Source organism: Nicotiana sylvestris, chromosome 12, assembly GCF_000393655.2.
Source record: "Nicotiana sylvestris chromosome 12, ASM39365v2, whole genome shotgun sequence".
In the NCBI taxonomy this organism is placed as follows: Eukaryota; Viridiplantae; Streptophyta; class Magnoliopsida; order Solanales; family Solanaceae; genus Nicotiana; species Nicotiana sylvestris.
In genome coordinates this window covers 19,956,770-20,100,948 of record NC_091068.1, presented here as the reverse complement: position 1 = coordinate 20,100,948, position 144,179 = coordinate 19,956,770, and the positions used below count along the sequence as shown (strand labels likewise).

Sequence of the window (144,179 nt, the reverse complement as noted above, 5' to 3'; positions counted from 1 at the left end):
CCAAATCGAGGAAATTTTCGACTTTTCCAAATGAAGTCTGCGAACCAGAAATTCTAAGTAAGGAATTCTGTTGACCCGAGGGAAGGTGTTAGGCACCCTCGAATCCCGTGGTTCTAGCACGGTCGCTTAAATTGTTATAATGGCTAAATATCTGATTTAAAATACATGTTACGACTTACGTGCTTTCATTAAGTTTAAACCGCTTTTATTATTATCATTTATTTTTATAGAATTGCAACGTCGTGAAAATGCATCTCGAACCAAGTCACAATCAATGCACCCGTAGTTATCAACACATCTTGACTCCGTTGAGATTTGGATTTGGGTCACATGAATGTGCACCCAAGTTTAAGAATATAATTTGAATAAGTCGCGCCTAAAAGCCTAACGCGTTATTATTTTTTGGAAAAAGGCGGGAAAATTCAACTAGACAGCCCATTCCAAATTCTAAGTATTTATTATGATTGATTATTGAGAGCCCCGCAATGTGTATCTTTATTTGATGAGGCTCGTCTCATTATCTTTTAAAGGATATCCTAAAGTGACTATATTTCTATTATGTTTGTCTCTAAAAAATAAAAGAAAGAAGATACCAAATTTGCTTGTTTAAACGACTACATACTAAATCTCCACTATGTTCGCCGAATCCGAATTTTTGTTTAATTACCTGATTTTATGGGGTGAGAGTTATCTCATGCCTTGTCTTCAACGAGTGAATACGCTTGTTAATTTGCTAAGGGAGGTTGCAAGCAAACTAATAGCATATACTAAACTTACATTAAACGACCTTCTAGTTTGAATTTAAAACTAGCTTGTTTGGGCTTGATTAATGAAGTCGGCTATTTATCAGAAAAGCTGCTACTAATTGAATTCAAAACTGCCTAATGAAATTTGCGTGTAACGGAGTTAAATTGAACAGTTTGACACCAATTTACATCCGTCCAGGTTAATAGCAATCCATTTTATACATATAAGATATATAAGTGAGAATGACTTATGTGCGTATACCGGCTACTCAATGCATTCCACGAATTGCGTAATCACATCACACACACAATTAAAGCAAGGTGAACCATTGTAAGTTAAAGCAGTTAAACAGACCCAGTTTTCAATTGAATACAAAAACTAACTGTTGTATCTTCCTATGGAGTTTGCAATCTAAAGATTTGCGCGAATTTATTAACACTTTACAAGACTATAGGTGCAATACTGAAGGACTAAAAATTCTTTGCGTCTTCATTTCAACTCATTGCTATTGATACATCAAATATGAGATTCAAAATGTGTACCTGGATGCTGAAATGCAAAGAGGAAAATGGAAGCAACAGGTCAGCAACAAACTCAAAGGGACAGTAGTGATCACAATTAAACAGCGACGAGCAGCAGCAGTAGCAACAAATAACAGCAGAACAATTGGAGTAGAATCAAGATCCCAAATAGACCAAATCCCAGAACAAACCAATAAACAACCAGTAAACTCAGTTGGGATTTGGAAGAAATCAGTATTGAACAAACAGGTCAAGACCAGTGAAATCAAGACAACAATGGAAAATGCAGTTCCTAATTTTGTCTTTCTGTGTTTTCTATCTCTTGCCCTCTCTCTATCCTGTATATATCCTCTCTCAATATGTATCTGTATGTATCTAACAATCAAGTCTCGAAAAATCTGAGTCCAATTTTCAGTCTAAAAAAATCTGTCTGCCTCTCCAAAAATCAGCCCCCCCTCTTTATAGCCTAACATCAGCCCCTTTTTAGTCTGTTAAACACATCAGAACCCCCTCCTTTCTTGCTGTTTTTCCACTCAACATTTTACAATATGAAATCCTCTCATGAGATTCCCTGACAACCCTTTTAATCAGCTTATTAAACTAAAAGCAGACATGGGCAGCAAGAATATAATCTGACAGCATATGCTGTCACACTATTTTAATCTTAAAAAAGGGCCTTTATGCACATGTTGTGCACAAGTGCACATGCTACCAATTCAGACCAAAGTTTGAACTGCAACTATAAACAACATCCTCAAAGGTTTCTGAATTGAACAACTGACAAACAATTACACTCAGTTCCTAATTGGATTCAAAACACACTTCAACAGAAAATCCACAATATGAATCAGATTGATATCCTTCAAAGCCAAACTAATTGGCGACGTATATCGACTCGACTATACCAATCGTAATATATACAATTGAAACCAATGATTGGAATCGAGCAGTATCGAACAAGGGGTTCAGATTGTACTGTCAATACAAAAATGACCCTGGGAACTAATTAAACGAACCATTTCAAATTCGTTTGATTGTACAGCTTACACATACACACATTATCAGTAAATAAAAGAAAGACTCGATCAAACAGAGGGGTCCAGGTAAGGTGGACAACAACAGTTGATAAAAAATTCAAAGACACAAATTAAACAAAATATTTGGCCATACGAACAGACCTTTAAACAACACATGTACTGAATAAAGAAAAAGAAAAACACACTTACCTTAAAGCCCCTGAAAATTCAGAAAACCTTAGCTCGGATTTGAACAGACCTTTCTTGGGGTTAAACGGACTTTAATCGAAGTGTTCTCAACTGAGAACACTTCGATTAAGGTCCATTAGACCCTAATCAACTTGGCTCAAACGGACACAGACCAGGCTCGGGGTTTCTAGGGTTCCTAGATGGCAGATTTAGGATTTGGGTTTCCACGGTTAGATTCGAACCAAACCAATCATGGTTTGGTCACGATGGAGGTCCGGGGACTGTCTGGTGTGAAACTGGGGTAAATCGGTGTAAGTCGAGGTCCGACTCGAATCTTCAAATGAAGATTCGAGAAGGTGGGAGGGGATTCGAGCTAAGTGGTCGGTGGATTTGGGTTCAGGATGGTGAGGTGCATCTATGGTGTTAAGGTGGGGGTGACCGGCGTCCATGCTGCCGGGATTAATGGTGAAGGGAAAGGGGGCGGCTAGGGTTCCGGGGTTTGGGGTCTGGGAAAGGGTTGAGGACGAAGGAGGGGTATTTGGATAGGGGGTGGGGTATGAGTGGAAAGCTTATATATGGGGTGGATGGTTTGATCTCAACCGTTAGATCAATCGAGATCAACGGCCTGGATCTGGAAGTTTAAACGAAACGATGTCGTTTAACTTACTAAGAGTCACGGTTGGTTCGGGTAGAACGGGTCGGATCTGTTCGTGGGTACAGGGTATGCAATCTTGGTCGTTGATTATTCTGAGATCAACGGCCCAGATCAGACCAGACCAGAACTACGTCATTTGGACGCTCCTGAGATCAGCTGGTCTGGACCGGGGCAATCACGCGTTTTGGGCTCGATTTGGGCCTCAGATTTTAAATGGGAACAGGCCCAAACTTGATTTCAGGCCAATTTTGCACTCTTTTTCTTTTATTTTTTCATTTTAAAACAAGACCTAATTAAACAAAATTAAACCCCATTAATTAAACACTTAATACAATTATTTACACACGTATCAAAAATATTAAAAATAGGTAAAATCACCAAGGCGACAAATAGGACAAAACATGCATATTTCGTGATTTTCCTTTTAATAACCGGACTATGGTTCAACTACACATGACACACACATTTTTTTGTATTTTGCTTGATAAAAAATAAAAATGGACAAAAATCACGAATAACTAACGAAATGCCACGTAAAAATCCAAAAATTGTACAGCAAGACCAATTGCTATTATTTTTGTTTCTTTTGGAGTGATTGTCGCGCAAAACAAAAATCACGTGCTCACAAGTATCAAAATAATAAGTAGAAATCTGCCCCTCGGGCTCAGTATCTCAGAACAGTATCAGCCCCTCGGGCTCAGTATCTCAGAAAAGTATCTGCCCTCGGGCTCAGTATCTCAGAACAGTATCAGCCCTCAGGCTCAGAACAGTATGAAGCAACCAGTCAATGAAATAAGAGCACATAATTATTATGGTGGATAATGCAGATGAGGAATAAATGCATGAGTGCAATGCAATGCATATGACGGTACCCTCTGATACCCACTGCGGCGTGCAGCCCGAGCCATCCATATTTATTTATCGTCAACGGCGCTCCCTGGGGGTGTGTACAGACTCCGGAGGGGCTCCTACAGCCCAAGCGCAATAACAAACCATCTTGTGGCATCAATCAAGTCCTGGCCAGTCACTATTACCTGACCAATTTATATCACACAATGTCATTGTTACCACTGTTTCAAGTCACATCATATAGTGTCATTGTTACCACTGTTTCAAATCACTGCTGCGGCGCGCAGCCCGATCCATGCTCAGTCCAGAAATCATAATAAGCCCCTTGGGCATTTGTAAAATCACGTGCTCACAAGTATCAAAATAATAAGTAGAAATCTGCCCCTCGGGCTCAGTATCTAAGAACAGTATCAGCCCCTCGGGCTCAGTATCTCAGAAAAGTATCAGCCCCTCGGGCTTAGTATCTCAGAACAGTATCAGCCCTCAGGCTCAGAACAGTATGAAGCAACCAGTCAATGAAATAAGAGCACATAATTATTATGGTGGATAATGCAGATGAGGAATAAATGCATGAGTGCAATGCAATGCATATGACGGTACCCTCTGATACCCACTGCGGCGTGCAGCCCGAGCCATCCATATTTATTTATCGTCAACGGCGCTCCCTGGGGGTGTGTACAGACTCCGGAGGGGCTCCTACAGCCCAAGCGCAATAACAAACCATCTTGTGGCATCAATCAAGTCCTGGTCAGTCACTATTACCTGACCAATTTATATCACACAATGTCATTGTTACCACTGTTTCAAGTCACATCATACAGTGTCATTGTTACCACTGTTTCAAATCACTGCTGCGGCGCGCAGCCCGATCCATGCTCAGTCCAGAAATCATAATAAGCCCCTTGGGCATTTGTAAAACAGTAGTTCTCAGCCCGAAATATCATTTAGAAATATCATTTAAGTTTTCAAATCTTAGAAAGATGGCTGAGTTTGCAAAACAGTATTTAAAACCTTGGACTGAGATCAAATGATATGCATGTATGCGAAAACAGTGATGTCAATCCCTGAAGGATTCAAATAATTGGCAAGAAGCCCAAATGTAACAATTAAATCCAAGTAGAAAACACGGTAAAAACATCTCTCGGGACGGACTAAGTCACAATCCCCAATGGTGCTCTACCTCACGCCCGTTATCCGGCGTGCAAGTCACCTCAATATAGCGTTACGATGTGAAATTTCGGGGTTTCAAACCCTCGAGACATCATTTACATCAATTACTCACCTCAAACCGGCTACTTCTTTAGCTCGCGACGCCTTTGCCCCTCGAATTGGCCTCCACGTGCGTCGAATCTGCCCAAAATCACAACGAATATGTCGCATTATGCTAAAGGGACAATACCCAATCGAAAGCAATCGAAAAATATCAAAATTCACGAATTTGACAAAACCCGAGTCCCGGGCCCACGTCTCAAAACTCAGAAATTTTTATACCAAGATGTTTTTCGTCCTCTCACGAGTCTGTACATATAAAGAACACAAAAATCGGAGCTCGTTTGACCCTTCAAATCGACCCTAGAAAATCTCAAAAGCACAAGCCCTAAAACCCTACTTTTCTACTGATTTTCATGTTCTAATTCACATATAATCTTGTATTAACTTGGAAATAAGTAGAAACAACTCACCTTTGATGCTTGATAAAATCCCCTTGAAATTCTCTCCAAAATCATCCAAGCCAAATGAAAGAATTGAAAGAATAAGCCAAATCCGTATTTAAAGAATCTGTCTGTGCTTCGTCGAGTTGTACCTTGCACTTGTTCTATACAAGTTGTACATCCTATTAAAATTTTCCTTTGTCGGATACCTTCTGTTTAAACATCCATAATGCCTTGTATAAATATCCAAATTACAAACGGTTTGAAGATTTAGAAACTAGACTCGAAGATCTTTAATTTGATAGGTTGTAAACCATATAATCTTTATATATCCCGAGATATAAGCTTCTAAAGTCGGCTCCATGAAATTCGAAAATTCTGGAGAAACTGCTCAACCAGTCATTTTCAATCGATCATAACTTTCTCTACATATGTCCAAATTACGATTTCCTTAGCTTTCTGGAAATTAGACACGAAGGGCTACAACTTTCGGTTTTGAATCATCTCAAAATTCCTTGTAGATCAAAAGATATAGGCCTCCGAATACGCTCCACGACTGCACATTTGCTGTCCAAAGACAGCTTAGCAGCAGAAATTGCAGCAGCTTTTTCTTTTCTTTTTGGGTCCGAATTCCATTCTGTTAACCTTCCGAAATCCACCCGAGGCCCTCGGGACCTTAACCAATTATATCAACATATCCCACAATATCATTCAAACTTGTCCCAACCTTCGGAACACCCAAAATAACATCAAAACATCAAATCATCATCGGATTCAAGCCTATGAATCTCAAGAACTTCCAAATTCCATTTTTGATCAAAACCCAACCAAACCACGTCCGAATGACCTCAAATTTTGCAGACAAGTCCAAAATGACATAACGAAGCTACAGCAACTCTTGGAATTCCATTCCGACCCTCGGATCAAAATCTCACCTATCAACCGGAATTCGCCAAAATACTAACTTTGCCAATTCAAGCTTAATTCTACACCGGTCATCACAAAAATATTCCGGACACACTCCTAAGTCCCAAATCACCTAACGAAGCTATCTGAACCATAAAATTCGCATTTCGAGCCCTCTAACACATAAGTCAATATCCGGTTGACTTTTCCAACTTAAGCTTCCTTAAAAGAGACTAAGTGTCTCAAACCTTACCAAAACTAGTCCGAATGACTTCAAATTTTGCACACAAGTCACATTCGACATTACGGACTTGCACCAACTTTTGGAATTGCATTCCGACCCCGATATCAAAATTTTCACTTCCAGTCGAATTTTCTCAAAAACTTTCAAATTTCTATATTTAGCCAAATGATTTCAAAATGACCTCCGGACATCCAAATTCACTTCTGATCGCGCTCCCAACTCCAGAATCACCATACGGAGCTATTCCCAGACTCGGAATCCCAAACGGACATCTGTAACTCTAAAATGCCTTCCAACCCAAATTTATGAAATTCTTCTAAAATACTTACTTCCACAATATACGCCGAAATGCTCACGGGTTATCCAAAACCAAATCCGGACATACGCCCAAGTCCGAAATCATCATACGAATATGCTGGAACTTTCAGATCCCAATTCCGAGGTCGTTTACTCAAAATTCCAATCTTAGCCATTTTCTTCAACTTAAGGTTGCCGCAATGAAAAGTTTCTTTCCAATTTGACTCCGAATTTCCCCATATTCAACTCTGACCATACGTACAAGTCAATATACCTGAAATGAAGTTGTTCATGACTTCCAACTGTTGAACGACGCGCTAGAGCTCATAACGACCGGTCGGGTCGTTACAGCTATTATGATTGTGCATACCTTCATAATTTTTAGCTCTTGCCAAATTTTTAAAACACCTAAGGGATCAATAATTCCAATAGGCACAATTGCCAAATTTCTCAGTCACATATGAGAAAAAACTGCAAAACCTAGCAAAATAAGAACAAAAAGAAAGTAAGTCAGTCAAAAAAAAATCCACATGCAAGAGTAAATCGTCATATATTTACCAATTGATTTAACAGGGGTTTTTAATTTTACAACTTTGCAGACAAATATGCCATAGAAGATAGTGCTAACATGATATTTCATGGAATTGTGGCTATGAGACTTATATTACATTGTATAAATATAGATAGAGGAATAATCATGTCATTAAATAACATATTAATTTTTGGATGTTATGAATATGAGAGGTATGAGAGTTATAAATATTAATAAAAACTGAAATTATGGAAACGAACAATTCTGCGGAAATGCAAGAATTGGAAAATTGAGAGATTCAATATGCTTATATGTCTTTCCCTTCTAGTTGAGCAATGAATGTAGACACTAATTGATAGAGACCTCATTTTTCAGCAAATATTTTGAGGGAAATATAAGAAAAAAAGGCCAATAAATCGACAAAAAAGATAAATACCAATGCTGGCCTAAGAGATGTGTCACCTTATCTTTTCTTAGACCAACTTTATATATATATAGATAGATTTATTTGAATTGGTTTGGTTAAAATTATAAAAATATCATTAATGAGTTTTAATAGATTGAGTGTTGAAGAGCAAAGTGAGTTTATTAAAGTCTACTTATGTTAGAATATTGGATGTAAAATTTGAAATTATTTGGACCTATTTTGAAGGGGAAAAAATATTCATGAAATTTCTCAAAGATCTAGTATAAGAATAAATGAATTATTTATTTTGAAGTTGTGATATATTTTATAAAAAAACTTCTGATGATGCGCAAGGACTTGTAGGTTGTAGCAAGTCCATCCAATAAAAATCTAGTAATCTGTATTTGAGTTGTGGCAAGGTAAGTTTTCTTGCGACCATCTAGGAATTAAACTTAAACTTTTGATGCGAGAGTTATTTTCGAACAACTTATTTATACAGCTCAAACTTAAATAGTGACAAAATAACTTATTTGTGTAAATCTCCGAAAAAATATCATCAAGTGCATAATAAAAATATTTCTATTTGATAAGTATTGAAGAATTCAATTCTAATGTTTTTGTGCCTATAGACAAAATGCAAAAGAAATATTAACAAAGAGGCTTATTTTGTATCATAAAAGGTTTATACCTGACAAAATAAAAATGGCCCCCATGATATCAAAAGTGGTCACCTCATTGAACAATGTTATGGTTATAATTAATAAAACATATTCTAATTATGCTAATCCGTGCATACTGGAAAATTGGAAAATTTGTCGGCTAATACGAAATTCGTATTCGTGCATTAGAAATTTGTTCTTCTATCAAACTTTAATATCTTTCAAATAGGACTTACATAAAATATTTTTTTTAAGCTTTCCGGGTTCTTTTGCATCTATCTCTTTAGCGAAAAATTATTCGTTATATTGGGCGTCTATATAGTTAATAAGAGGTTTACATATAAGTTTTAGGGTAACATTGAACTTCAAGAGTTCAAGTTTTATGTACGGACAATGTGATAAAAAATTTATACAGTAAAATAGCTAAAAATAAAATAACATATAACTTCATTTGATAAATAATACTCTAGGTAAACAGTATTAAAGTACGCTCATAATATAGACGATTTATTACTCTATCACTACATATATATGCAGTTAATCGAAAAGCCAAACATCTATATATAAATATAAAGCGGGCACTAAAAATCTGATGTGGCGCTCTCACAATCTAGGATTCTGATTTATCTAATTTCTCAATTTTTGGCTTTTCACTATTTTTTAATTCTTGTAATATATTTAAAAAAAATCCAAAAGTTATATCATTTAAGGAAAGATGAAACGGTTCATTTTTAATGCATTTACCAAGAGTCCATGACAACAGTTACTGTTGAACGGCCCTTTCCTTAATGTTACTTTTCCATCTCATGCCTTTCTGCATTCCATGTGTGAGGCTTTTTTAAAATACATTTGTTCATACTTTGACAAAGCTAAGTATTTTATTATATGCTTTCCCCTAGCAATTGACTGAAAGACATTGTTATTTATGAATTGTGAATTATAAAGCATTTCAATAAACCATATTCCAAGCAATTCTCAAGGTAAGCAAATATGTTCTTTTTATTTGTGATTTTTTTTTGTTTCAAATTTGTGAGATTCTTTTTCTCATAAAATCATAAAACCTTGAATATGTATGTCGATGTTCTTTTTGACATTCTGATCAAAATTATTTAATGACGTCGTAATGTAAAGGAAAAAAGAGGTTTTTAGAAGAAGCTTTTCAGATGGGGTTATTGAACAAGTGATTCAACATTTTGATGATATTTTAAAAAATATACGAGTATAAAAGTTAATAGGCTGAAATTTTAGAAATTGAATAAATTGTTTAATTGATGTGGGTTACTTGCAGGTTTTTTTCCTATTTCGAAACTCGATTTTGAATGAGAAAATTGTTTGTCTTAACAAAAATCTGTATCAATTATTCATTTTGAAGTATACAAGTTTGATCATGTATATGGGTTGTGGAAAGAGGCTAACTTATATGATAGTATTTCTCTACTTTCCATCACAATTCTACTGCAAAAGATTAGTAGATAAGAATGTACAGGATTCATTCGCATTACGGACTACCCACGCGTTTTTTTATAGACTAAGCTAAATATATATTTTTTCTCCTTTGCTCTTACTTCATCTTTTGCTAACGAATTGTTAACAAATATTTTTTTTATTTTGCTTATTGGCTTTGCTGTTATGGAAAATGTATGTAATAGTGGAGATCTTACTTTATTCTACACATAGGTACAAAAAATGCTACTCCTACAATTTACTTAGAGGTTGTTTGGTACAATGGTGGAATATCGTAGGATATCTCATGTGGTAGGATATCCCACGGGATTAGTTATCTTACCTTCTATAGTGTAAAAGTTATCCCGAGATTAGCTAATTAATACCCAAACCAAATATGATATAAAGTGAATCTAATAAAATTTTATTCCAGAATTATTATTCTTGTCTCATGAATCAATGACCCCTTAGTTGGTAGTTAACAAGCGTGTATCTTACGGTTCCCATTAATAGATTTATTATGTATTTATTTTTCAATTTTTTTGGTTTTCTAACCCTCATTACTCTTTAAATTCCCTTCAAAAGGATGAGGTAAATTGAAAATACGTATCTTTATTTTTTCTTTGAAAAAGTAATAAGTTTGTGAATATTTTCGTTAGGTACAAAAGAAATTTTTTATTACGATACAGATAACTATATGTGAGTCCTTAACAGCTTTTGAAAAGGGCAACTACACAAGCATTTTGTGCTATTAATGTGCTTTTGTTTGCTGGTAATTTTAACAAGTACCACGAAATAACTGGTAGTGTACAAAATAAAGTAATTAAGATTTTTTGTTTATACTACATATGATTGAAAAGTTTCACCGGCTATTTTGGAGGGTTCAATCTACTTTAATACTTTTGGTGTACATGTCTCATCTTAGTATGAAAAAGAAAATAAAATTGTAAGTTAGATGGTACGTTTCTATTGTTAGATTCAATCAAATTAGTTTGGGTTCCTTCTCTTAAAGTAGTATTTTATTAACTAATGAAAATTTTCATTTATTTTGAATGTTCTGTTTTGAGAATGGTTCATATACTTTATTTTTAAGTCAAAATTACTTGTTTTTGTAAAGTGGTGATTTTTATTCCTTAAATGGTATTTTTTTTTGTGGTAAACTTAAATGGTGTTATTATCTCAATTTATTAATGTTGCAGTTACTCATGCATTCAATGTATATTTTATGAAAGCAAACTTAGATAGCAGAACAGTGCATTACAATTAGAAAGCGCAATTTTTTAAATTTATGTCGCAACGAAGAAGAGGCGCTCCTACTAAAGATTTTTGGTTTTTAATAAAAAATTTATATTTCATTTATATAAATTTTTGTTCTCTCAATTTACAACTAATGATAATTTAAATGTTTTTATTTGTGTAATTAGTAATTTTAAGCTGAACTTACATAATCTAAACTTTAGTTCTCATTTTTAATTAATACTCTTTGAACTTCTTAATTAGATAAAACTTAAATGAGTTATATTGGTAATATATAGTTAACTATACACCACATATAAGTATTTGATATAAATAAATAAAATTTATGAATTAAACCAAATGTAAGTTTTTTATTAGTGAAATGTTTCTCATAGTAATGAGGAAACAATATCTAATCCATTATTAGTTGCTAATCTTTTTGTAAGTTTATTGATGTTTCTTAAGACTTCGTAAATTTATTGATATTGTTAAGACCGCGCGAAGTGCAAATAAATTTACTAGTTAAAATATAATTTGAGATTTCGAAATCAACATGCAAGCCCCGTGCATTAAAACACAAGACTTTCAATTTTGTTTTACAAAATTTACGTTGTATGATTTTAATGAGGATTCATGAATAATATCGTTGTAGAAGTTGACATTTGAGTAATTTTCTTCGTGTTCCTTTATTTTCATTTTTTTTTTTGTTTTTTTCTTTCTGAGTTTTCATTCCCTTTGGTTTGTATTACGTAATGACTTTTAATTAGCTATATAAAGTAAGTCAGATAGGAGAAGCCAATGTCTTTAAACTAATTTTATACTATTGATAGGCCACGTGAAATTTTGTTAGGAAGATAATAATAGTATAGGAATAGAATTTTAAATAGGTCCAACCATGATAATGTCAGGTTCAAAAGTGATGCAGAGCAGTTTACCAAAAAGGGCTCAAAGCATGTAGAATTTATAGAAAACTAAAGAAAAAAGGTAAGTAATAAGCAGATAAAGTAAGGGCGAAATAACTCTATGTAATAGCCAGGCAGACATGTTGATCATGAGCTGCCTCGTTATTCTCATTTATAGTATAAGAATATTGATAAGTCATGTGAAATTTTGTTAGGAAGATAACAATAGTATAGAAATAGAATTTTAAATAGGTCCCACCATGATAATGACAAGTTCAAAAGTTATGCAGAGCAGTTTACCAAAAAGGGCTCAAAGCATGTAGGATTTACAGAAAACTAAAGAAAAAAGGTAAATAATAAGCAGATAAAGTAAGGGCGAAACAACTCTATGTAATAGCCAGGCAGACATTTTGAACATGAGCTGCCTAGTTATTCTCATTTATAGTATAGGAATATTGATAAGCCATGTGAAATTTTGTTAGGAAGATAACAATAGTATAGGAATAGAATTTTAAATAGGTCCCACCATGATAATGACAAGTTCAAAAGTGATGCAGAGCAGTTTACCAGAAAGGGCTCAAAGCATGTAGGATTTACAAAAAACTAAAGAAAAAAGGTAAGTGATAAACAAATAAAGAAAGGGCGAAACAACTCTATGTAAAAGTCAGGCAGACATGTTGACCATGAGCGGCCTGGTTATTCTCATTTATAGTATAGGAATATTGATAAGTCATGTGAAATTTTGTTAGGAAAATAACAATAGTATAGGAATAGAATTTTAAATAGGTCCCACCATGATAATGACAAGTTCAAAAGTGATGCAGAGCAGTTTACCAAAAAGGGCTCAAAGCATGTAGGATTTACAGAAAACTAAAGAAAAAAAGTAAGTGATAAACAGATAAAGTAAGGGCGAAACAACTCTATGTAAAAGCCAGGCAGACATGTTGACCATGAGCTGCCTGGTTATTCTCATTTATAGTATAAGAATATTGATAGGCCATGTGAAATTTTGTTAGGAAGATAACAATAGTATAAGAATAGAATTTTAAATAGGTCCCACCATGATAATGACAAGATCAAAAGTAATGCAGAGCAGTTTACCAAAAAGGGCTCAAAGCATGTAGGATTTACAGAAAACTAAAGAAAAAAGGTAAGTAATAAACAGATAAAGTAAGAGCAAAACAACTCTCTGTAATAGACGAGAGACATGTTGACCATGAGCTGCTTGGTTATTCTCATTTATAGTATAGGAATATTGATAGGCTAAGTGAAATTTTGTTAGGAAGATAACAATAGTATAGGAATAGAATTTTAAATAGGTCCCACCATGATAATGACAAATTCAAAAGTGATGCAGTGCAGTTTACCAAAAAGGACTCAAAGCATGTAGGATTTACAGAAAACTAAAGAAAAAAGTTAAGTAATAAGCAGATAAAGTAAGGGCGAAACAACTCTATATAATAGCCAGGCAGACATGTTGACCATGAGCTGCCTGGTTATTCTCATTTATAGTATAGGAATCTTGATAAGCCATGTCACACCTCCTTTTGGCCCGCGCCCGCATGAGCATAGAGGGAGTTTTTCCAATTAAAGGACAATCGAACAGGATTTGTTCACTTATTTTTCAGAGTCGCCACTTGGGAGATTTAGGGTGTCCCAAGTCACCGGTTTAATCCCGAATCGAGGAAAAGAATGACTCTGTATTACAGTCTGCGTACCAGAAATCCGGATAAGGAATTCTGTTAACTCGGGAGAAGGTGTTAGACATTCCCGAGTTTCGTGGTTCTAGCACGGTCGCTCAACTGTTATATTCGGCTTATTTATCTGATTTTTACAATTATGTACTTAGTGCAAATTATGATTCTTTTACCGCTTTTATTATTATTGTTGTTGTTATTTTTACAAAGAATTGCAATGTCGTAAAAACGTATCTCGAACCTCGTCACAATCAATATACCCGAGGCTATCGACATTCTTGACTCCATTGAGATTTGGATTTGGGTCACATAAATGCACACTCGTATTTAAGGAAATAATTTTATTAAAGACGCGCCCTAAGCGACTAGCGTAGTGTTATTTTGGGTGAGGCCGTAAAATTTTGTTAAACAGCCCGTCCCGAAGTCTAAGCAACTTCGCAAACACGTATAGAGGGAAGCTTGTGTATTTTTTGTTTGGCGAGGCTCGTCTCATTTGTTATTTTGTTTTAAAGAATTGCAACATCATGGAAACGCATTTCGAACCACGTCACAATCAATGTACTCGTGATTGGTCGACGCATTTCGACTTCGTTGGGATTTGGATTTGGGTTACATAAATGCACACCTGTATTTAAGAAGGTAAGATTAATTAAGGCGCGTCCTAAAGAGACTAACGTATTGTTATTTTAGGAAGAGGCCGTGAAAATTCGCTAAACGGCCAACTCAGAAGTCTAACCAATTATTGTATACGTTTATTGAGGGCCCCGCGATTTGTAATTTATTTGGCGAGGCGCGCCTCATTTTATTTTAAAGGTCGTCCTATAATGACTATGTTTTCTATTTCGTTTGTCTCTAAAATAAATGAAGAAAAGGTCCTACTTTATTTACATACTTACGAGTTATTATAGTTAAGTTTCGAACATGATTCGTTAAATCTAAAATGAACGTAGTAAGAGCAGTCCGTTTGACAGTTATGGGCCCAGGCCCAATGTGCATGGCGTGAAACTGGACCTGGGCCATCCTTATTCCAATTGGGCCTAGTTAACTTATTTTATATATGTTTGATATTTACAAGGGGCTGAAATGTGAACCCGTGCTATCTAATTAAACAATGTTCCTATAAGTTTCAAAACAAACTTTTTGTTCCATGAGGTAACTATTAAGTATTTAGAAATAGTCTAAGAGGCCTAATAAGCTTTTGAGATATACTATTTAACAAATAATACTGAAACAACAGAACATGTTTTCTACAACATCAATCCATTTTAACTAAGCATATAAGGGAGGAAGTTTACAACTAAACTACTACAAAACATTGTTCAGTTATACATAGTCCACACCTACATGATTCTAGTAGAAAACATGAATTATTATATGTATACCGCTTAATGTTCAATATACAACTAAAAGGTATTCAAAACAACTTCAACTCTTCATTTTTCATTCATGCTTCAAATTTCAACTTGCATTGAACCAGTGGATCAGTTGTGTACCTGATATTGGAAAGCAAAAGAAGAAGAGGAGTGATCAGTGCAGCAGTAGCATACACAGCAACAACAACAATAACAACCAGCAATCAACAGCAACAAGGACCCAGTGACAGATTTTTAAAGCCAAACAGAAACCCAGGACACTCAATGAAATAGTAACAGGTCACCCAAGTAGCAGACCCAGCAAAACCAGTTTGAAAAACCCAGCAATATCGAACAATCGATAGGCCAATGAAGATATAACAGTATTGTATTCAGCAGTAAAGAAAAGACCTCTCTTTTTCAGTTTCTATCTCTCAATATGCTGAAAATAACTGTAAGAAAGCAGCCCAGAACCACAGATCTCTAACTCTGGACTTTTCGATTCAAATTCCAGCCTATCTCACACTCAATATCCTCTGACTTATGAAGATTCAAAACTAACACGGTTTTTTTTGCTTTTTAAAATTCTGAAATCTTTGTGCCCTGTCTCCCCTACTTTGTTCTAAATGAGCCTATTTATAGGCAAAGTAGGCAAGCACAAGGCTGCCTTGATCCCTTCAGACCTTAACTCTGCCCATACCCCTTAACTTCCCATGCCTAAGTGTCTTTTCTTGATGCAAACTATTTGGTTCCCCACACTTGTTCCCTTTGTTTTAATCAATAGTTATGGGGGCTTATAGTATTCATTTAATTCCCATGCCTGTTGTCTGGTTCCCCACTGACAATTATACTAATGTTATCTATTACCACTTGACATGTTCTTAAATTAATTCCAATTAAACTCTGTTAAATGCCAAAATTACCCTTAACCCCCTGAAGATTACTGTTATGCCCTAACTCTTAATAGTCAGTATATAAACCCCTCTAAATTCAACTAATCATTGATTACTAACTATCAGATTATACAGATGTGACCAATTCAATCCTATCCAAACATACAAACTGATTTCAGGCAGAAGGGATGAGGGAATGAGGTTCATGTGGCATTAAAATGAGCGAGCCAGTTTGGTTCAAAGAAGCAATTGGATATGTTCAACAACTTCAACTCAATCACATAAGAACAGAAAAGAGGCAGAAATGACAAACACTGGAATGAAAATTCGCGGTTCCCTAGTTTCTTTTAGTGAATTCAATTGACGACATTCATTTAGTTGACTATATGAGCTACAACAGATAGCTAACAATCAATAACCAAAATATCTCAAGCGGGTTACCAAATTAGCTTCAGTGATTTTACCAGGGAACCTTGATATGAACTAAACTATTCTATGACTCTAAACAGGATGGACACACAACTCACAATAACAATGAACAACAAACAAACAGAAGCAAATGACCGAATAAAAGGTCTTATGAAGCCGGAGAAAATTGAAAGAAAAATAACAGAAAAATCAAACAAATCAACTAGACATGCAGACAAACACAAATAGAACTCAAACAGAAGGAAAGAAAAGAGAAATTACCTCGGAAGCTTAAGAACCAAAATGACCCATGCTCGAACTGGACTCGACCTCTTTGAGGTCGAACGGACTTTAATCGAAGTGTCCTCGACTGAGAACACCTCGATTAAGGTCTATTAGACCCCAACTCTTTCTTTAAACTAGACAGACCCCCATGGTTTTGAGTTCTAGGGTTTATACGGTCCGATTTGGGGCTCGAAGGTCTCTACCTAGATTCGCACCAAACCAAGCTTGGTTTGGTTATGAGTGAGGTCAGGGGAGTGACTGGTGTGAGTCTGGGGTCGGTTGGTGTAGATCAGGTTTTTGCTCGAACCTTCAAATGAAGATTCGAGACGTTCGGGGAAGATTCGAGGTAAGCTAAGTGTGGATTTGGAGAGAGGGGATCATGGTGGTTCAGGGGTGTTAGTTTCACGGCCAGCAGCATCGTTGCCGCCGACTTTCAGGCGAAGGGGTGGGGTGGCGGCTAGGGTTTTTCATGGGAACCGGTCTCTGAGTTTGAGAGAGACGAAGGAGTGAGAGAGGGGGGGTTTGGTTTGGGGGGCGTGGGGTGAGAGATTGCGGCTATATACGGGGTGGGTGGTTAGATCCTGGCCGTTGGATCTAGTCAGATCAATGGCCAGGATCTGTTCGTCAATGGGAACGACGTCGTGTGGTTTAATTGTGAGACTGGCTCGGTCTCAAACGGGAATGGGTCGGGCTATGAGGCGTGTTTGAGACCATTGGATCAAGGGAGATGAACGGCTCAGATCAAAGCTCCTGAAACGACGTTGTTTCTTTTGTCTGAGAGGATGGGTCATGGACTGGGTCAATGTATAGCTTTGGGCCTGATTTTCTTCGGTTTGACATGAGCCCAATCCGAATTTCCCTTAATTTTTCAACCTTTTCTTTTCCTTCTTCTAATTTAACAATTAACAAAATTCCTAAAAATGTGAAACAAAAAATTAAACTATTAACTAACACATAACAACAATTAACACACAATTTAGAACATTAAAATAAAATCACACAATGACAACAAATAACATAAAAATGCATATTTTTGTGATTTTCCTTTTAAAACCAAATTAAGGTTTAATTAATTCTTAAATGCACAATTAAATCGTAAATGCACATGCGACACATATTTTGTATTTTTCTTAATTAAAGTAGAAATAAACATGCACAGACAAATATGAATAAATCACGGATAACACAAAACTATTTTATTTTGAATTTTTTGGGAGTAGTCCTTGTAGGGCAAAAATCACGTGCTCACAAGCCATGTGAAATTTTGTTACAAAGATAACAATAGTATAAGAATAGAATTTTAAATATGTCCCACCATGAAAATGACAAGTTCAAAAGTGATGCAGAGTAGTTTACCAAAAAGGGCTTAAAGCATGTAGGATTTACAAAAAACTAAAGAAAAAAGGTAAGTAATAAGCAGATAAAGTAAGGGCGAAACAACTCTATGTAATAGCCAGGCAGGCATGTTGACCATGAACTGCCTAGTTATTCTCATTTATAGTATAGGAATATTGATAAGCCATGTGAAATTTTGTTAGGAAGATAACAAAAGTATAAGAATAGAATTTTAAATAGGTCTCACCATGATAATGATAAATTCAAAGGTGATGCAGAGCAGTTTACCAAAAAGGGCTCAAAGCATGTAGGATATACAGAAAACTAAAGAAAAAAGGTAAGTGATAAACAGATAAAGTAAGGGCGAAACAACTCAATGTAAAAGCCACGCAGACATATTGACCATGAGCTGCCTGGTTATTCTCATTTATAGTATAGGAATATTGATAGGCCATGTGAAATTTTGTTAGGAAGATAACAATAGTATAGGAATAGAATTTTAAATAGGTACAACCATGATAATGACAAGTTCAAAAGTGATGCAGAGCAGTTTACCAAAAAGGCTTCAAAGCATGTAGGATTTACAGAAAACTTAAGAAAAAAGGTAAGTAATAAGCAGATAAAGTAAGGGCAAAACAACTCTATATATTAGCCAGGCAGACATGTTGACCATGAACTGCCTGGTTATTCTCATTTATAGTATATGAATATTGATAGGCCATGTGAAATTTTGTTAGAAAAATAACAATAGTATAGGAATAGAATTTTAAATAGGTCCCACCATGATAATGACAAGTTCAAAAGTGATGCAGAGCAGTTTACCAAAAAGGGTTGAAAGCATGTAGGATTAACAGAATTCTAAAAAAAAGGTAAGTAAAAAGTAGATAAAGTAAGGGTGAAACAACAATATGCAATGGCTAAGTAGACAAGTTGACCATGAGCTGTCTGGTTATTCTCATTAATGGTATAGGAAAAAAGGTAAGTAATAAACAGATAAAGTAAGGGCAAAACAACTCTATGTAATAGCCAGGCAGACATGTTGACCATGAGTTGCCTAGTTATTCTCATTTATAATACAGGAATATTGATAGGCCATGTGAAATTTTGTTAGGAAGATAACAATAGTATAGGAATAGAATTTTAAATAGGTCCCACCATGATAATAACAAGTTCAAAAATTATGCAAAGCACTTTACCAAAAAGGGCTCAAAGCATGTAGGATTTACAGAAATCTAAAGAAAGAAGGTAATTAATAAACAGATAAAGTAAGGGCAAAAAATCTCTATGTAATAGTCACGCAGACATGTTGACCATGAGCTGCCTGATTATTCTCATTTATAGTATAGAAATATTAATAGGCCATGTAAAATTTTTTTAGGAAGATAACAATAGTATAGGAATAGAATTTTAAATAGGTCCCACCATGATAATGATAAGTTCAAAAGTGATGCAGAGCAGTTTACCAAAAAGGGCTCAAAGCATGTAGAATTTACATAAAACTAAAGAAAAAAGGTAAGTAATAAGCAGATAAAGTAAGGGTGAAACAACTCTATGTAATAGCCAGGCAGACATGTTGAGCATGAGCTGCCTGGTTATTCTCATTTATAGTATAGGAATATTGATAGGGCATGTGAAATTTTATAGGAAGATAGCAATAATATAGGAATAGAATTTTAAATAGGTCCCACCATGATAATGACAAGTAAAAAGGTGATGCAGAGCAGTTTATCAAAAAGGGCTCAAAGCATGTAGGATTTACAGAAAATTAAAGAAAAAAGGTAAGTAATAAGCAGATAAAGTAAGAGTGAAACAACTCTATCAAATAGCCAGGCAGACATGTTGACCATGAGCTGCCTGGTTATTCTCATTTATAGTATAGGAATATTATTAAGCCATGTGATATTTTGTTAGGAAGATAACAGTAGTATAGGAATAGAATTTTAGATAGGTCCCACCGTGATAATGACAAGTTCAAAAGTGATGCAGAGCAGTTTACCAAAAAGGGTTCAAAGCATGTAGAATTTACAGAAAACTAAAGAAAAAAGGTAAGTAATAAGCAGATAAAGTAAGGGCAAAACAACTCTATGTAAAAGCCAGGCAAACATGTTAACCATGAGTTGCCTGGTTATTCTCATTTATAGTGTAAGAATATTGATAGGCCATGTGAAATTTTGTTAGGAAGATAACAATAGTATAGGAATAGAATTTTAAATAGGTCCCACCATGATAATGACAAGTTCAAAAATTATGCAAAGCACTTTACCAAAAAGGGCTCAAAGCATGTAGGATTTACAGAAAACTAAAGAAAGAAGGTAAGTAATAAACAGATAAAGTAAGGGCAAAAAAACTCTATGTAATAGCCACGCAGACATGTTGACCATGAGCTGCCTGATTATTCTCATTTATAGTATAAAAATATTAATAGGCCATGTAAAAAATTTTTAGGAAGATAACAATAGTATAGGAATAGAATTTTAAATAGGTCCCACCATGATAATGATAAGTTCAAAAGTGATGCAGAGCAGTTTACCAAAAAGGGCTCAAAGCATGTAGAATTTACATAAAACTAAAGAAAAAAAGTAAGTAATAAGCAGATAAAGTAAGGGCGAAACAACTCTATGTAATAGCCAGGCAGACATGTTGACCATGAGCTGCCTGGTTATTCTCATTTATAGTATAGGAATATTGATAGGGCATGTGAAATTTTATAGGAAGATAGCAATAATATAGGAATAGAATTTTAAATAGGTCCCACCATGATAATGACATGTAAAAAGGTGATGCAGAGCAGTTTATCAAAAAGGGCTCAAAGCATATAAGATTTACAGAAAATTAAAGAAAAAAGGTAAGTAATAAGCAGATAAAGTAAGGGCGAAACAACTCTATCTAATAGCCAGGCAGACATGTTGACCATGAGTTGTCTGGTTATTCTCATTTATAGTATAAGAATATTGATAAGCCATGTGAAATTTTATTAGGAAGATAACAGTAGTATAGGAATAGAATATTAAATAGGTCCCACCGTGATAATGACAAGTTCAAAAGTGATGCAGAGCAGTTTACCAAAAAGGGCTCAAAGCATGTAGGATTTACAGAAAACTAAAGAAAAAAGGTAAGTAATAAGCAGATAAAGTAAGGGCAAAACAACTCTCTGTAATAGACGAGAGACATGTTGACCATGAGCCGATTGGTTATTCTCATTAATAGTATAGGAATATTGATAGGCCATGTGAAATTTTAGTAGGAAGATAACAATAGTATAGGAATAGAATTTTAAATAGGTCCCACCATGATAATGATAAGTTCAAAAGTGATGCAGAGCAGTTTACCAAAAAGGGCTCAAAGCATGTAGAATTTACATAAAACTAAAGAAAAAAGGTAAGTAATAAGCAGATAAAGTAAGGGCGAAACAACTCTATGTAATAGCCAGGCAGACATGTTGACCATGAGCTGTCTGGTTATTCTCATTTATAGTATAGGAATATTGATATGGCATGTGAAATTTTATAGGAAGATAGAAATAATATAGGAATAGAATTTTAAATAGGTCCCACCATGATAATAACAAGTAAAAAGGTGATGCAAAGCAGTTTACCAAAAAAGGCTCAAAGCATGTAGGATTTACAGAAAATTAAAGAAAAAAGGTAAGTAATAAGCAGATAAAGTAAGAGCGAAACAACTCTATCTAATAGCCAGGCAGACATGTTGACCATGAGCTGCCTGGTTATTCTCATTTATAGTATAAGAATATTGATAAGCCATGTGAAATTATGTTAGGAAGATAACAGTAGTATAGGAATAGAATATTAAATAGGTCCCACCGTGATAATGACAAGTTCAAAAGTGATGCAGAGCAGTTTACCAAAGAGGGCTCAAAGCATGTAGGATTTACAGAAAACTAAAGAAAGAAGGTAAGTAATAAGTAGATAAAGTAAGGGCGAAACAATTCTATGTAATAGTCAGGCAGACATGTTGACCATGAGCAGCTTGGTTATTCTCATTTATAGTATAGTAATATTGATAATCCATGTGAAATTTTATTAAGAATATAACAATAGTATAAGAATAGAATTTTAAATAGGTCGCACCATGATAATGACAAGTTCAAAAGTGATGCAAAGCAGTTTACCAAAAAGGGCTCAAAGAATGTAGGATTTACAGAAAACTAAAGAAAAAAGGCAAGTAATAAATAGATAAAGTAAGGGAGAAAAAACTCTCTGTAATAGACGAGAGACATGTTGACCATGAGCTGATTGGTTATTCTCATTTATAGTATAAGAATATTGATAGGCCATGTGAAATTTTGTTAGGAAGATAACAATAGTATAGGAATAGAATTTTAAATAGGTCCCACCATGATAATGAGAAGTTCAAAAATGATGCTGAGCAGTTTACCAAAAAGGGCTCAAAGCATGTAGGATTTACAGAAAACTAAAGAAAAAAGGTAAGTATTAAACAGATAAAGTAAAGGCAAAGCAACTCTATGTAATAGCTAGGCAGACATGTTGACCATGAGCTGCCTGGTTATTCTCATTTATAGTATAGGAATATTGATAGGCCATGTAAAATTTTGTTAGGAAGATAACAACAGTATAGGAATAGAATTTTAAATAAGTCCCACCATGATAATGACAAGTTTAAAAGTGATGCAGAGCAGTTTATCAAAAAGGGCTCAAAGCATGTAAGATTTACAGAAAACTAAAGAAAAAAGGTAAGTAATAAGCAGATAAAGTAAGGGCGAAACAACTCTATGTAATAACCAGGCAGACATGTTGACCATGAGCTGTCTCGTTATTCTCATTTATAGTATAGGAATATTGATAAGCCATGTGAAATTTTGTTAGGAAGATAACAATAGTATAGGAATAGAATTTTAAATAGGTACCACCATGATAATGACAAGTTTACAAGTGATGCAGAACAGTTTACCAAAAAGGGCTCAAAGCATGTAGGATTTACAGAAAACTAAAGAAAAAAGGTAAGTAATAAGCAGATAAAGTAAGGGCGAAAGAACTCTATGTATTAGCCAGGTAGACATGTTGACCATGAGCTGTCTAGTTATTCTCATTTAGAGTATAGGAATATTGATAAGCCATGTTAAATTTTGTTAAAAGATAACAATAGTATAGGAGTAGAATTTTGAATAGGTCCCACCATGATAATGACAAGTTCAAAAGTGATGCAAAGAACTTTTACAAAAAGGGCTCAAAGCATGTAGGATTTACAGAAAATTAAAGAAAAAAGGTTAGTAATAAGCAGATAAAGTAAGGGCGAAACAACTCTTTGTATTAGCGAGGCAGACATGTTGACCATGAGCTGCCTGGTTATTCTCATTTATAGTATAGGAATATTGATAGGCCATGTGAAATTTTGTTAAAAGATAACAATAGTATAAGAATAGAATTTTAAAAAGGTCCTACCATGATAATGACAAGTTCAAAAGTGATGCAAAGCACTTTACCAAAAAGGGCTCAAAGCATGTAGGATTTACCGAAAATTAAAGAAAAAAGGTAAGTAATAAGCAGATAAAGTAAGGGCAAAACAACTCTTTGTAATAGCGAGGCAGACTTGTTGACTATGAGCTGCCTAATTATTCTCATTTATAGTATAGGAATATTAATAGGCCATGCAAAATTTTGTTAGGAAGACAACAATAGTATATGAATAGAATTTTAAATAGGTCCCACCATGATAGTGACAAGTTCAAAAGTGATGCAGAGCAGTTTACCAAAAAGGGCTCAAAGCATGTATGATTTACAGAAAACTAAAGAAAAAAGGTAAGTAATAAACAGATAAAGTAAGGGCAAAACAACTCTCTGTAATATACGAGAGACATGTTGACCATGAGCTGTTTGGTTATTCTCATTTATAGTATAGGAATATTGATAGGCCATGTGAAATTTTGTTAGGAAGATAACAATAGTATAAGAATAGTATTTTAAATAGGTCCCACCATGATAATGACAAGTTCAAAAGTGATGCAAAGCACTTTACCAAAAAGGGCTCAAAGCATGTAGGATTTACAGAAAATTAAAGAAAAAAGGTAAGTAATAAGCAGATAAAGTAAGGGCAAAACAACTCTTTGTAATAGCGAGGCAGACATGTTGACCATGAGCTGCCTGGTTATTCTCATTTATAGTATAGGAATATTAATAGGCCATGCGAAATTTTGTTAGGAAGATAACAATAGTATAAGAATAGAATATTAAATAGGTCCCGCCATGATAATGACAAGTTCAAAAGTGATGCAGAGCAGTTTGCCAAAAAGGGATCAAAGCATGTAGGATTTATAGAAAACTAAAGAAAAAAGGCAAGTAAAAAATAGATAAAGTAAGGGCAAAACAACACTATGTAATAGACGAGAGACATGTTGACCATGGGCTGCTTGGTTATTCTCATTTATAGTATAGGAATATTGATAGGTCATGTGAAATTTTATTTGGAAGATAACAATAGTATAGGAATAGTATTTTAAATAGGTCTCACCATGATAATGACAAGTTCAAAAGTGATGCAGAGCACTTTACCAAAAAAGGCTCAAAGCATGTAGGATTTATAGAAAATTAAAGAAAAAAAGTATGTAATAAGCAGATAAAGTAAGGGCAAAACAACTCTTTGTAATAGCGAGACAGACATGTTGACCATGAGCTGCCTGGTTATTCTCATTTATAGTATAGGAATATTAATAGGCCATGCGAAATTTTGTTAGGAAGTTAACAATAGTATAAGAATAGAATTTTAAATAGGTCCCACCATGATAATGACAAGTTCAAAAGTGATGGAGAGTAGTTTACCAAAAAGGGCTCAAAGCATGTAGGATTTACAGAAAACTAAAGAAAAACGGTAAGTAATAAATAGATAAAGTAAGGGCAAAACAACTCTCTGTAATAGACGAGAGACATGTTGACCATGAGCTGCTTGGTTATTCTCATTTATAGTATAGGAATATTGATAGGTCATATGAAATTTTGTTAGGAAGATAACAATAGTATAGGAATAGAATTTTAAATAGGTCCCGCCATGATAATGACAAGTTTAAAAGTGATGTAGAGCAGTTTACCAAAAAGGGATCAAAGCATGTAGGATTTACAGAAAACTAAAGAAAAAAGGTAAGTAATAAGCAGATAAAGTATGGGCGAAATAACTCTATGTAATAGCCAGACAGACATATTGGCCATGACCTGTCTAGTTATTCTCATTTATAGTATAGGAATATTGATAAGCCATGTGAAATTTTGTTAGGAAGATAACAATAGTATAGAAATAGAATTTTGAATAGGTCCCACCATGATAATGACAAGTTCAAAAGTGATGCAAAGCAGTTTACCAAAAAGGGCTCAAAGCATGTAGGATTTACAGAAAACTAAAGAAAAAAGGTAAGTAATAGGCTGATAAAGTAAGGGCTAAACAACTCTATGTATTAGCAAGGCAGACATGTTGACCATGAGCTGCCTGGTTATTCTCATTTATAGTATAGGAATATTGATAGGCCATATGAAATTTTGTTAAAAGATAACAATAGTATAGGAATAGAATTTTAAAAAGGTCCCACCATGATAATGACAAGTTCAAAAGTGATGCAAAGCACTTTACCAAAAAGGGCTCAAAGCATGTAGGATTTAAAGAAAATTAAAGAAAAAGGTAATTAATAAGCAGATAAAGTAAGGGCAAAACAACTCTTTGTAATAGCGAGGCAGACATGTTGACCATGAGTTGCCTGGTTATTCTCATTTATAGTATAGGAATATTGATCGGTCATGTAAAATTTTATTAGGAAGATAACAATAGTATAGGAATAGTATTTTAAATTGGTCCCACCATGATAATGACAAGTTCAAAAGTGATGCAGAGCACTTTACCAAAAAAGGCTAAAAGCATGTAGGATTTTTAGAAAATTAAAGAAAAAAGGTATGTAATAAGCAGATAAAGTAAGGGCAAAATAACTCTTTGTAATAGCGAGACAGACATGTTGACCATGAGCTGCCTGGTTATTCTCATTTATAGTATAGGAATATTAATAGGTCATGCGAAATTTTGTTAGGAAGATAACAATAGTATAGGAATAGTATTTTAAATAGGTCCCATCATGATAGTGACAAGTTCAAAAGTGATGCAGAGCAGTTTACCAAAAAGGGCTCAAAGCATGTATGATTTACAGAAAACTAAAGAAAAAAGGTAAGTAATAAACAAATAAAGTAAGGGCAAAACAACTCTCTGTAATATACGAGAGACATGTTGACCATGAGCTGTTTGGTTATTCTCATTTATAGTATAGGAATATTGATAGGCCATGTGATATTTTGTTAGGAAGATAACAATAGTATAGGAATAGTATTTTAAATAGGTCCCACCATGATAATGACAAGTTCAAAAGTGATGCAAAGTACTTTACCAAAAAGGGCTCAAAGCATGTAGGATTTACAGAAAATTAAAGAAAAAAGGTAAGTAATAAGCAGATAAAGTAAGGGCAAAACAACTCTTTGTAATAGCGAGGCAGACATGTTGACCATGAGCTGCCTGGTTATTCTCATTTATAGTATAGGAATATTAATAGGCCATGCGAAATTTTGTTAGGAAGATAACAATAGTATAAGAATAGAATTTTAAATAGGTCCCGCCATGATAATGACAAGTTCAAAAGTGATGCAGAGTAGTTTGCCAAAAAGGGCTCAAAGCATGTAGGATTTATAGAAAACTAAAGAAAAAAGGCATGTAATAAATAGATAAAGTAAGGGCAAAACAACTCTCTGTAATAGACGAGAGACATGTTGACCATGAGCTGCTTGGTTATTCTCATTTATAGTATAGGAATATTGATCGGTCATGTGAAATTTTATTAGGAAGATAACAATAGTATAGGAATAGTATTTTAAATTGGTCCCACCGTGATAATGACAAGTTCAAAAGTGATGCAGAGCACTTTACCAAAAAAGGCTCAAAGCATGTAGGATTTTTAGAAAATTAAAGAAAAAAGGTATGTAATAAGCAGATAAAGTAAGGGCAAAACAACTCTTTGTAATAGCGAGACAGACATGTTGACCATGAGCTGCCTGGTTATTCTCATTTATAGTATAGGAATATTAATAGGCCATGCGAAATTTTGTTAGGAAGATAACAATAGTGTCACACCTCCTTTTTGCGCGCCCGCCCCGAAGGGTTAAATGCGCGAGGGAGTTTTTCCAATTTAAGTGACAATATTCGAAATGGGATTATTTATTTAATTCAGAGTCGCCACTTGGGAAAGGTTTGGCTTTTGGTGTCCCAAGTCACCGGTTTATCTTGAATCCCAAATCGAGGAAATTTTCGACTTTTCCAAATGAAGTCTGCGAACCAGAAATTCTAAGTAAGGAATTCTGTTGACCCGAGGGAAGGTGTTAGGCACCCTCGAATCCCGTGGTTCTAGCACGGTCGCTTAAATTGTTATAATGGCTAAATATCTGATTTAAATACATGTTGTGACTTATGTGCTTTTATTAAGTTTAAACCGCTTTTATTATTATCATTTATTTTTATAGAATTGCAACGTCGTGAAAATGCATCTCGAACCACGTCACAATCAATGCACCCGTAGTTGTTAACACATTTCGACTCCGTTGAGATTTGAATTTGGGTCACATAAATGCGCACCCGAATTTAAGAATGTAATTTAATTAAGTCGCGCCTAAAGAGTCTAACGCGTTATTATCTTTTGGAGAAGGCCATGAAATTCACTAAACGGCCTATCCTGAATTCTAAAATATTTATTATGGTTAGTTATTGAGGGCCCCGTAAATGTTGCATTTTTTATTTGGCGAGGCTCTCTATTTTAGAAAGGATATCCTAAATCAACTACATTTCTAACTGCGTTTGTCTAAAAAAAATGGAAGAAGAAAGATACATGTTAATTCAAGTATATGCTTTGGCCTAACCCTGGATCCTTATCAATTTCTGATTAATTATTTTATAAAATGGAGGGACGTCATACCTTGTGAAACATGTTTTAATTGGACAAAGAAGTTACATGCGAGATTGACAAAATACAACACTTAATCCGAACAACATCCTTAAGTTGGATTTAGATTAACTCGTTTAAGCAGGATTAATAGAATTTCTTATTAAAGGAAAAACTAGTCCTATGAACTGCCCAAAGAAATTGAGACTGGGTGATTCAAAACTGTATTATATTTGGCTAGATTTAACAACCATTTGTCCCTACCTATTCAAAACATGCTGAAAGAGTGAGTTCAATTCTAACAATCATATTGAATAGTTTAACATTTCATGAACGGTATTTACATCCTGTATGCTTCTAAATGAATCAAATACCACAGTTTCAGATCAACATAAACATCAATTAAGTACAAACTTACTAATGTATTCTTTATTAGGCTACAGATTAAAGGATTTATACAACTTTAACAATATTCGTAAAGCTGTAAGTAAGGCAACAGATGATTAAAAAATTCTTCAGATCTTTCATTTCAGCTTTCATTGCGACATCAGTTACATCAGACAGATTCGAAGTGTGTACCTGAGAAGATGCTTACAATGAAGAAAGCAAGAGAGTTAGTTGAGCAATAGTGCAGGCGAAACAGCAGCAGTAACAGATAACAGCAGCAGGACAAGTTCCGGTGCAAGATACAATTATAGACGAGGAAAAAGTGGAAAATGACAGCAGTAGGCAGCGTAGCATAAACGAAACTCCAGGCAGACCAACGCAAAGGAAACTAAGCACGAAATACCACCAGTAATCTCAATTGAGACTTGGAAGAATCAGTACAGCCCAACAGGTTGACAGCAAATGAAACCCAAACAGAAAACAGTTTTTCCTGAAATTTCTGTATATTCCCTGTTTCTTGTTCACTCTCTATCTGTATATATAGCTTCTCTCAATGTGTCTGTATGTGCATCTTTATGATATCCCTCTCACTATCTCTTTTCTTCTTAAACAAAACAGTGCCAATTTTCAGTCTTGAAATCTGTTTGAGTTATCAAAAGAAAACCCTCTCGGTTTTTTTTTTTTTTTATCTTTTTGAACTTCAAACCCTCAATGATTCAGTATGAATCCCCTATGTGTGTCTGTATCCTCTCTCTTGTAGTATGTGTGTATCTCTTTCTCAGAACTTCAGCTATCCTTCTTCTTATTTCTCCCTCTATCTATCTGTGTGTGTGTGTGTATCTTCAGCCCCTCTTCCCAGATCTCTCTCTCTATGTGTGTCTGTATCTTCCCCCTTTTATAAGCCTCCTATCACCCCTTTAACAGCCTGTTTTAGACAAATCAGAACACCCTCCCATGTGCTGCCTTCTTTTCAGTTTCCACTTACCATTTAAATAAAAACAAACCCCATGACATTCTCTGGCAAACTTACTTTTTAGTAAGGTTTATTATTTCTGAAACTAAAGCAGTGTATAGGCAGCAGAATGTGATCTGACAGCATGTGCTGTCAACTATTTTATTCAAAAGCCCTTATGCAGGGCACAGGCTGTGCACAAATGCACCTGTGGTGCACAAATGCACATGTTGTGCACAAGTGCACATGCCCTCCAATTCAGAACTTAAACAAACATTCCTTTTACATTTCCTGATTCAAATTAACAACTATAAGTAAACAAACTCAGTTCCTAATTGATTCAAACAAATGTGTCCAGAAGCAAATCGATTTGTTATTGTTCAGGCAGTTGAAACTAATTGACGACACATGTCGACTCGACTATATTAATCATAACATGCACAATCGTAGCCAAAAATCAGACATTTAACAGTATCGACACATGATTTGAATTGTACTGACCAAACAGAATTGTACTCGAGGAGTCAGTTAATTGGTTCAAATTTGAGATTTAGTTAATTGCACAACACATACATACATACGCATTATCAGAACAGGAGAGGGACCTAATCAAACGCGTAGGTTCAAACAAAGTGGGCAGGACACAGTTGATAAACTCAAAACACAAATTTCACAAAACATGAACAGCCTTTAAAACAATCACATGGACTAAAACAAATAAAGAAAAGAAAGCAAAACTCACCTTAAACCCCGAAAAATCAAAAGACCCTAGATTGGACTCGAGCAGACCTTTCTTTAGGCTGAACGGACTTTAATCGAAGTGTTTCTCAGATGAGAAACACTTCGATTAAGGTCCATTAGACCTTAATCTCTTCGGTTTGAACAAGATACGGACCAGTGACGAGGGACCCTAAGGTTCCAAAATTAGATCCGGGATTCATGCTTCCCTGGTCAGATTCGGACCAAACCAAACATGGTTTGGTCACGAGGGGGTCTGGGGGAGTGTCTGGTATGAATTTAGGGCAGATCGGTGTAGATCGAGTTTTGACTCGAATCTTCAAATGAAGATTCGAGAAGGTGGGATGGGATTCGAGTTGAACGGTTGGTGGATCCATGTTCAGGGTGTCAAGGTGGTCCTAGGGTGTTAAGGTGAAGGTCATCGGCGTTCATGCCGCCGGATTTCAGGTGAAGGGAGATGGGGGCGGCTAGGGTTTGAAGGGGAAGGGTCTGGTGAAGACGAAGGTGACCTAAGGCTGGGGTTCGGATAGGGGGGGCAGGTTAAGGTTATGGGTTTATATAGTTAGTGGATAGGTGGATCCTGGCCGTTGGAAGAGATGTGATAAAGGGCCAGGATCCTTCAACTAATGAGGAACGGTGTCGTTTCGAGGGTAAAGGGTTGGGGTCGGTCCGGGTGAGACGGGTCGGGTCTGTTGGTGGGTACGGGGTGTGAGATCTTGGCCGTTGGATCAGTTTGGTTTGAATGGTTGAGATGGATCGGCATTGAAACGACGTAGTTTTGGTGTTAAACTACGTCGTTTTGTGACCTGGGGGTGGGCTGTTCGGACTGGTGGCTTGGGCCGTTCATTTGGGCTTCAGATTTTGAAATGGGCATGGCCCAAATTCATTTAAAACAAATTTTTACCCTCTTTTTCTTTATTTCTAATTTCCTAAATACACAACCTAATTAAATAAGACTAGACACCATTAATTAACACTTAATATATTTATTTCACGCGTATAAAATGTTAAAAGTAGGTAAAATTAAACAAGGCAACAAATCAGGACAAAAGAAATGCGTATTTTTGTGATCTCCCATTTAACAATCGGATTACGGTTCACATTACGCACGACGCATACATTTTGTATTTTGTTTTAATAAAAATGGGCAAAAATCACAAATAATTAACAAAGTGCCATGTAAAATCCAAATTTGTACAGCAGGACCATTTGTTATTATTTTTTAATTCTTTTGGAGCGATTGTCGCGTATGACAAAAATCACATGCTCACAGCTGCCCCTCTTTGTTCGGAAACACGAAGAGTTTTCGTGCAAAGATAAAGTGAGCGGATATAAGCGATTTTTGCCTATGGACTACTCCGTGTGAAGCATGTTTTGAAAGTTTTGACCGAATCTTGCTTCAAAGATTTCCTACATATCCCGGGCTAAACGGGAATCAGGTCGATGTAGTTCGGGAAATTTTGGTAGCTGGGACTACCATGGGATTGCAATGCTTGCTGTTACTGCTGTTGCTGTTGTCACCGCTGCTTTACTGACCGACTTATTACAACCATAGAAAAATTGACACTGAACTAAACACTTATATGCATGTCAACTGCTAGTTACAAGATTCCTATCTATGATTCTTTCGCGACTTGATCTTGGGTCTTAGCTGATTCTGCTTGTAGACTCCGATCTGAATCTTGATGCTTGCGAGTTGTAGGCGCCTATTTATTTCTGCGATACTGAATAGGACGGGGTTGGTAGAACTCGGGACCTTGATCAAACCTTGGAGCGATCCGCCTTCCATTTTCTCCGGTGTCTCGGGACATCTCTTTTTTTGTTTCTTTTTCTTCTTAGATTCTGAATTGAGACTCATCTTGTGGGTCGTTTCGATCCGTGTGGCTCGAGGCTAGACCTGCGGGAAAAACAAATGAACGAAATTTTCTGCCCCAGTTTCACTAGGAAAATTTCGTGAATTATTCGCCAGAAATTTCATAAACTTGATGAAAGAGGATATGCATGCTCAGTTCAGGGTTGGGGCCCTTATATCGACTAGCTGGGGAAAGGTTCAGTTTAGAGTTGAAACTCTAATACTGACCAATTGGGGAAAAGTTCAGTTTAGGGTTTAAAACCCTAATGCTGACCAAAGGAAAAATTCAGTTTAGGGTTTAAACCCCTAATGCTGGTTGAATGGAAAAAGTTCAGTTTAGGGTTTAAAACCCTAATGCTGACTAAAGGAAAAATTTAGTTTAGGGTTTAAAACCCTAATGCTGATTGCATGGAAAAGCTCAGTTTAGGGTTTAAAACTCTAATGCTGACTAAAGGAAAATTTCAGTTTAGGGTTTAAAACCCTAACGCTGATTGCATGGAAAAGCTCAGTTTAGGGTTTAAAACCCTAATGCTGGCTGAATGGGAAAAAAGTTCAGTTTAGGGTTTAAAACCCTAATGCTGACTAAAGGAAAAATTCAGTTTAGGGTTTAAAACCCTAATGCTGATTGCATGGAAAAGCTCAGTTTAGGGTTTAAAACCCTAATGCTGGCTGAATGGAAAAAAGTTCAGTTTAGGGTTTAAAACTCTAATGCTGACTAAAGGAAAAATTCAGTTTAGGGTTTAAAACCCTAATGCTGATTGCATGGAAAAGCTCAGTTTAGGGTTTAAAACCCTAATGCTGATTGCATGGAAAAACTCAGTTTAGGGTTTAAAACCCTAATGCTGATTGAATGGAAAAGCTCAGTTTAGGGTTTAAAACCCTAATGCTGACTAAAGGAAAAATTCAGTTTAGGGTTTAAAACCCTAATGCTGATTGCATGGAAAAGCTCAGTTTAGGGTTTAAAACCCTAATGCTGATTGAAAGAAAAAGTTCAGTTTAGGGTTTAAAACCCTAATGCTGACTAAAGGAAAAATTCAGTTTAGGGTTTAAAACCCTAATGCTGATTGCGTGGAAAAAGCTCAGTTTAGGGTTTAAAAACCTAATGCTGGCTAAATGGGAAAATTTCAGTTTAGGGTTTAAAACCCTAACGCTGATTGCATGGAAAAGCTCAGTTTAGGGTTTAAAACCCTAATGTTGGCTGAATGGGAAAAAGTTCAGTTTAGGGTTTAAAACCCTAATGCTGACTAAAGGAAAAATTCAGTTTAGGGTTTAAAACCCTAACGCTGATTGTATGGAAAAGCTCAGTTTAGGGTTTAAAACCCTAATGCTGGCTGAATGGAAAAAAGTTCAGTTTAGGGTTTAAAACCCTAATGCTGACTAAAGGAAAAAAGTTCAGTTTAGGGTTTAAAACCCTAATGCTGACTAAAGGAAAAATTCAGTTTAGGGTTTAAAACCCTAATGCTGATTGCATGGAAAAACTCAGTTTAGGGTTTAAAACCCTAATGCTGATTGAATGGAAAAGCTCAGTTTAGGGTTTAAAACCCTAATGCTGACTAAAGGAAAAATTCAGTTTAGGGTTTAAAACCCTAATGCTGATTGCATGGAAAAGCTCAGTTTAGGGTTTAAAACCCTAATGCTGATTGAAAGAATAAAGTTCAGTTTAGGGTTTAAAACCCTAATGTTGACTAAAAGAAAAATCCAATTTAGGGTTTAAAACCCTAATGCTGATTGCGTGGAAAAAGCTCAGTTTAGGGTTTAAAACCCTAATGCTGGCTAACAGGGAAAATTTCAGTTTAGGGTTTGAAACCCTAACGCTGATTGCATGGAAAAGCTCAGTTTAGGGTTTAAAACCCTAATGCTGGCTGAATGGGAAAAAAGTTCAGTTTAGGGTTTAAAACCCTAATGCCGACTAAAAGGAAAATTCAGTTTAGGGATTAAAACCCTAATGCTGACTGGTTGGGGACAAAATTCGAGAATAACAACTGACCTCTTTTTTTTTTGAATTTTCTTGTTTTAGTAGAAAGATAAAAAGGGAGTTTCGTGGAAACTTACCTTTCGAGTGAATTCCTTATTGCCAAAACATTTCTTGTACCCATGTACCTTCTTCTTTGGGCGACACATGCTTCTTGCACGGTTGTCTTGGATTAAACCTGTTTGAACTTTTCAGACAAAGAACAATTGTTAGTTCGGAAATGACGGTCGGTCTGGTGACCTTGATCGTTCCCGGTTGCTTTGTTGCGTCTTCATTTCTGTTGCGAAATCCCGCCATTGATTTGGTTCATATGTCAAAACCCTTTAGACTGCTCAGGCTTGTATTTCCAGATTCTGTGATGATTTGCCTCGTAAGGCTCTTTTTTCTTTTTCTCTCTCTTTTTTGTCCCGTTTTGCTTGGAGGTTCTCAACGGGGATTTTATTGGAGGTATTCTGTGGGGATTTGTACAAAAGGAAGCCCGAATATTTACAAAGTGGATTCTTTATGTGGATTTTTGTACAATGGGGCATGCTGGGGATTTGTTTCGAAGCGGGTTTTCTAGGATTTGTTGGGGTAAGCTTGTTGGGGAATTTTTACAAAGGGACTTGCTGGGGATGTGCTGGGGAAATTCCAACGGGGATTTTTTTTTATTTTTTATATATATATATATATATATATATATTGGGGAGACTCCGTGTGGGATTGTACAAGGGGAGACTCTGTGGGGATTCGTCCGAAGGCGGACTTGCTGTGGGAAATTTCTTCTTTTTTTTTTACTTCGAACGCCATTAAACATCATGATTTATCAGGCTTGGACAAACGTACCAACGAAACGAGGTGTTTTTCCTTCATGAAACGAAATTCCGTGCAACCAAACCTGCCACCTGCCCTTTCCGGTGTATCTTGAACTCGGGGTTAAAACACAAAAGGGATTCGAAGAGAAACAAAAAAAAGGAGAAAACAAATTTCAAGAAGGGAGTGTCCCTTTTGGGACGAGAAAGACTTATCTGAGGAAGATAACGCTGGCTTTAAATGACATGACATGCTCTTTGGACTGGACGCCTGACCTTCCATGAACTTGCGTTTCCCTGAACCAGAACGGATCTGTGATTCCAAACCGGTGGAACTTTGCCGAGACCTCCTTGGGGTGGAGTCATTCTTTTCGGCCAACAGCGCCCTTTGCGGGTTTTCGCTGGCTGACCTCTCTCATTTCTCTTCCTGTCATCGCTTGATAGCACTCTTTGCGAGTTTTTACTAAACAAGCTCTCTCATTTTGGTTTCTCTACTCCCGTCGCCTCGTGGTGCCCGAAGGTTTTCACCGACGAGACTCTCTCATTTTATCTCTCTCAATTCAGAGTGTGCCGGTCTCCATTTGTGACGCTTATTGGTTTCCCACTATCTTTGGTAATTGATCTGAAGGCTTGTGCTTGGTAAAGAGAGGTAGATGATACTAACTTCTAAACTGCTCGACGTGCCCCGGTTTCAATTTCAGGGTGAATGGGATTTTATTGTTGGTGTGACTGAACCTCAGGGAGAGGCTGCCTACGTATCCTTTCGGAATCAAGTCAAACGTAGTTCAGGCTCAATCAATGCTTTTTTTTTTTGTTTTGTAAGCGGCCCAAAGGCTTGTAGAGAGAATTGGGTAGTGTTTGGGAGTAGTGGGGAATAAGACCTTCGTCATTTTCAAATGTGTCAGGACCACTGGAGTATAATTTAGATGTAGTATCTCTTGACTGCATCTGCATTTACTGCTGTTTCGGGGTCATTTCCTTCGATATCACCTAAATACAACGCTCCTCTTGGCAATATCTTCCTTATGATGTATGGGCCTTTCCAATTTGGAGCAAACTTCCCTTTGGCTTCCTCATGATGCGGCAGAATACGCCTCAGTACCAGCTGACCTACTTCGAAATTCCTGGGCCGGACTTTCTTGTTGTAAGCATGGGCCATTCTTCGTTGGTACAACTGTCCGTGACAAACCGCGGCCATTCGCTTTTCATCAATCAAAGTCAATTGCTCTAACCGAGTCTTGACCCACTCGCTGTCTTCGATTTCCGCTTCGACAATGGTTCGAAGCGAAGGAATTTCTACCTCTGCCGGTATTACAGCCTCGGTCCCATAAACCAAAAGATAAGGAGTCGCTCCCACCGATGTGCGTACCGTAGTGCGATACCCCAATAATGCAAATGGTAACTGCTCATGCCACTGTCGGGAACTTTGGATCGTTTTCCTCAAAATCTTCTTGATGTTTTTGTTTGCCGCTTCTACAGCGCCATTGGCCTTTGGCCGATAAGGAGTAGAATTCCTATGCGTTATTTTGAATTGCTCGCATACATCTCCCATCAAGTGACTGTTCAAGTTTGCTGCGTTATCTGTAATGATAGTCGCAGGAATACCGAAACGACAGATAAGATTTGAGTGTACAAAATCCACTACAGCTTTTTTAGTGACCGACTTGAGAGTGACAGCCTCTACCCATTTTGTGAAGTAGTCTATGGCAACCAGTATAAACCTGTGTCCATTCGAAGCCTTTGGTTCGATTGGTCCCACTCGCTGTCTTCGATTTCCGCTTCGACAATGGTTCGAAGCGAAGGAATTTCTACCTCTGCCGGTATTATAGCCTCGGTCCCATAAACCAAAAGATAAGGAGTCGCTCCCACCGATGTGCGTACCGTAGTGCGATACCCCAATAATGCAAATGGTAACTGCTCATGCCACTGTCGGGAACTTTGGATCGTTTTCCTCAAAATCTTCTTGATGTTTTTGTTTGCCGCTTCTACAGCGCCATTGGCCTTTGGCCGATAAGGAGTAGAATTCCTATGCGTTATTTTGAATTGCTCGCATACATCTCCCATCAAGTGACTGTTCAAGTTTGCTGCGTTATCTGTAATGATAGTCGCAGGAATACCGAAACGACAGATAAGATTTGAGTGTACAAAATCCACTACAGCTTTTTTAGTGACCGACTTGAGAGTGACAGCCTCTACCCATTTTGTGAAGTAGTCTATGGCAACCAGTATAAACCTGTGTCCATTCGAAGCCTTTGGTTCGATTGGTCCCACTCGCTGTCTTCGATTTCCGCTTCGACAATGGTTCGAAGCGAAGGAATTTCTACCTCTGCCGGTATTACAGCCTCGGTCCCATAAACCAAAAGATAAGGAGTCGCTCCCACCGATGTGCGTACCGTAGTGCGATACCCCAATAATGCAAATGGTAACTGCTCATGCCACTGTCGGGAACTTTGGATCGTTTTCCTCAAAATCTTCTTGATGTTTTTGTTTGCCGCTTCTACAGCGCCATTAGCCTTTGGCCGATAAGGAGTAGAATTCCTATGCGTTATTTTGAATTGCTCGCATACATCTCCCATCAAGTGACTGTTCAAGTTTGCTGCGTTATCTGTAATGATAGTCGCAGGAATACCGAAACGACAGATAAGATTTGAGTGTACAAAATCCACTACAGCTTTTTTAGTGACCGACTTGAGAGTGACAGCCTCTACCCATTTTGTGAAGTAGTCTATGGCAACCAGTATAAACCTGTGTCCATTCGAAGCCTTTGGTTCGATTGGTCCAATGACATCCATGCCCCAGGCGACAAATGGCCAAGGCGCAGACATGGGATGCAGTTCTGTGGGAGGTGCATGAATCAGATCACCGTGCACCTGACATTGATGACACTTCCGAACGAAGCTAAAGCAATCCTTTTCCATGGTTATCCAGTAATAACCTGCTCGAAGGATTTTCTTCGCTAAGACATACCCGTTCATGTGAGGTCCGCACACACCTGCGTGTACTTCGTACATGATCTTCCTCGCTTCCTCGATATCGACACATCTTAGGAGATTGAGGTCCGGGGTCCTCTTATATAACACTTCACCGCTCAGAAAGAAACTACTTGCATGTCGCCTAATGGTCCTCTTTTGATCTCCAGTAGCGTGCTCGGGGTATTCTTGTGTCTTTAGGAACCTCTTGATGTCATGGTACCACGGCTGCGTATTTGATCCTGCCTCGATTACATTGCAGTAACCGTGTCTTTCCTTGATTTGGATTTCCAAAGGATCGACGTGGGCGTTGCCCGGGTAGGGTAGCATTGAAGCCAAAGTAGCAAGTGCATCTGCCAGTTCATTGTGACACCTCGGGATATACCTGAACTCTATTGATGTAAAGCGCTTGCTGAGGTCCTCCACATGCTGTCGGTATGGGATAAGTTTGACATCCCGAGTTTCCCATTCACCTTGGACTTGTCGGATAATCAGGTCAGAATCTCCCATAATCAATAAGTCTTCGACATCCTGATCGATTGCCATATGCATGCCCATGATGCAGGCTTCATACTCAGCTGTATTATTTGTGCAAAAGAAACGCAGTCTAGCTGTGGCGGGATAATGCTGACCGGAGGGCGAGATCAAAATTGCCCCAATTCCTACACCTTTGGCATTCACGGCTCCATCAAAGAACATCTTCCAAACATGAGCGTCCTCCGAGATCACCTCTACGGCGTTTACTTCTTCATCTGGAAAGTAGGTACTCAATGGCTGGTATTCCTCATCGACCGGATTTTCGGCTAAATGATTTGCTAGCGCCTGGGCTTTCATTGTCGTGCGAGTGACATAGACTATGTCGAATTCGGTAAGCAGGATTTGCCACTTGGCCAGTCTCCCGGTAGGCATCGGTTTCTGAAATATATACTTCAAAGGATCCAGCCTGCTTATGAGGAAAGTAGTGTGGGCTTGGAGATAATGTCTCAGCTTTTGAGCAACCCACGTCAGAGCGCAACATGTTCTTTCCAGCAGAGTGTATTTGGCCTCGTAGCCGGTGAATTTCTTGCTCAAGTAGTAGATTGCTTGCTCCTTCTTTCCGGTTATGTCGTGTTGCCCGAGGACGCAACCGAAAGAGTTCTCCAGGACTGTTAGATACAAGAAAAGTGGCCTCCCTGGTTCTGGAGGGACCAAGACTGGGGGATTCGAAAGGTATTCTTTGACTTTATCAAAGGCTTCTTGACACTCAGTTGTCCATTTAATCGCCGCATCTTTCCTTAACAGCTTGAATATGGGCTCACACGTGCTTGTCAGCTGGGCAATAAACCGACTGATGTAGTTCAACCTGCCCAAAAGACTCATCACGTCTTTCTTTGTTCTTGGGGGAGGCAGATCTCTGATGGATTTTATCTTAGTTGGATCTAGCTCGATACCTCTCCTGCTTACGATGAAGCCCAAAAGTTTGCCCGACGGAACTCCGAAAGCACATTTGGCTGGGTTTAGCTTCAAGTCATACTTCCTTAGTCTCTCGAAGAATTTCCTCAAGTCTTGGATGTGATTATCCTGCGTCCTGGACTTGACTATCACGTCATCCACGTACACCTCTATTTCCTGATGCATCATGTCATGAAAAATGGCAGTCATGGCCCTCATGTAAGTAGCCCCAGCATTCTTCAAACCGAATGGCATAACCCGATAACAGTAGGTGCCCCAAGGCGTGGTGAAGGCAGTTTTCTCGGCATCCTCTTCATCCATCAGTACCTGATGATACCCAGCGTAACAATCTACGAAAGACTGTATCTCGTGTTTGGCGCAATTATCGATGAGGATGTGGATGTTGGGAAGTGGGAAATTATCTTTGGGACTTGCTCTATTCAAATCTCGGTAATCTACACATACCCGAGTCTTCCCGTCCTTTTTCGGTACCGGAACCACATTCGCCAACCATGTTGTATATTGGACTACCCGAATCACTCCCGTTTTCAGTTGTTTAGTGATCTCCTCTTTAATCTTGTCGCTGACCTCAGTTTTGAACTTTCGTTGCTTTTGTTGAACTGGAGGACAATCAGGATGAATCGGCAATTTATGAACCACTAGATCAACACCTAGACCCGGCATGTCATCATATGACCAAGCAAACACGTCTTTAAATTCAAAAAGAAGTTGAATTATCGCCTCTCGCGTTTTCTTGTCCGTGTGAATGCTTATTTTGGTCTCCCGGATTTCTTCAGGAGTTCCTAAATTAACCGGTTCGGTGTCATTCAGATTTGGCTTAGGTTTATTCTCAAAATATTCCAACTCTCGGTTTATTTCCCTAAAAGCTTCTTCCGCATCATATTCTGGTTCTGGGTTCATTAATTCGCAGTTAAATAGCTCATTGTGATCTGGGCGTGAAGTCCGCAAGCATGTCATATTTAAAGCCGCATTATTAGAACTGAAAAGAAAGATAAAAGGAAAAATAACAAAAATCAGAACAAAAGAAAGAATGGGAAAGCGATGATGATTTTTTTTATTTTTATTTTCTTTGGAAAGTTGGAAGATAACAATGTTTACAACTCAGGAGTACAAAACAAACAATGGAAAGGAAGAAAACGTTCAAGTTATGTCCTGGAGATAACTTGTGACACAGGAAAGGTGGCAGGACAGGTCTACCCGGACTTCCGTCTAGTTGGGAATGGCGTGGCCTCCCAGTTTTGAAGTTCGGCGTTCGGCCCCACGTACATCATCTCAGCAGTGCTTGTGCCTTCACCTGGTTGAACCATGTGGATCTCGTAGAGCATCTCTCTCATCGCTCCACATATCTCCTCGATTTCCTCAGCTGTGAAGACCTCATCATCTTCTTCTTCGGCGTACCTTGGCCTGATGAAAGTTGCATATAAATCTGGCAGTGGTCGAGGTAACTTCCAACCCTCATTTTTTCTTTTCTTTGCCCACTCTTCGTCTGCTGAAGTAGGTTTGAAACCTAGTCCAAAAGGTTTCTTGGTGACTGGCAAGGTAATGGGTTCTGTTATTCCCTGAAGGGTTCGTCCAAGCCCCTTCCCTGGCCTAAATCCGTGCCGGATCATCTCTTTGGCCACCATAACCGAGGCGTTAGACAAGAAAGGCTGGGGGTAGGGTATTCCCTCTTCGTGCTGCTCTGCCAGTACAATCTCAAAAGCTTGATAGACCGTATGTTCGCTCCCTTCTCTCGGTTCAAGATATGGGATGGATGGGTCCCGATAAATGGCATGCTCATCTTCCCCATGGACCACGATCTCTCGGTCTTCGTACTCGAACTTCACCATCTGGTGAAGAGTGGAAGGCACGGCTCCTGCCGCATGGATCCAAGGTCTGCCAAGGAGAAAATTGTAGGATGTATCCATGTCGAGCACCTGGAAGGTTACTTGAAATTCGACTGGTCCTATGACCAACAACAGGTCTATTTCTCCCATGGTATCTCTCTTGATGCCGTCGAAAGCCCTTACGCAGACATTGTTGGGTCGGATTCTTCCGGTCCCAATTTCCATTCTTTGTAGCGTGGAGAGCGGGCAAATATCAACGCCTGAGCCCCCATCCAACATTACCCGCTTGACATAATAGTCTTCGCATTTAACTGTTAGATGCAAAGCCTTGTTGTGTGCCGCTCCTTCTGGGGGTAGATCGTTCTTGCTGAAAGAGATTTGGTTGATGGCGAAGAATCTTTCTGTCATCCGCTCTAATTGCTCTACCGAGGTTTCAACTGGCACATATGCTTCATTCAGGGTCTTTAGTAAGATCTTTCGATGCTCGGTCGACCTCATTAACAATGACAGCATGGACACTTGCTCGGGGTACTTGCGCAGTTGATCTATCACTTCGTAATCTGGCATTTTCATTTGTTGGAAGAACACTTCCGCTTCTTCAACACTTATGGGCTTCTTTGGCGGGAAGCGCCTTTGGGTGGCGTTGTTCAGTTCTTGGGTATTTGAATACCTTCCAATGAAAGTATTTTCTGGGAGTTCTCCCATGACCTCTTTACCTTTGTACATTACCAATGTCTTTTGATAATTCCACGGCACTGTGGATGGGTTGGTCATTGGCTTTTGTGGCACGCGTCCGATAACCACTGGCTCATTCAGCCGAGGTGGTTGAATCGTCCCTCGGACCACATAGGCCCCTTTCGGCACGTACATAGGTTTTGTCTTTTTGATTCTGAAGTTCTGCGTCTTCTCAGCTCGACCTCGTGGTATGTAAAGAACTCCATCCTCTACCGTTACCACTTTCTTCTCCACCTTCTTCTCAGGCACTTTCTTTATAGCTTTGGCCTCCTCCCCCTTTTCTGGTTTCTGGTCTGCTTCGGGCCTCTTCCCCGTGTCGACAATGGCAATTATGGCTTTCAGAGCGGGGTCCAACTCTTTATCTTCACAAATCATTCCGATCAGCGGCCCATTATTGTGAGCAGGTAATGGATTGTTAGTTACATTCGGGATCTCCTCGTCCCTTAGCACTATTTTCCCTTGCTCTATCAAATTTTCGACCACTCTTTTCAACGACCAGCAGTCATTTGTATCATGTCCCTCGGCCCCTGAATGATAGGCGCATCTGACTCCAGCTTTGTAAGAAGGTGACGTCGGGTTTTGCCTTGTTTGAGGGATTGGTTGCAAGAAACCCAACTGGACCAGCTTTGGGAACAAAGTTGAGTATGGTTCACCGATGGGCGTGAAAGTCCGCCTTCTGGGTGGCTCCTAAGGGCGGAAGTTATTCTGCGGGGGTTGTGGGTTATAGTGGTTGCGGTAAGGAGGCTGATTTCTGGGAGGTGGAGCTGGGCCTCGGTTGGCTTGTTGTGGTGGATGGGTATAAGGTTGGGCATTCATGACCATATAAGGTTGATGAGCATATGCCAAATTTGAGTGGGGGTAGTAGTGTTGTGGGGTTCTTTCCGGAAAACGGGGCCTGGGACGACGATACTCCCTTGCTTCCGAGGCTACCATAGTCGTTTCTTCCTTCTTTTTCCCTCTTGTCGTTCCTCCGGACCCGCTTTGGACGGCCTGGGAGGTCGCCCTTATGGCTGCTTGACTCAGAATCCTACCTGTTTTCAAACCATTTTCCACCATCTCTCCAATCTTGATCGCTTCCGCGAATGGCTTACCCATGGCTGACATCATGTTTTGGAAATAGTCAGACTCTTGAGCCTGGAGAAAGGTAGTGACCATTTCCACTTCATCCATGGGAGGCTTTACTCTTGACGCCTGTTCACGCCACTTAATAGCATATTCTCTGAAGCTTTCTGAAGGTTTCTTCTTCAAATTCGACAGAGAATTTCGGTCTGGCGCAATGTCGATGTTATACTGGAATTGTTTCACAAAATCTCTGGCGAGATCATCCCATATATGCCATCGGGACATTTCCTGGTCCATATACCATTCCGAGGCTATCCCTACTAGACTTTCCCCAAAATATGCCATTAGCAGTTCTTCTTTTCCGCCGGCTCCCCGCAATTGGTTGCAGTATTTCTTAAGATGTGCAATGGGGTCACCGTGCCCATCGTATTTCTCGAACTTTGGGGTCTTGAAACCCGTTGGCAGGTGCACGTGAGGGAACATGCACAGGTCGGCGTAAGAGACGCTCTTCTGTCCGCTCAATCCTTGCATATTCTTCAAACTTTGTTCAAGGCTTCTCATTCTCTTGGCAATCTCATTTTGTTCTGCAATTCTGGGGTTCTGATCCTACCCGGGTGCAAGCTTGCACTGAGGTGGTAGAGGATTAGTGCTGGTAGCGAACCTAGTTGGTTCCATTGAGAACGATGGTGCTTGGAATGTAAAAGAGGATGAGTCAAAGCTTGGCTTGTACGTGGTAGGCTGTGCCGTAATCGGGCAAGGCGATGCAGTAAAGATGTTCATGCTTGCATCAGTGGATGACATTCGGGGATGAGGCTCAGAAGGCGATCCAGCAGAGAAGGCTGAGGTGGCTGGGTACCCGAATGGGGTAGCAGGATAATTTATGGGGACATTAGAAGTCCCACTCGACCTGGAGAATAATTCAGGGAATCCGGGGACGACACTTGGCGGTTCTTTCCCATTATTCCAGTCGTCCAACATTTCCAACATGCGGAGCCGTAGGATTCTATTTTCCTCCGCAGTTGCGGATTCAGGTGTGAGGACGGCTGAGATTGAGCTCTCCTCAGAAACAGGGATTGTTTGCAATGGAATTTCTGAAGACATTTCCACACTTCCTTTTGACCTGGTGAAGTAAGTGTGAGTACTGCTTCTGGTCCTAACAACAGGTAGTTGAACACTTCTCCTTGACCTCGTGAAGTATGAGTGCGAGGCCAGACTTTCACCAAACCAACCGTCTTTTCAAAACCCTGGATACTCAACGACAAACGTACTGTTAATTTGCAGCAAATAACATATAGTCAATCTCACGTTGGGCATGATGCACCTATACAGTTAAGTGGATTACTACATGTTTGCTACGAGAGCATGCGTCATTCCGGCATTTTCTTCTTATTAGTTTTTCCCTTTTTTTCTTTTTTTTTATTATTTTTTTTATTTTGCAGTAAAAGAAATGCGACCGGATCCGATGAGGATTGCCTACGTATCACGATGCCTACGTGAATCAGATCATTACGTAGTTCGAAAAACACAAATGAGCGTAAAAGAAGCAACCTCTTTATTGTTGAAATGGTCTATTACAAACTACATTTTGCAAAAGAAAGAGCAAACTTTGAAAATAAACCTAGACTCAAAATAGACTAAAAATCACCCTGATGGAAAAACAGGCAGAAGATGCTAAGATACAGGCTTGACTTATGAGTGCATTATGGTTTTGAAAATTGGTGTCCGCGGGGCATCGTTCGGCCTCGCCGCGGTCCTAGGCGTGATATCCCTCTCAAGTCGCTCCAGCTCATGCATAGTCTGCTTGACATAACCCATCACTGCCGAGAGGACGGTAACGCTGGACATGTTCTCACATCGTAGACATCGTCTGGTGATGGCATGGGCAATGGCCTTGATCCTATCTCTGGTTTGCTTCTTCTCTACGAGTAGGCGTTTTATCTGATCGCTACATATCTTGAATACTTGAGTATCCTGTATATGCTGATGCTTCAGTCGCCGTACTTCCAACTTCATCTGGGCTATTGAGTCGTACCAGTATCTGCTCTCAATTTGGAAATCCTTGGCCTGATTAGCTGCTTTGATCTCAAGTGCAGCCATCTCTCTCTTTATTTTAGCAACAGTTTTCTCGTGGTCGCCTTCCAATTGATTCAAGTATCGGCGATGCTTATCTGTTCTTGTATCCCACTGTGCCCTGAGCTCCGCTATGACGTTTTCAGATTTCTCCAAACCATCTTGCCATTCCCTGATTTCACTTTTTAACCTTTTTATCAGCTGCTCGTCTGATCGACGCCTTGGCTGTTTATCTGCATCCACCCTTATCTGTTTGATCTGGGCTCTGAGCATTTCGTTTTCCTGAATTAACCTGTTCCGCTCTCCCAGATTGGTAGCAGCTTGCACGTTGTGCTCATATTTCAAGCCTTCTACTTGTTGCTTTAACCTGCTGATTTCGGCGCAATAGCCTCTTTCCTTTGCTAACCAATCCCACTGCCTTTGCGATGATTCGGTGAAATTTCGGATGTGGGGTCTCTTAGCCGGCCTTTCATGCTCAAATTCCCTTCTATACCATGCAAGGTAACCTGGCGCTGTCTCTCCTTTGGCTCGATCCCGCACGCAAGTATCTGATTTCAAATATTGACACTCACTCCAGATTTGGCGAATCTTTGCTTCTGGGAATTGTCCGTTAGGACTTATCTCAATTGCTTGAGTGCTAAGATCTTCCTCATGAGGTACTGTCTGGCATCTTCCGAACTGTCTCAAAACTCGGCAGGGTGCGTAAGGTTGAATGCTCTTAAGCCCCATCAGTAAGAAATAAGTTTTAGCTGCCGACATATATAGGATCTCATCAACAGGCAACCATCCTAGCGTCCATTGTATTTGGCTGGCAGTAAGAGCTTGAAAGAACGAGGTCCATGCCAGGACTCCTTTGGGCAAACTGATCTCTTTGGTTCTCGTGTAAGATTCTTCTATGCAAGTCTTTTCCGGGGAACCATGGCTCAAAATCTCGGAATGATGGCAGAGGTGCTCGGTCATCCATATCTGTAGGAGCAAGTTACAACCTTCGAAGAAATTTCCCCCAGCTTTACAAGCTGTAAGAGCTCGAAAGATGTCAGATACCACCATAGGCGCGAGAGTACTGTCACTTTGCGTGAGTAAAGTGCTGACGACCCCGGATATCTTCAAATCAATGTTTCCGTCTTTCCTTGGAAATACCAGAAGGCCCAGGAACATCATCATGAACGCTACCCGTCTGTGCTTGTCCCACTTCTGACGAACTCCTTTGCTGCACAGTTTGTTGATTGGATTATTGAATCCCCCCTCATGACCGTACCTATCATATATGAAGCATGGAGTACAAAATCCGGCTGCCAGATCCGGGTTGTGGACCGTTCTGGGTATCTTCAATGAATCTAGGAACCGATGTACCGTGACAACTCTTGGGGCGACCAAGTATTTTTGCCTCAACGGAAGTTCAGCATTCCCGATGTACCCGGCCATTTCTTCCAAAGTCGGGGTGAGTTCAAAATCAGAGAAATGGAAAACATTGTGCGCCGGGTCCCAGTAGGTAACCAAAGCTCTTATGATATCTCCCCGAGGCTGGATTTCCAACAAACCCACGAGACCTTTCAGATATTTCTTGACCTCATTTTGTCCTTCAGCACCTAGATCATTCCACCATAGTCGTAACTTGACAGGGATTTTGGTCATTATTGAAAAATGTTCATTTTGCATCGTGCTCATCCTGCACATTTATTAAGGTGATTTTAACAAAAATGACTTGACTCAAAAATATTTTACAAAGGGGATCCAGTTTTGAACACGGCCTTTAAACACTTCGGGGACGAAGATTTTAAGGCTGTGTGGGTCAACTGGACAAAAATGCTAAACAAGACCCAAAGGTGGCTGTTTATGCAAAGTCAGCCTTCCGGCGTCCCTTTTCGGGAACATTCGGCTATTTATGACAAAACAGCATCACCTGACTTATTTATGACTCTTTTTAAAATTTTGACACATCTTTTTTTTTTATTTATTTATTTATTTATTGATTTTGGTTATTTTAGCAAAATGGGGTTGAACCCGACGAGGGTTGCCTACGTACCTCACATCCGGTGAGAATCAAACCGGCGTAGTTCGGGAATATCGTGAATAGAGAAAATCAAATAAACCTAGAAAACAAGAATATATTTTTTTATAATTTTTTGAAAAGAGATAAAGACTAAAGAAAATATAAAGAAAATATATATATATTTTTTTTAGGAAATATTTGGACTATTAGTCTGATTTTATAAAAGGGGTACTACGAAAGAAACAACATTTTTTGAATTATGAATTTTCCGTTTTTTTTTTCTTTAAATAAATACCTTTATTTTATTTTTTTTGAAAGTGAAAAAAAAATTTATATTTTTTTTTAATAATTCAAACTAAGAAGACAAATTTTGTTTTTATTCTTTTTTTAGAAAAATTCCGGCGAGGTTTTGACACTACTTGGACATTGGTTTTATTTTTCCAAAATAAGTAATTATCTCCCTACGCTGCTATTTTCTTTTTTTTAGAAACCGGTCAGTATGCGGAACTGAAGCAAATAAATGCGCAAAACAGATAGGAATGCAGCAGGATGGTCTTTTCATTTCAGGTTGCCTGTCCTAGACGGACCCAACCCCTGTGTTGAGCCCCCTAAGTCAAATGCAACATGATGCAAATAAACGTTCCTACTAGGGATCCGGCATGAAGTTTCGTTATACTAGGTTTATACCCTGGGTATTTGTTCTAGACTGTGTACCCGAGCGGACAACTCGAGTCGAGGAGGGGGCTACGTACCGGGGACCCGCGAGATCGTCCGGCTTTGTAACTTGTCCGACCTCTTTCTTATTTCAGGTATCGACACTAACAGAATAGGGAGTCTCGACCAGCGAGCTTCTCCCCGGAGGTAAGAAGAGAAAGGTTTCGGCACAGTTTATATACAGTTCAGATAATATCAAAGCGGTAAAAAAAATAACATTTAGCACATTATGCAAAAACATGTAATAAAGATCAGATAATAAAGCCAAATATAACAATTATTCTAAGCTCGAATTCTTGAACCCTGAACCAGTGGTTCTGGGTTAATTATCCCCAGCGGAGTCGCCAGAGCTGTCACACCTCCTTTTTGCGTGCCCGCCCCGAAGGGTTAAATGCGCGAGGGGAGTTTTTCCAATTTAAGTGACAATATTCGAAATGGGATTATTTATTTAATTCAGAGTCGCCACTTGGGAAAGGTTTGGCTTTTGGTGTCCCAAGTCACCGGTTTATCTTGAATCCCAAATCGAGGAAATTTTTGACTTTTCCAAATGAAGTCTGCGAACCAGAAATTCTAAGTAAGGAATTCTGTTGACCCGAGGGAAGGTGTTAGGCACCCTCGAATCCCGTGGTTCTAGCACGGTCGCTTAAATTGTTATAATGGCTAAATATCTGATTCAAATACATGTTACGACTTATGTGCTCTTATTAAGTTTAAACTGCTTTTATTATTATCATTTATTTTTATAGAATTGCAACGTCGTGAAAATGTATCTCGAACCACGTCACAATCAATGCACCCGTAGTTATCAATACATTTCGACTCTGTTGAGATTTTGGATTCGGGTCACATCAATGTGCACCCGAGTTTAAGAATATAGTTTAATTAAGCCGCGCCTAAAGAGTCTAAACGCGTTATTATTTTTGGAGAAGGCCATGAAATTCACTAAACGGCCTATCCTGAATTCTAAAATATTTATTATGGTTAGATATTGAGGGCCCCGCAAATGTTGCATTTTTTATTTGGCGAGGCTCTCTATTTTAGAAAGGATATCCTAAATCAACTACATTTCTAACTGCGTTTGTCTAAAAAAATGGAAGAAGAAAGATACATGTTAATTCAAGTATATGCTTTGGCCTAACCCTGGATCCTTATCAATTTCTGATTAATTATTTTATAAAATGGAGGGACGTCATACCTTGTGAAACATGTTTTAATTGGACAAAGAAGTTACATGCGAGATTGACAAAATACAACACTTAATCCGAACAACATCCTTAAGTTGGATTTAGATTAACTCGTTTAAGCAGGATTAATAGAATTTCTTATTAAAGGAAAAACTAGTCCTATGAACTGCCCAAAGAAATTGAGACTGGGTGATTCAAAACTGTATTATATTTGGCTAGATTTAACAACCATTTGTCCCTACCTATTCAAAACATGCTGAAAGAGTGAGTTCAATTCTAACAATCATATTGAATAGTTTCACATTTCATGAACGGTATTTACATCCTGTATGCTTCTAAATGAATCAAATACCATAGTTTCAGATCAACATAAACATCAATTAAGTACAAACTTACTAATGTATTCTTTATTAGGCTACAGATTAAAGGATTTATACAACTTTAACAATATTCGTAAAGCTGTAAGTAAGGCAACAGATGATTAAAAAATTCTTCAGATCTTTCATTTCAGCTTTCATTGCGACATCAGTTACATCAGACAGATTCGAAGTGTGTACCTGAGAAGATGCTTACAATGAAGAAAGCAAGAGAGTTAGTTGAGCAATAGTGCAGGCGAAACAGCAGCAGTAACAGATAACAGCAGCAGGACAAGTTCCGGTGCAAGATACAATTATAGACGAGGAAAAAGTGGAAAATGACAGCAGTAGGCAGCGTAGCATAAACGAAACTCCAGGCAGACCAACGCAAAGGAAACTAAGCACGAAATACCACCAGTAATCTCAATTGAGACTTGGAAGAATCAGTACAGCCCAACAGGTTGACAACAAATGAAACCCAAACAGAAAACAGTTTTTCCTGAAATTTCTGTATATTCCCTGTTTCTTGTTCACTCTCTATCTGTATATATAGCTTCTCTCAATGTGTCTGTATGTGCCTCTTTATGATATCCCTCTCACTATCTCTTTTCTTCTTAAACAAAACAGTGCCAATTTTCAGTCTTGAAATCTGTTTGAGTTATCAAAAGAAAACCCTCTCGTTTTTTTTTTTTTATCTTTTTGAACTTCAAACCCTCAATGATTCAGTATGAATCCCCTATGTGTGTCTGTATCCTCTCTCTTGTTGTATGTGTGTATCTCTTTCTCAGAACTTCAGCTATCCTTCTTCTTATTTCTCCCTCTATCTATCTGTGTGTGTGTGTGTATCTTCAGCCCCTCTTCCCAGATCTCTCTCCCTATGTGTGTCGTATCTTCCCCCTTTTATAAGCCTCCCATCACCCCTTTAACATCCTGTTTTAGACAAATCAGAACACCCTCCCATGTGCTGCCTTCTTTTCAGTTTCCACTTACCATTTAAATAAAAACAAACCCCATGACATTCTCTGGCAAACTTACTTTTTAGTAAGGTTTATTATTTCTGAAACTAAAGCAGTGTATGGGCAGCAGAATGTGATCTGACAGCATGTGATGTCAACTATTTTATTCAAAAGCCCTTATGCAGGGCACAGGCTGTGCACAAATGCACCTGTGGTGCACAAATGCACATGTTGTGCACAAGTGCACATGCCCTCCAATTCAGAACTTAAACAAACATTCCTTTTACATTTCTGATTCAAATTAACAACTATAAGTAAACAAACTCAGTTCCTAATTGATTCAAACAAATGTGTCCAGAAGCAAATCGATTTGTTATTGTTCAGGCAGTTGAAACTAATTGACGACACATGTCGACTCGACTATATTAATCATAACATGCACAATCGTAGCCAAAAATCAGACATTTAACAGTATCGACACATGATTTGAATTGTACTGACCAAACAGAATTGTACTCGAGGAGTCAGTTAATTGGTTCAAATTTGAGATTCAGTTAATTGCACAACACATACATACATACGCTTTATCAGAACAGGAGAGGGACCTAATCAAACGCGTAGGTTCAAACAAAGTGGGCAGGACACAGTTGATAAACTCAAAACACAAATTTCACAAAACATGAACAGCCTTTAAAACAATCACATGGACTAAAACAAATAAAGAAAATAAAGCAAAACTCACCTTAAACCCCGAAAAATCAAAAGACCCTAGCTTGGACTCGAACAGACCTTTCTTAAGGCTGAACAGACTTTAATCGAAGTGTTTCTCAGATGAGAAACACTTCGATTAAGGTCCATTAGACCTTAATCTCTTCGGTTTGAACAAGATACAGACCAGTGACGAGGGACCCTAAGGTTCCAAAATTAGATCCGGGATTCATGCTTCCCTGGTCAGATTCGGACAAATAAAGGGGGTCTGGGGGAGTGTCTGGTATGAATTTAGGGCAGATCGGTGTAGATCGAGTTTTGACTCGAATCTTCAAATGAAGATTCGAGAAGGTGGGATGGGATTCGAGCTGAACGGTTGGTGGATCCATGTTCAGGGTGTCAAGGTGGTCCTAGGGTGTTAAGGTGAAGGTCACCGGCGTTCATGCCGCCGGGTTTCTGGTGAAGGGAGATGGGGGCGGCTAGGGTTTGAAGAGGAAGGGTCTGGTGAAGACGAAGGTGACCTAAGGCTGGGGTTCGGATAGGGGGGGCAGGGTAAGATTATGGGTTTATATAGTTAGTGGATAGGTGGATCCTGGCCGTTGGATGAGATGTAATGAAGGGCCAGGATCCTTCAACTAACGAGGAACGGTGTCGTTTCGAGGGTAAAGGGTTGGGGTCGGTCCGGGTGAGACGGGTCGGGTCTGTTGGTGGGTACGGGGTGTGAGATCTTGGCCGTTGGATCAGTTTGGTTTGAATGGTTGAGATGGATCGGCATTGAAACGACGTAGTTTTAGTGTTAAACTACGTCGTTTTGTGACCTGGGGGTGGGCTGTTCGGACTGGTGGCTTGGGCCGTTCATTTGGGCTTCAGATTTTGAAATGGGCATGGCCCAAATTCATTTAAAACAATTTTTTACCCTCTTTTTCTTTATTTCTAATTTCCTAAATACACAACCTAATTAAATAAGACTAGACACCATTAATTAACACTTAACATATTTATTTCACCCGTATAAAATGTTAAAAGTAGGTAAAATTAAACAAGGCAACAAATCAGGACAAAAGAAATGCGTATTTTTGTGATCTCCCATTTAACAATCGGATTACGGTTCACATTACACACGACGCATACATTTTGTATTTTGTTTTAATAAAAATGGGCAAAAATCACAAATAATTAACAAAGTGCCATGTAAAATCCAAATTTGTACATCAGGACCATTTGTTATTATTTTTTAATTCTTTTGGAGCGATTGTCGCGTAAGACAAAAATCACGTGCTCACAAATAGTATAAGAATAGAATTTTAAATAGGTCCCGCCATAATAATGACAAGTTCAAAAGTGATGGAGAGTAGTTTACCAAAAAGGGCTCAAAGCATGTAGGATTTATAGAAAACTAAAGAAAAACGGTAAGTAATAAATAGATAAAGTATGGGCAAAACAACTCTCTGTAATAGACGAGAGACATGTTGACCATGAGCTGCTTGGTTATTCTCATTTATAGTATAGGAATATTGATAGGCCATATGAAATTTTGTTAGGAAGATAACAATAGTATAGGAATAGAATTTTAAATAGGTCCCATCATGATAATGACAAGTTTAAAAGTGATGTAGAGCAGTTTACCAAAAAGGGATCAAAGCATGTAGGATTTACAGAAAACTAAAGAAAAAAGGTAAGTAATAAGCAGATAAAGTAAGGGCGAAACAACTCTATGTAATAGCCAGACAGACATATTGACCATGAGCTGTCTAGTTATTCTCATTTATAGTATAGGAATATTGATAAGCCATGTGAAATTTTGTTAGGAAGATAACAATAGTATAGGAATAGAATTTTGAATAGGTCCCACCATGATAATGACAAGTTCAAAAGTGATGCAAAGTAGTTTACAAAAAAGGGCTCAAAGCATGTAGGATTTACAGAAAACTAAAGAAAAAAGGTAAGTAATAGGCTGATAAAGTAAGGGCGAAACAACTCTATGTATTAGCCAATAAGACATGTTGACCATGAGCTGCCTGGTTATTCTCATTTATAGTATAGGAATATTGATAGGCCATGTGAAATTTTGTTAAAAGATAACAATAGTATAGGAATAGAATTTTAAAAAGGTCCCACCATGATAATGACAAGTTCAAAAGTGATGCAAAACACTTTACCAAAAAGGGCTCAAAGCATGTAGGATTTAAAGAAAATTAAAGAAAAAGGTAAGTAATAAGCAGATAAAGTAAGGGCAAAACAACTCTTTGTAATAGCGAGGCAGAAATGTTGACCATGAACTGCCTAGTTATTCTCATTTATAATATAGGAATATTAATAGGCCATGCGAAATTTTGTTAGGAAGACAACAATAGTATAGGAATAGAATTTTAAATTGGTCCCACCATGATAGTGACAAGTTCAAAAGTGATGCAGAGCAGTTTACCAAAAAGGGCTCAAAGCATGTATGATTTACAGAAAACTAAAGAAAAAAGGTAAGTAATAAACAGATAAAGTAAGAGCAAAACAACTCTCTGTAATATACGAGAGACATGTTGACCATGAGCTGTTTGGTTATTCTCATTTATAGTATAGGAATATTGATAGGCCATGTGAAATTTTGTTAGGAAGATAACAATAGTATAGGAATAGTATTTTAAATAGGTCCCACCATGATAATGACAAGTTCAAAAGTGATGTAAAGCACTTTACCAAAAAGGGCTCAAATCATGTAGGATTTACAGAAAATTAAAGAAAAAAGGTAAGTAATAAGCAGATAAAGTAAGGGCAAAACAACTCTTTGTAATAGCGAGGCAGACATATTGACCATGAGATGCCTGGTTATTCTCATTTATAGTAAAGGAATATTAATAGGCCATGCAAAATTTTGTTAGGAAGATAACAATAGTATAAGAATAGAATTTTAAATAGGTCCCGCCATGATAATGACAAGTTCAAAAGTGATGCAGAGCAGTTTTCCAAAAAGGGCTCAAAGCATGTAGGATTTATAGAAAACTAAAGAAAAAAGGGAAGTAATAAATAGATAAAGTAAGGGCAAAACAACTCTCTATAATAGACGAGAGACATGTTGACCATGAGCTGCTTGGTTATTCTCATTTATAGTATAGGAATATTGATAGGCCATGTGAAATTTTGTTAGGAAGATAACAATAGTATATGAATAGAATATTAAATAGGTCCCACCATGATAATGACAATTTTAAAAATGATGCGAAGCACTTTACCAAAAAGGGCTTGTCACGACCCAATTCCCGAACCCGGTCGTGATGACGCCTCTCGTGAAGACAAGGCCAGCCAGCTCAAAACGGAACACCTCTTTTAAATAGTTGATCATCATAAACAGTAGTAACATATAATATAATATTCATATATTGCGGAAGTTAACGATAATAACAGCAGGAACCATCCCGACACAGCCCAAACCGGGGTGTCACAAGTCATGAGCTACTACAGAATCTGCTATAGGTCTACGAAGTACGGAATCCGATACAACAGTCTGAAGAAAACATAAATGATAGAGAATAAGAGAGACAAGGGGCTGCGGACGTCAACAGCTACCTCGTAACTCCAAATCACTGCCTAGCCTGGAAGGAATCAGCGCTCAGGTACGGACTCTGCTATGCCTGAATCTGCACACATGGTGCAGGGAGTAATGTGAGTACTCCGACTCAGTGAGTAATAATCACAAATAATGGCTGAAAGTATGAGAACACGTAAAGGCACAAAACAATTCCATATCAAGCAGTAAAATCACTTTAAAGCAGTAAATCAGTGAAGAAATCAAATGATATTCCCTTTTAAAACAAGTAAAACAGGTAATTAAGAAGTAGAAATCCGCCCCTCGGGCACAGTATCAACCGCTCAGCATAGTATCAGCCCCTCGGGCTCCCTCTCAGTACAGTATCAGCCCCTCGGGCTACCTCACAATCACTCAACATAATGGTCAGCCATTGTTACCTGACCAAATTGTATCAAACAGTGTCATTGTTACCACTGTTTCAAATCACATGGGTACCCGCGCTCACTGCGGGGGCCCCTTACGGCCCAAGCGCTATATCAAGCTACCTCGTGGCATCATCACTCAGCATATCCTCACATCACTCAAGCCACCGCATGGCATAAATAGTATCTCAGGCCCTCGGCCTCATATCACTCCAGAAATCATCATAAGCCCCTTGGGCATTAGTAAAACAGTAGTTCTCAGCCCAAAACATGATGTAGAAATATCATTTTAGTTTCAAAACTGAGTAAAAGTGGTTGAGTTTGTAAAATAGTAGATATCAACAGGACTGAGTTCAAATAATAAGTCAAGCAGTAAGGAAACAGTGATAAAAAATCCCTGGAGGGTTCAAATAGTTGGCAATCAGCCCAAATATGGCAATCAGTCCAAATCATGATGGTAACAAATAAATTTCAGTCAAATATTCGGTAAAATCATCAATCGGGATGGACCAAGTCACAATCCCCAGTAGTGAAAAACCCCACGCTCATCATCCAGCGCGTATCTTGTCTCAATATAGCACTACGATGTGCAATCCGGGGTTTCAAACCCTCAAGGCATCATTTACAATCATTACTCACCTCGAACTGGCTAATTCTCTAGCTCGCGATGCCTTTGCCCCTCGAATTGGTCTCCACGCGTGTCGAATCTCTCCAAAATCAGAACGAATACGTCACAATATGCTAAGGGGACAAAGCCCAAGCGAAAACATTCGAAAAATATCAAAAATCTCGAAATTAGCAAAACCCAAGCCCAGGGCACACGTCTCGAAATTGGGTAAAATTTACATTTTTAGAATCCTCATACCCTCACGAGTCTAACCATACCAAAATTATCCAATTCCGATACCATTTGGTTCTTCAAATCATCATTTTATATTTTTGAAAGGTTCCACAATTTTCTTCCCAAATTCCATCTCAAATCACGAATTAAATGATGAATTGAGTGATAGATTATGTATTCTAGCCAAATCTGAGTTAAAATCACTTACCCCGATGAATTTCTTGAAAAACCTTTGAAAAATCGCCAAAATCCGTGCTCTCTAGGTCAAAATATTAAATAAAACCCAAAACCTCGTATTTATAGGTACCCCTCAGGTTTCAGCTCACGCGGGCCGCACCAAAACGCATGCGGTCCGCGCAAGCCAGTGCGGTCCGCGCAAAGGCAACGTGCGGCCGCACAGGCCTCCATTTGCAGTGACAGGCTTTAGTATTTTGGCCATAACCTTTGCTACAGATGTCCAAATTGCGAATCTTTACCTTTCTGGAAAATAGACACGAAGGGCTACAACTTTTGTTTTTGAATCACCTCAAAATTTCTTGTAGATCAAAAGTTATGAGCTTCCGAAGTAGGAGCAACGGATCGTTCCCCACCGCGGCCGCACACCACTTTGTGCGGTCCGCATGACACCTACCGCGGCCGCATCCGACTTTGTGCGGTCCACACGGAACTCACCGCGGGCGCACTCATTTTTGTGCGGACCGCATGGTTGAGTTCTGGGGCCTGCAACCCGTGTAGGCCTGATACAGCTATGATTTTTGCACTAAAACATCCCGGAACCTACCCAGAACTCCGGAACTTCAAACCAATTGTACCAACACATCTCATGACATCGTTCAAACTTGCTCAAAACTTCGGAACACTCACAACAACTTCAAATCACCAATTTAACATAGTATTCAAGCCTAAGAACTCCAAGAACTCTTAAATTATGCTTTCGATCAAAAGGCCTATCAAATCTCGTCCGAATGACCTGAAATTTTTGCACACACATCCCAAATGACACAATGAAGCTACTGCAACTCTCGGAATTCCATTCCGACCCCTATATTAAAATCTCGCCTATCAACCGGAATTTGCCAAAATATCAATTTCGCCAATTCAAGCCTAAATCTTCTCTACAACTCCAAAACCCATTCCGACCGCGCTCCTAAGTCACAAATCACCTCCCGAAGCTAACCGAACCATCAGAACTCACTTCCGAGCCTTCTAACACATAAGTCAATATCCGATTGACTTTTCCAACTTAAGCCTTCTTAAAAGAGACTAAGTGTCTCATTTCTTACCAAATCCTCTCCGAACTCGAACTAATCATCTCGATCACATAAAATACGGATAACGAAGCGTAAAGAAGCTGAAATGTGGGAAACGGAGCGGTAACTCATGAGACGACTGGTCGGGTCGTCACATGGCTCAAAACATGTAGGATTTACAAAAAACTAAAGAAAAAAAGGTAAGTAATAAACAAATAAAGTAAGGGCAAAAAAACTCTATGTAATAGCCAGGCAGACATGTTGACCATGAGCTGCCTGGTTATTCTTATTTATAGTATAGGAATATTGATAGGCCATGTGAAATTTTATTAGGAAGATAACAATAATATAAGAATAGAATTTTAAATAGGTCCCACCATGATAATGACAAGTTCAAAAGTGATGCAGAGCAGTTTACCAAAAAGGGCTCAAAGCATGTAGGATTTACAGAAAACTAAAGAAAAAAGGTAACTAATAAACAAATAAAGTAAGAGCAAAACAACTCTATGTAATAGCCAGGCAGACATGTTGTCCATGAGCTGCCTGGTTATTCTCATTTATATTATAGTATAGGAATATTGATAGGCCATGTGAAATTTTGTTAGGAAGATAACAATAGTCTAGGAATAGAATTTTAAATAGGTCCCACCATGATGATGACAAGTTCAAAAGTGATGTAGAGTAGTTTACCAAAGTGCTCAAAGCATGTAGAATTTATAGAAAACTAAAGAAAAAAATTAAGTAATAAACAAATAAAGTAAGGGCAAAACAACTCTATGTAATAGCGAGGCAGACATGTTGACCATGAGCTGCCTGGTTATTCTCATTTATAGTATAGGAATATTGATATGCCATGTGAAATTTTGTTAGGAAGATAACTATAGTATAGGAATAGAATTTTAAATAGGTCCCACCATGATAATGACATGTTCAAGAGTGATGTAGAGCAGTTTACCAAAAACGGCTCAAAGCTTGTAGGATTTACAGAAAACTAAAGAAAAAAGGTAAGTAATAAACATATAAAGTAACGGCAAAACAACTCTATGTAATAGCCAGACAGACATGTTGACCATGAGCTGTTTGGTTATTCTCATTTATAGTATAGGAATGTTGATAGGTCATGTGAAATTTTGTTAGGAAGATAACAATAGTATAGGAATAGAATTTTAAATAGGTCCCACCATGATAATGACAAGTTCAAAAGTGATGCAAAATAATTTATCAAAAAGGGCTCAAAGCACGTAGAATTTACAGAAAACTAAAGAAAAAAGGTAACTAATAAGTAGATAAAGTAAGGGCAAAACAACTCTCTATAATAGCCGCGTAGACATATTGATCATGAGGTAACTGATTATTCTAATTTATAGTATAGGAATAGATAGTACGATGATGATAACTACTCCCCACAAGTGCACGCAATGTTATACGGACCAAATAATTAATTGATCAAACAAATATGTTAAATTTTATCTCTCTCAATTACTCACAGTAGCCATCCAACAGCAAAAGAAACCTGTCCCTACAAAAAGAATAACTTTTCAAACTTAAAATGAAAAAAGAGAAACTCTTCTCCTTCTCCGAATCTTCAATACCAAGAAATCTCCATTAAACCCTCCCCCACTTCTCCATTCAATCTCGCACTTACACACTGTGACACCAAAATTCCAACAAAAAATGGGCTGGAAATCAAACTCAAACGGCGACGTTTTACAAACTAAAAATTCCACATGTTTCATCGGCTCATCGGTGATTCCATTAATCAACAAGCTTCAGGATATTTTCGCACCGCTCGGCGACATCGACGATCGTCTCACCGGTCTCCGGCTGCCTCAAGTGGCGGTGATTGGGAGTCAGAGTAGCGGCAAGTCCAGTGTACTTGAGGCTTTAGTTGGCCGTGACTTCCTTCCACGTGGCACTGATATTTGTACACGTAGACCGTTACTTCTTCAGCTTGAAAAACGCACTATAGGAGTTGGTGATAATGATTCTCGGGAATATGGCGAGTTTGGTCACCTCCCTGATAAACGATTCTACGATTTCTCCGATATTCGCTGTGAAATTCTGGTTAGGTTATTCGATTCCTCTTGTACTTTTTCCTTTATCTTTGATAATTGGAAATCACTATTCCCTCTGTCCAATGGTGCACTATCTTTTTAGTTGTTTTTAATCAGCAGTGAAACTATAGCAAGTTAGGTATGAGTTCACGTGACTCTTGTAACTTTTGCCCATGCCGTATTTAGCTCGGATCCTAGTTCGTTAGTCCTGTTATTAGTCAGGGTTACGTGACACACTTTTCTTTTTAGTTGGGTGAGAATTATAGTAGTATTAGGTATGAGTATCGGCTATGCGTTCATGTGAACCCGGTAACTTTTCACAAACTGTGTATTTATATTATTAAGAATATTTAGCTTGAAACCCAATCTGTTGGTCTGGTTATTATTTCATCAATCTGTAGGTAGTGGCGGAGTCACATATTGACACCCCTTTGCCGGTTAATTACACTGTTTAGATAGGTAATTTTTTTAATGTATATATACCTCCCTAACAAATGATTCCACAACTTCTCCGCTATTCGCCGTGAAATTATTGTTAGGTTCTTTGATTCTTCTTCTATTTTCTTAAAAATAATTGTAAATCACTACTCCCTCTGTCCAATGGCACACTTTCTTTTTTAGTTAGGCTGATGTGACACACTTTCGTTTTCAGTCAGGAGTGAAACTATATTAAGTATTAGGTATGAGTTCACGTAAACCCGATAGCCTTTGCTCGGACCGTATTTAGCTCGGAGCCCAGTCCGTTAGTCCTGTTATTAGTTAGGGTACGTGACACACTTTTCTTTTTAGTGCAGGATTACATGACACACAATCTTAATCCTAACTTGTTAATGTCGCTATAGTAATTCTTTTCTTTCATTGTTTTCTATTTTTAGCTAAGTCCCCATTAGTTGGAACAGATTGTAGGTCTTTTCAGACAACTTTTCTCCATGTGATTTCAGGTTTACCTTGTTGCCTTTTAACACATTCAATCATCATTCTGTCACAACTCACAACTATGGTAGTGCATGTGGATGTCTACATATAAAAAATGGTAGCACGTGCACTAAGCTCCCGCTATGCGCGGGGTCAGGGGAAGGGCCGGACCACAAGGGTCTATAGTGCGCAGCCTTACCTTGCATTTCTGCAAGACACTGTTTCCACGGCTAGAACCCGTGACCTCCTGGCCACATGACAACAATTTTACCAGTTACGCCAAGGCTCCTCTTCATGTGGATGTCTACATATGATATGTTCAAATCATCTCAGACCATCTTCTCTATGTGATAATATTGTCTAATCTTGTATGACTGCACATCCACATTAACATCAACATTTGTGCACCCTTCATCTTGAGATATGTAAGGCGTGAGAGGCGCAACATTCATTCCTATATAATATTGCTTGTCCACAGCAGTTCTATAAATTTATGTTACTCGGACTTTTCAAAAATGTTGTTGGGTGCGTGTCAGATCCTCCAAATTTAGTACTTTTTTGGAGGATCCGACACGGGCGCAACAACACTTTTGGAGAGTCCGAGCAACATAGCTATAAATAGCCTTTCATTTTGTTAGGTATATTCTATTACTGCACTCCCTGTTACTCCCCCATTTCAACCATAATACTTTAATCCTATGTGTTACATTTTTCTTTATCATGCCATTGTTTTGAAATTCTGACGCTAGGTATTCTATATGGAGTACTGAGTTGGATCATTACTAAAAGCTGCTCAATTGGTGTGAGAAGAAAAATAAAAAGTAAAAATGGTGTCACTAATGACCATTAAGAGCTAAATAATTAGTGGTAATACATTTTGGACAGAGATTAAAAAAAAAAGAAAATTTGTGGAGAAGTTAAAAGAGTTATTTTTGGTAACATACTTGAGGCTATGGTGCATGTTATTCGCCGATGACACTGTTCTGATTGATGAGTCGCGAATCGGTGTTAACGAGAGGCTGGAGGTTTGGAGACAGACTCTTGAATCTAAAGGTTTCAAGCTTAGCAGGACAAAGACGGAATACCTGGAGTGTAAGTTCAGTGCTGAGCATAGGGAAGTGGGCGTGGATGTGAGGCTTGAATCACAGGTCATCCCGAGTAGAGGCAGCTTCAAGTACCTTGGGTCGGTTATCCAGGGGGGAGGGGAGATCGACGAGGATGTTACACACCGTATTGGGGTAGGATAGATAAAGTGGAGATTAGCATCTGGAGTATTGTGTGACAAGAGAGTGCCACTGATACTCAAAGGTAAGTTCTATAAAGCGGTGGTTAGGCCGGCCATGATGTATGGGGCTGAGTGTTGGCCGGTTAAGAAATCACATATCCAGAGGATGAAGGTAGCAGAAATGAGGATGTTGAGGTTGATGTGCGGGCATACTAGGATGGATAAGATTAGGAATGATGATATTCGGGAGAAGGTATGCGTGGCTCCCATTGATGACAAGATGCGGGAAGCAAGGCTCAGATGGTTCTGGCATGTTCAGAGGAGAAGCCCAGATGCTCCGATAAGGAGGTGCGAACGACTGATTGTGGAGGGCACGAGAAGAGGGAGAGGGCGACCTAAAAAGTATTGGGGGGAGGTGATTAGACAGGATATGGCGAGGTTGCAGATTTCCGAGGACATGACACTTGATAGGAACATGTGGAAGTCGAGTATTAGGGTTGTAGGTTAGGAGGTAGTCGAGTCTTGTCTTATACCATAACTTTGTGAGACTAGTTTGGTAAGGATACTATTTTGCTTTTGCTTTGCTTTGTATCATTCTTCTTGATTTCATGTTGTTCCTATTTGTCATATTTGTTTCATATTATTTCGGTGGTGTTACTAATATTGTCTTCTTTTGTCTTTTTGTCTTCTTAAGCCGAGGGTCTTTCGGAAACAGCCTCTCTACTCCTTCGGGGTAGGGGTAAGGTCTGCGTACACACTACCCTCCCAGACTCCACTAGTGGGATTTCACTGGGTCGTTGTTGTTGTTGTACTTGAGGCTATGTTATTTTTGGTAACATACTTAAGGCTATGTTAAACTTGTTGGACACCAACGAAATGACAATTTTCTATTACTCCTTTATATAAGACAATGTTGTGAAGAGCGTGAAGCGAGGAAAAGCGACAAGCCCCTTTTCGCGGCGAGAAACGAAGCACTCACTTTTTTAAAGTGAAGTGGAATTAAAAAAAAAAATTAAAATAAACAATGAAGAAGAAGAGGAGAATGACAATAAAATAAATATTGCGTAGACAACTAAGAATAAATTATATGAAAAAAATGGCAGTAAGTATGCCAAAAAATGGCAGTATAACTGAAACGAAAAATGGGCAGCATTTCTCTGCAATTTATCACTGAAACAGTGAAAGAAAATGAAGACGAAGAGGAGGAGAACGAGAAAAAGAAGAACTGTAGGGGGGAAAAAATTTCGCCAACATTTAGCTACTATTTGGACACTGAAACAATGAAAGAAAAAGAAGAAGAAGTCGAAGTCGGAGTCAGAGGAGTCGGAGGAGTCGTCGTCGTCGGAGGAAGAAATCACATACATGTGACCAAACTTGATGATCTTGAATTTAAAAAAAGAGAGCCTTTTTAATTAATTAACGTTGGCAGCCCAGTTATAAAGAGAACCGCTCGCTTCTGTCCCTTTGTTCGCTTCCTCGCTTCTCACTTTTTCAGGGGAAGCGATCGCTTTTGTGTACGTGATACGCTTCAGATCAGAGAAGTGCCATATGCCTCACTTCTCGCTTTAAGCGAGGAAGCGGTCGCTTTTAACAACACTGATATAAGATTTTGTATAGTATGAGATTTTGTATAGCGGAAATGTCCAAAAGTTCAGAGATGAAGCTTGATGACTGGCAGCAGGATGTTTTATCTCATTAATGATGTTCATCAACTTGTTGTTTTCTTTCTGAAATACTAGGTTAAAAATATTATGCTTTATCTACTTCTTATTGTTTTCTTTCATATCAACTAGGTTGAAGATATTATTTTTTATTTCGAAATTTGTGAATATACTAGGGGTGCCGTATTTTTTCACGCTTTCTTATGTGAATAAACTGATCTGTTAGTGCAGGTTGAAACAGCAAAAGAAGTGGGAGTTAACAAGGGGGTTTCTGATAAACAAATTCGGTTAAAAATCTGCTCTCCCAATGTTCTCAATATAACTCTTGTTGATCTACCTGGAATCAGTAAAGTTCCTGTCGGTGACCAACCCAGTGATATTGAAGCAAGGATCAGAAATATGATAATGTCCTATATAAAACAAGAAACTTCAATCATATTGGCTGTTTCTCCTGCAAATGCTGATTTGGCTAATTCTGATGCACTACAAATGGCTAAAGAGGTGGATCCAACTGGTAGGTCTCTGATGTAGTTGTCTGGAATCTGGATAGCCCAAATTTGTTGCTTTAATTCCTAAGTTATGTTACACAGTCACACACTGACAAATATTTTTTTTATGACTGCTTTGTGAAACTTATTTGACCATTTCACATCCAGTGCCTGGACTTGATAAATTATTTGGCAGGTACCCGTACAATTGGTGTAATAACTAAGGTTAGTTTTCACATTCGCATTGAAGGTTAAAAAGCATCTCCTTTACCTTTTAAAAGAAAAATATGTCATGAAAAGGAAACTTCTGCAGCTATGTGTTCATTAGCTTCTTCATGAAATCGTCAGGCAGACATGTGATCTTAATGTTGTGTTGTGGCTGTAGCTAGATATAATGGATAAGGGTACCGACGCGAAAAACTTTCTGCTGGGAAAAGTTATTCCACTTCGTTTAGGTTATGTCGGTGTTGTCAACCGTAGTCAACAGGTATATTCTGGATTCTTTGCTTTGACTACTTGCTGTTTTCACTAAAGCCCTATATTTGCTGTTTTCACTAAAGCCCTATATTTTGCTGATCCAGAGTACTACTACTAACTGACCTGTATCTATCTCAACTTCACATCATCAAAAGCAATAACTGACTAATAAAGTACTCAAGGATGTGGCCTAGTGATGAATGAAGTGGATGAAACCTTTGAGACCAGGATTTAAATCCCAACAGACATAAAACAATCCTATTTGCTTAACCCTCAGTGGGCAGAGTTACCAACTGGTGGGAGGTAGTAGGTACCCAGTGGCCAATGGAGTATTTGAGGTGCATGCAAGCTGGCCTGGATACCACTATTAGTTTAAGAAAAAAGTCTAATAAAAGCTATTGTTCTGACTTCTGATTGACATCAAAGTTTTGTGTATCAGGAGGCTAATGATCCTTCGTAAGATGTTATGTAACATGCATTGCCTATTTGAATGGGTTTACCTTTTTCACCTCAACTAATATATCAGAGCTTTGCTTTCTTCTTTATTACAGACCTAATTTAGCGATTCTACTTCGTTCATATTTCACATACTTTCTCCCCTTTCAAGAGCAAAGATGAATTTTCACAAGGTGTTGTACTTATTTATTAGGTCTAAGATGCTGTTAGTTTCAATCAGATCCCTATCGTGTATTTCCATCAACATTGGCCTCAGTCCTTCTTCCTTTTCAGGGGTTAATCCTTCTAGTGTGCCACTTCCAAGATCAACTGATATTTTGTTTGGTAGGAAGAGGGTAGTTAGTGATGTAAAAGGATTTCCTATCCAGTTGGATGAAAGGCCTCCTTCCACAGACATTTTGGCTGTGTGATTTGAAGCTGCTTGCAGATGTTTGTTTGACACTGATGATCTTTCTATGCAATAGCAGTTCCAATATCATATTTAATGAAAACAAGCTGAGGTCTAGGTGATTTACTTTAAGAATTTGGTTCACTGCTATGCAATGCCTATGCCCTTTAGGCCTTTACTCTTATGCATGTCTTACAATTGTATCATGGTTGAAGAGATGCAATTGAGTGCACCTGTACATGTTACTTCTTGCTTAAGTCAAAGCTTAAGAAGTAAAAGCTTTCACATTGTACATGGTTCCCAAGCTTAGTCCTATGTACTATATAAGGTCAAACGTTTTGATCCCTTGGTCCCAAAGTGGATAAACATTTTTTGTAGCATAATGATTGAAAATTATAGTTTGAATGGTATGTAATCATGCATATATTTGCTTATGATATATTGAATATGTGAAGATGTGGTTTATTGTTATAAAGATATCACATTGAAGCGAAAGTAATGAAGTGCTACATTATCCCGGTTGTTGTTCAGAGTTGTCTGTTACCTGCAGTTGTTTGAGACCTCCTATTATTGGCTTGATCTATCATTTCAATAGGCTCCTTGTCATCAGTCTATTGAAGAATTTTCTACACGACATATTATTTCGAACTTTTGGCGTGAAGAGCTTTTCCATGTAAGGAAAAAAGTCAACTACAGATAAGCTAAAGAGAAAGGGGTCAATTTAATTGGAAAAAAAGGGCGATCTAGTGAAGAGTTATTATAGCGTCATGAGGGACCTAGACACAACATTATGTGGGAGAATATCTTAAACCTCGTATCTATGTCCATAAGCTGTTAGAGAGAACACCCTTTTGTTTATTTAACCGTCTTCAACAGAAAGAAAGAAGAAAATGCCGAAACATTGTGTTTATGGTTCAAATATATTGAACCAAATAAGATAATATAAGTGTATTTTTGCAGGATATTAACAATGAGCGTTCTATTGAAGAAGCACTTGCTTATGAGGAGCAATTCTTCTGTGATTATCATGTACGTTTCTGCTACTTATCATCTTATATTCCATTTTTGGTAATTACATTGTCACATGGTACTTTGCATTTGAAGGTGTACCATAGTTTATCTGATCGTTGCGGAATCCCCCAGTTGGCGAAGAAGCTAAATCAGGTTGGTGCCAAAAATGATGGATAAAAGATGAATTCGTGTCAATGGTTCTAATTTAGGTCGATTTGGTTCTGTAGGTAAGTCTTTTTGTGTTGCCGAAGAAGATGTTCAAAGGCATTTTTAGATGCCTAGCTGTAATTTTGAGGCAAAATCAGAAGATGCTAGAATAATGCAATTGTCCTCAGCGGAGAATTTTGTACATTTGAGGAGTAGCCTCTTATCCCTTATATCCTTTTGGTCACCCACAAGATTTGCGTGTGTATAGAAGATTGGGTGTTGTGGAAAACCATATCGTTTTTCTATTTTTGGTATACTCCTTGCATGCGGGTGTTTTTTGCCCTTTGTCAATACAATGTAATTACTTGGAAAAATTGCGATTGTCCTCAGCAGCACATGTCCACTGAGGTGTACTTTTAGGGATTACGGAATTCCTGTTTGTCCTTCATTTCTTGTAGGCATCGCATTCATGTTGACAATCTCTTTTGTGCCTTTCTGTTGATTGCTGCAGTTGTGAAATGGAAACTTGGTTTACCTAATGCTTAAAAAGTGTGAATAGAGACATCAAACATAAAACATCCTACTTGGCATCATTGGCTAATCTTTTTGTTACAATAAATCAAACTGTGTTAAAGAAATAAAATAGATAATAGCATGAAGTTTATGGTATTTTTGTTTTGTTTCAGATTCTGGAGCACCACATTCGAAATCTTCTCCCCACTTTGAAGACTGATTTAAATTCTCATCTTGTAGCTGTTGAAAAGGAGTTGCGTACTTACGGGGAGGCTTTGGAATCAAACGTAAAGATAATGTGCTATGATTTTATTTCAAAGTTGTGGGCTAGAAATTGATCTTTTATGAATTACAATTTCAAGTCATGGGGGAATGATTCTAAGAGATGCATAACCAGATAGTTATAGACAAATGAATATATTTTCTAATTTAAATGAATTTATCTTGTTGCATGGCATGAGACAGGCAGAAAGAGGGGCCATGCTGTTAAATGTTCTGACAAAATACTCTGAAGGTGAGGAGTATCTTGTTTTCTTTTTGTGGAAGTTCGCTAGTTCCTTTTATTATGTGTTTCTAGAACTTTGTGCTAACTTCTCTTTAGCCATCCCATTTTTTCAGTTACTAGGATGATTACATGTTTAATATTTTAGCTAACCGCCTCAATATTTTGATATTGAGAAAGATACTGAGTGGGAGGCTCATCTGTATGTTCCAGAAGGCTTGTGTATGAAAATTAAGTCTTGTTATCTGTAATTAACAAGGTATGGAAGAATCAAATTGGTATATTATTTCATGAGTGATACATATATATACCTATACATCAGGTGCTAACTAAGGAAAGAAATAAAAGAGATTCCTACAAATCTGCTATCTATATATGGGTTATTTACACTACTAAGAAACAGTCTATGTTCATTGTGTAAAGTGTCTAGGTTCATTCTGTAACACTCCCCTCAAGCTGGAGCATATACATTGATCATGCCCAGCTTGTTACAAAGGTAATCAATTTGAGTGCCATTCAATGCTTTAGTGAACAAATCATTTAGCTGCTCTCCTGTCTTCACGTAGCCAATGGAAATCAAGTTCTCCTAAATCTTCTCACGAATAAAATGACAGTCAACTTCAATATGTTTGGTTCTTTTATGATACACTGGATTTGAGGCAATATGGAGTGCAGCTTGATTATCATACCAGAGCTTTGATGGAGTAGGATGCTTTAACCCAATTTCAGTTAAAAGGTGATGTATCCACATTATTGTTGATTGTGCCACAACTCTATACTCAGATTCTGCACCGGACCTAGATACAATATTTTGTTTCTTACTTCTCCATGATACCAAGTTTCCACCAACAAATACATTGTAACCAGTAGTAGATCTTCTATCAATCTTGGATCCAGCCCAATTTGCATCTGCAAAACAATCAATGCGAGAATGACCGTGATTGCTGGATAATATGCCAAGTCACGGAGCTCCTTTTAAGTAACATAGGATCTGCTCCAAAGCCTCCCAATGTTTAACTGTGGGCGCGGAAATGAACTGGCTAACCATGCTCACTGCAAAAGCAATATCTGGACGAGTCACAGTGAGATAGTTTAATCTCCCAACTAACCTCCTGTATCTATCTGGATCATTAAATGGATCGCCATCATCTTTTACAAGATGCAAATTAAGAACCATTGGAGCACTGCAAGGCTTGGCAGCCAGCTTACCAGTTTTTGCTAGTAAGTCAAGAATATACTTTCTCTGAAATTCCCTTCTTGCTTCTAGTTATTTCTACTCCCAAGAAGTATTTCAGTTGTCCCAAGTCTTTTGTATGAACTTAGTATGCAAGAAAGACTTGAGAGAAGAGATTCGTGCATAATCACTCCCTGTGATAATAATGTCATTCACATATACAACAAGGAGAATAAATCCAGCTGGTGATTGCTTATAGAAGACAAAATGATCACATTTGCTCTTTTTCAGCCCAAATTCTTGAACTGCTTCACTAAATTTACCAAAACCTGGTGGTTCCTTCGTATATACCTCTTCATGGGGATCACCATGAAGAAAAGCATTCTTAATGTCCAATTTATGCAAATGCCAATTCTTAAAAGCAGCTAGAGAAATGAACAAGCGGACAGAAGTAAGTTTGGCAACTGGAGAGAAGGTGTCTGAATAATCCACCCCATAAGTCGGAGCATACCCCTTAACCACAAGTCTGGCCTTAAGTCTCGCCACAGAGCCATCAAGATTAACTTTGACCGTGAAGACCCACTTGCATCCCACTACTTTCTTTCCACTGGGTAAATTTACTAAATTCCAAGTGTGATTTTTCTCTAAGGCATGTATTTCCTCAAGCATTGCTTCAGAGCATCCAGGATGATTCAAAGCCTCCTTTACCGTATTGGGTATAGAAACAGAGTCCAGAGACACAATCAAAGATCTAGATGCAGGAGACAAGTGGTCGTAGGAAACAAAATTAGCAATAAAATATGTGGATTTGCAAATACGTATACCTTTGCGAAGAGCAATTGGAAGGTCAAGGTTTTCTGGAGGGTCAGGTGGAGGCACATCTGATGATGAAGGAACTGGTGCAGAACATGTATCATTCGTCTGTTGCCTCCTCGAGTAAACTTGAACAATTGTCGGTCTTGCTAACACAGTTGGAGCAGGTGCTAAAGGCAGAATAGTGGATTGGTGCTCGATAGAACTAGGAGATGGAGGAACATCATCTCCTTGTTCTGTCAAAGTACGAGTAACCTGATATACTAGCCACTCATCTTCTTCCCTCCTGACTTGTAGAAATGGGAGGAGCTTAGAAGAATGACGTAATATCTGAAAATACCACATCAGTTGACCCCAAATATTTACCAAGTTCAGTAGAATAACACCGATACCCCTTCTGAAGGCGAGAATAGCCAAGGAAAACACACTTCAATGCCTTGGGATCCAACTTGGTAACAGATGGTCGAACATCTCGAACATAACATGTGCTTCCAAATACCTTAGGTTCCACCGGAAATAATGCCTTGTTTGGAAAAAGAACACTGTAAGGCACATTACCACCAAGCACAGTAGACGGCATGCGATTAATCAGAAAGTAAGCCGTAGAGACCGCATCAGTCCAGAACTGTTTAGGAACCTTCATTTGGAACAAAAGTGCCCGAGCTGTCTCAAGTAGATGCCTATTCTTCCTCTCAGCAACTCCATTTTGAGAGGGTGTATCAACACATAGAAGAGTGATGTAGTATACCATGTTGTCTCATGTACGACTGAAATAACTCTGACATGTATTCTTTAGCATTATCACTCCTTAGAATGTGCACCGAAGCGTTAAATTGAGTTTTGACTTCATTAGAGAAGATAGAAAAGTGGGTAAACACTTCAGATCGACTCTTCATAAAGTAAATCCAAGTCATTCGAGAAAAATCATCTACAAAGGTGACAAAATACTTATGCCCAATTTTGGAAACAACAGGACATGGTCCCCAAACATTAGAATGAACTAAATCAAAAGCTGACTCAACTCGTTTATTAACTCTTGGACTTAACGAGATGCGATGGTGTTTTGCAAATCGACATGACTCACTATCCAATGAAGAAATATTCTGAAACTGAGGACAAAACTTCTTCAACAAAGGCAGAGAGGGGTGTCCTAATCGACAATGTGCTTCAAAGGGAGACACAACACTAGAGCATGCAATAGACCGTGGCTCCCATTCATCAAGGGTGTAGAGATCACCAAATAAATATCCTTTACCAATAACCTGTTTTGTTGTAAGATCTAGAAACAAACAATGATCGGGAAAGAATGCAACACAACAATTAAGGTCTTTGGTGATTTTACTAACAGAAATCAAGTTAAAGGCCAAATTTGGTAGACTTAATACAGATGACAGGGTAATAGAGGAAGTTGGCTTAACAGTCTCAGATCCAACACTGCTACAAGTTGATCCATCAGCTATAGTAACTGTGAGAGTGCTTTATGTGAGCGAAAGCTAGAAAAAATATTTGGATTACCTGTCATGTGATTTGTGGCACCTGAATCGATCACCCATTTACAGAATGAACGTAGACACTTTTTACAATGAACATAGACCTGTTTCTTAGTAGTGTACATAATCCATATATAGATAACAGATTTGTAGGAATCTCTTTTATTTCTTTCCTTAGTTAGTACATATGTATATGTGTATATATATATCACTACATATGTATATGTGTATATATATATCACTACATGGAATAATATCCTTTTATTATGTGTTTCTAGAACTTTGTGCTAACTTCTCTTTAGCCATCCCATTTTTTCAGTTACTAGGATGATTACATGTTTAATATTTTAGCTATCCGCCTCAATATTTTGATGTTGAGAAAGATACTGAGTGGGAGGCTCATCTGTATGTTCCAGATAGGCTTGTGTATGAAAATTAAGTCTTGTTTTCCAAATACGACGGCATAGTATTTAATTTAGATAGGTGCATTCTCTTTTCTGGATTGACTGAGTGAAACTAGGCAGATATGAATCTGTAGCAAAACATATAGTTCTTCTGTACCCCACTTGTCTCATTTTGGTTGGCTACTAAGGTCCTCCAAAAGATTGATCTTTTCCTTAAAGTGGTAAAGCTTACAGCTTTAGAAGGTCGGAATGACATGGAGTACTGTTTTTCACTTTATTTTGAATTTGAAAAACATCTTTACGCTCTTGTCGCTTCTTCCCACTGTTACTTCATCTTATTCTAACAGACTACTAGCACATGTTGCTTAGTTGTCTTAATCATTGTGCCAGTCAAAGTAGGTTAATCAAGTCAAAGAGAGAGGGGGTAGAATTTTTGGTTGCTTACTGACGTTCTTCCTTTTCTTGGTGATTAACAGCATTTTCTGCAGTGGTGGATGGAAAAAGTGAAGCAATGACAACCAAAGAATTGTCAGGGGGAGCACGGATTCATCACATATTCCAGTCAATTTTTGTAAAGAGCCTGGAGGTGCAAATTTTTGTTCCTCAATTAGTTTCTGTTGCTGCTGGTCTTTCATGGACTAGCTTCTCTAGTGAAGGGCTAAAGCCAATATTACTTTAATATTTCTTGCTTTTGATATTAACAAGATCTTATCTACTTAACTATGTAACTGATGTTGTTCTAGCAGTAACAGTAAGCTGTTGATGCTGCATCAGGTAGTAATGTTGTTATTTGTGTCACTGTAGGAAGTGGATCCTTGTGAAGATCTAAGTGACGAGGATATAAGAATAGCTATCCACAATGCAACTGGTCCGAGAAATGCGCTATTTGTGCCAGAGGTGCATGCCGTGATAGTAAATTTATGCTTCAAGCGGAGCACCTATAATGCTTTCTATTATCGTTGGGATGATAATGATGGTATAAGTGTTTTAGGTCCCATTTGAAGTTTTGGTTAGAAGACAAATAGCCAGGCTGCTAGATCCCAGCCTCCAGTGCTTGCGATTCGTCTATGATGAGCTTATCAAGGTGATAAAAGAGTATTTTTGACTTATATGGTGTTTTACAGTTTTAGTACGTAGGTTCCCTCTCTCATGAGCAGCTACAAACACACATAAACTAGATCCTTGGGGCACACTGAATATTCAGTTGGACTTACCCTTAATTAAATCTTGCAGATTAGTCGTGCTTGTGAAACATTTGAAATGCGTCGCTTCCTAGAGTTAAGAAGGCGACTAGAGGATGTCACTACAAGGTTTCTACGAGATGGTGTAAAACCCGCTGAAAGAATGATAACAAATCTTATTGATATGGAGGTATCTGATCTCTAATTGCAGATTGTTTGACCATTTACTTGAAGTAATGTCCTTAAAATTAAGGTTCTTCAGTTCAAGAGTGTGTGTACTCATATATTTTTACATTCTTTCTTTTATATGGTCAGGATAAACTCTTTATGTGCTACCCCCCCCCACACACACACACCAAAAAAAAGACGGCGAAGAATAGTATAGATATGAATAACTTATTTTAGGTCCATATTCTAATTGCCACTTGGACTAATGCTTCTAATTTTGAATGAATATCAACAAGATACAGCTTCTTTCCATTTGAAAGGTTTTCTTCTTGAGGTTTGGGATGGGTGGGTTTCTCACTTTTATGAATTTGCTGAATTGTTGTCGTAGAAATATATTTTGCATCTTAAGATCATTATCTTCCATTACTTTTTTATTGCCTTCCTTGGACTGTTATTGAGAAGTAAAAATTCAATTAAGATGTATCGTCAGTTTCCTTTGAGTTGAGTTTTGTACTTCAACGGTTGATTTTATATGTTCCATGCTTGTTCATAGCAGTTATGCAAAATTATTTTTCTATTGCTGATCAACCAATTCATTTTAGATGGATTATATAAATTCCTCGCATCCCAATTTTATTGGTGGGACAAAAGCGGTTGATATGGCTCAAATGGAACTGAGGGCTATGCAGGTACCAACTATAACTTTCTTTCTGTTTCATGTCTAAATTCATTGTGCCTGCGTATGGAAAGTGAAATACTAGATAGGATTTTGTGTAAGACAATTCCATAGAATTCTACATAATTAGGAAACATAATTGATTGTATATTTGTATGTAAACAAAGATTTCTATTTAAGAAGTCTCTCTTAAAATGTTAATTTTGATACAAAGTATTTTTTCTTTTATATCTTGTTTCAATGGTATTAGAGCCAAATAGAGCAACTATCAGAATTTAGGTTGTCTCGGCCACCAAAAACGTTTTCTGGCAAAGTTCATTAAGTGCATTGCTACCTCGATTTCCTTGATTATTCGGTTTCCATATAAGTTAACCAATTACATTAAGACGAGATGAACACAGTCGTCAAAAAAAGAAAAAAAAACACCATATGCCACCAGAAGGAATGTCAGCCTTGGCGTCAAGTCACATGCCAGAATTTTGTCCAATGTATGCCGCATTACCGTTAAATTAGTTGACACATCGTTGTTCAGTCATGACAAGTCACTAGGGAGCTCTAATTAAAAGACCTCTGACCAAGACTCAATTGAGGTTAAGACCCCAAGTTTTAATTCTTCATATTTAGACCCGCCCTTTTTAGGATTATTGTTAGTTAATCTAATCCCATTTTGTAATGTTAGAAATCATCCCCAATGTTCTGAGAATTACGAATTGGTCGAAAGCAATTAATTATAAAATAAAATATAAAAACGTATTTCCCTTTCTCAACCCCTATTCCCGCACTATTTTTCTTCCCCCTTCTAGGTCGAAATTGCCCTTAACATTTCGCAAATTCATTGATTGAGCTCGTATTGGAGCCTTTGCTCATCTTGTTCCTTCTTTCTTCACGATTTCCTTCCTCGATTTTCATCTATTCTCTCTCCGCTGCCATTGTTGAACCCTTGTGTTAGATATGTACATAATGTAGTCTTGTCCCACATTGGAATAGGAGTAGTATGTCCTTGTATAGTATAGCTATAAATAAGGACCTCTTGTATTGTATTGAACCCACAATATCAATATATCATATTTTCTCCCGTGCCTTCTCACATGATATCAGAGCTATCGTGAGAGATTTATCGCAGTGCATAAATTCCAGCGATTCCGGGAAGTGAAATCAGTCACCGGGACCCTTTTTTCCGGCGACTTTTCAAAGTTATTTTGTGTCTGCTTTGTCTCGGTTAGTGTTGTGCAAAATCCAACACTACCACAAGAGTAGTCACTGTCCGGCGACCAAACCTAGTGAAAATCTCCGGCGGTAGTGTAGCGATCGGAAGAAATTTTCCGGCGAAGTTCCGACGTCGCGTGAGCCGCCTTGCGGCCATTTTTCTGCGACGATTCTTCAGGACAGATTGTTCCCCTTGCAATTCCGAGCCTACCCATCCATATTACACCAAATTCCGACCACTTTTATATTTTTCCGGCGTGAACAGTGATTTCAAAAGTGGACTTCCGGCCATTTTTTGAAAAAGTTTCTTCAGAACAATTGGGTTGTCTGGTAATTCCGATCCTACCCCTATTGTTTTTATTTCATTCTGACCACTTTGAATAGTTTCCGGCTGCTACAGTAATATTCCGAGAGCTACAGTGTTTTCCGGCGCAGAACAGTGTTATGTTTTCCTGCTGTAAACAGTGTTTTCTTAGCGATTTCTTCAGTTTTCCCAAAGGAGTTACTAATTTTCACTATTTCAAGTTAACCCTATTACTATTAATTGTAGCGACATGGGAACCGATACTTCGAATAGTCGGATGGTTTCTTTAGTGATTATTTTGAGTTTCTTCAGGACAAAGCAGGTAAGCAGACATCTTCTGAGATAGCTTCCGTTGTTCAAACAGGTAATAGTGTGACTCGTGTCTCTCAATCTTCATCCTCGGAGTCTTGGGTCATTGATTCAGGTGCATCAGATCATATTTCTGGTAACAAATTTCTTTTCACTACTATTTCATATTCTCAATCTCTTCCAAGAGTCACAATGGCCAATGAGTCTCAAACTATGGCAACTGCAATAGGTCAAGCAAGCCCAATTCCTTCCTTACCTTTAGATTCAGTTCTTTATGTCCCTAATAGTCCTTTTAATCTCATAGCTGTTAGTCGCCTAGCCAAATTACTTAAATGTGCCGTTTTATTTCTTGATGACCATGTTTTTATACAGGAACGCAGTACAGGGTGGATCATTGGTACCGGGCGTGAATCAAATGGACTTTATTACCTTATTCTTGCTAAATCACGTGGACTCACATCTTGTCTTCCTTCAACAACTTGTCCTGTTACTGATTCACCAGATTTATTACATAAACGGTTGGGACGTCCTAGTTTGTCAAAACTTCAGAAAATGGTACCTGGTTTATCTCACTTGTCAGCTCTAGAGTGTGAGTCTTGTCAGCATGGTAAGCATACTCGCTCTCATTTCCCTTGACGTATTGATAATCGAGCAGAGTCACCTTTTACTTTAGTCCATTCAGATGTTTGGGGTCCTAGTCGGGTCAGTTCTACCTTAGGATTCCGCTACTTTGTTAGTTTCATTAATGACTATTCTAGGTGCACCTGGATATTTTTGATAAAAAATCGATTTGAGTTGTTTTCTATTTTCCAGACCTTTCACGCTGAAATTCAATATCAATTTGGGGTTTCTATTCGCACATTTCGTAGTGATAATGCCCCAGAGTATTTGTCTTTCCCATTTCAGCAGTTTATGAAATCTCATGGGATTATTCATCAAACATTTTGTCCGTACACATCTCAACAAAATGGGGTAGCTGAAAGAAAGAATAGACATCTTATTGAAACTGCTCGTACCCTACTCATACAATCTCATGCTCCGTTGCATTTTTGGGGGGATGCAGTTCTTACAACTTGCTATCTTATTAATCGTATGCCATCTTCAGCTATCCAGAACCAAGTTTCATTCTCTGTTATGTTTCCCCACTTACCTTTATTCTCTCTTCCACCCCGTGTCTTTGGAAGCACTTGTTTTGTCGATAACCTTACTCCAGGAACAGATAAGTTAGCTCCCCGTGCTCTTAAGTGCGTATTTCTTAGTTTCTTGAGAACGCAAAAGGGGTATCGATGCTATTCTCCTGACCTCCAGCGGTACCTTATGTCCGCTGGTGTTACCTTCTTTGAAACCCAATCATACTTCACAGGTCCAGGTAATCACTTAGATATTTCCGAGGTACTACTAGTTTCTTCTTTTGGAGATTCAGTCACTATCTCCCATCCATCTTCCTCTACATCTCCAGCTCTACCACCTATAGCTCTCGTTCCACCATCTATAGCTCCAGGTCCATCACCTATAGGTCCAGTTCCTCCACATAATCCAGTTCAACCTTCTGCAGCTCCGCCACTCTTGACTTATCATCGCCATCCACATCCAGCATCAGGCCCAGGTGATTCACGTCCTGCATCAGATTTTGCACCTACTGCGGACTTGTCTCCTCATAGTCAACCAATTGCACTCCGCAAAGGTGTACGGTCCACACTTAATCCTAATCCCCACTATGTTGGTCTAAGTTATCATCGTCTGTCGTCACCTCATTATGCTTTTATATCTTCTTTGTCCATTGTTTCTATTCCTAAGTCTACAGGTGAGGCACTATCTCATCCTGGATGGCGACAGGCTATAATTGACGAGATGACTGCTTTACATGCGAGTGGCACTTGGGAGCTTGTTCCTCTTCCTGCAGGTAAGTCTACTGTTGGTTGTCGTTGGGTTTATGCAGTCAAAGTCGGCCCAGATGGCCAGGTTGATCGGCTTAAGGCTCGTCTTGTTGCAAAAGGATATATTCAGATTTTTGGGCTTGATTATAGTGATACTTTCTCTCCCGTGGCTAAAGTAGCATCTGTTCGTCTTTTTTTGTCCATGGCTGTTGTACGTCATTGGCCTCTTTATCAGTTAGACATTACAAAATGCTTTTCTCCACGATGATCTTGACGAGGAAGTTTATATGGAGCAACCACCTAGTTTTGTTGCTCAGGGGGAGTTTAATGGTTGTGTATGCAGATTGCGCAGGTCACTATATGGTTTGAAACAGTCCCCTCGAGCCTGGTTTAGTAAGTTCAACACAATTATTCAGGAGTTCGGCATGACTCGTAGTGAGGCTGATCACTCTGTGTTTTATCAGCATTTTGCTCTGAATCTGTGTATTTATCTGGTGGTTTATGTTGATGATATTGTTATTACTGGCAACGATCAGGATGGTATTACTAATCTGAAGCAACATCTCTTTCAGTACTTCCAAACTAAGGATCTGGGCAGACTGAAGTGTTTTCTAGGTATTGAGGTCGCTCAGTCTAGCTCAGGTATTGTTATTTCACAGCGGAAGTATGCCTTAGACATTCTTGAGGAGACTGGAATGATGGGTTGTAGACCTATTGACTCTCCTATGGATCCGAATGCTAAGCTTCTGCCTGGGCAGGGGGAGCCTCTTAGAGACTACGAGATATAGGAGGTTAGTTGGAAAATTGAATTACCTCACAGTGACGAGACCTGACATTTCTTTTCCGGTGAGTGTTGTAAGTCAGTTTATGGATTCTCCCTGTGATAGTCATTGGGATGCAGTTGTTCGTATTCTTCGGTATATAAAATCAGCTCCAGGCAAAGGATTACTATTCGAGGATCGAGGCCACGAGCAGATTGTTGGGTACACAGATGCTGATTGGGCAGGATCACCTTCTGATAGACGATCTACATCTGGATATTGTGTTCTAGTAGGAGGTAATTTGGTCTCGTGGAAGAGCAAGAAACAAAATGTAGTTGCTCGATCTAGCGCCGAAGTGGAATATCGGGCCATGACTATGGCAACGTGTGAGTTAGTTTGGGTCAAGCAGTTGCTCAAATCCGGTGTTCCATGAGAGGACTAAACACATTGAGATCGACTGTCACTTTGTTAGAGAAAAAAATACTTTCAGGAGATATTGTTACAAAGTTTGTAAAATCGAATGATCAACTAGCAGATATTTTCACTAAGTCTCTTAATGGTTCTCGTATTAGTTACATGTGTAACAAGCTCGGTACATATGATGTGTATGCACCGGCACATAATGTAGTCTTGTCCCACATTGGAATAGGAGTAGTATGTACTTGTATAGTATAGCTATAAATAAGGACCTCTTGTATTGTATTGAACACACAATATCAATATATCATATTTTCTCCCGTGCCTTCTCACACCTTGAAGCGTTTTGAATTATTTTTTGATATTGGGTTGTGCTTTCTGCGTAAATTGGATTGAGCATTACTCATAAGGGCTATATTTGGTGATCCGTTATTTTGGTAAGCTTTAAATTTTGTTTTGCTTTGACATTGTAAGGATTGATTCTGAAAATTTATACTTTCTGATGATCTGCATCTTTGATTTATTATAGACCATTGTTGGTTTAACTTCTTTACTGTTCCTTGAGCCGAGGGTCTGTCCGAAAAAATTTCTCTACCTTCATAAGGTAGGGGTAAGGTCTGCATACACATTACCCTCCCCAGATCCCACTTGTGGGATTACACTGGATTTGTTATTGTTGATGGTTTAGCTTCGTTTATTATACACCATTCTTGATTTATGGAGGACAATATAATAGTAGTTGGTGATTATTTTTGAGGGGTTGGGTTGAGAGTAAAATAAGTTGGCATTGGCATTTGAAGTCAGTAAGTAGACCACCTATAACGATTTGATGGACAATATGGTTTCACGTGGTGAGCTAAATACCGAGCGGTGAGAAAATGACGATGAAGGAGAGGAAGAGGAAAGGAGAGGAGAAACGATCGTGGAAAAATGAAGAAACAACAACAACAAACCCAATAAATTCCCATCAGTGGGGTCTGGGGAGGGTAGGATGTACGCAGCCTTACTCCTACCCTTTACCCCTACCCTGGGAGGGCAGGGAGGCTATTTCCGATAGACCCTCGGCTAAAGAAAGGATGAAGGGAAGTGAAGGCAGTAAGTATTAACAACAAGATAAAAGAAGATAACCGAAGCCAAAACAACAATTATACGTTAGGTAGTAATGACAATCTAAGAATAAAAGACAACATGCTAATACTAATGCTATCGAACAATTATACACTATGTAGTAAAACCAATCTAAGAGTAAAAGACAACATACTAATACTAAAGCTATCAAATTGAGAGTACATGGGGGAACACTCGACTACATACTTGCCTACTACCCTAATCCTCGACCTCCACACCCTCCTATCAAGGGTCATGTACTCAGTGAGTTGAGAGGATAATGTTAGGAATTAAGAGAACTTATAAGGGATAAAAAGGTAATTTTGTTGGTCAAAGCAAAATGGCTTTTAAGCCAAAATGGATAAGTTGGGTTTGGCCAACTTGTGGCTTTTGGCTTGTTTTAAGCACTTTTTAATTTTGCCAAACACTTTGAAAGCTAAAAAGCTGGTGTTCGCTAGTCCAAACGGGCTCACAATCTTTTATAGCTCTTTTTTGGACAGAAATTAAAGGACCTTTTTACGGAAGCTTGCATCAGTGCTTTAACTAACATCTTCTTATCCGTGAAAAAATCTCTGAGGATAAAACATGTTTTATCAAGATAAATGTGCCTGGACTCTGTTTTTGGTATCTTCGTATTCATTGGACATTCTCCGAGATCCTCCAACCCATGGGTATATTCTTCAATGATTGATGAACGAGTTGGTGGGGTGGGCATCCTATTTGGTGCTGCCGCTGCTACATTTGGACCTCTATCGTACCTTTCGGACGCCCATATATTTAGAATAGGCCTAGAACTATTCCTACCAACATCACGAAGATATCGACGCACCTGCAAATTGTTTGCGATGTAGGAAGGGCATAGTTTTCCTTTCTAGGAGTAGCATTAATAATATAGCTAATGGATATGTCGCTCATATTTAACTCACCACATAACATTACGCTGTCCATTAAATCGTTATAGGTGGCCTGCTTATGACTTCGAACGCCAGGCCATCCTGTTTTACTCTCAACCCATTCTCCAAAATAATCACCAGCTACTACTTTATTACAACAACAACCATATACCCAGTATTATCCCACACTGTGGGGTCTGGGGAGGGTAGTGTGTACGCAGACCTTACCCCTACCTTGTGAGGATAGAGAAGCTGCTTCCAATAGACCATCGGCTCAGGAAAGCATAAGCACCACATTAATGAAAATATAGACAAGAAGGGACAGTACCAAAAAGTCATATAAAAGCATAATAAAAACAACAAGATAGTAAGGTGATCAACAATGAACCTTATCAAAAAAGGTGATCAACAATGAAAGAAAATAATGGTTAGTCATTAAAACCTACTACCAACAGAAATGGAGACTGCGTGCCAATACTACTGCTATGAACACTCTAGAATACCTGCCCTACTACTCTAATCCTCGACCTCCATACCTTCCTATCAAGGGTCATATCCTCGGTCAGCTGAAGCTGCGCCATGTCTTGCCTAATCATCTCTCTCCACCTCTTCTTCGGCCTACCTCTACCTTTCTGTACGCCCTCCAATGTCAATCTCTCACATCTCTTCACCGGGGCGTCTGTTCTCCTCCTCCTCACATGACCAAACCACCTAAGCCGCGCTTCACGCATCTTGTCCTCAATAGGTGCCACACCCACCTTGTCGCGAATAACATCATTCCTAATCCTATCTAACCTGGTGTGCCCGCCCATCCATCTCAACATTCTCATCTTTGCTACCTTCATTTTATGGTCACGAGCGATCTTGACTGGCCAGCACTTCACCCCATGCAACATAGTCAATCTGACCACCACTCTGTAGAACTTTGCTTTAAGTTTCGGTGGCACCTCCTTGTCACACAAAACATCGGAAGTGAGTCTCCATTTCATCCATCTCGCCCCAATACGATGTGTGACATCTTCATCAATCTCCCCATCCCCCTGAATAATAGACCCAAGGTACTTAAACCTTCCTCTCCTAGGGATGAACTGCGAGTCCAGCCTCACCTCTCCTTCCCCTCCCTGAGTCTCGCCACTGAACTTACACTCCAAGTATTCTGTCTTGATCCTGCTCAACTTGAACCTTTAGACTCCAGGGCCTGCCTCCAAACCTCTAACTACGCGTTCATACCGTCTCGCGTCTCGTCAATCAATACAATATCATCTGCAAAAAGCATGCACCATGGCACCTCCCGTTGGATGTAGCGCGTCAATAAGTCCATCGCCATGGCAAACAAAAAAGGGATGAGTGCCGACCCCTAATGCAACCCCATCATGACCGGAAAATAGTCTGAGTCCCCACCCACCGTCCTCACTTGAGTCTTTGTTCCATCATACATGTCCTTAATCACCATAACTAGGGGTGTACATAAGTCGGGTTGGTTCGGATTTTGCAATTACCAAACCAAACCAATTGTGTCGGGTTATTAAATCTAAAGACCAAACCAAACCAATAAAATTCGGGTTTTTCAATCTCGGTTTTTCTCGGGTTTTCGGGTTATTCGGGGTTTTTTTCGTAAAATCTTCGTAGCACAAAATATGTAACTTGTGCTCAAAATATTTCCTTAATCCTAGCAAGATACAACCATATAAGATATTTTCTAAGAAAATAATACAAAATATGAGATGTATCATGGCATTATCCTAAAATATTCAACAATAAAGAGAATAAAATTATATAATATAAATATTGCTAATTAGAAAGCATAATAAAAATAAATATAATCTAAAAGTACTAAGTCATGCTAAAATAAGTAGACTAATAAGGGAGTATTGATTACATGACTAAACGCTAAAGAAAAAATAAAAATAGGTTATGCATTTTTATCTAAATTATTGCAAAACAAAAAATAGATATTCAATACATTGCCGTTCGTAGTATTGAATTTAATGTCTTTTGTTAGCATTAGTATTGATTTGATTTTGGTTTGAGCTTTAGTTAGCATTATTTAAATTATTAATATTAATGGCTATAAAATTTATTGGAACATTATTGGAACTTTCAAAAGTTCTAAATCCAACCTTGAAATAATACCTTAAAAGATAAAATTATGAAAAAATTTAAGAAATATTTATAAATTACATCACAATAAGTATATTTATATATAAATATATCTAAAATTTCTATATATGTAATGTCGGGTTGGTTTGGTTTCGGTTTGACTTTCTTTAGCTAAAACCAAACCAAACCAATTATGGTCGGGTTTTTTTTTTCCAACACCAAATCAAACCAAACCATAGTCGGGTTTTTTTCTCGGTTTGACTCGAATTATCGGGTTGGTGCGGAGTTTCCTTTGTACACCTCTAACCATAACGTAGGCAACATGTACACCTCTAGCCTCCAAATATCTCCACAAAACCTCCCTCGGGACTTTATCGTACGCCTTTTCTAAGTCGATGAACACTATATGCAAGTCCTTCCTCTCCCTATACTGCTCCATCAATCTCCTAACAAGGTGGATGGCTTCTGTAGTCGAACGTCCTGGCACAAACCCGAACTGTTTCTCGGAAATAGACACACTCCTCCTCACCCTTAGCTCTACCACTCTCTCCCAGGCTTTCATAGTATGGCTAAGCAACTTGATACCCCGATAGTTATTGCAATTTTGAATATCACCCTTGTTCTTGTATACAAGAACCAGCATGCTCCACCTGCACTCTTTGGGCATCTTCTTCGTTCTAAAAATGACATTAAATAACCTAGTGAGCCACTCCAAGCCCGCCTTGCCTGCACTCTTCCAAAACTCCATCGGGATTTCATCCGGGCCGGTCGCTTTGCCCCTGCTCATCTTACGTATAGCCCCCTCAACCTTATCAACTCTATTTCGCCTACAATACCCAAAGTCACAACGACTCCCGGAGAGTTCCAAATCACCAAGTACAATGCTCCTGTCTCCCTCCTCGTTCAAGAGATTACGAAAGTAGGTCTGCCATCTCTAACGGATAAGTCCCTCATCCAACAAAACTCTACCTTCTTTGTCCTTGATGCACTTCACTTGGTCCAAGTCACGAGCCTTCCTTTCTCGCGCCTTGGCTAATCTGAACAACCTCTTATCCCCACCTTGGCCCTCGAGTTCCTCATACAAACGATTGAAAGTTGCAGTCTTGGCCGCCATAACTGCTAATTTCGTCTCCTTCTTTGCCAACTTATACTGCTTCCTATTCGCCCTCTTCTCCTCCTCGTCTACACTTTCCACTAGCTTCAGATACGCTGCTTTTTTGGTTTTCACTTTTCCTTGCACCTCTCTATTCCACCACCAGTCTCCCTTGTGACCACTGGAGTAACCCTTTGAGACCCCTAATACCTCTCTCGTGGCTTCCCTAATGCACTGCGTAGTCGTGGTCCATATAGCGCTTGCGTCCCCCGCTACTCTTCCAAGCCCTCATAGTCATCAGCTTGACCCCCCAACTCCTGCACTTTAGCTTCCGTCAAGGTTCCCCACTTGATCCTATGTTGGCTATACACCGCCCTCTTCCTCCTCTTCCTCGTGATCTCAAGGTCCATGACCAGGAGCCTATGAAGGGTCGAGAGGTTCTCACTCGGGATGACCTTGCAATCCGTGCAAAGACCTCTATCGGACTTCCTGCAGAGTAGATAATCAATCGGAGTCTTGGCCTCCGAACTCCGGAAGGTGACCAAGTGCTCCATCTTCTTCGAGAAACTCGAGTTTGCTATCACCAAATCAAATGCTCTAGCAAAGTTTAGCAGAGACATTCCTTCTCCGTTTCTATCTCCAAAACCAATGCCACCATGCACATCGTCATACCCCTAGACTCTCTCCAATGTGGCCATTGAAATCTCCTTCTATGGAAAGCTTCCCGGTATGCGGGATACCATGCATTATTTCATCCAAATCCTCCCAGAAACGCTTCTTGACTTCCTCATCCAAGCCTGCTTGGGGTGCATACCTTGATTATGTTCAAAGAAAAACCTCCAACAACTAGCTTAATAGTCATCAACATGTCATTCACCCTCCTAACCTCCACCCCTAGATCACGGAGGTCCTTATCAACCAAGATACCTACCCCGTTCCTGCCCCCACCTTCCCAGAATATCATAGTTTGAACCCGTCCACATCCCGCGCCTTATTTCCTACCATGTAGTCTCCTGTATACAAGCTATATTAATCTTCCTTTTCTCGAGAATTTTCACTAACTCTACAGATTTTCCAGTCAAAGTTTCTATGTTTCAAGACCCCACTCTCAGCCTAGTAGCTCCCTTAGCCCTTTTACCCCTCGCACCCCCTCCCCCGCGATGACACCCCCGAGGACAAGACCTCACCCTACCATCGTTCATCAAAGCCACTATAATCTAGGGTTCACTATGCAAACACTATCCGAAAACAAGCTACAAAAATAAAATGAATAATCAAAATATAATCTACCACTAAAGGTCTCAAAACAAGTGAAGAAGTAAAATAAAGGAACTAAAGGGAACTATAATCTACAACTAAATGTCAGAAAAACAGGTGAAGAAATACACAAAAAGAGCTAAAGGGGACTATAATCTACAACTAAAGGTCAGTAAGAAAATGTACAAAACTAAAGCAGAACTACTAGGGGATATATTAAATAAAGATTCAAAATAAAGATGTAAACAAGTAGATAACAATATAAACAGGTAGGCAAAGCTATCACTAATGCAACTAATTTGTCAATGCTAGGGAAAATACTAACTAAAGATTCAAGAACAAAGATAGGCAGGCGAGGAGATACAATTAAGCTAAAATATCAAACTATCAAAATATCAAGACAAGAGAGGAACAATAGAACCTGGATTGCAGCTCTTGAATTTAACGGGAATCTGGCCGGCGGTGATGGATCGCGACGAGCTGGCTGAAAGGGAAAATCCGAGAAACCTGGGCCGGTCGTTCTTGAGCCTCGATCACTGGGAGGAGACGCGCCGGAAAACTACCTGGACAGGAGCTCATGCGCCGGCACGTGATGGGACTACGCCGTAAAATTGACTGGTCTGGGCGGAATCGGCCGATAAATTCCCACACAAACGTAGTTGGCGAAGGGGAGAGAAATAGAGAGAGAGAAGCGCCAAGATACACGGAGTTCCGGTGCCGTATTCTGGCCAGTCGCAGTGGAGAAAGAAAAGAGAGTAAGTAGGGGGAAAGAGAGAGAAAGAGAAAGAAAGGAGGATGGGCAGAGAAAGCAAGAGAGGGGGAGAGAAGAAGGGTTAGTACCTTACCCGGGCCACCGGCGAAGGTGCTAGACGGTTGCGTTAATGGGGGAAGTTTCATGACCCAAAACCACGTGACTGGTACCAGGCACACTACCTGACCCGAGCGAACCAAACCATTGATGCACCCAAATCATCATATGCATGAAAACCAATTTAACTGCAGAAGCTCCTTGAAAATCTTATATATTTTCAAGTTAAATGATAAAATATTTTCCAATTCAAAATCACACATGACGCCCTTTCATAATAATAACTATGAGACTAAGTAAAATAAATATACTTTCAAGAATGTCGTGTACAACCCCGTTACTACAACCTTTCACAACTATCTATGGAGCCTCTATACCAAAGAATAGAACCAACGATTGGAGTAATTCTAACAAAATAAAATAAGGAAGAACATGATAGCTACCACGAAATAAAAGTGGTGCTTCATAATACCTCGGAAAGAGAGTCATCCTGGCCTGACCGCATGCCACATATCATACATCATCCTGAAACATGTAAAGTAAGCAGTGCCCTGGAGGCGGCCCCTAAGGGCTGAGTACACCACAACGATACTCAATAAGTGTCATAGACTCTCTCTAACTTAAAGTTCTTGGGACAAACTTTATAAAAAAATATTGCACCAATATTTGATATAAAACGATAAGAAATTTTATCAATTCATGACCCTTTTTATTTTAAATAACAAGCAAGTGAAATATAACCCACAATATAAACTTTTAAAACATTTACATCTAATCCAAGATTACAAAATCATTTCATATGCTTTAAGTCATCGAAATCGCTTTCGGCTCCTTAGGCGTAAACATAAGAAAATCATCCTTACCTTTCACTGGGAGTACTATACCATCACCGACATAAGAAAGTTAACTAGGTTATGTACCTAGCGGCAAGTATCATATACCCTACTTGCTCAGGTCGTCTTATCGTAGTGGCGTACGAATCCACTCAGCCATGCTAATACTAGCACAAAATAGTACTCTCTCGATGGAGAACACTCTACCGTAGTCTATACCACAAAGTGGCCATCTACGCCTACACTGGCATGTATAGTTTCATGACAACGAACACAATATATCCGAAGTCAATTTCGGTGAACACAAGTAACTCTCAAAACATTTGATACTTCAAAAATAGATTCATAGCATAGTAGCTTCAAAGGATCTATTTTTATCAAATCATAGCATTTATAAAAAATCTAAATCATTTGAACAAAAATTAAATAAACAACCTTTTACATGCTAAATCCTTTAGCAAGTTAACATCAATCTTTAAAAGATACCACAAGAGCTATTTTGCACATCAATTTCCAAAAAAAAATACTTTCCATAAAAATTATCTTTAGCACTCAAATATGTATACTCTTGTCAATACGTAAGTTTTGATAAAAACTTATAACATTTACCTTGAGTGTCATTTTGCCAACAAGATTTAAAATAAAATTTTACAAAACGGCATGACACTACATATCAGAGGCGGATCTAGGATTTTCGGACGATGGGTTCACCATTACTTTTAAAAAAAAAATTAAACAAAAAAGTTGGTAGGGGATTCGATCCCCTGACCTTAAGGTTATTAGAAATAAGAGACCAAAATCAGTGCACCACTTCATCTCTTTTGACCATGGGTTCCATCAAATATATATATCTATTTTCGCCAAATTATGTATATCATATCTATACTTTAACCTGAGGACCATGGGTTCACGTGAACCATTTTTTAGACTGTAGATCCGCCCCTACTACATATGCAACATAATATTTTAGTACATGGAGACATCCGTACTTGTTTGTCCCCACAAGCACAAAAGCACATTTGCAAACAACTTAAGTATTAACTTGAAACATGCTTTTAGAGAAAGTCCCTCAAGAAAGAATAAGTTTTAATCAACCTACCTCGCTTTCGTTTTATTAACATTCACAAGCTTTCAATCCTCTTCCATCATTCCAATATTCATTAAAAAGCTCAACATCACCAACAAGTCGATATCTACAATTAGATATCCTAATTACATCAAAATATGACCTAAGATATTAATCAATATCCATATATGGCTCATAAATTGACTACAAGCCTCCAACAACTCAAATCGCCAAATAGATTTACAAGCTAGACCATTCAACTTCATCCTTATATTTTAATACCAATTCGAAGTCATTAATGATACTACATCAATTGTCCAATGCCACCAAGTTACTATTCATCATCTTCCATAATCAAAACTTGCACAATATACAATTCGGATGATTACTTAATTGATCACTTTCATCTTTTGCTGACAAATAATTCCATAGTTTCATTGTATTCAATCAATTTCATCGCCAAGATTCACCATTCATCTTCTCTCTTATTTTCTAAAAAGTACTATTCATGCTATGAACTAGAGTTTTATAATCCAATCTTCAACCAATAAAACGTGTAACAAATACTTCAAATACTTCTAACTACTCATAATAAACGAGTTTGAAGCATTGAAATTACCTCTAGTAGATCAATCTTGAAAAATCATAACTTTGGTGATTTCTGTGTTCTTGAGGATTTGATGATGAAATCCCGAATTTGGATGTTAGAATGATGTTAGAACCCATGTAAATTGAGTAAGAATCAACCCAAAACAACATTAACAACTTACCTTGGTCGATTGAACTTTATTTGAGCTTAAAATTGCCCCTTCACCTCAAGAAGCCTAACCCCCAATAGTCAAAATACTCTCTCCCCCGACTTGGTATTTATAGGCCCAGATTTTTGGGCTTCGAACGCGGCCTTGGATGCTATGCCGGCACTTCACTGCCAGCCATTCTTTCGGACGCGGCCCCGGATGCTTCGCATCCGCAGACTCCTCCGCCAGCCTTTGATAATTTGGTCATAACTTCTTGTAGGAATGTCCAAATGAGAAACAGTTTGAAGCGTTAGAAACTAGACTCAAAGACCTTTAATTTGATAGGTTGTAATCCACATAACTCTTTATATATATCTATATATGATCGTCTAAAGTTAGGTCTTATGCGTACTCATTTGGAACTTTAGTCTATCATGTAATTTCCATCTTGATTTGCCCCAAGGGCTCTCCTTATGACCTATAATTTCAAATACACCTCGTACACTTATTATCATATTCAATTAATATCTATCATATTAATAGTTCTCGTCTGCACACAAAATAATGTAATTAGCACACTTCAACTTTCTAATAGCGCTTAAGCACTTCGAAATTTTCCGGGGTGCTACAGGAAGAGAATGAGGAAGATAGATCTAAAAGGTGAAAGGTGAAAGGTGAAAGGTGAAAGGTGACGAAGAGAGAGATATATAACTAAATTCAACTTTATTGTCCTCCGTAAATCTAGAATGGTCAATAATTGAAGTAAACTAAACCAACAATGGGCTATAAAGAATAAAGATGCAAACTATCAGAAAGTGTATTTCTGCAGAACCTAAGCCGATGGTCTATCAGAAACAACCTCTCTATCTCTATAAGGTAGGGGTAAGGTCTGCGTACACACTACCCTCCTCAGACCCCATTTATGGGATTACACTGGGTTTATTGTTGTATATCTGCAGAACCGATACTTATAATGTCAATTCAAAAGAAGATTTAAAGCTTACCAGATGAATGAATCACCAAGTATAGCTCTTATTAGTAATGTCTAAGCCAATGTAAGCAGAAAACATAACTTGATGTTGAATATTTTTTTTTCAAAAAGCTTTAAGGATTCACAATAGCAGCTTAGAGAATGGATGGAAATTATGAAGAGATAAGGAACAAGAAGAGCAAAAGATTCAGATGCGAGCTCAACCATTGAATTTGAGAAACTCTGAGAGCAATTTTGACTTAAAAGAGGGAAGAAAATCAGCACGGGAATGGGGGTTGATAGAGGGGAATATGTTTTTCTATTTCTATGTTGATATATTTTACTCCTTCCGTTTTAATTTACGTGAACCTCTTTGACTGAGCACGAAGTTTAAGAAAGAAATGAAATTTTTTAAAATTTGTGGTCCTAAACAAATCATAATATTTGTGTGGCTATAATTATTTTAAAACCAGCGGCGGACCCAGGATTTTGCACAAGTGGGTTCAATTCAATGTTGTGAAGAGCGTGAAGTGAGGAAAAGCGACAACCCCCATTTCGCTTAAAGCGAGAAGCGAAGCGTTCGCTTTTTTGAAGTGAAGCGGAATTTAAAAAAAATAAATAAATAAATACTGGGCAGTAATTAAATTAAAATAAAATAAGAATAAGAATAAAGGATATAAAAATTAGAGGAAGGGCAGTAATTCTCTGTTAAAAACTGGGCAGAGAAAGAAGAACCCAAGGATTGACATCAATTCTGAGAAAGAACCGAAGATAAAAAAAAGTTCGCCAGCATTTCGCTGCTATTTGGACGTTTAAACGGTGAAAGAAGAAGAAGAAGACGACGACTTGTTGTTGTTGAAGACTTGAACTTGAAGAAGAAGAAGAACCCTAGTCGATGCTATCAGATGCTCTGCTTTAAAACCCTAGTCGCTGCTGTTGCTGTTCATTTACTGAAAGATACAACTGATTTCGTTTTTAATAGAATAGGGTTGGGTCTGTTTTAAAACACATAAGCGGCTGCTTCCTTCGCATCGCATCGCTTGATCGCTTCTCGATTTTTAGTGGGAAGCGGTCGCTTTTTTATACCTGAGTCGCTTCACCCATATGAAGCGTGCACCTTCTCGCTTCGCATCGCTTCTCGCTTAAAGCGAGGAAGCGGGCGCTTTTTTAAACACTGGTTCAATTTAAGATGACGCACATCGATATTATATGCGGTATCGAACATGGCAAACCGAATTTGGTCATGCTTTGTTAATTCTTTTCTTCTTTTTTTGTCTCTTTTCTTTATAATGTTTAAATTAAGTCATTTGAAAGTGAGTGCACGCTATATTTTACAAATTTTGGCCTTTTAAAAGTACAAAAACTATTTGCTCCTAAGTTTTTGAGCAATTTATCTTTTTTCACCAAACACTCTTATCTATTTAATTTAACAAATTTTTACTTTTTCAAAAGGCAAAATGACCTCCGGGCCACTTAAACTTATACCCATTTGTCAGCCCGGTAGATAAACTTATAAGTTTCCCATTTGAACACTTGTACTTAACGGAATGAGTACTAATAAACACCTTTGACCATTGACCATGCTTATGAGGCAACGACTTAAATGATGTGGCTCAAATACGTGCAAACCACGATACAAACACGCGTGAATATAACAATTTTCATTAAAAAATATTAAAATCAGAAAAGAAAGCAAATTAAAAGGAAAAAAAAAAAAGAAAAAATTGAAAAAGGTGAAAACTCTCACCCACCCCACGCCCTCCCTTCTCCTCTTTCTTCCTCTTTCACTCTTTCATTTTGTTGTTATCCGATTCCCTTCATCCGATTCCCTTCCCCTCTTCCTTTCTTTTCTCGCCTCTCCTCCTACTTCCCCCTCAACCACCTTCTAACAAACCTGACATGAAAATGCTGGTTAGAACAAAATAAAGAACAAAATTTCAATTTTGAAAAAATCAATTAATTGGGTGTTGAAGATTGAAAATTTTAGAGATGATTTTGAATTTATGTATCAGTGAACTCCCACTTGAGATTGTTGGCAATTTTTTTTCTTCCTTTTACTAATTTGTATGGGGATTTTCAAAGATAGTTTTGGAGAAGATAATGGAAGAGAGTTCTTTTTATTGATTCGTTTGGATTTTACTGATTTTATCTGTGCTCTTTTTACTTTTTTATTCACTTGGGAGTTTTAGTAGAGAAGAATGGCGTTCATTATTGATTTGGGGGATTTTAGAGTGGATGGAGGTGGTGTTCATTCATGGTGGAAGAAACATGTAGTTGTAGTGATGGTGCTGCCATGGTGAAGAAGAAGAAGAGAAAGGAAAAGGTTTTAATTTTTTTAATAAATTGGTAAAAAGAGATTGGGACCTACAAATTACATATGTCAAACAATAATAGGTTAAGAATATGATGTGCCAGTTGGGTCATAGCGATTGAGGAACGCGCTGGATGTGTTTATTGATATTCTTCCGTCAAGTACAAGTGTCTACCGGGCTGACAAGTGGGTACAAGTTTAAGTGGCCCGGAGGCCATTTTGCCTTTTCAAAATCTTGTTAAACTTTAACAAGAAAATCATTTAACCAATTAAAAAATTTATTAACTCCAAAAAATTTGACAGATAACTGAATATTAAATTCTTTTGTGTTTATAACTAAGAAGGTATTATTTACAAATAGTGGACAATAAAAAAGAGTTGCAATCTAAACTAAATTAATACCAATAATTAAAGAAAGACGGCCAATACATTAAACCAATTTTTCTAATATAAAACAAATAAAAAATTCAAAATAAACTTACAAATTATAAATAATTTCATCAAATATAATTGCATGATTTAGCAAAATTTATGAAATAGAGAATTAAAAATCACTTTGTAGAAAGGTTTAATTTTTTAAAGTAAAACAAAGTCGATTTCTATTGAATTAAGTTAAAAATATGAAGTAAAATAGAGAATAAGACAACAGAAATAATTGGATTAATAATTTTACAAGGTAAGTTGTGGTTGCTGGTTAGATTGGCCTGGCAAAGCTATGGTAGCTCACTAGGCCTACCCATTTGCACATTCTCTGTCTTAATACAAGCAGAAAAGGAAAAATTATAAAATGAATGCAAGGGTGAACGCGACTCAAATACGCGACTCGCTGAAGCTTTGAACCCACATGAACATGTTTACAGACGTAATGTTTGCATCAAGTGGGTTCAAATATAACACTATATACGTATTTTCCCTATTTTAAACATAAATTACTAAGGAACACAGTACTGTTATTTTGATAAAGCAGGTTCAAGTGAACCCGCTTAGTAACACGTGGGTCCGCCCTTGTTGAAATTTGTGGTGCTAAACAAGTCAGAGTATTTGTATGGCTATAAAATCTTCTCATTAAGGGTAGAATTGGAAATTTAAGTTAAATTATTTCTAAATTTAGAAAGGGGGCATTCTTTTTGGAACGGATAAAAAAGGAAATAGGTTCACATAAATTGGAACGTTGCTTTGGACCAATTCATAAATTTTAGAATTTTGGAGCTGGTTTCTAACATTACATAATGTTGATCAGATTAATTATCAGTAATCTTAAAAATAATCTTAAAGGTCTGCGTACACACTACCCTCCCCAGACCCCACTAAGTGGGATTATGCTGGGTTGTTGTTGTTGTTAAAAATAATCTTAAAAAGGCTTTATATATTGAAGAATTAAAACCTGGGTCTAAATCCTCAATTGGGTCTTGGTCAAGGCCTTTTAATTAGAGCTCCCATGTCTGTTTTTTTATAAGCACTCTCATATGGATGGATCCAGCCCTTGTTGTCTATTGGATGGCATTGTAATTACCGGAGATGGCCAGGAAGAGAGTGAGGTACTAGAATGAAGTCTTTAATCATTTCTCGACTAAAGAAGCGAGATGACTCAAATTACTAGATCCTTGTGACAGCCATCAGGATGCAGTGGTCCGAATCTTTTGATATATAAAAAATATTTGGAGTTGAGAACTTCTATACCAAAAGCGAGAAAATACTGAAGTACAAACTTATCTGGTTACATAATGAAATAGACTAGATGTGATAGTTGGTCGACATCTGGATCACGTATATTGGGTAAAACATTATTCTTGAAGAAGTACAAAGGAAAATATAATTGCCAGATCAAGAGCAAAATTTGAAATGTAGCCATGCCTTTGGCTACAACCAAGCTTATGTGGTTGAAATAGTTGTTTGAGTTAAAAATTCAGAAGGTTAGTATGGATGAAACTGATTTGACAATCAAGTTGCGGTAAATATTCCATCTGAGTCTGTATTTTAGAGGACCAAATATTTTGAGATCAATGGTCACTTAATTTATGAATGCAGCCATCGATTGGTGAAACTAATGCACTCCGAAGTCCAAGAATATATGTACAGCAAGCTTGGAGCCGAATGATCATGTGGTTCAACTTGTGGGAGTGTGTTACAATGTGTACAATTGTACTTGAGTAGTAGAATATTGTGCAGTATATTCATAGTTTATTGTGTAGTATATTTCTTAGGATTCTCAGTAGTGAGGAAGCTCACATTATTTCTCCGATTAAAAAAAAAAGACTCTGGAGCACTTTGTTGTAATATAAATAGTAGGGTTTCTCGCTTTTCCTCTTGTTTCACAAATATAAAATATAGAATTATGTCAAACTGCTCAGTGACGCAGTTGCTTTTCCAAAACCAGGGATATCATTAGGTTCTAACATTAACTGCTGCATGTGATTTGTGATAATTTAGGAGGGAGATGATGCTGATAAGGATCCAGCAGCAAACAAGGGCCACAAATTAGCAACTGTAGCCAAATTTCTGAATGGTGCTTTGCCTAGCCAGGTACTACTGGTCTGCTTTTGAGGTTCCTTGGGTTAATCATGATCCGTATAATGGTAGTCTTGCAGTCTACAAAATACTAAACTTCAAGCAAATTTAAAGCATCTCCAAAATTTTGGGAGCCTACTGCTTTAGTGTTTTTACATTTGTTTTTCTGATTGTATACTCTATACATTTTTTCTTCTTCTCCTTTTACTTTTTCCTGAAACTTTCTGTTGGTGGGTAGATTATACTATTCAAAACTTGTGAACCTTGTAGAGAACTTTGGAAAGGATCAAGGTTGGTCTATTTTGTTTTATACGTTGATAAGCAAGTCTGGTTTATTGTATGTAAAGTCATATCGCGTTATGAACTTTTAGAATTGTTTAGCAGGCAAATTAATGTGTTCCCTGGTATCTGTGAATACAGTTAGTTCCAAGTTCCAGGTGCATTTACTGAAATTCGGAGCTCTGGTCCGAAATTCCAATTCTGTGAATTATGAATTTAGTGCAAAGATGGGACACAATTATAGATATAAAAAAAGAATAAAAAAAGTGATTCAAAAATGACTCTTGCTTGATCACGAGATATTCCCAATGAAAAATTAAATGTCCTTCACAGTGATAGTTTAGCATTGACTTTCAATTAATGAACCAATCAACTAATCTCAATCCCAAACTAGTTGGTTCAGTTCTTTGAATCATTTACATCCATTCTGCTACTTAGACCTACTTCATTTAGTCTTCAAAGACAGATTAGTTGTCGTCTAAAATGAATTTCTCAAAATCTCATGCTTATCTGTCATACAAGTCCTTAATCAATCTTAAAAGACTAGTTGTTAGCACGGGAACATAATAAGAGAGTAAATAAGTTTAATCCCCGCCTAGTTGGTATCGCTTGTATGGATTCTTTTGCGTCTATTCTGTTCTGTTCTTAACTAAGTCTGCACTCCAATTGGTTGTAGAGTTTTTCAGATAACTTGTCTCCATGTGATTTTAGTCTCCCTTGTCAACTTTGCACTGTCAATTATTGTACTTTTGCATATTGTATAGTGTTTACAACCTCACATTTATCTTACCATCCACATATCTTACAACATTATCTTGTGGACGTGTTTGCCCACAGAGGTCCAAACATTAACTCCCCTATAATGATACTCGATCTTGAATCCTTTACTTTTATAAGTGACCCCTTCTCGATTAGTATGTAATCTAAATCGATGTACCAACTAAAGGCATATCCTTTCAACACGACCTGATATTTTTTTTTTTTGCTGTCAACGTGCGTAACCAGTTTCTTTAAGCTCCTTGTGACAACAATTAGAATGCCGTAAGTCACATCCAAAGGTATATCAAGGGCTCTTCAGTTTAAGGTCTGCTATACGAGGATAGAAGAAATACACATGTTATTTAAACTTGACATATCTAAAATATTACTTATCAAAAATGAAAAGAAAAAGATATTGCTTGTAAGATTACTTGCATTATTGTGTTACTAGTATTTCAATAAAATTCTTGCTGATTTAGTGCATTTCACTGTTTAAGGTGGGTCGAACTCAATCTGACAATGGTAGAGTGGCATCAGTAGGTAAGCTCCTTGAAACTTATTAACCTGTATGGCCTCTTGATCTTCTTCCCATACCTGATCTCCCCTTGTTTTCATTTATTCCTCTAATTTTGATGCTGATAATGCAAGATGAATAGAGGGGAGCAAAACATTGAAAAGAAGCTGGTTAGATTTTTCTTTTGGTTCGGGGGTTGGGCCGCGGGGATGGGGCTTGAAGCTTCAACGTGGAGAAGTAAGTTAATCCGGATATCTTAATCAATTGTTATTCATGTTGAAGCACAGCTTAAGGTTACATTAATAGAATATATTAATTGGCTTAGCACTAGCTGAAACGGTCTCTGTGTGTAATCCTCTTGGCTCCCAAAGAACTCAATCTCTGAATTGGATCATTGGAATTATCATTTTTTTTTTTTGCGATCGTTTGCAATTCTCCTGGTTGAATGAATCATTATCAATTTTCTGAGAGTATTTCGAGACAGTCTATTATGTTCTTTATATTAGAGTAAATTAGTACCGAAGGTTTTCAACTGTTGGAACAGTTGCTATGTTGTAGCTCTTTGGCGATTGTGCTTGCATATATACTCAATATAATTAAGAAAGCCAATCATACAACAGGCGTGGTTTCATTCCATCCCCTTTCCATTCAAGAGTATCGTCTATCTTTGATATTGTTCACTTCTATATATTGGTCCAAGTCGTGTTGTTTCAAGTTTGGGGTTTCATTATATTGTCTGCTTTATTGATTGCTATTCCCGCTGAAAATGGTGTTCTTAATGAAGATCGTTCATAATTATTTTCTCTCTTTCGGAAATAGTACTGAGATTCACAATCAATATGGTGTTAGTAAAGGTATTATGCAGTGACAATACCAAGTACTTATCCACTCCCTTTGCCAGTCTTATGTTCTCTCAAGCAATCACTCATAGACTTCTTATGCATATACTCCTCAACAAAATGGAGTCTCCGAATGTAAAAATGGACATTGACACTACGCATACTTTACTTATACACCATCATATTCCTATTCTTTTTGGGCAGAATGCCATTCTTACTGCTTGTTATCTAATTAATAGAATGCTCTTTGCTGTATTGGATCCTCAAAGTCCATATTCCATTCTGTTTCCTGTTCAAAATCCACATCATCTACCACTGAGATGTTTGGATGTACTTATTTTGTTGATGATCACAGTCCTAGAAAAGACAAACTTCACCTTGAGATTCGATTAAGTGTGTCTTCCTAGAATACTCTTGTCTTCAGAAAGGTTTCAGATGCTATGATCAAACGATAAAGAGATTATATTAATAGACATAACCTTAGTTAATATGTCTCCCTGCTTTTCACCATTCACCAATCAGTGCGAACAAAAATCTAATCCTCAGGGTTTACCAGTTCCTTTTCTTCCAATACCACAAGTCAATCTTTTTCTTCTTTGAGTCTAACTTCCGATGTACTCATCCTCCTGTTAACACCAATGATAACTCTTCTCATGACACAGATACACACACAATTTGAGTTATCATCTCCCTATCATATTATACATTTGTGTATACCTTATCTATTGTTCCTATACCAAAAACTATTAGCAAAGCATTGAAATGTCAAAGGTGGAGAGATGTCATGATAGAGACTGCTTTTTACATTAATAACACTTGGAATTGGTTTAGTTACCGAATGGTTAAGTTTATGTTGGGTGTCGCTGCGTAAAGCGAGTCCTGCTAGCAAAATTGATTGGAAGAAGGCTCGCCTTGTTGTGAACAGGTGCACTTAGATTTATGATATTACAGTCGCACATTCTACTTATCTCCTTAGCAGCAATCTTTTGTTGGACGCTTCATTAGCCGGATATTGAGAATAAATGCACTGAGAGTTAGCCTACGAGGTATATGTGGAGCAACCACCAAGGTTTGTTGCTCAGAGAGAGTTGGGCTCGATATATCATCTAATACCATCACTTTAGGTCTACAACAATTTCCAAGACATTCCATTTTTGAGTTAGCAGAATTTAAGATAGGCATTGTTATCTCACTAAAAAGGTACACTTTGGATAGGGGGAGCCATGGGAAGATTGACCAATATCAAGGACTGGTTGGCAAAGTGAATTATCCCACCATCATACAATCAAATAATTCATTTGTAGTAAGTGTGGCATATAAGTTCCTCAAATTTCATCGTAGTGGTCATTGAGCCGTAGTAGTCCACATCCTTTAGATACATGAGAAGAGCTCCAGGACAAATAGTGTTATACGAAGAGAAGCTTCGGTCAGACATTGTTGGATATTGATGCTGATTGGGCAGGTTCTCAGTGAGATAGACGTTCTACTTCTAGATATTGTGTTATGATGGGTAGGAACCTAATCTCTTGGAAAAAGCAAAAACGAGATGTTATAGAACTAAAATATCGAGTTATGGCCTTTGCAACTTCTCCAAGAGTTAAGGCGTGTTAAAATCAAATAGATGAAAATGATATGTGACATTGAAGCTCCCCTTCACATTCCCTCAAATTCAATCTTCCATGAAATGACAAAGTATAAAGAGGTGGATTTTCATTTCTTAAGTAGAAGATTAAGTCTTGATGCGTTGATACTGATAAAGAAATGGACCTTGGGTTAACTCAACCAACCCTAGAAGCTAGCTCATGAGGTGAGGATTACCCAAGACGATATAAAGAGACCATACGACCCCTAAAGCACTGTTGTGGGACTCAACAACCCTCTCCCCGCGCACACCCAAAATTGGACATCTGGAGTGTGGACAATATAAGATGCGAGCCAAACATCGGACAAACAATAAATTGAGATGGGCCTGACTCTGATACCATGATAAACAAGTGGACCTTGGGCCTCACTCAAACACAAGCTAGCAAATGAGGTGATTAACCAAGACCATATAAAGACACCATCCCATCCCTAAAGCACCGATGTGGGACTCAACAGGTAGCAACTTCGTCGGATCCAACGGCCGCAAATGCTCTTATCAAATCTCTCCAAGGACCTTTGTTTGGACACTTTTGCAACAAGCTTGAAGCCTATGACACGTACACTCCAACTTGAGGTGTTGATTGTGGTAACTAATACAAAAGATATGCTAATGATTTATATTGATTTTGTTAAATATGGCAAGAATATGTACTATGTAAATATAGAAATAGTCCCATATCCCATTCCCCGTAATTAAGTAATTAGGAGATTTTGTAGGAATCCAATTATTCTCTATTATTTCTTTCCTTATTTGTAATCCTTGTAAAGGTCATTTAACCCTGAATAGCCTGAGGGAATAATCAATCATCATATTCCCCATCTCTTCTTTCTTAGTTAATACTGTAATCAGCCAGACTAGATTGTGATTCTCTAGAATCTATAACTTCCAAATTGTAAACCACATAAATAGTACATAAAATTCCAACCAAGGTTGAGGGAATAGTCTAGCTTTGGAGTTGAATTTTCTCTCATTCCTCTTATTTTGACCTTGCATCTAATCGAAGATAAAAGAGAAGTAGGATCTCTCCTGAGACACTCTGAGGATACACAACTATGTGTCCAGACAAAAAATCAAATTTTCTCACATTCAATGTCATGGGATGAACCATGTCCAACTGATGTTGTATTGTATTGGATAAAGTGCAAGATATGGTGTACCTTTAGAATTATTTATGCTATATAGGCAACTGCTGTTTGATGGTCCAAATGATTTGCTAGATTCTTTTTTTTTTTTTTTTGGTAAATAAAACTTTTATTACCAAGTAGAGAAATGTACAGATCAGTTGCCAAAGAAGGGGGAAAAAAAAGAAGCAAAACTGGCAGTCTGGTTAGTTGGACACAAGTCCCAATTCCTAGCAAAACTACTCATCCTCTATCATCATATACTTCTACTGCTAAGGATAAAAATCTAAAGTATTTAATTTTTTTCCAAGTTTGCTCTTCCCGCAGCCTCTACAGAACATCTTGTACCATGCTTCTAAGTATGACGTCCAGAGATCTCTGCTTGTGCTGGAAGATACACAAGTTTCTCTCTTGCCAAATATAGTAGACACAACCAGTCGATGACATTCTAAAGATATCAGCCGATGGGTTGTTACTTCTCATCTCCCTGCTTGCCCAGTCTATTTCATCCTGCCATATCATCACAGCTCTATGTATCCCTTGCCATTGTAGTAATCTGTACCATAGCTCCTTTAGGAATTCACATTCAAAAAACAGATGATTAAGACATTCTTGTTCTTTGTAGCAGAGTATACAAGTTTGGTCCACAATGATTCCCCATTTTGTCAATCTATCCTTTGTGCTTAGTCTTCTCTGTATTGCCAGGTTCAAAATAAACAACCATCTAGGAGTAGAACGGTTGTTACACATGAGCTTTTTCCAGGGTACTTTTACAAACTCACCTCTCATCTTCTGGTACATCTTTTTGGTAGAGGTCTTCAGTTGAGACATTTCAGTCATTCTCATTCCAGTTTCCTGTAAGTATTTTTTAGCTTTAAGAATCTTAGTCAGAATCCAAGAAGCTTGTTGTGGCTCCACTTCCCATAGTAAATGTGAACCCACCTCACCCATAACTTGTCTTTTTTGTACATAGATTCCATAAAAGCTTGCAGACTGCAGCTTTATTCCATGTCTCAATGTGTAATACATTGAAACCACCGGCTGTTCTAGGCCAAGATACTCTATCCCAGGCTAATGGGGCTTTCCTTCTCATCTCCACACCACCACCCCATAAGAAGTTCGTACGAGTTGGGAGTACAAAAATTTGAGACCAGTAGACTTGGATGGAGAATAAGACAGTTTTGATTAGCTGCAACCTCCCCGAGTAAGAAAGAAACTTGGAGGTCCTGGATATTATTCTCCCCGACATCTTGTCCACGAGGGGATAGTATTGCATCACAGGAAGTCTTTTAGAGTTTAAAGGCACCCCAAGGTACCTGATAGGTAGTTCCCCCTTTGTAAACCCCAAAATATTCAAAATATCACCTTGTACCACATTGTCAACGCTCCCAAAGAAAATAGCGCTCTTGTCAACATTAGCACTAGTCCAGAACAATTGGAGAAGTTTGAGAAGCAATTAAAGAGCAGTTGAATAGATATCAAGTCTCCTCTACAAAACAACAAAAGATCATCTGCAAAACCTAATTGAATTAGTTGCAATTTGCTAGATTCTTTTACATATAAAATGAAAATAGAGACAATTGGACGCTTTTTCACCACTTTCTTTGTAATAGTAACATGTGAAACTGCTACAAAATGCATTTTAGGTACGTCAACCACAAGGACGTGGGGGGTTTCCTCCCTATTTGGAAGCCGAGGATCATCAGTAGGGAATTCATCTAAGAGACATGCTGCTGAAGTGGTGCATGATATTGACCAGGCACCCCCTGCTATACAATTGAAAAATGTAAGTGCATACTAATCAAGTACATATCATAAAAGAGAGAAAGGACAGACATGGTGATGAAATATCTTATCTTTGTGATTCGCCATCTTACTTTCTCTTTTTAGCCACCATCAATCTTGAGGCCTGGAGAAACTGAAACAGAGTACCAAGTGGAGATTGTAGTGACGAAAATACTCATAACATCTTACTATGATATTGTGAGGAGGAATATACAGGATTTGGTTCCAAAAGCTATTATGCATTATCTGGTAACTTTTCCCCCTCTGTTTTAATGCTTTGGTCATATATTATGTAGCCAATATTAAGTATATATGTGCATGTTTTTTGTTGCGCTGTGTGTATAGCACTCTGCAAGCATTTGCCCTTTTGTTATCATTCACTACTGATTTTCTCCAGGTCAATCATGCTAAGAGGCATCTTCTTGGCACGTTCATAGAGAAATTGTACCGGTATGCTCATTGGGACAAGTGTTTCTCTTTCATGTTATTTGATTTTGGGATCTTATAAATCCCACAAAGATGGATTTGACATCCTTGTTAGACTTGTAACCTGTATGCTGCAGAATCTGAAAACATTGTCTTACCTGAATTAGGAGTACCTCCTCATAAGCAGACAACTCATTCTCAGCTTGTGCTTGTTTCTAATCCGATGGGTGGAGTTCCTATCACCTGAGTCGATTCTGCTTCTGGTTATTGTCTTAGGTTTCCGGCTTATTGTTTTGTTTGATTAATCAGTCCGAACAATCTTTCTTTTTTGGCGTTTCTTGTTAAGATTTTTGCATTTTTAGATTCCAACTATCATGATATTTGTATCTTTTAGAAAGAGTACTTGGTAGAATTGCAACATAATATGGAGAGCCGAACCAGTAATTTCATGAGCTGGAATTGCCAAACCTGGCTCAACCTTCACAAACGTTGTCTTGTTTGTATGTGGGGCTGTAGATCAACTCATAGTTATGACTTGTCCCTCTCCTTTTTTTTGGGTTGGGGCGTTTCTCTTAAGTGAATTATGGAGGGAAGTCTGTAAGCCATGGATCATGTAGAATTACCTTGTTTATGTGCTTACTTCGAGTTATGACCACTTCTGATCATTTCTCTGCCTCTCCTTGAGTCACCCACAGAGAGAACCTTTTTGAAGATTTGCTGCAAGAGCAGGACGAAGTTGTCACTAAGAGGAGGAGGACTGTAGAGATGTGTCATGCTCTGCAACAAGCTGTCGAGGTTAGTTATTTTGATAGTTACAAGACTAATCTTGCTGCTGTCTTAACTAGAAATCAGGGATCTTTGGGACCATAGGAATTGCAACAGCGACTTGTTTACCTTGAGAAAGACGTACAAACAGTGTGTTAAGATTGTTTTTTATGTGGTTTGTGTATATGTATGGTGCCAAGAAAATGCAGATTTTGGTGCAGGCCTACTGAGACCATGTTCCCAAGATCCTATTTCCATTCTGATTTCAGAATTCTACTCATGATATCAGTATTATATTAAATGTGTTCTGCCTGAAACTTCCTCTTATGTCTTGTTTCCAAGTATATTTGCTAAAGTACAAATAAAATCGTATTTGCTAAAGTACAAATAGAATCGTAAATCTGAAACTTTCATTTGCTTGTTTTTTTGTTTAGACACTCGATGAGTTTGTTGCTGATATTTCTACACAAAGGTCAAGTGATAGTATGAATGCATCGCCAAAATCTTCTTACCTTTCGTCAGACTTTTACTCGAATTCAAGATCTTAACATCTAGGTAATCTGAATCTTGTATAATACTCCAAGAGTTAATGTGTCATTGCCTCCATCTGTAGCCACTGCTTGTTCATTCGAGGACTTCAGTACCAAGCGAGAGTCCACATTTTTGCTGACATGTCACCTGATGGAACTATTGAAGCATCTATTAGATAGATAAACTTGTATAGTAGATCTGTTGTGAGTTACTTGTAGAGTAGTATCTGTTATGGAGACATTGTCGTTTTGCTCCAACGATTACAATCACAGTGTTTTCTTCTGATTTCTGCTCTTTGCTAGGTAGGTGGGTTATATACTTATATATGTAGCTTCCAAAGTTTACTGTTTCTTCCATCTTTTTCCTCTCATCAAGCTTGGCTAATCATAATTTTTATTGGGATGCTGTTTGTTGAAGTTCTATTTGAGAGATGTTAATGTTCACCTTATGGGTTTAGACTTTTAGGTTATTGAATGATATGTAATCCTTCTATCAGAAATTAAACGTCAGTATGTTTCGTTGGTTATATCCCTAAATAATTTTACTGATTACATTATATTATGTTAGTAATAGATTCTGTAATAAACTGCAGCTAGATTAATGGTCTAATTAATCACTCCAGACCTAAATTATCTGTCCTACTTTTTATTCTGTGATGTCCTATAATTTTGTTAACTTTTTCTAGATGAAAGCTCTTTAAACCTACTTTTTTTCTATTTGTCAAAATAATATTTTGGGATCTATTTTTATTTTAAAAAGTATTATTCTTTGAAAGGATAGGTTTATCTCTCTATTTTAGATCAACTTTTATGTAAATATGAAACATCTTATCCTATCTGTCCAAATGAAAATGCAGTTCTGTGATAGCTGGAAAAGATTCTTTCCATATATATCCAACTTTATTCTCTTATGCATTTACTATTTTAATTTTGTTTGAAGAGAGAATTACTAATGTAATAATCAGACTATGATTGTCATATCAAAACCAAATCATCACATTGACGTAACAAAAATTCCAAAAATAACTGTGACAAAAGCCTCACCGGATTTCTAAATTGACAAAAATATTGGCGTTTGTTTTAAAAGTTTTTAGCAATTCGGTAATTTTTGGGTGTCTTAAAGATTTGAAAATCTGAGTTTTGAGACCCTTTTTTATATTATTATTATTTTTAACCCCTCCCTAGTTATTTTATTATGCAAAAATAACTGAAATACACTTATTGAAAAGACTTCAAAATTGAGTCCGCAAATTCAACTTTTGACACTTCAAAACAAACGCTAACTTATATCCTTACAGCTATAATTGCAAGAGAAGAAAAGGTCACGCTCAAATTGCTAGACAAACAAGCTATAATGAAAGCAAAATTTGCACAAGCAAAAGCAAATATTTACTCCAAAGTGTAGATGAAAGAAAGATGATAAAACTTCTACGCAAAAATGAGTTTGAAGTTAAGTTACTTGTCAAATTAATTCAGTGAAAAATTAATCTACTAGAATTGAATAGAGAAATTTTCATAAAGTACTATGTTTTAATGGTAATTAGCTATCTATAGATACCATTTGCTATATTACGAATTGTAGATACGTTTTCTGTTGTTATAAGATGTATTAGATATATTTAAGACACTGTATTCATGAATATAGTAGCAAAAATAGGCGTGAATCAGGGAAGTCCAACTAATCAGTTGCTGTATTCGAGTGTATTCGACTGTATTCATGGCGTGAAACATGGGATTATAGCTGGACAACTTATTGTATTCGACTGTATTCACGGTGTAAAACAGGGGATTACACTGTTTTTAAACGGAAAATGAATCAATTAACATAATAAATTTCTAATATAACTCAACAAACTCAATTATAACACACAAATTTTGTATTTTCAGTTATAAAAAAAAAGATTCTAAACCGAAAAATACTCCAAAAACATAGCAATCTTCAGAAAAATTATATAATATATTTGATATACATAAATTATATTAATTAAAAAACATATGAATACATTCATGGCATATAGCGAGACAGTGAATACAATGAGATACATAGAATACAGCGGGATACATTGAAATACAATGAAAAAAAGATAGTGAATACAATGAAATACATGGAATACAACGAGTTACATTGAATTACAATGGAAAAAAGACAATGTACAATAAAATACATGAAAATACAGCGTGATACGTTGAAAAAACATTGAGATATATTAACAAAAAATCAAATTGATCAGCCCCAAACTCCGTCGTCTTTGTTCAAGAACAAACCCTAATTTCCGCCGAATCCGCCATCGAGCAAAAACCCTCAACTCTTTCGCCTTTCTCTCTCTTTCTCTTCACTGAATATCCCTGTAACTCATTAGAACAAATGAAAAGAATGAAAAAACCCTAGCACACAACTAGAAATCAGAGGCGCCGCACGATATAGACATAGTAATTCACGCAATTCACCGACACCACCAAAAACACATATGATTTTTCCTCATTACCACCATCGCCATTTTAACTCATAAATCCAATACAAACACTTTTACTTTTCCTGTACAAACACAAACTGACGTTCTTTAGTCAAAAAAGTCCTCGGATTAGTAAAAGGAAAAAAGGGTTCCGAGCGAACAAAGAGGGGTTTTGGTGCGGGGGGGGGGGGGAGATTAGATAGAGTAGACGATAAGGTTTTGCACAAAATTGAGGGGAAAAGTCAGAGAAGTCTTCGTGGTATACCAGGCAAAATCACCGTTTGTGACTAATGGTAGGTGATGTGGGTGAGAGGAATTTTGAGATTGAGCATCGTATTTTCAGGGAATGGGGGAAAAGAATGACATGTATCAAGTAGAGAGAGAAAGAAAATAGTGTAACTAAATAGGAAGTAACCAAAATTAGATATTTTGCTATAAACAATAAAAAGTATCTATAAAATATAATTTTTTGAAATGGTATTTATTTAAAATAAATAAGGTGTTAACCTTTGTTATAGGAAGTAAAAATTCCAATTGAATATCTTGTTGGATGATGTGCATGATACTTATTAGGGATTTTTACGTTCCTATGTCATATAGTAAACTATATTATCCTTCATGCTTAACTTTTAATATAATTACCTTTTATATACCTAATTACCATTTATATACATTTTAGGAGTTTTAATGGTATTAATTAGTCTTCTAATTTAACTCTACCGTATATTTCCACTCCCCCCAAGTTTCTCTCTCCACATCCCACCCCCTCACCCACGTATCAAACCACATCCCACGATTTCCTCTTCAATCACCCACTATTTCCTCTTCTAAAACCAGCGAAAATCTGTAACCCCTCCACCACTGACAACCATTAAAAAGCTTTGAAGCTTTGAATTCGAATTTGGATTTTCAAAAGACATTGTTTGTTTGGATTGGATGTTGTTGCAAACAATTGAGAATTCTCCCTACGTCTCTATCTATCTCTCAATCCCAAATTTCAGTAATATAAAGCAAAGGAAAAGAGAGCAGCAATTCCATCATTGACAGCCATTAAAAAGTTTTGAAGCTTTGAATTCGAATTTGGGTTTTCAAAAATCATTATTTGTTAGGAATGGGTGTTATTACAACTAATTGGGAATATGGTTTGGAGTTTATATCTCAATTTTGAGGGATTTTGGTGAAGATTAGACTTGGTTTTGGCTGGATTTCAGATTGAAAGAAGAAGAAGAAGAAGACATGACATACATTATATTGCAGAAATTGTAATAAAATTGTAAAAAAATTGTATTCTGTTATTATTTATTTTTCTTTTATTCATTTAACTATTGTATGAAAGTTGAACAACATTGTATAAAAATTATATTTAAGTTGTATGATATTGTAGTTGTATATAACTGAGTAGAAATAATGTACGAAAATTGTAGATAAGTTGTATAATATATAATTAATTGTATGAAATTTATTTTTCCTATGTATAAATCATATACAAAATATACAAAAGACATATTGTATAAAGTTTGTATTTAAGTTGTATGTTATTCTAGTTGTATTTAACCGGGTAGAAATAATGTGTGAAAGTTGTAGATAAATTGTATAATATATAATTAGTTGTATGAAATTTGTTTTTACTATGTATAAATTAGATACAAAATATACAAAAGACATATGTATAAAATTTATATAAAATTATATTTAAGTGGTATTATATTGTAGTTGTATATAACTGAGTAGAAATAATGTATGAAAATTGTAGATAAGTTGTACATATGTTGTATAATATATAATTAGTTGTATGAAATTTATTTTTACTATGTATAAATCAGATATAAAATATACAAAAGACATATTGTATAAAAATTATATTTAAGTGGTATGATATTGTAGTTGTATATACAACAACAACAACAACAACAACAACAACAACAACAACAACAACAACAACAACAACAACAACAACAACAACAACAACAACAACAACGACCCAGTATAATCCCACAAGTGGGGTCTGGGGAGGGTAATATGTACGCAGACCTTACCCCTACCCCGAAGGGTAGAGAGACTGTTTCCAGGAGACCCTCAGCTCAAAAAGGTAATAGGAGCCGCTATATTAGTACCATAAAAATGCATAATAAATAACAGCAATATAAGGGATATGAGATACAAAATACGAAATACGAAATATGAAATACGAAATAGATGGGTGGTATAGTAAAACTATCAGGTAAAGCCGTGCATCAAAAGACGACCAATGACATTCTTAGTCTAACTCCTAACTAGCTAGTTTCACTCTATTGTGCTGTAGAAATATTCACAACTTTCCCTTAACCTACAACCTTAATGCTCGACCTCCATAATTCCCTGTCAAGGGCCATGTCCTCAGTAATCCTAAGTCGCGCCATGTCCTGTCTGATCACCTCTCCCCAATACTTCTTAGGTCGCCCTCTACCTCTCCGCGTGCCCACTACAGCCAGTCGCTCACACCTCCTCACCGGTGCATCAGTGCTCCTCCTCTGAATGTGCCCGAACCATCTGAGTCTTACTTCCCGCATCTTGTCCTCCATGGGGGCCACGCCCACCTTCTCTCGAATATCTTCATTCCTAATCTTATCCATCCTTGTATGCCCGCACATCCACCTCAACATCCTCATCTCTGCTACTTTCATCTTCTGGATGTGTGAGTTCTTTACCGGCCAACATTCAGTTCCATATAACATGGCAGGCCTAACCACTGCTCTATAAAACTTACCTTTTAGTAACGGTGGCACTTTCTTGTCACACAAGACTCCCGACGCTAACCTCCACTTCATCCACCCCACCCCTATACGGTGTGTGACATCCTCGTCAATCTCCCCGATCCCCTGAATAACCGATCCAAGGTACTTGAAACTACCCCTCTTGGGAATGACTTGAGAGTCAAGCCTCACTTCAACTCCCGCTTCCGTCGGCTCAACTCCAAATTTGCACTCGAGGTATTCCGTCTTCGTCCTGCTCAACTTGAAACCTTTAGACTCAAGAGCATGTCTCCAAATCTCTAGCCTCTCGTTGACGCCGCCTCGTGTCTCGTCAATTAGAATAATGTCATCAGCAAATAGCATGCACCATGGCACCTCCCCTTGAATATGATGAGTCAGTGCATCCATCACCAGGGCAAATAGGAATGGACTGAGCGCAGACCCTTGGTGCAACCCCATAATAACTGGAAAGTGTTCAGAGTCGCCTCCTACTGTCCTAACCCGAGTCTTAGCTCCATCATACATGTCTTTAATCACCCTAATATAGTCAACCGGAACCCCTTTATCCTCTAAGCAACTCCATAAGACCTCCCTAGGGACCCTATCGTACGCTTTCTCCAGATCAATAAACACCATGTGGAGATCCTTCTTTCTATCCCTATACTGTTCCACCATCCTCCTAATAAGGTGGATAGCTTCTGTGGTAGATCGCCCCGGCATGAACCTGAACTGGTTGTCTGAAATAGACACCGTCCTTCGCACTCTCATTTCTACTACTCTCTCCCAAACTTTCATGGTATGACTCAGTAATTTGATGCCCCTATAGTTGTTACAGCTCTGTACATCACCTTTGTTCTTATACAACGGGACCATTGTACTCCACCTCCACTCTTCAGGCATCCTATTAGTCTTGAATATAACACTAAATAATGCAGTAAGCCATTCCAAGCCTGCTCTACCCACACACCTCCACAGTTCAACCGGAATTTCGTCTGGCCTGGTAGCTCTGCCCCTTCTCATCTTATGCATTGCCTCCATGACTTGTAGTTGTATATAATTGGATAGAAATAATTTGTGAAAATCGTAGATAAAGGAAAATTGGGATGGGATATACACAATACGAGGTTAAAAATCAACACTAATTTTGAAAGAAAAATTTTGCGAATATCTGGTAATGATTATGTGGTCTAACTCTTACATTTCTTCATGCGGTGTTTGTTTTAAAATATTTTTAAAAAGATTGTGGAATCATTTTCTAATTTTTTTTTTTTTTGTGAAAAAACTGTTTTTGCAAAAGAATATTTGTTTTTTTTTTTGAAAAAATCTTCTTCAAATATCTGAAGATATTTTTGTTCCTTTTCTTGTCTGACCCAACAGAACGAACTCTTTAAACTTATTTGTACACTAAAGAATAATTGCTACACTGAAGAATAAATAACGACTAAATTTCATAGGTTTATTTTGATTTGGTAACTTATACACCTAATGAATTTAATAGTGATTACCGTATATTAAGGTGGAAGAAACATAAGGAAAGAGAAGAGGAGGAAAAAAAGGAAAAAAGGTGTAACTAAATCCCTTAATGGAATGTATATATTTCGTAAACAAAATTTGTATATGTAGGGTAATTTACTAAACATAAACATTTAGGGTAATATAATTTACTATATGGCATAGGAATATAAAAATCCCTACTTAAGTGATTAATTAACAGGCCTAGATTAAGAAAACCATCTTCAATTGAAAGAAAATTTTATAGCTGACACTCGACTAAAATTTTTGAAGCGCTTTTTCTCTTCTATTTTAGTTTTAATTTGTAATACGATGAAAAATTAAAGTGCACACTGTAGTTTTTGGGTGTATGTTTTGTAAATATTGCACGGGGCGACCAAACCCATTTAACTTATACCCTATTTTTAAAAAAGTTTTAACTTGTACCTATTTTTTAAACAACTTTAGCCCCTGTCTCCTCCTCCTTCTCCTCCTTCGTCTTCTTCTTCTTCTTCTTCTTCTTCTTCTTCTTCTTCTTCTTCTTCTTCTTCTTCTTCTTCTTCTTCTTCTTCTTCTTCTTCTTCTTCTATTGGTGCTGCTATTGGTGCTGCTATGAAACTTCAGTTCATGGGATGATTGTCATAAGTATATTTATCAGATTCTTAAAAATAAATTATAAATAATTACGTAAGTTAGTAGACAATAATTTGTGAATATTTTCACGTAATTATGTTCTTTTCACGTTTATTATTTCCAAAATTTATGATTTAGATATTGTTGGCAATCTGATTATTTTATAGTAGTAATATACTATGAAAGAATAAGGTAAGTATTATCAAGTATGTAAGAATTTTTTTTAAAAAATTTCAGCTTATATAGTGTTGAAATTTTTATAAATGAACTAAATAACTTCAGCATCTTCTGTTGAAGTTTTTGAAAAAGCTTTATGACAAAATTAATGAATCCAGGACAAAAAACTTCAACTTATTTAGTGCTGAAGTTTTTACAAATAAACTAAATAATTTCAGCATCTTCTACTGAAGTTTTTGAAAAGCTTATCCGAGACAAAAAAAACTTCAGCTTATTTAGTGCTGAAGTTTTTATAAATGAACTAAATAACTTTAGCATTTTCTGATGAAATTTTTGAAAAAGCTTAATGACAAAACTAATGAATCTAGGACAAAAAAACTTCAGCTTATTTAGTGCAATTACGAACAAAAACTTCAGCAAATAGAGAACAAAACTTCAGCTACTATGCTTAAAAATTTCAGCAAATAGAGAACAAAATTTCAGCTATTATGCTTAAGTTCAGCACTTACAAACAAAACTTCAGCACACTTGCTACTTCAGGCCCGTCTACTAGAATGCTGAAGTTTTGCGTGATTGTCTTTGCTACTTCAGCCCCATATGCTGAAGTTACACGAAAAAGTGAGTACGCTTGCAATTTTTTTTGCAAAGCGAGCACAAGTTAAAACGTGACCCAAAAAGTAGGTATAGATGCAAATACCCCATATGTTTTTTGTTTATATTCCCGTGCATTTTAAGAGAAAAAATGTCAGAAGAGTCCTTTTTCTAAGGCCAAAATATTTCTGAAAGATCTAATCCAATAGCGATTTCACAGTAAGCATAAAAATGGAGTCACAACTAATATTTAAATTACGAGCACTGTATGTTCCTTTCAAGAAATTCTATTATTATTATTTTCTTCAATTATTAATACTCTTTTTAAATAAATTAAATGTTCTGGAAAAAGTGCATTCAAAGAAAATACTTGTTTGCCGTTGTAAACAATTAAAACCAAGGGAGAGGTAATTTCTTTCCATCCATCTAAGTGGTGGGTAAAACTATTCAATACCTATATCGGTAAAAGATAACAAAAATTCGATAAAATACTTGTTGGTTGTTGTTGTTGTCAAGGTTTGTTCAAGCTGACTTGGGTATCGGCCACCACATGAACTGCCAACCATGCTGCCCATAATTAGCGTCCCCTCCCCTTAATCATGCCAATGCAGGGTCTTAATGGTGGGCCAAGAGTGGTTAGTTGGAAATAAAGAATGAAAATACTAACATACACTTCAGAGATAATACTTAGGGTGTGTCTGGTACGTATGAAAATATTTTTCTGGAATTTTTGTTTTTGAAAAATTAGTGATTTTTTTATTTATTTTATGTTGTTTGGTTAGATAATATAAAATATTTTTTGAAAATATATAACTTAGACAAACATTATGAAGACGAAATGGATAAGAACGGAGGAGGGTGGTAGGTCGGGGTCTATGGGGCTGGGGTGATAGCGGCGAGCTAAGGTAGGGATGAGGTGAGGCGGGAGGTGGGGATGGTGGGTGTAGCGAACGTGGGGTTGGGGGTTGGGGTGGGCAACGGGGAGGTGGGTTGGGTAGGGATAGAGGGGTGAAGACGTTAAGGATGGGGTGAAGATTGAAAATGAGCTTTCGAAAATGTTTTCCTCTTTTGGTAGGGAAGTCATTTTCCTTGAATTGGAAGAAAATGAGTTCACGAGGAAAAATATTTATCAAACATTTAAGCCAACTAAATATGAAAAAATTCCTTCGTACCTAAAAGAAGAATATTGATATGAGTTGACAGTCACCTTTCGGTGTCGGAAATTAAATTTTGATTTTCAAAAACAAAAAAACAAATTTTGTCTTTATAAAAAAAAGAGTATAAACTACCTGAAACAAAAATAATCGTCCCCACGAGTGCCAGCCCATATTTATCAAATCATAGTCCAACGAAATACAACCAAAAAACAGCGACGTTCTTCTAAAAAGAGCAAATAATTTGAATTACAGCAATTATTAAAATAAAGAAAAAACATTCATAACCAAGCCAATGAATATACAAAAATAAAAAACAAAGATTTCATAGACAAATTATCGTTTTCTTATCTACATGTATTCTTCCAAAATCCAAATAATTGAACAAAATAGATGAATAAAAGTTGGTAAAAGCATTGATTCAGATTCCTCCCACTTTAGGATAACGACAGTTCATTTCAAAAAGATATTCTCTACAATTGGATTCCACAAGATGCTTTCTTTAATTTTTCAAGAGATCAATATTTTTACCTAGCAGTTTCATTCACAAAAATCATATCTACGGTTTTGGAAATTTTATACATTTTCGTGGCTACCGAATATAAATAGTTTTAAATATTTTTGCAGCTACCAAATGTATATAGTTTCAGCTAGGGGTGTACATAGGTCGGGTTGGTTCGGATTTTACAATTACCAAATCAAACCAATTGTGTCGGATTATTAAATATAAAGACCAAACCAAACCAATAAAACTCGGGGTTTCTCGGGTTTTTGGGTTATTCGGACTTTTTCATATTTTTTTCTGGTAAAATCTTCGTAGAACAAAACATATAAATTGTGCTCAAAATATTTCTTTAATCCTAGTAAGATACAACTATATAAAGTATTTTCCAAGAAAATTATTACAAAATATGAGATGTGTCATGGTATTATCCTAAAATATTCAACAATAAAGACAATAAAATTATGTAATATAAGTATTGATAATTAAAAAGCCATAATAAAAATAAACATAATCTAAAAGTACCAAGTCATGCTAAAATAAGTAGACTAATAAGGAAGTATTAGTTACATGACTAAACGCTAAAGAAAAAATAAAAATAGGTTATGCATTTTTATCTAAATTATTGCAAAACAAAAAATAGATATTCAATACATTCTCGTTCGTAGCATTGAATTAAATGTCTTTTGTTAGCATTAGTATTGATTTGATTTTTGTTTGGGCTTTTGTTAGCATTATTCAATTTACTAATGTTAATGGCTATAAAACTTATTGGAACATTCAATAGTTCTAAGTCCAACCTTGAAATAATACCTTAAAAGATAAAATTATGAAATTTTTTAAGAAATATTTATAAATTACATCACAATAAGTATATTTATATATTAAATATATTTAAAATTTCTATATATGTAATGTCAGGTTGGTTTGGTTTCGGTTTGACTTTCTTTAGTTAAAACCAAACCAAACCAATTATGGTCGGGTTTTTTTTCCCAACACCAAACTAAATCAAACCAAACTATAATCATTTTTTTTTTCTCGATTTGACTCGGATTATCGGGTTGGTGCGATTTGTCAGTTTTCTTTGTACACCCCTAATTTCAGCTACGGACAAAAAGTGATCTTTGCCCTTAAAATTAATTAATGCAGGCAAATTACTCCAAGTCCATGGCCTTTTTGGTAAGTGCATTATGGTATCCTTAATGTATATTGAAAAGTGAAATGTATCTAAAATAATCTAAGTCGTAGTTGTTTGTAGGGAAGGACAGGCTTAAATGGAGCGAGGCCGGGTAAGGCCTAAGCGACACAGAGCCAGTTTACGCACACCTCTATAATATGTTTCTTTTTATAGTAGTAATATCTCGATTATTTCATCAAGTACGTACTTAATGTCTCACAAATACAAATGTCGATTAATACTGCTCACTGAACACATGTTAATATGTTTTATCCTAGAGCTCAATAGTTAGTTGTAGAAATGACACCAAGTAGCCACTCTAAAAAGCTGCTATTTAGGAATTATTCATTACGTCCTGAATTTCAGTTTTTCAGTTTAATTTTTATATCTTGAATTGTCCTGAAGATAGGATTTCTAATTTAAAATTTCAAGACAAAATAAGTATTGGTTAATCTCTAAATAGCATCCCTGAGAATAGCTATATATGCACTTGCCCTTCAATAGTTCCTTTGCCAATTTTAGTTGTGATAAACAATAACAATAACAATAATATATCCAGTGTATTCTCACAAGTGGACTCTGATCAATTGCGATAAAGTGGAGAAACAAAAATGTTGGTACAAGTCAATTTCATAAGAGACTAAAAATCTGTGATTAAAATTCATAGATTCACTTGAAATGCTCCTTGAACTAGTTATAACAATTTTCCAGTTCTTGAATTAATTAAGCATTTACAGAAACTAATAGTCAAAGCAATATTTAGACAAATATTGAGCTTCAGAATTTATAAATACTAGAATATGTCTAAATCGCCACTTAAGATTCTTTCTTCCTTGTTAGCTATATTGAAAAATGAAAATTCGAAAGTGTGTAAATAATTCTTTTGGTGAGAAATTTTAATGAAGGAAACATAAAGAACAAAAGAACAACAAAAAGAATCCAAATTCACGAATTTGGATATTTTCTCCTTCTTTCCTATTTGTCAGTTCACATGCCTTCTTTTACCGAGAATATGATACAATACATAAGATCTTTCTATCCTTAATTAGATTTTTTTAATTTTAAGCTTAAAAATAAAAAAATTCATGGAGAGCAGTACTTCTCTGATAATTTGATACAAATCTGAACTATAACCTATATATATATATATATATATATATATATATATATATATATATATATATATATTTGGTAATTATGAATTTTCATTACCAGAAAAATATTTAAAAATTGTTTCAAAACCTCTGAAATTGGACATCAACCCCAACTTCAGTATACTTCATTTTCTTCTAAGCATACAAAGATAAAAGCTATACATTATGCTGTATCCTCTAATCCCTCTAGCTAGGGTAGTAATCTAGCTGCTTCAACACTTGCGCCAACTTCTTCCTCATTCTCCCTTTGCAGTGTATGTCTTGAATAATCTGCCTCACTATAACAGTTGTTGGCCTTATTTTTTGTTGGAAAATTTTGCTATTCCTATCTAACCACACATAGTACACACTACCTGCTAGGGCCATGCGATATATTTCTGCTTGGGCACTATTGCCAGATACATTTTTTTGAGCCTATTCAACTTCTTCCTTCCATCCCATAGCTTGTCTCTGAATTCCCTGTCAGTCGAGTATTTGTTGCCATATTTGAGAAGTGGCCGAACATTTAAAGAGCAGATGCTGAATATCTTCTTCCTCACTGTCACATAGTGCACATGTTGTGTCATACCCCATATTCCATTTCTTCAATCTCATCTTAGTGTAGAGTCTATCCTGTAGTGCAAGATACAATATGAACAACCATTTAGGATAACCCTGGTTATTACAGATCAATTTCCTCCATTGCACTTTAGGATGTTTGTCTCTCATCTTGTTATACACTGTCTTGATAGCATATTTCTCACCTTTTAGGAACTCCTCTATAGTTACCCCTGCTTCCTCCAAGTACTGCTTAGCTTTTAAGATTTTCTGTATTAACCATGATGCTTGTGGAGCATAGCTTTCCCATACTTGAGCCCCTTTTATATAGTAACTATGCACCCATTGAACCCACAACCTATCTTTCTTCTTACATAAGTTCCAGAAATGTTTAAGAATATCAACTTTATTCCATGTGTATATATCAACTACGTTGAGACCCCCTGTTGATTTTGGTAAGCAAATTTTATCCCATGCTATTAGAGCCTTCTTTGAGCATTCATTATTCCCATTCCATAAGAATCTTCTACATATTTGTTCAATCTTTTGCATCACTTTCTTTGGTAATATGAAAATTGCGACCAAAATTGCTGAATAGCTATAAGCACACTTCTAATCAACTGCAATCTCCCTGCATAAGATAGCATCTTTGCTGTCCATGAAGTCAGTCTCCCCACCATCCTTTCCAGAAGTGGCTGGCATTGTCCAATAATTAGCCTTTTTGAACTCAATGACACTCCCAAGTATCTGAAAGGTAGAGTTCCCACAGAGAAACCTAGGTCCTTTATAATTTGATCTTGAATCTGTTCTGGTACCCCCTCCAAAATACACATCATTCTTCCCTTGATTTGCAATTAATCCAGAAGCCATAAAGAATTGCTGGAATTGTTTATATAATAGCTGAGTAGATACCACATCCCCTCTATAAAACAACAACAAATCATCTGCAAACCCTAGTGTATTATGTCCAGTTTATCACATCTAGGATGATAGTTGAAATCTGAATTTTTTGCCAAAGTCTTTAATGATCTGCTAAGGTATTCCATGGCAATCACAAACAGGCAAGGTGACAAAGGGTCACCCTGCCTTACTCCTCTCTTAGCAGAAAATTGGACACTTGGTTTACCATTTATAATAATAGAGTATGATACTGCTGATATACACACCATGATCCATTTCACAAATATATCTGGAAAGTTAAGTGCATGTAAAACTTGCTCTAAAAACACTCATTCAATAGAGTCATAGGCTTTTTGCATGTCAATTTTGATCATGCATCTTAGTGACACCCCTTTCCTCCTATATCCTTTCACTAGCTCATGACTGAGGATTATATTATCTGTTATAAGTCTGCCAAGAACAAATGCAGCTTGACTCTTATCAATGATGCTATCCATGACTCCCTGTAGTCTACTGGTAATCATTTTGGAGATGATCTTATATAATGTAGAGCAACAAGAAATAGGTCTATATTGTTTCACTGATGTAGGGGTTTTAATCTTAGGCACCAGTGTTATAGATGTACAGTTTATCGGTTGATAAAGTTTCTGAGTATCAAAGAACTCCAAAACAACTTCAGTTACCTCTTCTCCAATCGTGACCCATGTTTTCTTGAAGAATAGTGAATTGAATCCATCTATCCCTGGAGCTTTGTTATCATCTATCCCCTAAAGTGCTTGCCAAACTTCTTCTCTATTAAATGGCTGGATAAGCTGCATTTGTTGCTTCCTTGAAAGCACAGGTCCCCTCCTCATATCATTTAAATTTACAGCAGACAATATAGGATTTGCAGCCCCAAATAATCCCTAATAGAAGTTTAGTATCTTCTCTTTTATTCCTTTCTCTGTTTGGACAATATCCCCTACTGCATTTGTAAGTGCTTTGATCTGGTTCTGAGCTCTCCTGTTCTTTATGCTGACAAAAAAGTAAGCTGAGTTAGAGTCTCCTAGATTACGCCATTGGACTCTAGACTTCTATTTATAAATGCTTTCCTTTACTACATCCCATTTCTCCAGCTGTAATCTTAGCTCTTTTTCCACTTCAAAATAGTGGGAATTCTGATTAGGAGTTCTCAGCTGTTGTTGTATTATTTGAAGCTCATTCCTGATGCCTTTAATTTTGTCAGCAATCCCAGAATACTCCTTTGCATTTACGCCCTTCATTGCTTGTTTCATATGCTTCAGCCAGACTTTTTTCATGTATACTGCATTGGTATTTATCTGCCAATTATCAGCTACTATCTTCCTAAAGTTAGGATCATCAGCCAAGCAATTCATAAATCTGAATGGTCTAGTTGTTGCCTTCTGTTGTCTTCCCAATTCAATATATAAGGGCGGGTGATCAGAAAAATATGGGTCTAGAACATGAACTTGAATAAGAGGCATCTTGTTCATCCACTCTCCATTTACTAGTGCCCTGTCAATTTTGCTAAAAACATAACTGTTTGTCCATGTAAATGACTTCCATATTGCCTTTAGTTCAGTCATACCAACATTTTCTACAAATTCTCTAAAATCCCTTACTCATGGTCTTGCACCACAGTTCCATGTACCATGTCCTCTACATCAAGAATAGCATTGAAGTCTCACATTACTAGTCATGGTTCTTGTTGTCTGCTTTCTATCTCTCGAAGTTTCCTCCATAATTCCTTTCTATCCTGCACTGTATTGAGGCCATATACAGTAGTAAAGTGATAGGTTATTGCATTTGCAGCACATTTGATTTCATCTTGTATGTATTGACTATGTACATTGATTTCCTTCACTATAGCAACTTTTGGATCCCATAATAGCAATATTCTCCCCTTATTATTCAAAGAAGTGTTTGAGATCCTTTCCCATGTATGTACTATTTTGTTTATCACTTGCCCCTCTTTACATTCCTTTACTCTATGTTCAATAATAGCTATGACATTAACTTTATTCACCTTGATAAACTCCCTTAACTCCTTTTGCTTATACACCTTGTTCACCCCCTCACATTCCAAGTGATAACTTTCATCTTAGTAATGGAGGGAAATGGTCTTGACTACCTGCATCCCCTTGGCTACTCTGTCGCCTTTCATACTGTTTGTCTTGTTGTATTACTATGACTTGGCCTTCATCAGCGCACCTTGCTAATGAGCGAAAGCCATTAGTTGTATCTACCTCTCTATCTGTGTTACCCCCATTTTTGGCCATTTTGTTAGCTGATTTTGTTTTCACCATTGTCCATCCTTCTGCTTGTGGTACTGTTTCATTAGCCTACCCCTTGTTCTCATCATCTTTTCCACCATTTGCTTGCCCATTTGTTTTCTGTACTTGTTCATTCTTTTTGTCACTTATCTTCACTTGATCAGTTTTCTTCCAGATTTGCATAGGCTTTACCTGTTTTCCTCTTTGACCTTGTACTGGCTGTTTCTGCACATTTGTACTCTTGCAATTGTGACCTATTTGTAGACATGATGCACAATACTCAGGCTCCCAATCATATTGCACTTCCTGTTCAAATACCCCTTCCTTAGGGGCCTGTACAACAATACTCTTAGGAAGTGGTTTAGTAATATCCATTTCAATAAAGACCCCTGCAAATGATATGCGTGCAATATTGGTGGTGCACTCATCTGCATATATAGGGGTACCTAAACCACTACTAATTTTACTTAGTGACTTCATACCCCAGCAGCTTAGAGGAAGTTTAGGAAACTTCACCCAAATTGGTATGGTTTTAAGCACTTCATTTTGAAAATTAAAGTCTGTCGACCATTCCTTCATTATCACAAGTCTATTGTTGATTGTATTTGGGCTTGATAGCAGCACCTTCTCTCTGTCTTATATGCTTTTGAATCAGATGACAAAATAATCATCATTATAGTAATAAACTTGAGGCTTCTCTACAAATTTTCACTATGTTACTAAAAATCTCTCCACTGCTCCTATCGATGGTGAGTCTCCAATAACATACAGGATTATAGCCATTTTTCATTTTTCACTCTCCTCTTCTATATCCTCCTGCTCCAATTTTACAATTGTCTTCCTTTCCTAGATGCTTGGTGGAATATATCTCAGATTCATGCCTTTTGAAGCCATCTTACTTCCTGTAACTACACTTGCCGAGGTTTGCGTATTTCCAGTCTTCATTGGCAAACTTCCATTTCTTACTCCCTTTTGAGTATCTTCCTTCTCCTTGTTGTTAGATTCATTATTGCCAGAACCACTACTCTGAGTTTGCACATCATTTTTAACCCAGAGGTACCTCCTGCATGGCAGTTAGTACCGTCACCATTGTTAGTCTTCCTGCATGTGCTTGATTCATCCATATCCTCAATTGATTTCCCCTTCCCAGCTATAGGCGTGACCTCCAGTTCCTGTTTGCTCAATTGATTTTCCTTATCCATTGTTGTTTGCTTTGCAGTAGATCCATGGAGATTTCCTCCACCTGGTGATTTTCCACTTCCTCTGTTTCCATCTTCAGTTCCTCAAGCAGTTTGGGATCTGTAATCAGTACCTTATTCACCCGCTTCCGTGGTCCTCCTCGCCCTCCCATTCCGGTAAGCAGCGCACGTTAGTAGATTCACCTAATAGAGCGCCAAGAGAAACGGTTATTGAGAGAGAAAGTTCTCTAAAAGAATTTAAAAGAATGGAGTACTATTTAACCTAAAAAAAATATTTTTTAAAAATGTATTTTTAGTGATAAGTAGTTTGGATTTGGCTAATTAATTTAAAATATACTTTTGAGCAGTAATTGGTATTTGACTAACAACAATAACATACCCAGTATATTCCCAACATGTGGGGTCTGGGGAGGATAGTAAAGGATAAGTAGTACCAAATAATAACAATAAAGAATACAATACATGAGGCAAACAAAACTACCTAATGCAATTTAATGTTTGACTAAATTTTAAAAAAAATGATTCTAAGTACATTTTCTTCAAAAAAAAACTTTTCAAAAAATTATTTTTGAGAAAAATTTATTTATTCTACTTCTAAAAATTTGGTTCCGCTTCTACTAAAAAGTATTTTTTTTCTTCTAAAAGCTTGACCAAACACAATAACTTTTTATAAAATATTTTTTAGTTAAAGAAAAGACTTTTGGCCAAAAAGAAGTTTGGCCAAACAAACTACTAGTCGACGAAAATTTTGGCCAACTGACACTAGTTGTGTGAGGTCTTTTTTTGTCTCACAAATATGTGGTCCCAGAATTTTGTAGATCCAGATGTGTAAGATATGGGTCCACAAATATGTGAGATAAAAAAAAGGCTCACATAGTTAATGTAAATTGTGCGTAGCACAAAATAAAATCACTCCTAGTCAGACCAACAAATTTCGAAAATCTGATAATTAAAAAAAGTATTTGGCAGTTCACACTTCACACTTCACACTGTCACTATTAGCTGTCAAACCCAAAAGGGTGCTCTTTAGTAGTTTCCAGGAAACTCAAGGGCACGTGTGTTATCCCATTCTCACATCCCCACGCCCAGCATTTCAATATATTACATAGCTCCGGAGCTCCTCCACTTCTTCTCCCAACATTGACCTTTACTTCTATAATCCAATTTCTTATACAAATTCTGATGATCATATAGAAGGAAGAAAAAGGAAGTTTTGTATAGAAAGAATATTTTTTTTCCATTTTATAGTCCGAAGAATTCAAGAAATTTTTAGAAAAAATGTGCTCGACAAAGCAAAATCAGAAGCAAAAGCTCAGTAAAGAATGGATAGAAGAAGCAATCTCCGGCGGTTCATTAAAGCGGGTCGATTTGAATAACGGAACAAACGGGTGGGCGTCACCACCCGGAGATCTTTTCAAGCTCCGCGGCCCCAATTACTTCACCGAAAAGACAAAAATACCCTCAGGTGAGTGGCTGTTACAGCCAGCCGGAGTCGATTGGCTGCGGTCGAGCTCAAAACTCGACCACGTCCTCGCGCGTAGCGACAACCGCGTGATGCAAGCGCTGAAGAAGGCTCACTCACAAGGCGCGTGCTTAAAAACCTTCGTACTCGCCGTGAATCTTCAAATCCCCGGTAAGGACCATCACAGCGCGGTTTTCTACTTCGCCACGAAGGAAAACCGGGCGCTCGAACCCGGTTCACTCCTCTACCGATTCGTTCACGGCGATGACTCGTACCGTAACGCCCGGTTTAAAATAGTGAACCGGATCGTTAAAGGACCGTGGATTGTGAAAACCGCGGTGGGGAATTATTCGGCGTGTATATTAGGCAAAGCTTTAAATTGCTATTATCACAAGGGAGATAATTACTTAGAAATCGACGTGGATATTAGTAGCTCGGCGATTGCGAATGCGATTTTGCATTTGGCTTTAGGGTACGTAACGTCGGTGACGATCGATATGGGGTTTTGTGTGGAGGCGACGACGGAGGAGGAGTTGCCGGAAAAGTTGTTCGGAGCGGTGAGGATTTGTCAAATGGAAATGAGTTCTGCTACTTTTATTGAAACGACGTCGTCGAGGAAGGTAATAGCAAATGGTCATTTTAATAATAGTAGTAGCAAAGTGCAGGCTGAGGACGGCGAAGATGACGAAGAGAGATGATTTTTTTTAAATTTTTTCTGTTGTAATTGTTGGAAAAATTTAATGATGTGAAAATTTTAGTGGTCCCTGGTACAAAAATCTTTGTTGTCAATTTTAATAAAAAGAATTTTTTCATCTCTTAAATTTTACAATATTTTTGTCTAATCATACGATATTCAAAATTTACTTGACTGGATTAATCTAGATTCGTCGATATACTCTTTCTACTAGAATTTCTCGTTCACGATTTCAACTAAGACCTGCAATTAAGGGCGAAGAGTTTCATTATTTTTATTGTCACTCCAACTTATATATTGTTATCTTCGTCTCAGTGAGAAAAACCTGTTTAATATTACGAATTTAGTCAAGTTCTCCAAGTAATATTGGAGAATGGGTATGAATATTGAATTGACGGTTCTTTATGAAAGTTTATCATAGATATGAAAGTAACTTTGGTACAAATTCTGCATTTGTTTTAAATTTTTTACTTAATATGTATAAACTTTTAATTTAGAATTCAATAACTTAAAAATGCTAGAATTCATAAATCATAAATTTTAAATCCTAGCTCCGTCTCTAATGTGGTTCAGGATATGAGAAAAACCTCGCTACGTAAAACTCATCAGCATAAGTGTTGGACTCAGACTGCCCTGGACATAAAAAGTAATTAGTAAAAAGGCCCTATTTCATTTTAATCATTTAAAATTTGTTGATTTCAAATTGTAATATAATTATCATCTCTATAAAGAACAAAAAGAAAGACACAATTTTAGGTGATCCTTCTTTTCAATTAAGCTCTTCATAGAGTAACGTATCATGATTGGGAAACTTATAAATATGTCTCGCAAAGTCTTAGTCAAAAGTAGATTAAGGACTTTCGTTACATTTTGATTTTCAGTTTTTGGTACAATGAGGAAGTGCGAAGATGTAGAACACCATTTGTGTAATAGAAAGGTTTGGTAAAGGAGAAAAAATGAAACCATTGGAAAAAATGTGCATCCACTTTTGCATCTTTGGTTGAACAATCTGGTTCACATGTACAGAAATATGTAATAGGAAGCATCCTTGACAAACCAAAAGGATTTTGTTGGCCTTAGTTAGGAAAAATTAGGCCATTGGCAAGTTTGATACTCCACTTTAAAACGCAATCTAACGTTAATACCTAATTGCCATAGAAGCACCAAGGATGTGGTTATTGGTCAATAAAGTGTGTGCAAACAGTGTTTATGTTACACCCTATGTTTTCGTATGTTAGAGTATCCGTAAGTCAATTGATGTAAGCTCAGAAATGAGATCAACTTTGAAAGTATGTAAAGTAAGTTAATCCTTTTATAATGGAGGTTACAAATCTTTATGATCATGAATAACGAGTACCAAAAGGGTTGGAAAGCTTAGGCGCTAAATGAATTAAAGAAAATAAGTTTCGTCGAATGTCGACAAGTTTGGAATGTTATAACCTATACTTTTGGGGTGAGACAAGGGTGATTAACATGATGATGAGGTTATGTTATGAGTTAGTTTAGTCGTATGATAGTCGTGTGTTATGTTTTTAAGTCAAGCAAGTTGTGGAACAAAAGTTGGAAAAGGTCATCACAAGTTACATTCAAAAATGAGTTGAAACTTAGGTTAAATGTAGCTGAGCTTTTCTCCCAACATACTTTGAATCAAGGGATGATCTACATATGAAATTGAAGATCTATGAGTCTAGTTTTCAACTCATTAAACCTTTTATCAATACGATCTCGGAGTATAGAGATATTCGCATTTTCACGAGACCGCACAGCTAGTAGGTGACAAGTAGGTGCATCACCTACTTGCCAAAAAGAGAGGCCTCAACTAAGTCGGTCAAGAGGGGACTTTTAAGGGATTATAAACTCGGTTATTTCACCTATCTTTCAGACCAAGAAAACCTAATTGAACCCCTGCAACTCCTCCCCAAAAATCCCACACAAACCCTAGGGTATTCCGGGTGTTACGACGCGATTCTAGTGTTGAAAAGTTCGGACAGCTTGCTAGTTTCTTTTTCTCCTTCTTGTAGCCGTGTTGAGGAACTTATTTTTGATGAAAAGGGACCAGGTTTCGTGGGTTATACTCAGTACAAGGTAATTTTATGCTTCTCTTTCCATTATCTATGCGTTTGCGAGTTGTAACTCGATCGTAAAGAATAGACCTAGCTAGTTTCGAAAGAATGGTATGTTGTTTGTTCTTGTGTATGGTTGGCTGGTTGTAAACTTATTTTTAAGTTGAATTTATGGATGGTTTATTGGATAATAGGTATAATGATGTACGTTTGGTTGTATTTCCCAATTTGAAAGAAAAGACAAGTCGAAACGTGTTTAAGTAAACTGAAAAATTATTTTTGAGTTGATGAACTTGTGGGAATATTTTTGGGCTGTTTTGTGTTGGTATTGGGTTGTATCTTTTACTACTATTTTTATGGAGTTGAGAGGAGGAAGGTTGTGGAGAAACACCACATAATGGCAAGGTTGTTTGTTGGTCGTTCGTCGTAACATTTTCGGGTTGGTTGACACTATTATGGTTGTCGTGTTGTGTATGAAGTGATAGGGGTATGTTGGGCTGTTTGTGATTGTTTTGACTAGTGTGAAGTCATATATATAGGGGAGGTTCTGTCCGTTTCATTGTAAAATAGGTTGTGATCGATACATAATAGTTACGACGCTTAAACGATAACGAGAGTGTCATTTATCTTATTGTAGACTAAGGAGCCGTGAAATTGTATAGCTTGAGGTTTGGAAGAATATACAAGGTATGTTAAGGCACTTACTTCTTTCTTTTGGCATGATCTAAAGTGACATGAACATAAACGGTACGCTAATTCATAACGGATCTACTCCTAGAAACTAAGGTTGTCCATGTTGTTCTTTCCTTATAAAGTTATTCTAAACAAGTGTGTATGATCCTTAAATCCCACTAAGGTTCATATTGATGGTAGGGATGTCCATAATGTTAATCGAAGGTGCAATGACCTTACATCACTCCGAAAGGGTTAGAACGTGATTCCATGAGTCGAGCATGCATTATATATATGTATCTATTTTACTCTACCGAGCCGCGCTATAGTCGGCCGGGTACGACACCTATTGTGCAACCACTGATCAGTTGGGTTTACCGAGCTCCACGTGGCCGGGTACGATTCTACCGAGCCTTATGATGGCCGGGTACGTTTTTACCGAGTCCTCTTTGAGGCCGGGTACGATATGATGATGATGATGCCCACAGAGGCGAATGTTTTTAAAAAGTTCATGTATATATATGTATTATGCATTTCATGTCAGTAGCCATCAGAGGCACTCAGATGTTACATGTTGTATCTCCTCTATCTCTCTCTTTACATTATTGTTCTTGTTTATGCTTTCCTGCCTTACATACTCGGTACTTTATTCATACTGACATCCCTTTTGCCTGGGGATGCTGCGTGTCATGCCCGTAAGTCCCGATTGATAGGTTGACAGTCCTCCTAGTAGGCTATCAGCTCAACGAAGGTGTTGGTGCACTCCACTTGCTCCGGAGTTGCCTATTTGGTCAGTATGCTTCGGATATGTATTAATTGATATGGCGGGGCCCTGTCCCGACCTTTATGATTTTATGTATTCTTAGAGGCTTGTAGACATATGTCAGGTGTATGGATAATTGTATGGCCTTATCGGCCTATGTTTCGAGTTTACTAATGGTCATGTCGGCCTTATAGGCCCGTATGTCACATATATTAGTTTGTATATCATGTTGGGTCTTCATATGCTGAGTATTCCATTATGTTTTATTCTTGTTATCTCATGGCGGGTTTTCTGGCTCATTTACTCATGGTAACATGATAAGAAAGATATGTTACGTTGGTACTCGGTTGGGTAAGGCACCGGATGCCCGTCGCGGCCCTTCGGTTCGGGTCGTGACAGTTTAAATCCCAATAGAGATAAACCAATTATTAGATGATTTATTTTGCATTGGCCTAAATTTTGACGGACATAGTTATCTGATATATGTACTGATGATAAATGTTATGTATTCGATGAAATAGTCAAGATGTATATAGAATGAGTGCGACACCTCCATTGTAACAAGGTGCCTAATTGCTAGATGAAAAAAAGTGAGTTTGCACTTCACCAACAGACTCCTCAGCCAGAGCTCAGCCCATTGCAGTTTACATTTCTTGTATGGTTTGTGAGGTATTGCACAACAAGCAAGTTACTCTTTGTGCACCCGATGGGTAGCGACTGCGGATTTTTCTTAATTTTTTTTTTTTTTTGTTAAAATGAGTTTGCAAATAAAAGGTTAGGTGAAAATGATAGAAATACACCACAATGTTTGTCCAAAAAAATGAAGACATTGTCCATATAATTGTTTAGGACTGCTTTGGGTGCGATCAAAAAATTGGCATTACTATTTTTGCCTATTCCATGGATTTTTCAAGATCTCTCTCTTTTATACAAACAGACAAAATACCTTAATTAATTAGTGAATGCAATTCACTAATTAATGAGTAATGAATAATTATGAACAATATCAATACCACCTATGGAAGAGAAAAAGACTTTAGATGGCGCTTAGCCGAAAATATTTATCCGCATCAGATGTATATATTAAGCAAATAAATATAAAAATTTGTTGTTTATGTAAATTTTTGTCCCTTATGATTAACTAATGAGTAGTATCTTTGTATCTTTGCTTCGGTTTTATGATTGGTGTGATTGCTGCTGCTCTTCCTTTTATCTTTCTTAAGCCGAGCGTCTTTCGGAAACAACCTCTCTGTCTTCTCCAGACTCCACTTGTGCGATTACACTGGATCTGTTGTTGTTGTATGATTAAGTAATAGTATTATATATTCTCTTGACTATTAAACTTAAATTGCTTCATTTAGAGAAAACACAAAGTGCATAAAGTATATCTTCATTTCATTATTTTTGACTCATCTGCTATATGAAATCCCTTGACTAGACTGATCCATGTTCAGTCATGTAACATACATCAAAGAGAAAATATTCTTTATCAGGAATTTCATAATTTTAGAGCTCAAACACGATATATTCAAATAAGGATGGAAGGATCTTATCCGTCTTATCATATTTTGGTACTGTAATTGTTTTCTATTATGGCTTGGGACAATTGCAATTTTTTGAACTATTAAAGATAAACATACTTGTGCAAAAAGTTTTAAGTATTATGTGTCTATTTATATGTCTTGCCTCTTTTTCCTAAGAAGATTAGATCGTTTATTTTCTTTTTCTAATCTTCTGCAAAAAGATTAGATCGTTTATTCTCTTTTTAAATATTTTTTTTTATTACACTTGAATATTCTCAAAATTCGAAAGATGAAATTGTTGAACCCATAAACGAAATAAGTCTACCTTTTTACAAAAATCAAGTCATTAACAAAAATTGTCGGTCAAGAGAAAATCAATATTTCAAACACTTGTTATTCTTATCTTCTACAGCCTTACTTCTATTGTGAAAAACCCGAATGCTATTTCAGAAAACGTTTAAATATAATTTGGTCCCAATAAGACATTTCGGTGATACATGTCTTTCTTGAACCCTTTAGCCTGTTTGGCCAAGCTGGAGAAATCAGCTTATTTTGAGAAGAGCTTTTGAAAAAAGTACTTTTGAAGAGAATCAGTCTGTGTTTGGCTAATCAGTCTGAAAAGCACTTTTGAGAAATAATTTGTGTTTGGCCAAACTTTTTAGAAAGTGCTTTTAAGTGTCAAATTACGAATAAGGACATGAATAGATTTACTTAATAATTAATATTATAAGTAAATAAATAATATCAAAATTTTGTTATTACATGCAATAATTAAAAAAAATTATTTTATTTAAGTAAAATATGAAAATAAAATTAAAAAGTACTTAATTCTTTTAATATAAGTTAAATATATTAAAATTCCTTCAACAAATATAAAAGCATTCACCCCTAAAGACACTATATATTAGAAAGTTTCCTAAAAATAAGAAGAAATATTTATAAATTAATATCCTAAGTATTAGGTTTAAGGGTTATTTTGGTATATACTATATTTTGTTAAGGGTATTTTAGGTAAGAAGAAAAGCCAAAACTGCTTCTGCTTTTGGAAAGAAACTACTTTTTTTTTCTTCTCTGAAACTGCTATTGGTTTTATCTTTTTTGACTTCCCACACGTGTCTGACACCTACCATGGGGTTCGACTAACCTGAATTTGCACCGAAAAGTCTCATTTTGAGGGTTAAGCTCCTCCTACAAAAAAATAACTCCGTTCTCAAAGTTCGAACCCGATACATCTAGTTAAAGGAGTAACTTACCGCCCTACCACAACGTTTGGTGGTTGTTACTTGTTAGTTATACAAGGAGGAAAAAGGGAAAAGCAAACATTTGAAAGATTAAAATGGCCTGAAATATGACCTACGTTTAGTAAATTTTGAATGATCATCTTTGAGGAAAACATTTTCTGTTTACATCAGTCCGCTTAACACATGATTATATAACTCCTCAAACAGCCAATTACACCTAAGAATCCTCAAACCTCTGCTGCAATTTTCATACTAGATCAAATTTACAAGTATGACTCAAGTTCACTATGCATAAGAAACTACAACTGTATGACAGGCTCTAGCAAAGACTGTTGACAAAGCGCACACACCAAAAGAGGATTAGTGATGCAAATCCTGTAGAGGAATTACAAACTTGAGGTAGAAATGCACAGTGCTGACGTTAATAGAAGAATGAAGAAGTTTCTCAACAATGGCAAACGATTAATGCGATCCATTAACATGTAACAAATCCCAAACTTTTCCAGCATAATTGCACACAAGTTCATGGAGAAAAAGAGGACACGTGTATGCTTAGGCAAAGAGGGCTGACCAATCACCAAAGCCTTGAGGGTAAAGCTTGCTTCTGAACCGTACAGAACGAATCCGTACAAACAAACAAAAACAAATTCTCAGTCATCAGAAAGCGAAACTGAAAAACAAAAGCTGAGAAGTAAAAGAGGAACATAACGTTTGACAGCATGAACGACAATTACTTTTCGAAATAGGACTTTGTAATAGCCTGAGATATTTTGTAAGATGCAGAGGCTTTGACTCTTTATGCTCGAAAACTCAGACAAAATGTTCTACAAGAACAATGCAATGCACTCAATAGAATTGGTAATAGATATGCTCCTTCTGGAGTAGTTAACTGGTAAGTTCAGAGTTAACAGAAGGGAACATTATAAAAGATAGAGAACAGCATGCATCAAAGTCAAGATATAGCTCCTCAAAGAAATCAAAGATCAGTCTGAATAACCACAAACGTGACCATTCAGTATCTGATAAAATCATTGCATACAAGAAAATCAGCTATCATCAAACAATGGATGGCGTAGATGCAAAGCATGTCAGAAATGAATGGTCACCTCATTAAACTGTTATAACTTTGCTTTTTAGATTTATTGGAGATTATCCAGAAATGATAAAGAAATGTGATTAGTCCATCCAAGAGTTGTTGATTCGTGTGACCCATTTCAGAGAAGAGGTGTTTATAATTATTTACTTTATGTCTACAACACCCTACCTCACATGTGGGTCTAAATATCTAATTCTTTCTCTTGGACCAAGAACATGTAAATACTTTTATCACTGGGTGAAGATAAGGATCGAACTCAGGACTTCTACTTAAACAATTAGAGAAGGGATACTTTTATTTCTTTATTTTTTTTTCTACAAAAAAGGGAAAGAATTGAACATGCAACTCAAACCTCAAGTTGAGTAGCTCAAACCTTTATAAACCCCTCTGAATCGTTTATTCCTGATGTGAGATATTATATAGTTCAACACCCTTCCCTATATGGGGTTCATACATGGACTTCCATGTGGATTTACGAGTGGAATTGGCATTGATATCATGTGAAACAATTTGAGCATCCAATCCAAAATGTTAAGTCAATAGGTGGAGTTTCAAGACCCTTAGAAAACTCTCTGGTTGCGCCCTTATGTACCCAATATGGGATATAAATTGTTAAACTAAAGGAAGTAGTAGTATTTTGAATTTGATGTAGGGTTCTCTCAGTGTTATTAAAAGCGAGCGCTTCTCGCTTAAAGCGCAGAAGCGAGGCGAGGCGAGGGGTCTACGCTTTTCTGCCCTGAAGCGCAGCATCTGTAAATAAGCGCACGCTTCAGGCAAAAAAGCGAGAAGCAAGGCGATGGAAAAAAGCGAGAAAATCTCGCTTAAGCGAGAGCGAGATCTAATGGCTGCCTAGGTTTTTTTTTAAAAAAAAGTTGCAAATACACTTACGACATTATTCCAAACACATCTGCTTCTCTGCTGCGACAACTATGGCTGCCTATTTTTTTTTAAAAAAATAATTGCAAATACACTTACGACATTTCTTCCAAACACATCTGCTTCTCTGCTGTGATGGACTCTCTTTTTCTCTCAACTGCTGCAAGCCTTGAGTTCTTGTCTTCTCTCAGGTAAGTTTCTCTTCTTCTCCTTCTTCTCTTTCTTCTCTTCCTCTTCTGATTTTCTCTGCTACTGTTCGACTCCTCTCATCTTTTCTCTTTCTCTTCTTCCTTTCTATTTTTTTCAGTTCTTCTTTTCTATCCTGCCTTGTTTTTTTAGGGTTCTGCTCAGTCTTTTTTTATAAATTTCTGTTGTTCACTGTTCGGCTCCTATCCTCTTTTTTCTTCTTCTCTTTTTCTTCTTCTTTTCTAATTTTTTCAGTTCTTTGTTCTACCCTGTTTTCTATTAAAGGCGAGCGCTATGTTTTTTTTAAAAAAAAATTCTGCTGTTTGCTATGCTTCTACTCTGTTGTTCACTGTTCTGCGCTGTTTTAATTCTATTTTTTTGTTGTTGTTGAAGAATAGGATGTTGCTCCTTTTGTGATTTGGTTTTGCATTTACTTAATATGTTATGACTTTTGAGGATTATTGACTATGTAGTTTTAGTATCTATTATTTACTTCGTAATTTAAGAATTGAAACATTTGCTTAATATGTTATTTTTATTGAGTTCTTCGTCATTTATTTTTGCTTATTTAATATTTTTTATTTATGCATTAAATTGCGCTTCACATTAAAAAAAAAAGTGCGCTTTGCTTCACGCATCTCGCTTCGGTGAAGCGAGGCCTCCTTGCTTTTTTCCACTACTCGCTCTCCAAAATACTGGGTTCTCTAAAGTTAGCCTCTGTTTGCTAGAATGTTCTATATCTTTTAATCTCCATTCTTCATTCTCATGTTCAGATACTTTAGCAGCATGCTAGTAGTTAATACTCTTACTCAGTGAAGTCCTTCAAGTTTTTCAAAAAATCATCGATATAACAATCTCACAAATTTCAACCCCACATACCACTCCCAAAATAAAAGAAAATAAATAAATAAATAGACCTTTTCTGGCTTATGCTCTGTAGCTGGAAATTCAGAATGACGTTCCAGCAATCCTAGATCATGGCTTTTTTAAGCAAAGCTCCGTCAAGGTATCACCAATCATCACCAGATAAATGCAAAAGTATCCATCTTTATATTATATAAGCATGATATTTCAAGCCATAATAATAATTTGTAATCATATATAAAGGTATTATCTTCTTCACTTAATCCCTAATAATTCTATCGAACCATCTATGTCCGCTAAAAGTTTTGCCACCAGTCAGCAGGACTTCTGAGAGAAGTTAAACGGGAAAAGAGACAGTAAGACCTGATGTTCTCAAGTATGGAATGCTCAGCAATCCCACTGGAGATCATCTAACACTTAATCACCAAAACACCTGATCTTTCAAAACTATCCTATCCTAAACATTACTGGAGATATAAAATGGTCTTAAGATTTTTTTTTCCACTACACTCCCACTAAATGCACCAGAAATCCACCAGAGTTGCAAAGTTTTAAGGGTTCTTTTATCATTAGCAGGTAAGCCTATGAGAATTTATTACAGAGAAAGGAAATAAATCATTGACTTCGGCAGAAGACCACAACTTCTTGCACATAACACCATTTAAGTGCCACTAATCACCAGAACCCCTTAGAAATGAATAGTTGAAGTCAACTGATGTACATACTAAAAGATTTGGAAGATTTTATTATTGATCTTATTAGATGAATTTATTGTATTTTTAGAGTAGATCTTATATTTATCATTAGCTAGCTTAGTTTTTACTTCACATCTTTATCATTATCCCTTGTTTTCTTTTACTGTTATCTTCTTTTTTCTTCAAAAACAGGAAAAAGGTTAGTAAATAAGATTGATATTATCTATCTTTGATTTTATTTTTATCTCTTATTTAGAGATAAAGTTCCTACTGAATTAGGATTCTACCTTGTACGAGGTTCCCTATATATAAATAGGACCCTGAGACCCTCCTTTCAGTTTGATGAACCACTTCATTTGCTAAATTATATTTTATGATTTGATTCCTTATCTCAATCACTATCTCTCTGTATTTGTCTCCTTGTTCTCCCTCCTTCCTTTTGGTGCTACATCAATATTAGTATCAGAGTTCAAGATTCTTACACAAACTGTTGCACTTCTTCAACACCATCAATTATAAGAATATCACCTCTAAACAAATGCTGAAACAGAAGAAAAAAGACAGCAAGTAATTCTTGCTCCAATTGCCTTGCACCACTCTAAGTCACATAACTCCACACATAATAAGTGATAAGCTCATGCTTCACATCAATCTATAGCTCTAAGCAATGAAGTGATCACTTTCCGCTAAGTCTAAAAACATTCTTCATACAGTTCCATGGCATCCTAGCTTAGAATGAAGCCACATCAAAGGAGAAAAAAGGCTTTCACTCTTAGAGAAGGTTTTCCACCTTACCCCCTTAGAAGATGCACAGGACTTCCCCCAACCTCATTTCCTTAACAAAAGGTTACTCCAATTACCTAATTTAACTAAATTATCACTTCAAAAGATTTTGATACGCAAGTTCACCAAAATAAGGTCCCTGTAAGAGTCGGTTCCATCCTCTGCTTTATTATTTCTTTTTAGTAGAAATTTGCTACCTTTTCACCCAGTTAAGTTATTGCTTTCCTTCAATCCTTCAAGAAGAAGAGGATTAAGATACTAGATTTTAAATAGTCTTCATATTCCTTTAACAAATAACAACCTTCTATTTCTTTGTTGCACACTACCAAAACACAAACGTGAATGGCAACTTTGAACATACTAGCTATTCTTAAAATTACCGCAATGCTTAGTCTATTCCAATTTGACTCCAATGACTTCTCTATCATATTTAACATTCACATCACGAGCCTCTTAAAGAAGCTCAACAGCAAAAGAAAAGAAGAATTCACTCTCCCATGACTGCTATAAAAATTCATTCACATTTGCAGCCATCTTATACATCCGGCGATATAAATATGGGCAGTCCAACTCAAAGAAAGCAACAAAAAAAAAAAAAACCACCACCCAATAACAAATTTCTTCATCCAACAGAATTGACACCTCACAGAGTGGTCTCTGCAATAACAACTATGTCCTAATCCCAAACAAGTTGGAGCCGGCAATATGAATCCTTACTTTCGATATTTCTCCATTTAAGCTCAACTCATGTCTACATCACATCCAGTGGCGAAGCCACATGATGATAAGTTGACCATCCTTCATCGAAAAATTACATTGTGTACAGAGGTAAAATATTACGTTTTAGAGGTATATAATACATATTGAAGACCCTTTGTCGAGAATTTTTTTTCACTTCTTTTAAATTTGAACACCCTTGGGAAAATTTCTAGTTTCGCCACTGATCACATCAAATAAAAAAAATGAAAATAAGTTAATTATATATAAATAATAACCATAACAATATTGCAAGTTCTCTATATTTTTACTGGCATATAAATCTATGAATATTTACAAAATTCCAAGTGATAATTGAACAGGACAAATATTCAACAATAATTTAACCGTAGTATAATTTTCAAGAACTCAAATTCTTGAGTAATTCAAATTTCTATTTTGAGTAATTCAAATTTCAAAGAACCAATTGAAAGTTTCACAAACTTAAATGAGAAAAAGAAAAGACAAGAAAATACTAGGGTTTTGTACCTTGCATTTTCCTAAAAGCTGAAGCGAAATGAAAATTCATCTAATCTACATATTGCTAGTGCTTTTTTCTCCTCTGAGGCTGTTTCTCAGTTGCCAGCCGATAAATCCAGTACACCTACACCCAAATTCAGTAAATGACTCCAAAAATCACACCATGTACTAGTTCAAAAACACACACTGACACACACAGTGAGTGAGAGATAGGGAAAATACCAAAGCGAGGACATGAGCAGCGATTAGTATGACTACTAGAAGAGGTACGACTTCGAGTATCCATGGCGTACTCGATGCTTGCTGCTGATTCGCCATTTTCAAGATCACTGCCAAAGCTACAACACTAGAGAGAATTTGTTTATTCACAAGTTTTATTCTACTTCTAAGCTTTTTAATGTTAAGAGATTTATATACTTTGTTAGTGCACTTATCTTTATACACAATCAATAAAACTTATACCTGCAATTTTTTTTTGTAAATGACTTAATTGTGTAAATAAATATTTACGATAGTAGTGTATAATGCTTATCTATAATAACTTATACTTTGTTATCTAATATCTTTATACACAATCACTAAAACTTATACCTGCAATTTATTATAAGTGGCCTAATTGTAAACAATTTATATAAAAGTATAAAATTTTCTTATATATCAAAGTAGTTTAACTAATTATAGCAAAATTTTCAGGTTACCATAATAAATAATTACCTATTACTATCGGTTGAATTTGTAAAGGGGAACAACCAACCCGTATTATTGATCATAATAAGGTATTTATCCAAGAGTTGATACGTATATAATTACATAAAGAACCCTTAGCAAATATATTAACTAATACATAAATACCATATTTATCGGTCCCCTCAAGTTGAATCGGGTTTCCCGGCAATCCCACGCACATCAAAAGAAATTTCTAATGCCTAATGAGTAGACCAATTCCTCTTTAGGAGGCATTCGCTCCAGATAAACTACCCACCTCGCAATGTCTGGTCTCCCTTAGAAGGCTCGGTGCGGTGATTAGGCATCCATGGACGAAAGAGTGGTCTTTCAGGATTGGTCGTTGTGTGTCACCACCCCCACCTATCATACACATTCGAACATTCGATTAAGGTTGTCACGGTGAAACTATAGTTAAGGTACTATTGTGTAAACGAAGAGCTTGAGAATAAGCATTACACCAACGTCTAAGATGATTTTTTTTTTTTGTCGAAAAAAATGAGAACTTTCTCTACTTCTAGGAGGAAAAAAAGAAATATTTGAATAAAAATGATCTTTCTAAAGTTAAGGCAGCCATTCGGTCGGCTGCGGGACAGGGTCGGAGCAGTAGTAGGAGAAGAGATAAGTCCTTCAATCTACTCCTCAAAGCAGGAATGGAGGGCCACTTTCTTAATAATTCAAATAGATAGTTATGCTCACATCAAGAAATCTCTTCATTTGTAATCAATATATTTTGTTTAGGATTGACTGGTTTTTAGTCTTTACCAGGATATAACTAAAGTCTTTAGAAGGTTCAGCTTGCCACACAAATCACAAAAATGATCCTTCAAGAGAGGTTCGTAAGAATATTAGCAAGATGGTCATGAGAAGAATATACTGAACCCAAAGTTCTTTTTTGTGTACAAGATCTCGAATAAAGCAAAATTCAATTTTCATATGTCTAGTGCAAGAGTGAAGCACCGGGTTAGCAATAAGATAAGTCGCACTTAAGTTATCACACCACAAGAGAGGCACTTGTATAGGTCGAAATTTGTCTCAGTACTTGAGGCAAAGTAACATTGAGAAAAAGGTCGGTCGAGGTCGGCCAGGAGATAGCTAGGCTCGTGGTCGAGATGCAAACGATGGTCGATGTCGAGCACCGCAAAAAGAACTGTAACGACTAGTTTATTAGAATAAGATATTAAAGAGAATATTCCGTTGGATGTTCTTTGCACTTATACTACTAGGGTTTACTTGGGGTATGTCTCATATAAATAGGGAAAAAATTAATGAATAAAGGCATGTGATATTCATTGTGATAAGAGCACACTTTGCTAAAAGATTCTCTCTCTCTCTTGTAAAGATACAAAGACTACCTTTTTATCAAGATTCTTGCTCATATTATTCCACATTTTTCCATCAGATCCGAGAATATTTCAATGTTTTAAGATTTGTCTGTCACTCATTATTGTCAAGAGGAGCAATCACCTAGTTCATTGTTTATTGGGTGAACCAATTCTCCTATTTACTTAAATGTCATTTATTGCTAGTTACTTCTCCATTATTACATGTGTCTTTCGAAACACATATTGAATTCTACTGTCGATTCTCTACTATATCTATCTAAACATTAACCATATTATCAAAATCCACATATAGAGATATTATCATTAACTAGGTTTAGCCCGTTATTATACAAATATAATCTTTTAACCAGAAGTTGCACTTTTTGGTCAAATAATTTGGCGTCGTCTGTAGGGATTTCCTAGTGAAATTTTTAGTTTCCTATAGATCTACAACTAACATTGACTACTAACATAAAAAGAAGAAGCAAGAACAAGATCCTCTTTTTTCGTATGCACAGAGCAAATATGGCATGTAACAGAGAAGAACGAATGAGAATAATGAGTGACCTCCGAACCAACCTCATGAGCATTATCAATGAGAGCTGTGAAGTAGTGGACGAGGACGCAACGCTCAATGCCTCCCCTGGGAGAGATGGGTCACCCCTTCCCCACTCCATCATCACAAAATCTCTTGGTAAGGGAGCCTCCACATCTGTGGTGCAGGAGGCGCCACCAGCAATAAAAAAGCTCCTTGAGGCATGGCTAATTCATGCTAACCAACGTCCTCCATAAGCCCGTTCGGGAAACAACTACAGAAAATGCAAGGACTTGCGCTATACCACCAGCGGACGAGTAACATGATCAATTCCCTCATCCTCCTCTAACGACAGGTATTACTCACAATGTCATTAATAGTGCAGGTGGCAAACAACCATTTTGAAAAGGATAGAGGAAATGAAAAATGAGAACAAAGCACTTCGGGACCAAATGAGAGAACATCAAGAAAGGGTCGATAAGATACCAGGCACCCCTAAGCTCTTGCCGAAATGCGATGTCGGTCGGTTCGTCGAGCAGTCGTACAGTGATGATGCCGCCCCACATGCCATACCAAAGAACTTTAAAATGCCGCCTTATATGAAAATATATGATGGCACTACTGACCCGAAGATAATAGGACTCACTACATCACCGCGTAAAAGGCAATAATCTCGCCAAGGGACAAGTATCCTCCATTTTGTTAAAAGAATTCGGCGAAACCCTCACGTGAGGAGCATTAATATGGTATTCACAACTGCCTGTGTGTTCTATTGAAACTTTCGAAGTAATGGCCGATAAGTTCGTAATGGTCCATGCTGGGTCCAAAAAGGCAGAGGCGAGAGTAAACGACATATTTGATATTAAACAGTCTCCGAGAGAGGGATTGAGGGATTTTCTCACCCGGTTCAACCGAGTAAGAATTACCTTGCCAAATGTATCGGAAGGGATGGCGGTCGCAAATTTTCAAAACAGGTTGAGCAGAAATGGTTTGAGGGCAACAAGAAAGTTATTAAGTTGGCTTATGAAGTACCCCCAACTACTTGGGATGAAATACACAACGGATATTGCACCAAAGTTCGAGCAGACGAGGACGACCCCAATGGGCCGACCCATCGACTGACCTCGATACAAGACAAATCTAAAAGATCAAAGAAATGATATTAGAAGGGATCTCGCAGCCTCACGACCCAACAGGGAACGCCATCTAACATATATCAGAACCACTATTACGTCCTCCTTCCGCCATGAAGAGAGCCCCTCAATCAAGAACAAGGACTCACCGGAATGAAAGAGGTATGCCCCATTTATTGTCCGCTCACAATTTTTGTATGTCACCTACAGAAATAGTCTACGCGTTGGAGAAGCTCGGACCGAAGGTGAAGTGGCCACAAAAGATGTGGTCAGACCTGAACACCAGAAAATCAGATGCCCTTTGCGAGTTCCACCAAGAGCAAGGACACAAAACTGAGGATTGCATCGCCCTAAGACAGGAGGTCGTAAACATGCTGCGACAGGGACACCTCAAAGAGTTGTTGAGTGACCGGGGAAGGACCAATTTTTCCAGAGGACATGAACAACATCAAGGACCGCCGAAACTGTCCCGCCAACCTGCACCATCCATATGATTATTGGTGCCAATGACGATGCTTCTATCAACAGTGTGAAGTTCACCATAACCCACAAGCTCAAATGGTCGATCACCCACGAACGATATGATGAACTCGAAGAAAGTATCATCTTCGATAAGTCAGATATCAATGGTTTGGCTTTCCCTCACTATGATACCCATGTTATCACTTTACGAATTTTGGATACCGATATGAGATTCATTATGGTAGATGATGGAAGCGGCGCGTGTATTATCCACTCTTGAATACTTGCACAAATGAAACTCGAGGATACGGTAGTACTGCCTGCATCACGCTAACAGGTTTTAACAATGCAATTGAGCAAACATCCGGCGAGATCACACTTCCCGTCCTAGCTGGTGGCATCACTCTAGAACCGCATTCCATATCATGGACCAAGACACAACATACAATACCATAATAGGGCGACCATGGATACACACCATGAGAGCCATCCCCTCCAACTTGTACCAAGTCATCAAATTTCCAACTCCCAGAGGAATATTCAGTATACGAGGGGAACAACGCACATCCCCGGAGTGTTACCACATCGTTCTAGACTGTACGGTCACTCAACAAATGAAGGACAAAGAAAAAGAGGCATAGCAATCAATTGGGTCGAAGTCGATATGTGATAACAGTGAAGATGTCATCACAGACCCCGATACGGGAGAAGCTGCAGGATCGACCATAGAAGACCTCGACCCCATTCAATTAGAAAACAACAACCACAACAAGAAAGCTTACATCGGCTGCAAACTTCAGAAATCGGGTAAGTTTTGTCAATTCTTCACTACTAACGTGGAATTATTTGCTTTTATCCATGCAGATATGATAGTTATCCCAAAAGAAATTGCCACGCACAAATTGAATGTCGATCTATTCCACCCCTGGTGAGGCAGGTTAGGCGTAAGTTCAGCTACGCAATTAATAACGCAGTACGCGAAGAGGTGGAAAACTGTTAGAAAATGGCCCCGTCAGAGAGTCGAAATACCCCCAATGGGTCGCCAACATGGTCATGGTGAAAAAGAAGAATGAGAAATGGCTGATGTGTGTAGATTTCACAGATTTGAACAAAGCATGCCCCAAGGATTCATTTCCATTACCTCATATCGACCAACTCATCGATGCAACGGCCGAGCATGAACTACTAAGCTTCTTAGACGCCTACTCGGGCTATAATCAGATCCTCATGGAAGAAGAGGATCAGGAGAAAACCACCTTCATCACCCATCAGGGGACGTACTGCTACAAGGTCATGCTGGTCAAGTCCAAAAGGAAATAAGATCATATCGACCACTTGAGAGAAACCTTTGACATACTCAGACAATACAGAATGAAACTAAACCCAGAAAAGTATGCATTCGGTATGGCCTCAAGAAAATTCTTAGGTTTCCTAGTATCACAGCGAGGTATTGAGGTCAACCCCGACCAAATCAAAGCCATCAAAGAGATATCAGAGTAGTTGACCACCAAAACCAGGTTCAGAAGTTGACTAGCCGTATTACAGCCTTTTCAAGATTCATTTCGCAATCATATGATAGGTGCCATAAATTCTTTGGCATATTCAGAAAAGATAACGACATCTAATGGACCTCTGAGTGCGCCCAAGCCCTGAAGGAGTTAAAGGTGTACTTGTCATCGCCACTATTGCTTTCAAAACCAAAACTTGGGAGTGCCTCCTCATCTACCTCACCGTATCCAAAGTAGCTATGAGCGCGGTCCTAGTCCGGAAAATAAAGGTACGTAGTCCCCCATCTATTACATTAGCAAAACGCTAGTCGATGCCGAGACAAGATAGCCCTACCTCAAAAAACTGGCTCTGGCCTTAGTCATAGCTTCACGAAAGCTTAGACAATATTTCCAATGCCACCCTATCTCGGTTGTTACGACTTTCCCCATAAGAAGCATTTTGCATGAACCCGAGCTATCGGGCAGGTTGCCCAAATGGACCATCGGATTGAGCGAGCACAATATCATATATCGCCCATGAATAGCGATATTGTCACAAGTCCTTGCAGACTTTGTCGCCGACTTCAGCGAAAAAATAATGCCTAAGTCGAAAAAGAAGTCATCCACGCTTCTCACAAAACACAAAACCTCTGGGTCCTATACATTAATGATGCATCTAACGTGTTAGGGTCCGAACTGGAACTCATACTCGAAGTCATAACAGGCAAAGTGATCCGCCCGTCCATAAGATATCCGGACATGACTAACAATGATGTCGAGTATGAGGGCATAATTGTAGGATTAAGACTAGCACTCAAATATGGGGCGAAATGACTAAGACTATGCTGCGATTCTCAATTCACAGTCAACCAAGTCACATAGACTTTCCAGATAAAGGAACAAAGGTTGCAAAAGTACCAGACCAAAATCTACAAGATGCTACCCGAGTTCGAAGAATGTCAACTCGACTAGATCCCCCGAGCATAGAATACCGAGGTGGATGACCTCGCCAAATTAGCTGCGGCTACCAAAAACATTTCAATCAGAGACAGAAGTGTGGTCCACCTTCTCAGTTCATCGATTGACCTAATCGAGGTAAGAACCATAAACCTGGCTTGGGACTGGCGCAACTGTATTGTTACATACATGTAGGATGGAGTACTCTCATTAAATAAAAAAGAAGCCAAGAAATTGCGAATGCAAGCAGCTAGGTACAACATCATTCACAATGACTTATACAAAAGGACGTACGATGGCCCTCTAGCGAAATGCTTGGGCCCAAATAAGATGTGACACGTCCTTAAGGAGGTCCATGAAGGCCATAGTGGAGCTCATTCTGGCAATCGAACTTTGGTCAAATGCCTCATACGGGCAGGGCATTATTGGCCATGATGAAAAAGGAGGCCACGAATTTCGTGAAAAAGTGCGAGCAATACCAGAAGTATGCCCCAATGATTCACTAAGAAGGCGAACACCTACACTCAGTGACTTCCCCTTGGCCGTTCATCAAATAGGGAATGGACATCGTGGCTCCCCTCCCGGTAGGGCAATGTAAACGATTTCTTTTGGTTTTAATTGACTATTTATCTAAGTGGGTAGAAGCAGGAGCATTTGCCCAAATACACGAATAGGAAGTGATCATCTTCATATGGAAAAACATCATATGTTGTTTCATGTTACATCTCGCGTTTTTTTCGCACGTTAAAGTTTCGTCTTCAGTAAATTAACGTAAACTCGGGGATGATATTATCTAGAGGTTAGCATAGTTATGTTATTTATAACAAGCGATAAATAAGTATGATGAAGGATAAAGGATGCACGAATTAGAGAAAATGAGTTTCGTTGAAAATAGCTAATTTGGAATAAAATACGGATCAAGTAATAATACCCGATAATTATAAACTAGTACTATGCAAGGTACCATATGATCATAGTAGTATAATGTATAAAGTATATATAAAGTATATTAAAAATAAGTATAATTTTATGTAATTTGTGGTAATTTTTAAATTATGCGGGTAATTGATTAATTACCGGGTAACATAACATTACCCGGTTAACTAATAAGTGGATAAAAAAATAATAAAATTTACCCCCCAAAAACGTGGCACAAGGCCACTAATTGAGGAAGGTGTCTCACTACACATAAGTGTAGGTGTCTACCTAATAACCAAATATGACTTATGCTTAAAGTGACTAAGACTTGGAGGATCTTATCTAATTAGAATATTTATTCCTAGCGTCAAGTCATAACTTGAAATCTAGAACTTGGAAACTAACGTTCCAAAGTTATACAAAAGCAAGCAATTTCATTTATGAGATTTAAAGAAGCTTCAAACAGACAATTCCAATTTCAAACCCAAATGATTCTTCAAGAATCAGAAACGTTTTTCTTCTTAAAATTTCAAACCACGAAACGTTGGAACAAGTTTTTTGCTTAAATCCATTCTTCAGTTCAAGAACATTCAAAACAGAACAAATTCGTCCAAGATTTCAAGGAATTCAAGTGTAATTTCGTTCATATTTCGTAGAAACAGGTATGTTAAGACTAAGCTTTTCCTTCATTTTAGTATGATATCGTAACAAGTTTGATAATGAGGCATAAAGAAAAATTCGTATCCCGGAATTTACGTATATTTTGCTAGTCTCGCAAATTACATATATTTTTCTAGTTTTGGAAGTTACCATATTCTTCTTATCGGGACTGCATATTCAGTTGAGTATTTCCTTCTTCCGATCAAAAGAGTAGAGAGTTTACATATGTACAGTATTAAAAGTATTTTCATTACCATCGAGCTATAATCGATAGGCAGGCCTCTATTGGGCAACCTCTGATCAGATGGTAAGTTATATACCGAGCCCGCTGTGGCCGAGCGCCTATGAACGAGCCCAATTGGTCGAGATACAGAGCCTAGTATGGCCGAGCGCCTATGAGCAAGCCTACTATGGCAGACTAGCTTTTTATGTATATATGTATGTATACACACACACACACACACACACATATATATATATATATATATATATATATATATATATATATATATATATATATCGAGCCTTATAGGGCCGGACATCTATTTTACTCACTATATTGAGAGAGTTGAGTCAGTATCAATAGATGCGTATATCTTCAGATTTTCTTTGACTCCCAATTGTTTCAGTTATTATATTATCAGTTCTGTTTCAACTTCAGTATATTGCCTTACATACTCGGTACATTATTTCATACTGACGTCCCTTTTTGGGGGCGCTGTATTTCATGCGTGCAGGTTCAGACAGACAGACGGGTAAACCTCCTCAGTAGGTGTTGTCCGAGTTCAGCTTTATTGGTAAGCTCCCCTTCTTTCGGAGTTGCCAAGTCTAGCAGTGTGGTTTATATCTTGTGTATATATGTAGATAGGTTATGGGTAGATCGGGGCCCTGTTCCGATCACAGTACATCTATCAGTAGAAGCTTGTAGACATATTATGTTGGTTAGTGCAGTATGTTGAGCTTGTAGGCCCTATACGTATATTTTGTTGGCTTGTCAGTTGTAGTATTTATGATGGCCTTGCCGGCCCAGCTTTATGTTGACATTAGTAAGCGTTAGTCTCCATTTAGTTTTATATTTTGTATCGCACATTATCTTGTAATATGACCCATAGCCAAAGTATGACATTACATGTTCAGAGTCTCTTAGTCGCAAGTGGTACGCAAGGATAGATGAGGCACTAGGTGCCGGTCTCTTCCTCAGGCTCGGTTTGTCACAAAAGTGGTAGTTGAGCAGTTCTGTCCTAGGGAGTCTACAAGCCGTGTCTAGTAGGGTCTTATTTATAAATATGTGGTTCACCACATTATATAAATAGGGGACTACAGAGCATTTAAGAGTTGGTTACCCTTCTTTCAAATCTAAATCGTGATGTAGCACTGAGTTATAGGAAATTTGAGTTAAACTTACGTGTTGATGTTTGCATGGACAAATGATGATAACTAGGAAGGCTACGGCTAGCCAGAAGAGAGAAAAAGCAGTAGGTGAGGTGTTGATATCCAATTTTTATAATAATTGGTATTTTTTCATAATTTTCCATATTATTATCAATTTATTTTTTAATTTATTCAGTATTTTATATCTAATAATTATTCATAAATTACATTACAAGTAATTTCAAAGTATTTCTTAGCTCAATATATCATTTTTAATCCTATTAGGATTTAATTATTTCACAAATTAGCCAATTTAGCATTATTTGGCTATAATTACAATAATTTTTGCAATTATAGCCTAATTGTATACTTTATGCTATTTTAATTCAATAATCAGTCATTTTATATTTTTAATATTAGTTAATTACCTTAATTTCACCCATTTAGCTTTAATTTCATTTTATCTAATTATTAGCTATTTTTACTAATTATTTACCTAATTTTAATTGGGTATTTAACAACTAGCCACCCTCTCCTCTCAAATGCTCTCAAATCCCAAGCCTAACCGTAATAGCCGTCACCGGCGAGAAACTCTCGTCTATGGAGATTCTGAGTATTCTCCAGCGACTACCGGCCTTCTATACCTTCTGGTTGTTGATTACATGGATCCCTAAAAAGAATCTCAAGGAGATTCAACATGTTCCTTCATCCGAAGTTTGTTTATAGGCCTGTCTAGGGCCATCCTTGTTTGTGAATACTGATTTCCTTCCGTTTTAGTTTGAATCTATGGCTTTTAATCAAGTTTCTTTCTTCTTAGCTGTTTTTGAAAACCCTAGTTTTACAACTACTCGAACCCGTTCAGATCTTTGTATATCTGAAAGGGTTCGAGTATTATCTGTTACTTGCTCTTGAAGATCTCCTATTTTGGTTAACTATTTCGACTCCATTCGCTTTTTTCTGAAATTAGGGTTCGTCCTAAGTGTTTTCAAAAGGGTTTTTCTAACTCTTCAGTGCTTTGTTTCTTTACTATCTTGACTAATTCTCGTGTGTACACTTAAAACCAAGATGTTTTTGTTTGTTGCACTGATTTTCTTCAATTTGTTCTCCGTTATTTGTTTATTTTTGTCAACCCAATATACTGATTGACTTCTATTAAGGGTTTGAACCAGTTTTCCTGCTAAAACCAGTATTCTTTGGGATTTTTTTCTTACTTGATTTCTATTGGGGATTTGAACCAATTCTTTCCGTTAAAGTCAGTATTCTTTGGGATTTTTACTTACTTTCCTTATTTGTGACTTGTAATTAGTGTTATTTGCCTTACGCCGACTGATTAATTAATTTATGGTCAATTTATGATTTTGTTACCTTATTTAAGCTCAATCAGGGCTGGTAATGGATTCTTTTTGTATTAACGCGACCTTCCCGGATCTGTTTGTGCAAAATTAATGGGGATTAGCCCAATTAACTTGTTGATTATATTTGCCTACTTTATTTATGAACTCTATATCATTTTTTACCTTATTTGTTTCATCTCCATAAGTGGTATATATGCACTCTCATTCTGACTCTTAGACACGAACAATTAGTTCAGAATACACACACACACACTCACT

The 144,179-nt window shown here is 37.4% G+C and overlaps 4 protein-coding genes and 2 long non-coding RNA genes across 13 annotated transcripts; 3 read left to right on the top strand and 3 right to left on the bottom strand.

Moving 5' to 3' along the window:
• Positions 1–58,393: 58,393 nt before the first annotated feature.
• On the top strand, positions 58,394–102,285 carry LOC104219828 (dynamin-related protein 3A-like). 8 transcript variants are annotated; one of them, XM_070165043.1, is made up of 20 exons: positions 58,398–58,969; positions 62,992–63,274; positions 63,445–63,473; positions 63,634–63,735; positions 65,530–65,598; positions 65,674–65,733; positions 66,414–66,527; positions 66,706–66,754; positions 71,100–71,209; positions 71,428–71,520; positions 71,615–71,707; positions 71,857–71,994; positions 72,575–72,661; positions 93,128–93,220; positions 94,741–94,783; positions 100,009–100,148; positions 100,253–100,396; positions 100,545–100,597; positions 101,269–101,368; positions 101,952–102,285. In XM_070165043.1, exons 1-20 carry the CDS (start codon positions 58,580–58,582, stop codon positions 102,006–102,008), a joined length of 2,247 nt encoding a protein of 748 aa, XP_070021144.1. In that variant the 5' UTR covers positions 58,398–58,579; the 3' UTR covers positions 102,009–102,285. The 8 variants fall into 8 exon arrangements, 3 of the variants coding, with proteins under 3 accessions (XP_070021144.1, XP_009768867.1, XP_009768872.1); XM_009770565.2 differs by having other exon boundaries at positions 58,399–58,969; positions 101,773–102,285; XR_011404282.1 differs by lacking the exon at positions 100,545–100,597 and having other exon boundaries at positions 101,773–102,285.
• Positions 102,286–109,008: 6,723 nt separating this feature from the next.
• LOC138882765 (uncharacterized) lies at positions 109,009–115,021 on the bottom strand. Its single transcript, XM_070163396.1, has 2 exons — positions 114,501–115,021; positions 109,009–109,162 (listed from the first exon to the last, which is right to left on the bottom strand). Exons 1-2 carry the CDS (start codon positions 115,019–115,021, stop codon positions 109,009–109,011), a joined length of 675 nt encoding a protein of 224 aa, XP_070019497.1.
• A 677-nt stretch (positions 115,022–115,698) lies between these two features.
• LOC138882764 (uncharacterized) lies at positions 115,699–116,955 on the bottom strand. The gene is made up of 3 exons (XM_070163395.1): positions 116,470–116,955; positions 116,246–116,383; positions 115,699–116,136 (listed from the first exon to the last, which is right to left on the bottom strand). Exons 1-3 carry the CDS (start codon positions 116,953–116,955, stop codon positions 115,699–115,701), a joined length of 1,062 nt encoding a protein of 353 aa, XP_070019496.1.
• Positions 116,956–119,897: 2,942 nt separating this feature from the next.
• On the top strand, positions 119,898–121,115 carry LOC104219825 (protein ENHANCED DISEASE RESISTANCE 2-like). The gene has a single exon (XM_009770563.2). It carries the CDS (start codon positions 120,120–120,122, stop codon positions 120,999–121,001), a length of 882 nt encoding a protein of 293 aa, XP_009768865.1. The 5' UTR covers positions 119,898–120,119; the 3' UTR covers positions 121,002–121,115.
• Positions 121,116–122,898: 1,783 nt separating this feature from the next.
• Positions 122,899–124,613, top strand: LOC138884397 (uncharacterized). Its single transcript, XR_011404588.1, has 3 exons — positions 122,899–123,082; positions 123,698–123,747; positions 124,433–124,613. It is a non-coding gene; the product is annotated as an uncharacterized lncRNA (long non-coding RNA).
• Positions 124,614–127,351: 2,738 nt separating this feature from the next.
• On the bottom strand, positions 127,352–133,418 carry LOC104247793 (uncharacterized). Its single transcript, XR_716315.2, has 3 exons — positions 133,218–133,418; positions 133,005–133,119; positions 127,352–127,863 (listed from the first exon to the last, which is right to left on the bottom strand). It is a non-coding gene; the product is annotated as an uncharacterized lncRNA (long non-coding RNA).
• Positions 133,419–144,179: the final 10,761 nt, after the last annotated feature.

Excerpts from the sequence above, each read along its gene's own strand:
- LOC104219828 (XM_009770565.2), top strand. The coding sequence starts at position 58,580 with ATGGGCTGGAAATCAAACTCAAACGGCGACGTTTTACAAACTAAAAAT. Across the intron at positions 58,970-62,991 it reads ATATTCGCTGTGAAATTCTG|GTTGAAACAGCAAAAGAAGT; the intron begins GTTAGGTTATTC and ends CTGTTAGTGCAG. Across the intron at positions 66,528-66,705 it reads GGGAGGCTTTGGAATCAAAC|GCAGAAAGAGGGGCCATGCT; the intron begins GTAAAGATAATG and ends GGCATGAGACAG.
- LOC138882765 (XM_070163396.1), bottom strand. The coding sequence starts at position 115,021 with ATGCAAAAGATTGAACAAATATGTAGAAGATTCTTATGGAATGGGAAT. Across the intron at positions 109,163-114,500 it reads TTGAAGAAATGGAATATGGG|TTTCATAGCAGCACCAATAG; the intron begins GTATGACACAAC and ends CATGAACTGAAG.
- LOC138882764 (XM_070163395.1), bottom strand. The coding sequence starts at position 116,955 with ATGACTGAACTAAAGGCAATATGGAAGTCATTTACATGGACAAACAGT. Across the intron at positions 116,384-116,469 it reads TACAGCTGGAGAAATGGGAT|CATAAAGAACAGGAGAGCTC; the intron begins GTAGTAAAGGAA and ends CTTTTTTGTCAG. Across the intron at positions 116,137-116,245 it reads GGGGCTGCAAATCCTATATT|GGGATAGATGATAACAAAGC; the intron begins GTCTGCTGTAAA and ends CAAGCACTTTAG.
- LOC104219825 (XM_009770563.2), top strand. The coding sequence starts at position 120,120 with ATGTGCTCGACAAAGCAAAATCAGAAGCAAAAGCTCAGTAAAGAATGG.